Source organism: Bombina bombina, chromosome 8 (assembly GCF_027579735.1).
Source record: "Bombina bombina isolate aBomBom1 chromosome 8, aBomBom1.pri, whole genome shotgun sequence".
NCBI classification, from domain to species: Eukaryota; Metazoa; Chordata; class Amphibia; order Anura; family Bombinatoridae; genus Bombina; species Bombina bombina.
In genome coordinates, this window is record NC_069506.1 from 143,350,299 (window position 1) to 143,494,477 (window position 144,179).

The window sequence follows — 144,179 nt, forward strand, 5'->3', positions numbered from 1 at the left end:
TATATATATATATATATATATATATATATATATATATATATATATATATATATATATATATATATAGTGAAGAAGATTGGTTTAGCCGTGTTAGTCCAGTAGATAAGATGCTCAAATAACAAAGTATTGCAGTATGCAGTGATACCTTTTTTATTGGACTAACATAATATTTCAAAGACAAGCTTTCGAGAGTTTTCCTCCCTTCCTCAGGTCTGAAGCAATACTGATCAATCTGATATAGATACACATCACATACAACAAATGGAAGGGTGGGAGGGGGTGAGAGGGGTGTCATAAAGGAGAAAATAGCTGAGAATAGCCAGAAAGAGTAAATAAACAGAGGAGAGTAAATAGGCCAGATGAGAGGAAAAACAAAAGGAAAAAGAAACCAATATAGGACAATAAGATGAGAGATTATAGAAAGTTATGGTAGTGTGTGAGAAAGCCAGAGTCTACATTAAGTCTTTCATTTCTGATGTTGAAATGTGTAATCATTTTCATCTCAAACGTCTTTCATTCATGAGAGTCTTTGAAATTCCCTTTAACAACTTTAATCCTGAGGTTAAGGATGGGGTGACCAGTCTGGGTGAAGTGATGACCAACAGGGGTACAATATTAATTTTCCTTGTGGAAAACAGAATTTATGCTTACCTGATAAATTACTTTCTCCAACGGTGTGTCCGGTCCACGGCGTCATCCATTACTTGTGGGAATATTCTCTTCCCCAACAGGAAATGGCAAAGAGCACAGCAAAAGCTGTCCATATAGCCCCTCCTCAGGCTCCGCCCCCCAGTCATTCGACCGACGGTTAGGAGAAAAAAAGGAGAAACTATAGGGTGCCGTGGTGACTGTAGTGTATAAAAGAAATTTTTCAAACCTGATTAGGAAACCAGGGCGGGCCGTGGGACCGGACACACCGTTGGAGAAAGTAATTTATCAGATAAGCATAAATTCTGTTTTCTCCAACATTGGTGTGTCCGGTCCACGGCGTCATCCATTACTTGTGGGAACCAATACCAAAGCTCTAGGACACGGATGAAGGGGGGGAGCAAATCAGGTTACCTAAATGGAAGGCACCACGGCTTGCAAAACCTTTCTCCCAAAAATAGCCTCCGAAGAAGCATAAGTATCAAATTTGTAGAATTTGGCAAAAGTGTGCAGAGAAGACAAAGTCGCTGCCTTACATATCTGATCAACAGAAGCCTCGTTCTTGTAGGCCCATGTGGAAGCCACAGCCCTAGTAGAGTGAGCTGTGATTCGTTCAGGAGGCTGCCGTCCGGCAGTCTCATAAGCCAATCGGATAATGCTTTTCAGCCAGAAAGAAAAAGAGGTAGCAGTAGCTTTTTGACCTCTCCTCTTACCAGAGTAAACGACAAACAAAGAAGAGGTTTGTCTAAAATCTTTTGTTGCTTCTAAATAGAACTTTAAAGCACGAACTACATCTAAATTGTGTAACAAACGTTCCTTCTTTGAAACTGGATTCGAACACAGAGAAGGAACAACTATTTCCTGGTTAATATTCTTGTTGGAAACAACTTTTGGAAGAAAACCAGGCTTAGTACGCAAAACAACCTTATCTGAATGGAAAACCAGATAGGGTGGATCACACTGCAAAGCAGATAATTCAGAAACTCTTCTAGTAGAAGAAATAGCAACCAAAAACAGAACTTTCCAAGATAGTAACTTAATATCTATGGAATGTAAAGGTTCAAACGGAACCCCTTGAAGAACTGAAAGAACTAAATTTAGACTCCAAGGAGGAGTCATGGGTCTGTAAACAGGCTTGATTCTGACCAAAGCCTGAACAAAAGCTTGTACATCTGGCACAGCTGCCAGTCGTTTGTGTAACAAGACAGATAAAGCAGAAATCTGTCCCTTTAGAGAACTCGCTGACAACCCTTTATCCAAACCTTCTTGGAGAAAGGAGAGAATCTTTGGAATTTTAATCTTACTCCAGGAGAATCCCTTGGATTCACACCAACAGATATATTTTTTCCATATTTTATGGTAAATCTTTCTAGTCACAGGTTTTCTGGCTTGGACCAGAGTATCTATCACAGAATTTGAAAACCCACGCTTGGATAAAATCAAGCGTTCAATTTCCAAGCAGTCAGCTGCAGAGAAACTAGATTTGGATGTTCGAATGGACCTTGTACTAGAAGATCCTGTCTCAAAGGTAGCTTCCATGGTGGAGCCAATGACATATTCACCAGGTCTGCATACCAAGTCCTGCGTGGCCACGCAGGAGCTATCAGAATCACTGAGGCCTTCTCCTGTTTGATCCTGGCTATGAGCCTGGGAAGGAGAGGAAACGGTGGAAACACATACGCTAGGTTGAACGACCAAGGCGCCACTAATGGATCCACTAGAGTCGCCTTGGGATCCCTGGATCTGGACCCGTAGCAAGGAATCTTGAAGTTCTGATGGGACGCCATCAGATCCATGTCTGGAATGCCCCATAATTGGGTTAACTGGGCAAAGACCTCCGGGTGGAGTTCCCACTCCCCCGGATGGAAAGTCTGACGACTCAAATAATCCGCCTCCCAGTTGTCTACTCCTGGGATGTGAATTGCAGATAGGTGGCAGGAGTAATCCTCCGCCCATTTGATGATCTTGGATACCTCTCTCATCGCCAAGGAACTCTTTGTTCCTCCCTGATGGTTGATGTAAGCTACAGTCGTCATGTTGTCCAACTGGAATCTTATGAATCCGGCCTTCGCTAGCTGAGGCCAAGCCCGGAGCGCATTGAATATCGCTCTCAGTTCCAGGATGTTTATCGGGAGAAGGGACTCTTCCCGAGACCATAGACCCTGAGCTTTCAGGGAGTCCCAGACCGCGCCCCAGCCTAATAGACTGGCGTCGGTCGTGACAATGACCCACTCTGGTCTGAGGAAACTCATTCCCTGAGACAGGTGATCCTGAGTCAACCACCAACGGAGTGAGTCTCTGGTTACCTGGTCTACTTGAATCTGGGGAGACAAGTCTGCATAGTCCCCATTCCACTGATTGAGCATGCACAGTTGTAATGGTCTTAGATGAATTCGAGCAAAAGGAACTATGTCCATTGCTGCAACCATCAATCCTACTACTTCCATGCACTGAGCTATGGAAGGCTGCAGAATAGAGTGAAGAACTTGACAAGCGTTTAGAAGCTTTGACTTTCTAACCTCTGTCAGGAAGATCTTCATTTCTAAAGAATCTATTATTGTTCCCAAAAAGGGAACTCTTGTTGACGGAGACAGGGAACTCTTTTCTACGTTCACCTTCCACCCGTGAGATCTGAGAAAGGCTAGAACAATGTCTGTATGAGCCTTTGCCTTGGAAAGAGACGACGCTTGAATTAGAATGTCGTCTAGATAAGGTGCCACTGCAATGCCCCTCGGTCTTAGAACCGCTAGAAGGGACCCTAGCACCTTTGTGAAAATTCTGGGAGCAGTGGCTAAACCGAATGGAAGAGCCACGAACTAGTAATGTTTGTCCAGAAAGGCGAACCTCAGGAACTGATGATGATCTTTGTGGATAGGAATATGTAGGTACGCATCCTTTAAATCCACGGTAGTCATATATTGACCCTCCTGGATTGAAGGTAAAATTGTTCGAATGGTTTCCATTTTGAACGATGGAACTCTGAGAAATTTGTTTAGAATCTTTAAGTCCAGGATTGGTCTGAAAGTTCCCTCTTTTTTGGGAACTACAAACAGGTTTGAGTAAAACCCCTGACCTTGTTCCACAGTTGGAACTGAGTGTATCACTCCCATCTTTAACAGGTCTTCTACACAATGTAAGAATGCCTGTCTCTTTATTTGGTCTGAAGACAAGCAAGACATGTGGAACCTACCCCTTGGGGGCAGTTCCTTGAATTCTAGAAGATAACCCTGAGAGACTATTTCTAGTGCCCAGGGATCCGGAACATCTCTTGCCCAAGCCTGAGCAAAAAGAGAGTGTCTGCCCCCTACTAGATCCGGTCCCGGATCGGGGGCTACCCCTTCATGCTGTCTTGTTAGCAGCAGCAGGCTTCTTGGCCTGTTTACCCTTGTTCCAGCCTTGCATTGGTTTCCAAGCTGGTTTTGAAAGGGATATTAAGTAATTTTGTCTTGGAAGATACATCCGCCGACCAAGACTTTAGCCAGAGCGCTCTGCGCGCCACAATTGCAAACCCTGAATTTTTTGCCGCTAATCTCGCTAATTGCAAAGCGGCATCTAAAATAAAGGAATTAGCTAACTTAAGTGCGTGAATTCTGTCCATGACCTCCTCATATGGAGTCTCCATATTAAGCGACCTTTCTAGTTCATCGAACCAGAAACACGCCGCCGTAGTGACAGGAATAATGCACGAAATAGGTTGGAGGAGGTAACCTTGTTGAACAAAAATCTTTTTAAGCAAACCCTCCAATTTTTTATCCATAGGATCTTTGAAAGCACAATTGTCCTCAATGGGAATAGTCGTGCATTTGGCTAGGGTAGAAACTGCCCCCTCAACCTTAGGGACTGTTTGCCATGTGTCCTTCCTTGGGTCAACCATGGGGAACAATTTCTTAAATATAGGAGGAGGGACAAAGGGTATGCCTGGTTTCTCCCACTCCTTATTCACTATATCCGCTACCCTTTTAGGGATCGGAAAAGCATCAGGGTGCACCGGGACCTCTAAGAATTTGTCCATCTTGCACAATTTTTCTGGAATGACCAAAGAGTCACAATCATCCAGAGTAGATAGCACCTCCTTAAATAATGCGCGGAGATGCTCTAACTTAAATTTAAATGTCACAACATCAGGTTCTGCCTGCTGAGAAATTCTTCCTGAGTCAGAAATTTCTCCCTCTGACAAACCCTCCCTCACTGCCACTTCAGACTGGTGTGAGGGTATAACAGATAAATTATCCTCAGCGCCTTCCTGCTCTACTGTGTTTAAAACTGAGCAATCACGCTTTCTTTGAAATGCTGGCATTTTGGATAAAATATTAGCTATGGAGTTATCCATTACTGCCGTCAATTGTTGCATAGTAACAAGCATTGGCGCGCTAGAAGTACTAGGGGTCGCCTGCGCGGGCATAACTGGTATAGACACAGAAGGAGAGGATGAAGAACTATCCCTACTTCCTTCATTTGATGAATCATCTTGGGCAACCTTGCTAAATGTGACAGTACTGTCCTTACTTTGTTTGGACGCCATGGCACAATTATCACATACATTTGAAGGGGAGACCACCTTGGCCTCCATACATACAGAACATGATCTATCTGAAGGTACAGACATGTTAGACAGGCTTAAACAGGGTAATAAAGCACAAAAACCGTTTTTAAACAAAACCGTTACTGTCTCTTTAAATATTAAACAGAACACACTTTATTTCTGAATATGTGAAAAACTATGAAGGAATTATTCAATCTTTACCAAATTTTCACCACAGTGTCTTAATGCATTCAAAGTATTGCACCCCAATTTTCAAGCCTTTAACCCCTTAAATGAGGAAACCGGAGCCGTTTTAGTCAATTAACAATTTTAACTCAACTACAGTCCCAGCCACAGCGTTTGCTGCGACTTCACTTATCCCAGGGGGGTATACGATACGAAATAAGCCCTCCAGGAACGTTTTTCAATGAGAATCAAACCCTCTCACATGCAGCTGCATGCACTGCATCCAAAAGAAACTGTGCAATAATGGCGCGAAAATGAGGCTCTGCCTAATACAGTGAAAGGCCCTTCCTGACTGGGAAGGTGTCTAACAAGTGCCTGACGCTTAAAAACGTTCCCCAACATTAACAAAGTTAAAATTCACTTAAAGCTGCATAAAATACTTAAATAAAGGAATCGATTTAGCCCCTAAGAGTGTCAACCAGTTTATAGCCCATAATAAGCCCTTTATTCTGCTTGAGTCTAAGAAAATGGCTTATCGATCCCCAAGAGGGAAAATGACAGCCTTCTAGCATTACACAGTCTTGTTAGAAAAGGACTAGTCATACCTTGAGCAGAAAAGTCTGCAAACTGTTCCCCCCAACTGAAGTTCTCTGGGCTCAACAGTCCTGCGTGGGAACAGCAATTGATTTTAGTTACTGCTGCTAAAATCATACTCCTCTTTTAAACAGAACTCTTCATCTCTTTCTGTTTCAGAGTAAATAGTACAACCAGTACTATTTTAAAATAACAAACTTTTGATAGAAGAATAAAAAACTACAACTAAAGACCACATACTCTTCACCATCTCCGTGGAGATGCTACTTGTTCAGAGCGGCAAAGAGAATGACTGGGGGGCGGAGCCTGAGGAGGGGCTATATGGACAGCTTTTGCTGTGCTCTTTGCCATTTCCTGTTGGGGAAGAGAATATTCCCACAAGTAATGGATGACACCGTGGACCGGACACACCAATGTTGGAGAAAATTAATCGCAGAACAGAAGCTTACACAGAATGGCACTGCACGATGCAACAAATCACTCTGCAAACTGTGTCAACAAATATGTGACAACAACACAGCCAGACACAATAACACATCATATAATATTAAAGGATCCTATTTGTGCTCATCTGCTAATGTGGTGTACAGGATACAGTGTACATCGTGTGACAAAGGTTGCTACATTGGAGAAACTGGCCTAAAGCTGCATCTCAGAATGAATCTACACAGACACTCGATCAAAAACCACAAGGAAAATGAATATTGTACCCCTGTTGGTCATCACTTCACCCAGACTGGTCACTCCATCCTTTTTTTTTTTTTTTAAATCTCTTTATTATTTGCCGAATCATTCAATGTAACAAAAAACAATGATTAATAATACAACAACAGTGAAAAAGATATACAGTACAATATACAAAGAATCTTGTCGTATTGTCATTTACATAATTTTTCAATCTTAAACAAATTAAAAGATACTCGACACCTGAGTCTACAAAAACATATAACAATCATTTGTCGGCTTTTTTTTTTTTTTTTTTTCTCTAGCTTACATAAAAAAGAAAAAGGAAAAAAGACAAGAAAGAAAAAAAAAAAAAATAGAGGGGGGAAGTAATGAATTATAATAAAGTATTTTCTTGAGTTGATCTTATTACTCTCTACATTTATACCTCGGTTGGATTTCTAATCCAGGTCTATGGAAACAATTCTAATACGACCATCTCAATGAAACTAAGAGAGGAAAGGAAGGGTGCTAATATCTGTTTTTGAATAGTTAGAGGATATGTCTTAATGATGGAGTACCAAGCATATAAGAATTTCTTAATTCTTTTTTCAGACAAAGACTGAAGATGGTAAGATTCAAAGAGAATTTGTTCCTGTAGCATTTGGGTAACTGTAGAGAGCGAGGGCGCTCTTCTGGCTTTCCAGCTTTTTAGTATACAAAGTCTTACAATTAATATTGTAATATTTAAGGGGTATGTCCAACAACACACTTGACTATTAGAGGTATTAAATAATAAGACAATATCCCGGAATGTGAGGGAGATAGATGAGTTGTAAACTTTATTAAACCAGTATGTGATTTTTGCCATAACTGTCTTATCTTGGGGCAAGCCCAAAACATATGAAACAGATCAGCATCTTGGTAGTGACATCTTGGACACTCAGCGGATCCATCCCGATAGTACTTGGCAATTTTCGCTGGATATTGGTAAAAATCATTTATGAATTTCATATGTGATTCCTTCCAATTTGAAGGTATTAAGCACTTATCTAAGTTATTAAAGCTCAGGCAAATTTTATCCTGATCTATATCTGGGATTAACGGTAACCAAAAGTTACAGATCTTATCCATTATGACTTGAGATTGTTTTGATAACATTATGTCGTATATCAGAGAAATTGATGTAATGCCGGCAGTAAATCTTTGTAAGAGAGTCCTGACCTCAGACCATGCAATGGACAAAGGTAACCTCCATTTTTGAGGAGAGATAAAGTGTCTGATTTGAAAAAATGCAAATAAATCGGATCTGGGCAAATTAAATGCGGCAAACAAGGTTTCCCCTTGAAGTACTAACTCGTCCGAGCCAAATAATTGGCAAACCCGATTTAATCCTTTTTCTGCCCATAGCTTAAAAACCTTCTGATTAATTCCTGGTAAAAAGAGAGGGTTACCCTGAATAGGAAGAAATTCTGAAAGGGAAGAATCTATCTCCAATATTTTACAAAATTTATGCCATGCAAGAACTATATTTTTAAATGTAATCATTATAGAGACATTAGAAGGGAGCTGTTTAGGTTGACAGTGAATTATACCTGCCAATGCGAAAGGATGGATCAAAAAGGATTCTTCTTCATATGTGGCATAGATATTTGTCTTTGCCAGCCAATCAATTGCAATTTTCAATAATGAGGCAATATTATACAATCTAATGTCAGGAAATGATAACCCGGCAGCACCTGATTTTTGTGAAAGTCTTGCTAGGGAAATGCGAGGTTTTTTATTCCCCCATATAAATTTTGAAAAGTGGGAACACAATTTCCTTAAATCAGTATTACGTAAGTATATCGGCAAATTCTGTAAAGGATACAGCAGCCGAGGGAGAATAATGGTTTTAACTAGATTGACCCGCGCCATTAAAGACAATGGAAAAGAAGTCCACAATTGTAGATCCACTTTAATTTTTTGAAATAAAGAGATATAGTTATCAGTGTACCAGTATTTAGGGTTTTTGTGTAATACAAGCCCTAAATATTTAATGGATTCTACCTCTTTAAAAGTATTAATAGATAAGCTTAAAGGAGATTTGCCGACAATCATCAATTCGCTTTTCCCGGTATTGACCTTATAACCTGAGAACGAGCTAAACTCTTCCAGAAGCTGGATCAAAATTGGAATGGAATGCTGTAAATTCTCTAAAAAAAGTAAAATATCATCTGCATATAATAATATATTCAAGCGAGATGTACCCAGGGGGATTCCAGTAAGGTACTTTCTCACTTGAATTGCAAATGGTTCTAGTGCTGTATTAAACAGTAGAGGAGATAGGGGACATCCTTGTCGTGTACCCCGCTGCATAAAGATTTTGGAAGAGATAGTACCGTTTACCACTAGGTGAGATATAGGGTTAGAATATATTCTATCAATGCATTTTACAAAATTCCCTCTAATGCCGAATTTTCCTAGTGATGTGAATAGATGTTCCCATACTATGGAATCAAAAGCTTTAACTGCGTCTAGTGTTAAGACTGCCATATCATATCTTCTATTTGGCTGCTCCTGATTCCAAGCATAGTCTAGGAAAGTTGTTAGTTTACGTATATTCTTGCTTGAATTTCTGTTGGTCATAAACCCCGTTTGGTCCGGATGAATGAGTTTCTGTAAACACAGAGAAAATCTATTGGCTAAAATAGCTGTTAGAATCTTATAATCAGCGTTTAAGACCGATATTGGTCTGTAAGACGCCGGATCCTCTGCATCTTTATCTTTCTTTAATATAAGGGAGATATTGGCCATTGTAAAATAAGCTGAAATCGGCATGCTTTCTGTATAATACTTATTATAAAGCAATTCTAATACTGGTACTAACTCTTCCTTTAGACACTTATAGAATTCAGATGGAAATCCATCAGGGCCAGCTGCTTTATTGCCTTTCAATTTATCAATAGCTTTATCAATTTCTTCTTTAGTTATAGGTTCATTTAATGCCATCAAATCCTCAGCTGGAATTTGTGGAGTCACTATTTTAGCCCAGAATCTCTCCTGCCTATCCATGTCTATCTCTACTGTGGAATATAACCTCTGGTAGTAAGAAGCCAAACTTTCGCAAATTTTCTCAGTTTCAAAATATCTATTCTCATTATCTTTAATGGCGGATATGAAATTTATCTTCTTTCTACATTTAGTAAGACTAGCTAGAAATTTAGCTGACCTCCCATGAAATCCCCTATAGAAACGATTTAATCTAATTTCCTCAGCTATCAGTTTTTGTTTTAGGAAAAGATCGCGTTCTTTTCTAGTAACAGTATAATTGTCCCAATTTTGGTGTGAGGGATCCCGTTGTACCCGTATATACATCTCCTGTACACTTGTTGCCAGCATGACTTCCCTGGCTTTAATCTTTTTTGACCGAACATTTAGATAAGCAACGATCTCACCTCTCAGCACGGCTTTAGCCGCTTCCCAAAAAGTTTCAATTTTATTTCTATAGTCTGCATTATTCGCCGTGTATTCCTGCCATTTTACTAGCAGCCATGCACAGAATCTAGGCTCAGAGCATAGAAAACGGGGAAAAGAAAATACCATATTCTGAGAATTACATTTGTTCGAAAGAAAAACTGTTAAAGATATTATTGCATGGTCCGATATCAGGACCTCTCCAATATCGGGCTTGACTTGCCGAATAGACAGTGGTTCAGAGATCAGGAATAGGTCAATCCTGGAAAATGTTCTGTGTGCTCGAGATTCACATGTGTACCTAAGACTGTCAGGGTTTTGGATCCGCCATATGTCTGTCAATTTTAATTTATTACAGAATTTCTTAAAATACTTTGCACTATATCTATTACTAACTATATTTCTTTGCGAAAACCGATCTAAAGCTGGATCTAGCGTCATATTAAAGTCTCCGCAAATTACTAAATTTTGATTTTTGTATGGAAATACTTTATTTTGAATTTTTTCCCAAAATTTCACTGATAGTCTATTTGGCGCATATATGTTGCAGATTACAAACTTGATGTCATTAATTACTATTTGAAGTAAAATATATCTTGCTTGACTATCCATCTCTGTCTTGATTATTTTATAATCTAGTTTTTTGTGTAATAGTATGACTAATCCACATTTTTTTGTTGAACCTCTAGTAGATATTACTTCTCCCACCCATTTGATCTTAAATTTAGCTGCTTCTGTCTCATTTAAATGGGTTTCTTGAAGACAAACCACATCAGGCTGTTTTTTACCTAGGGTTTTAATCACTAGTTTACGTTTTACTGGGGATGATACCCGCCCCACATTCCAGGACAACATCCTAACATTCCCTGTCATTCTTATTTAATATCAAGCCATCTTCCCTTATTCCATCTAAAGCAAATACACAGGGAGAGAGGAAGGGGGAAAAAAAAAAAAAAAAAAAAAAACCCACCATAAAATAACTAAACCAAACAAAATTAGACCAATTAGGAATCCTAATTCTATACATCAACCTGGATGATCAAACACTTCTAATACAATCTATACATTTCATTAGTATCCCACCGATTTTAAGAATTCAGTAATCTCTGTTACTTCATTAAATACTCGTCTACTGCCTTTATCATCTATTACAATTCTGGCCGGGTACATCAACCATGCATTTATTCCCTTGTTTATCAATTGAGTGCAGAATGGCGCCATAACCTTCCTCCTAGCAGAAGTTTCGCCGGAGAAATCCTGAAACAACAAAATCTTGTTGTTCCCGAATATCACTGGCTCATTTTTCTTTTTCTTAAAAAGGTTCAATAATTCTATTTTATTTTGGAATTTCAGGAGTCTGAAAATGATCATTCTTGGTCTGACTGCCCCACTATCCATATTTCTTCTGGGGCCAGTTCTGTGCGCCCTTTCAACAACCAAAGGTAGCAAATGTGCTGGCATACCCAGAGCCTGTGGCAAGGTCATTGAAGTGAATGTCATAAGATCCTCAAACTCCGGAAGCTCCGGAAGGCCAATGATTCTAATGTTATTGCGCCTGGAGCGATCTTCCAGATCCTCCAGGCGCAATTGCATATTGTTTAATTTATCTTCATGTTTTTTTAAGACTCCTTGGTGTATGTTAGTCTGATCCTCTACTACGGAGAGCCTTTCCTCAGCCTCCACTAACCTAATAGAGAACTGTTTAACTTCTTAAGTGAGTGTTACAATATCAGAAGAGATTACTCCTAACTCTTTCTTAATGGAATCAAATTGGGGTGAGAAAATGGCTGATAGTTGACCAATTAAGGCCTGAGTATCTATAACTGAATGACCTATATCTGATACCATATCTGCACTAATGTCAGCTGACTTGGTTTTTTTATCTTTCGATTTTGCTGGCATTTTCGGGGAATTAGAACTTGTTTGCGTAATAAATTTTTCCATTGATAATAAAAAGAAAAGAAAAAGAATACAAAAAAGTGTGAAACACTCTCAGATCAGTGAAAAGAAGAAAAACCACTACAAACAGACAGTGGGAATCCTTAACGTGAAAAATTAAGTGAATTTAGTATATAGTGAGGTGCTTGGATATATTAAACCAAAGTTGTTTTATATTGCTGATAGAAGACCAGTTTATGTCCTCTTTAGAAAAGAGCAAGATATTGCACATTTGTGCATGAAAATAGAAAAATTATATAGCAAATAAAGTTGAATTTGTTTTAGTGTGTGCTGAGGTGTACGACGTGTTAGCGTGTGTAAGAGGAAAAACTATTTTAATTTACTGGGAAAAGCCAGCCTATAACATAATCGGCAGAAAAAGAGCAATCACCAAGTCAAAAAAAAAAAAAAAAAAAAAAGAAAAAACTGCATATGAACAATTTGCAACAGATATAGTGCAGCCCAAAACTCAAATGACATGGCAAGCACAAATCACAAGAACAAACATTTCAGTCGTTTACACTTTGACCCAGTTAGAACCTTTCTTATCGTCTTTAAGAAAATTCTTATTGGTAAAATATTTAATTAAGTTTTGTTTAATAGGGGACGGCTGTTGCTTAACACCTTTACTTGGAGAGGATTTTTACCCCTTGACTAACTTGTATTCTAATATTCTATTTATCTCTTTATATCTTCAGTTAATATTGGGTCTAAGCAAATGTTAAATGCACACTTAAATACCCAAAAATAATAATGATAGAATCACATCAACCTCCTCCAACTGGTATATAAACCCTACTCTAGTAAAACATAAATTTCTGAACCCAAGTGTTAGATCTCTAACTTGGCATTGTAACATCTCAAAGAAAAATACATGTAATATGACATTTTAGTAAACTATAAATCCACAGCCTCAGAGAAAAGGACACTTCTTATCCCTGGCGGTACATCTTATTCAAGCTGATTTATCCATAAACCCCTTAGCAATAGCCTCAGCGTCTAAAGTTGTTTCCTTAGATCTTTCCTTTATCCAGCCATAGGACTAACAGACCACAGATAACACAATTAGGGGGGTTCACACGCACAGCGACTGTCACAGCGTCTAATTCTGCCCCCAGTTCAATGAACTTCTGTTGTATAGTAACCGCTGGCAACAAAGTTAGTGTAATCAATTTACAGCTGAGCTTTCTTACTAGTGCCCCCGCAAGACACAAATGTTCCCCAAAACTGGATATGCTGAAAAAAAAAAAAGTCTTGTTGAAGATGAGACGAGTTGCCCAGTACCTCCTTAGTGACAAGTCTCCAAATCACAGATGGAATTACACAACAGGGGCGACTCGGCAAGTTCTGCTCGAGTAACAAAGAAACAATGTGTAGCCAGAGAGCCGGCTCGTCAAGCCAGGAATCAGCAACTTCTCACTGCACCATTAAATAATAGTGCTCTCTTGTAATACTGCTGAGCCTTTCTCCAGCAAAAATCTCTAATATAGCAGAGATGATTTAATCAGCAACGGGCTTAGATAATACCAGCAGATAACAACGTGCAAGCCTCTTATGCAGATACAAAAAGCCCGTGAGGGAGTCTGACCTGACATAGATGTGAATCTTCGCTGTCCGCTACAGCGCTCTTTGCCGGCTCTGGATGGTGCGGCTGTATATACAGATGACCGCAGCGCTCCCGGTATTTTCCAACAGCTTGTCTCCAGATTCCCCCGGGCGGTGTCTAAGGATGTACCCGGGTCCGACAGGTCCACTTCACCTTCTCAGGGAGTCTTGTTGTACTCGTGCACCAGACACCGGGACTGTTGGGAGACCTTATCCAGCCGCTGCAAGCCTCAGCCGTTCAGGACGGCGCCTTTCCTTATTTACTTCAACACCTGACCTGACATAGATGTGAATCTTCGCTCTCCGCTACAGCGCTCTTTGACGGCTCTGGATGGTTCGGCTGTATATACAGATGACCGCGGCGCTCCCGGATTTTCAAACAGCTTGTCTCCAGATTCCCCCGGGCGGTGTCTAAGAATGTACCCGGGTCCGACCGGTCCGCTTCACCTTCTCAGGGAGTCTTGTTGTACTCGTGCACCAGACACCGGGACTGTTGGGAGACCTTATCCAGCCGCTGCAAGCCTCAGCCGTTCAGGGCGGCGCCTTTCCTTATTTACTTCAACACCGGTCAGTAGCTCCTTCTTGGTAAGGGCTGTAGCTTGTAGGGAAAATTTAAAATTTGTACTGCAGTGCAGTCGCAGCCATGACAGCTAATGTAGACTTCAAACTCTCGAGCAGGTTGAAACCCTGCAGAGTGCCACGCTCAAAAACCTCGGCAAGCTTTCCCAGGTAAGTGGCAGAGAGCGGGGAGCTGATAGTAGGGCATCCTCTCACAACACCTGCATGCAGGTACACTGCAAAACTCCTCCCCCAACGGAAATCCACCATGACCCTGCAGCACCCTGATACACACAATCCTGCCCTCCACTCCATCCTTAACCTCAGTATTAAAGTTCTTAAAGGGAATTTCAAAGACTCTCATGAACGAAAGACGTTTGAGATGAAAATGATCACACATTTCAACACCAGAAATGAAGGACTTAATGTAGACTCTGGCTTTCTCACACACTACCATAACTTTCTATAATCTCTTATCTTATTGTCCTATATTGGTTTCTTTTTCCTTTTGTTTTTCCTTTCATCTTGCCTATTTACTCTCCTCTGTTTATTTACTCTTTCTGGCTATTCTCAGCTATTTTCTACTTCAGACACAACCTCTGCTTTTTATGACACCCCTCTCACCCCCCTCCCTCCCTTCCATTTGTTGTATGTGATGTGTATCTATATCAAATTGATCAGTATTGCTTCAGACCTGAGGAAGGGAGGAAAACTCTCGAAAGCTTGTCTTTGAAATATTATGTTAGTCCAATAAAAAAGGGATCACTGCATACTGCAATACTTTGTTATTTGAGCATCTTATATATATGTATATATATATATATATATATATATATATATATATATATACAGGTAGCCCTCAGTTTACGCCGGGGTTAGGTTCCAGAAGGAATGGTTATAAATCGAAACCCTTGTAAATTGAAACCCAGTTTATAATGTAAGTCAATGGGAAGTGAGGGAGTTAGGTTCCAGGCCCCTCTCAAAATTGTCATAATAACACCTAATACATTATTTTAAAGCTTTGAAATGAAGACTGTAAATGCTAAACAGCATTATAAACCTAATAAAATAATCACACAACACAGAATATATAATTAAACTAAGTTAAATGAACAAAAACATTTGCTAAACAGCATTATAAACCTAATAAAATAATCACAACACAGACTTCACTTGCATTTTTCTGCAAAAAGTTCTTTCTATGCATTCCAATCTGGACTGATTTATAGACAGGAAAATCTTGTTCCTTTGAAAATCTGCTTGATAGCTCAGGTCTGGTTCAACTGATTAATTTCAGCTTGCTTGGCTTTGCTGCAACACAAGCGGACAGCTCCACCTACTGGCTATTTTAATAAATGCACTGCTTCTCAATGCTTTTCAATAGCAGTCACATGACTGGAAAAAAAGGTTGTTATTCTGAAACGGTGTAAATTGAACCGTTGTAAACCGAGGTCCACCTGTATATATATATATATATATATCTCCAGTCTTTACCGTCAAGTCTTATATGCACTTGAACTAATTCAATGTTGGACTACACAGTAACTGACATTTGACTGAACTAAATCAGATATATGAATGGGGTGATAGTTATGAAGAAGCAATGATCACAGATATAAATTAATAAAAATGCTCTTCTGTATACTCTAAATACCACTGGGTGACGTTAGTTGATGTTAAAATTTATTCTTCTAGTTCGGTTGGGATTTAACATAAGCATATTTGAAAACTCAAATGCATTGCAAAAGCTTGATACATGTAAAATAATGACACAGGTAGAACTAACTACAATAGAAAAGAGGCAACGATGTATGCTCCTAAACCATTGTCCATTTTGTGGTATTGTCATAGGTTGGGAGCTTTGTCCTTCTGTCCTCCCACAACTTCCATTACCCTAATTATATCTTGGTTTCACATACTGAAACTGTGGAGAATCTAAACCACAAATTATTTTACACCTATGACCTACCAAACTCCTTCCAGAACCAACTTGTCAGACCAATCAAATGCCCACTAACTCCACTCCTAGAACTAAATTGCATTCAAACTCTCTCCTTTCCTGAAATAATTATAGAATGTGCCATTTGGAGAAGTTTAGTCTTTATTTAAAACCTTTTAAAAGCATCATGGATACAAATGGAAGGGATAAAAAGTGCTGGTTATCCCTGGTCTGATCAGTTTCAGTCCAAAGACCAAACTCAAAACTCAAAGACCACGATCCATTGCTCTGGACAACTGGCTATTTAAAAATGAGTCAATGATATATAATTGGCTAAAACTTAGTTCAGCACTTATTTAACCTATGGGTGTTCATATAATGCTAGCAAGTAAAATCAGCAAGTGGATGGACACTGAACAATATTATTGTACATGAGGACTGGTTTCCAATCAATCTATTTCCATATAATTAATGTTGTCTTTCTGACGATCAAAGGTGAACATTGGAGCAAACTAATTGTTATTAAGGGATGTTAAAGAAACTGAGAGGCTTCATCAGTACCTGTTTTCCACAAAACAACAGGTCATGAATAAACTGTTTTGTATTTGCCACTCAAAGTTTGCTGTACTCAATTGCTTTGCCAACACCATCTTTGCCCTTTTGCCATGTAGTCATGTTCCCAGACCATTCCAGCTATCTCCTGTCCTGCCCTGGATGTTATGTTTATGTATTTTTTTTTAAACTAATAAAATAATCATATGTATGTTAGTATATTGTAATATTTCTTTATCTCGACCAGCATTTTCAGTTCATTTATCATAATTCATTGTACATGAGGTTGAAAGAACATAAAAAGTCCATTGAGTTCAACTTCCTTGTTAACAAAAAAAATGTTGAGCCGAGAGTAATACATTAAAAAATGCCTACCATTTTACCACAATAAATCTTCACCTGGGATATCGGTTGTAGCCAAAAACAGCTAGTATTGAATCTATTTTCCACTAAAATTACAATGTGACCTCTTCTTTTTGAAAGTGCTATATATATAATTATTATTATTTTTTTTATTTATTTTTTTTAAACACACTTGTGTTTCAGGCTATTTCTTTTTTTAGTCCATACAAACTGTAGCAATGCAGTAATGTTACGGGCTAGTTAACCTTTTCATTAGATAAATTGTATTGATATTTCTGTGCACCATGACAGTTGTCCTGTAAAATGTTGTTGTCCCTTATGTTAGTGAGAATGCCGATTCCTACTCCGTTTTATATATAACACTAACATAAAGGACAACAACCAGGGTGTGGGTAGAAAAATCACAGAACATAAAAGACCACACTCACTGGAAATTTAGCCAAAATAAAGTGGACTTATAGCCAGCCCACTTTAATTTGGCTAAATTGGCAGTATCGTCTTTTTTGTACTATATACAGTATATATATATGTATATATTCCTCTATACCCCATCAGTTAACAGAATTTATATTAGAAGTGTCTCTGTTATATATTAACCAAATAACGTTGTGCAGTAAGCACAATATACAATAGTCACCAGCCCAGTGAATTGTGTTAGAGGTCACTTAAGTAGCTAGGTAAAAGCTACAGAAGAAATATACTTACTGCGGGTATGGCAATCAAATAGTTAATGTAACAACTGAGGAATGGAAATAAAATGTAAAATGTAAAATATAAAATGAAAATGTATTAAACAGAATGGTTATGAACAATGCAAAACATAACAAAATAACCAAATATATTTTACAACATTGACAGGCATATAGTGCAATAAGTCCAGGTCTACAATTAACTTTTCTGCAACTGACATATATATATATCTATACTTTACATATGAATGTCTCCTTTTAACATTAGGTAGTGGTTAATCAGCAGCATATAAAAATTAGGCAGGGAATAGGTTAACTCAGCACTCCAGCTTGAACATTGTAAATGTGTAATTATGTTTTAACCAATCATAAACAACATTGTCTTTTAAATGATTAGCACTGATGCACTCAATCAAGCTATGATTACGGCACTCAGCCGAAACATGTCAGCTTGAGTACACAGTGCTCTATGTTCTCTTGCTGTATAGGACCCCTCCAGGGACTTTTTAATGTAAATTAAATAAAGACGTTTTTAATTACCTATTTTGACCTGAGGATCGAATCTTTTCTTCACTATTTGTGTATATATATATATACATACACAGTATCTCACAAAAGTGATTACACCCCTCACGTTTTTTGTAAATATTGAATTATATCTTTCCATGTGACAACACTGAAGAAATTACACTTTCCTACAATGTAAAGTAGTGAGTGTACAGCCTGCATAACATTGTAAATTTGCTGTCCCCTCAAAATAATTCAACACACAGCCATTAATGTCTAAACCGTTGGCAACAAAAGTGAGTACACCCCTAAGTGGACATGTCCAAATTGGGCCCAAAGTGTCAATATTTTCAGTGGCGACCATTATTTTTCAGCACTGCCTTAACCCTCTTGAGAATGGAGTTCACCAGAGCTTCACAGGTTGCCACTGGAATCCTCTTCCACTCCACCATGACGACATCACAGAGCTGGTGGATGTTAGAGACCTTGCGCTCCCCCACCTTCCGTTTAAGGATGACTCACAGATGCTCAATAGGGTTTAGGTCTGGAGGCATGATTGGCCAGTCCATCACCTTTACCCTCAGCTTCTTTAGCAAGGCAGTGGTCATCTTAGAGGTGTGTTTGGGGTCGTTATCCTGTTGGAATACTGCCCTGCGGCCCAGTCTCTGCTTCAGTATGTCACAGTACATGTTGGCATTCATGGTTCCCTCAATGAACTGTAGCTCCCCAGTGCCGGCAGCACTCATGCAGGCCCAGACCATGACACTCCCACCACCATGCTTGACTGTAGACAAGACACACTTGTCTTTGTACTCCTCACCTGGTTGCCGCCACACATGCTTGACACCATCTGAACCAAATAAGTTTATCTTGGTCTCATTGGATAACAGGACATGGTTCCAGTAATCCATGTCCTTAGTATGCTTGTCTTCAGCAAACTGTTTGCGGAATTTCTTGTGCATCATCTTTAGAAGAGGCTTCCTTCTGGGACGACACCCATGCAGACCAATTTGATGCAGTGTGCGGCATATGGTCTGAGCACTGACAGGCTGACCACCCACCCCTTCAACCTCTGCAGCAATGCTGGCAGCACTCATACGTCTATTTCCCAAAGACAACCTCTGGATGTGACGCTGAGCATGTGCACTCAACTTCTTAGGTTGACCATGGAGAGGCCTGTTCTGAGTGGAACCTGTCCGCTGTATGGTCTTGCCCACCATGCTGCAGCTCAGTTTCAGGATCTTGGCAATCTTCTTATAGTCTAGGCCATCTTTATGTAGAGCAATTTTTTTCAGATCCTCAGAGAAATCTTTGCCATGATGTGCCATGTTGAACTTCCAGTGACCAGTATGAGAGAGTGTGAGAGCGATAACACCAAATTTAACACACCTGATCCCCATTCACACCTGAGACCTTGTAACACTAGCAAGTCACGTGACACCGGGGAGGGAAAATTACTAATTGGGCCCAATTTGGACATTTCCACTTAGGGGTGTACTTTCTTTTGTTGCCAATGGTTTAGACATTATTGGCTGTGTGTTGAGTTATTTTGAGGGGACAACAAATTTACACTGTTATACAGGTTGTACACTTTACATTGTAGCAAAGTGTCATTTCTTCAGTGTTGTCACATGAAAATATATAATAAAATATTTACAAAAATGTGAAGGGTGTACTCACTTTTGTGAGATACTGTATATATATATATATATATATATATATATATATATATATATATATATATATATAGATAGATAGATAGATAGATAGATAGATAGATAGATAGATAGATAGATAGATACACACACCTACCCATACGTACAGAAAGAAGTGCGCTTCCAGGAATGAACAACAGCTTAGTAGCTTGTTCTATAGCAAGTCACCACCTAGGAGCAGCCTCTTTAAGCCCAATTGTGCTTTTCAAAGAGAAGAACTCTCCTGAAGTATATCTGATCGGGGCTGAACTGTCCTTATGGATGAGGTCAGAGTGATATACTCCAATAAAGTTCTTTTCTGTGAAAAGTGCAGTCTGCGCAGAAAGAAGCTGCATCCTGGGTGGTTACCATCCCATAGGGTGAGCTATTAAGCTCCAGTTAAGCACTTTTCTTACTCTCAGTCTCTCTCACTTTATATACATGTGTGTATATATATATATATATATATACACACCTCATGGGACTCTTTTATAAATGAAACAGACATCATTTGTCTAACCTCTTTCATAGCTTAAATCATCCACTCCCCTTATTTATTTTGAAACCCTTCTCTGAACTCTTTCTAGTTCTGCAATGTCCTTTTTTAATAATAATTCCCCAAACTGTATTCCATATTCAAGATAAGGTCTTACCAGGGATTTATATAAAGGTATACGTATGCTTTCTTCTCTTGTATCCCTTCCCAGTTGTATAAGGACTAGAGTTAGTTCAGGTATTTTATGGAGTGGATTATAAAGCTGCCACCATGACTAACCTTCAAGAACCGTACATGCAATTATATTGTTAAATACATCATATTCTAATATTTCAACATAAGGCTACATTGCACATTGTGTTTGTGGGATCATTACAGAGTAAATGCACTGCCGTTGCAGAAAATGATTCAAAATATTCCACAACAAGCTCTATTCAATTTACTCAATATTTTATGTGGATAGATAGCATAGTTATGGCCATATTTAGCTTGAGTTGTTTAGTTTGTGGTGATAAAATATTTGGTATTTATGTGGTAGGCATTATATATATATCATATATATATTTAAAAAGCTGTTTTATAAGGATTTAACTATAAAATCTCGAGTGCACATGGCTGGTGCAGAGGCTTTTACTAAAATCCTAATAATAATAAAAAAATTGTAACAAGATTATATAATAATTGTTTATATACAGTATATATATAAGAAATTATAACAGGCTTTTATTTTTATCCTATGCCGCTTCCCACTACCTATTCTCACTAATCAAATATACTCCAGCCCTCCCACTAAGATCCAACAATGATCAGCTCCTTGCTTCTTCGGTTATCACCTCTACCCATGCTAGACTGCAGGACTTCTGTTGGACAACCCTCTGGAATGCTCTTCCTCACGCTGTCAAACTTTTCACTGATCTGCTTTCTTTTAACGCTCCATAAAGACATTTCTGTTCAAGGAAGCTTAACACCGACTCAGTAACAAATTAATTCCACTTACCTAATAACTGCCCTCATCTAACTCTTTACTAACATTATTCTTACCCTTGCAGTACTCACCTCCTGATCTTCCCCCTCCTACCCTTCTGTATTGTAAGTTCCCACACGAATAGGGCCCGTAATTCCTCCTGTATTTGTTTGTCAAATTTTGTCCTGTCTCTTACAAGTTTTGCATCATTGTTTTATTTAAAGGGACAGTCTACACCAAAATGTTTCTTATTTAAAAAGATAGATAATCCCTTTATTACCAATTCCCCGTTTTTTGCATAAACAACACAGTTATATTAATATACTTTTTACCTCTGTGATTACCTTGTATCTAAGCCTCTGCAGACAGCCTCCTTATCTAAGTGCTTTTGACAGACATGCAGTGTAGTCAATCAGTGAAGACTCCTAAATATCTTCACGGGAGTGAGCACAATGTTATCTATATGACACACATGAACTAACACTGTCTAACTGTGAAAAACTTTCATAATGCTCTGAGCTAAGAGGCGGTTTTCAACTGTTTAGAAATAGAAATACCACCAAGGGAACAAAGCAAATTTGATGATAAAAGTAAATTGGAAAGTTGTTTAAAATTGCATGTCCTATCTGAATCATGAAAGTTTAGTTTTGACTTTACTGTCCCTTTAAATGAATTGTACACATTAACAGAGCTGCAAGATATGTTGGTACTTTATAAATAAATATATCAAAGGAACCCCTAGACAAAGACCAGGGGTAGTGGGGTTCAGTAATCACCTTCAGGAATCTCCCTAAGATTAGACCTATGTAACTTAGTGGAGCAGTGCCTGATGCTTGAAAAATGTATATATATTAATGTAAGAGAAAAAATAAAAACATTATATGTCACACTTGCACAGTGCTGAGGGTGATAACAAACAATCATGGAAATTGAAGAGGGCGTGAAACATAAAAAAACATTTATTAAGGATATATTAAAAATATATTGGACTAAACCATTCCATATTTAGAGAAATAAAAACATCAAAATAGCAAAACTGCCTCCCCGCATAAGTCAACCAATCATACTATAAGTGGTAACCACTAATCAGAAAAATCTGCAGAGGTTCAGCACAAAAATGGGCAATTATCCCCACCAGCCAGTGTACTGCGAGTACAAAAGATTCCTAGTGTACTAATATGCCAGCAGGCTTAAAGGGACATTCCAGCCAAAATTTAACTCCACATTGATTTATTTCAATTTTGAATAGAAGCATTTTTGTAATATACATGTATTAAGCAAAATTATTTCTAATAAAAGCTACAGCTGTTTTAAAAGTGTATTTAAGTATGCACTGTGCACCAGCATTTTAATCACAGCACTTGGTCAGAGAGCGTAGGATGCTTGTACTATCTGGTAATGAATCAATTTGTTAATTGTTGATATGATACAAGCCCCACTGATGCGAGCAGGTACAGTATTTAAAATGCTGGTGAACTAAGAATGTCTAGCTATACTTCACATGCACATGCAGAGAAAAATGCTAACACTAAAACAGTAATAACTTTTACTAGAAGCATTTTTGCTAATACAATGTATATTGCAAATATATTTCTATTCAAAGATGTAATTAAGCTATGTGCATTTAAATTTTCGACAGAATGTTCCTTTAACTATCCTTTCGCAGTACTCCTGGCTGGTTATTTAAACCACTGGGTATTCCTGTGCTGCATCCTCTGAATTATCGCTATTATAGTGGTTATCATTGCCTGAATAGGCCAATAAAAATGACCAGATAAACAACATATGCCAGGAGGGGCTGGTGGGGATAATTACATTTTTTTGTGCTGAACCTCTGCAGATTTTTCTGATTAGTGGTTACCACTTATAATATGATTGGTTGACTTATGCAGGGAGGCAGTGTTGCAATTTTGATGTTTTTATTTCTCTATATATGGAATGGTTTAGTCCAATATATTTTTAATATACCCTTAAAGGGACATTAAACCATAAAAAATGAATTTCATGATTCAGGTAGAGAATACAATTTTAAACAGCATTCTTATTTACTTCTATTATCTAATTTGCTTCATTCTTTAGACATCTTTTGTTAAAGAAATTAGCAATACACATGGGTGAGCCAATCACATGAGGCATCTATGTGCAGCCACCAATCAGAAGCTACTGAGCCTATCTAGATATGCTTTTCAGGAAAGAATATCAAGAGAATGAAGCAAATTAGATAATAGAAGTAAATTAGAAAGTTGTTTAAAATGGTATTCTCCATCTGAATCATGAAAGAAAAAATCTGGGTTTAATGTCCCTTTAATAAATGTTTTTTTTATGTTGCACGCCCTTTTCAATTTCCATAATTATTTGTTATCACCCTCAGCACTGTGTGCAAGAATGCCATATAATGTTTTTATTTTTTCTCTTACATTAATATACTTTATAAATAAAGTATAATAATAATATTAATACTATAAAAAGGGGCATACAAGTGCAAAAGGAAAATGTTCTAATATGCTTGCATATAATTGCTTGCATAGAACTGCATTTAACTTTTTCAAATGGGTTGAATATGTAGTTAAAGTCAGTTCCAGAACAGCAATTCACTAGCTGAGCCAAAGACAAGAGGCATGTGTGTGTGTGTAGCTACCAATCAAAAGCTAGCTCCTAGTAGTGGATTAAAACTCATAAGCTTTTTTAACAAAGGATATCAACAGAACTAAATCAATTTAATGAAAGAAGCAAAAATCAAAATGTTCTTTTAATAAAAAATTAATATATACAAGAACATGTAATACATAGAAATGAAAATTGTTTTAAATAAATAAAAAGTTATTCTGAAACATAAAAAAAAGTTTTCAAATTGATTCATATTGCAATTATTTTAATGGTAAAATGGTAAACAATAAAAATCATAGCTATAACAAAACTTTTCCTGTAAATTATTATTTATATTTTTTTAATAAAGGAATTGAAGCCATCTCATTATTGTTTATTACTTTAAAATGCACAATGAACTTATACAAGAAGAGCTATTATTCTAGTTAAAGGAAGTAATAATTAGGTGATATACACAAAGATAGGGCTATATTGATCAGTATCTAAATAAAACACCTTTAAAACAATAATACACATTAAAGCCAGTAGATTGCATACAATGTAAACATTTTGAAGACAAAATTACTTGGAAAATTGATAATATCTGTTTAGGGCTTGCTTTATTCTTAGGGACTTTTTATGATGTTTTATCTGTATGTGTGCATTGTTTGGTCTTACTACAAAAACTCACTTGTTTCTAACCTACTTGTATTTTGCTTTGCGCTTCGTGTCTGGTTAAAGTTCTTCCCATCCGCTTACAAAGCTCCACTTTTCTGTTGTTTTTAAATACTTTTTTGTTCTTTTCCATTTTTTAGTTTCCCTCGTTGGAATGTCACAATCAGGTGAATATGTGACCTTGGTTAACTGGGGTAAAGGGTGAGAATATCGAACAGTATTTGTCTGTGTTTAAGCTATTATTGGCATAAAGTGTAAGCATAATTGTTAACCTATAACCCTTCCATTAATGGGACAGTAAAGTCAAAATTATATTTTCATGATTTATAGAGCATTCAATTTTTCTTTTTTAAAAATCCTTCAGCTAGATTACGAGTTATGTGCGCTATAGGGAAATTAACAAACGCAACAAAAGTTATTTAACCCCCTATAGCGCAGCCATAACAAGTTTTCAAACAGCCAGCTTGTGCGTGCGATATGGTTGCGTTGAGCTCCATACCGCACAAAATACAAGTGCTGCTTTGACGTGCTTGTGCAGGCTTCCCCCATAGACATAAATAGGGAGAGAGTGTTAGAAAAAAAACTAACACCTGCATTCGCGGAATGAAAAGCTCTGTAAAGCAGCCCCATTGATGTCTATAGGGAAAATAAAAGTTACGTTTAAACCTAACACCCTAACATAAACCCCACGTCTAAACACCCCTAATCTGCTGCCCCTGACATCGCCGACATCTAAATAAAGTTATTAACCCTAATCTGCCGCTCCCGATATCGCAGCCACCTAAATTTATTAACCCCTAATCTGCCGCTCCTGGTATCGCCGCCACTATATTAAAGTTATTAACCCTATTCCGCCACACCCCAACATCGCCGCCAATGAATAAAGGTATTAGCTCTTTCACTGCCCAAGCCCTTATCTAAAAATAAAAACCCACCCCAAAACGAAAAAAATACATTACACAAAATAACAAAGAAATTATAAAAAATAATAAAAATTATTCCTATTCTAATACCCATTTAAAAAAAAAAATCTAGAATAAATTACCAATAGCCCTTAAAAGGGCCTTTTGTAGGGCATTGCCCTAAGTTAAACATCTCTTTTAACTGAAAAAAAAATTACGAAGACCCACTAACATTACAAACCCCCACCCCCCAAAACCCACAAAATAAAACAAACTATCTAAAAAACCTAATCTACCCATTGCCCTTAAAAGGGCATTTGTATGGGCATTGCCCTTAAAAGGGCATTTAGTTCAAACAAATAAAAGGATTTATGTGACTATCAAAATCAGAATAGGAAACTAGCACACCTTAAAACAAATGTCCCCCAAAAAGTTTAAAATAATATATAAATGATAGGTGGCGCAAAAAATTGCTGTTCCTAAATGTAACTAGTAATAAAAATAATTTCATATATGTAATCCAAATGTAGTTTGGTGAGTTCATATATCATAAAATATCTTAGGTATCTATGTAGAATATAAGGTGTTGCTTAGAACCTTAAAAAACACAAATGTATAGATACGTTTGTATCAAATCAATATTTATTGCTATACACTTGAGTGGATACCCATAGATTCTTATATCAATATATATTAAAACAGATAAAATTTAAGTGACATGCTGTAACAGTATAAAAAACAGAATAAACAGAATAAAAAACAGACACCGGTGTCTTGCCTAAGCATTAATAATGCTAAATATCTAAAAACCGATATAGTTAAAATGATGATACCTAATAATCACTTTAGATACAATGTATCAATCCTATAGATAATCAGGCTTTGTATGTGAAGTAACAATCTTATGGGCTGGTGGATATGTCTGATAACCAGTCTTATTGTAGTGTTTATCAATTCCTTGTATGGCTGTAGCTATATCCATTGTTGTTTTGGTAAAATGCACAAATGAATAGAGATTATCTGCTGGAGCATGCCTAGAAGCTGTAAACTCAGGTGAAAAACAATGCCTGTGTCTAAACACTGATAAGAAGGGTGGAGCACAGTGTCCAGACAGCATGGCTATTTTAAGAATTTTTGCTTATTTTGAAAATTATTTTCAAATACTTCCCAACAATTGATTGTTAAACTATTTTTTATGCAAACTATTTTTACTTAATTAGTCCTTTTAGGATATGCACAGATCTCAACCTGTTTTATGGCACTTTAATGATCACTGGTTTTAAATCTGCTCCTTCTTAAACTGTCCACAACCTTAGAGGCTGCAGATGTCAAACAAATTGGACTTAATTGTCTGAGATGACAGGCAAACCCTGCTCTTGCACAACTGGTTGCACAAGAGTCTGAGACTTTGCTTGTTCAATGGTAAATTCTATCAGTCAATGCTGCTTCAAAGGACAGGTTCCTTGTGTGAAAACCTTGTCTGCTTGCACATTTATAAATGGTGGCCAAAGACTGAAATTATAGTTAAACATTTAATAACAAGTCTTTATATTCTCAGTTATTTCTTTGTTATTATGTAGTGTAGACCCATTAGCTAAAAATGGTGAGATGAGTGTGCTATTGTGAGTAAACTGTTAGAATAACATAGTAATTTTAGAGACTTGGGGGGCTAGAGCGAGCTATTCGTGAGTGTGCATGCAATCAAGAGAGGAGAACATCTGAAAAGACTATGCAAACTAGAATATTGATGAGCAAAACAGATAGGGATGGGCACATTTTTTACAACATTCAAAAAAATAAAACAAATTTTAACACATTTGTTTGTTTCAAATGTTGAATGTTTGTACAACTTTCTAATATTCCTTTAATATAATTGAATTTCTAATGCTATCTTTAAATGTAATATTTTGTTCAAATTTTTCAAATTTGAATATTGCATAATTTGAACCGAATTATGCAATATTCGATTTAGAAAAATTTGAATCAATATATTTTTGAAAGTATTTCTAAAGCTCAATTTAAAATTGGAAATATGCAATATTCGAACTAGAAACATTTTGATTCAATATATATTTGTATCTATTATTTATCAATTTACTAAATTCTACATTCGCTCATCCCTACAAACCGGATATATCAATGTAAAAATAGCAATACTAAAATTAAATAAAAAGATCTAATCAGTACTATAAAGCCCCATTGGAATTCTCTAGAGGAAGTTTTTACCTTGAGAGCAGTGTGTCAAGGTGCTCCCTACAATTAAGTATTTGACGGAGATGCATATATTACAGTAGGGCTTACAAAGAAATAAAAAGACATATTAAACTGTAGTGTTAAACAGGTACTAGGAAGGTCAAAAATTAAATGTGCATGGGTGCATTTCAATTTGAAATAGAAGCATTTTTGCAATATACTATACTGTTTTTCTGTGGCTTATGCAGATATCCTGTGAGCAGTAATTACTATTAATCTAATACTATTAAACTAATCTACTACTAGCCCAAAATCTTGAATTATGCATTATTAAAAAAACCTTTGAAATATTGTATATTTTTCATAATTTATTTTGCCTGCTTTCCTGTAATTTTACTCTCAAAACTGCAGTGTCCCCACTCCCCCAGAGAGTCTGGTGTGCTTTCTGTGGAATGCAGAACCCTGACCTTCCTACATGATGCACAGTTATTGGATGATATTTGCAGGAGCTTCTTTATAGATGTACCTAATTGGCCACAGCAGGAAGAAAATTTACTTTCAAGAGGCTTTTCAAGGGATGTGTCTTAGAATTCCAAAAACAATGTATATTTTTCAACAACATGACAGCTTAAAATGCATTAAAGCACTTTTCTTGTATACAGATCTTTTGCAATGCAACCAATAACTTCTGATTTATAAATTTAAAAAAGTAGGCTTTAGTGTCCCTTTAAAACAATGTAATAGCAAAATCTAGTTTAACACATAAAAAAAATGGATTTTCGTATAAGCATAAGGTACAAGTGAAAAAGAAATTAATATATGACAGCTGACTAATACAATACTAATAATGAACGGGATATATCATCCAAGTTGCCTTTTGCAAATAGGAATAGGTTCCCATTGCTAAAACTAACTCCATTACAGCAACAATCTTCTTATTTTAGGTGACCAGTCCATAAGGTTGGTGAATGGACCCAGCAGATGTGCGGGAAGAGTTGAAGTGTTTCACAATGAAGAGTGGGGCACAGTGTGTGATGATTCCTGGGACATTCATGATGTAAAAATTGTGTGTAATCAGTTGGGCTGTGGAACTGCTCTGTCAGCTCCAGCAAATGCTCAGTATGGAAGAGGGAATGGTACTATCTGGCTGGATGATGTAATGTGTAAAGGAACAGAACCTTCTATTGATGCATGTCCACATAGCGCTTGGGGAACACATGATTGTCACCATGGTGAAGATGCCAGTGCTGTCTGCTCAGGTAGCTCACATTCCAAATATAATACTCATTGCTACTTCTAAAAAGTGTAGAGAGATTGGTAGGTTTTCTGATTAAGGAATGACATAGAGAAGAGATGAGATATATAATAGATACAATTTACACATATAGCATTTATAATAAACAAGCAGTCATTAGTTCCTTAACCACAGTCAGTAGTTCCCTAACTACATATAGTATCTGTGCTGACCTTTCCATAAAGTAACATTAACATGCCAAAAGAAAATAGTATTATTATTGTGTTATCGCTTGCATATAACTTTATTTAGCCACTGAAAGTCACCTCAAGACGAGCAGCAATACACCACTGGCACCATGCAGAATAGCATAGTGAGCAAATGACAAGAGGCATGTGTATACTACTCACCAATCAACAGCTCAGTAGCCCATTAAACACATTGGGGTTGATCACAATCCTTTAGAAAAAAAAATATAAAATGATTTATCTACAAAAATCCCAATAGTAGAAAAAAGTTATTTCTAAAAGTGCAATAAAATTTATTTTGTTAAATACATTTTCCTTCTGCACTTTTTGTAGTTTGTAAAGTACCACAGCAAATAAATGATGTCAGGTCCAGAACTCTAAAACTATCCCACAGAGAAGGTTCCAAGGTAAAGAATGAGGAATGATTTAGTGCATAGAAAGCAATTCCCTATAATTACAGAGTTTTAGGGTCAAGAACTGAGATTACCCACATCTATTAAGAGGAAGAATATAGACTAAATTCACCAAGATCCACAGTTTTTTCAAGGTATTGAAAAACCTTTACAGAATATATTCATGAACAGTGGTTTATTTTGGCCTAGGCACAAAACTCCTTTGCTTAGGGCACCAGAATTTAGTATTTTTGGGGTGAAGCATCAAATGTTGCTAGGCTGTCCAAATCATTTTTATTGCTATTATTGTTTAATACTATCCCTAGTGGTTTAGTGGGGGACTGCTTTCAGTTCATGCTCCCCCTCCCTCCTCTGCTTGAAAAATGTCTCCGGGCTAAGGTAAAAGATGTATGAATAAAAGTTACTGTTAAATCCATTTACCACTACCCAACCTTGTGAGACTTCCTCCCAGCAGGGGACAATATGTTCACAGACATTTGCCAAGAATCATCAGACTACTGTCAGTGGTGTGTAACCCTTGTGAAATAGCTTTGCTGCTGTCTGTGATACTCTGTGTGGTGCTTTTTTTTTATTTCTGAGATGTTTTCCCAAATGGAGCCAACATTTGTTTGGGAGGAACAGCTTGTGCTTTACTTTCCACGTTGTCTGACTTATTGTTTATTAATGATTTTGTGATTATATGTTTAGATTAAAATGTAGGTGCCTATCTATCACACCCAGCATAGCAAGTTCAGCAACTCTTATGCTAAAATGTTATTTTCTCTTCTTAAATTCTTTGAGGAACCTGGAAGTACTGAAGAGAACCTCTTAGATAATCTCTCCAGACCAGAGAGCTTATAGAATCAGGCCCCTGAACTGCTTTTACAGCTTGAGGCATAGTGTAAGTGCAGGGAACCAATATTCCTTCATGAAGAGGTTCCTATAATGGCCTAAACAAGCTATACATAATATTGCTTCTGATGACAAAATTATTGCATATTTCTCAGAACTTATGTAGGATAGTTATATGTTACTATATGCTCCTCTTCCTATTACCAGAAATTAAACTGAAAACATTGCCATTTTTATAGACTATGACCCCAAATTATTAGTTCCTCTTGGTTCAATTCCTTAATGAGTTTTCTGTGACATTTCAGAACATTTACCAAAGCCGGTTTTAGACATTTTAACTGCAAATCATTCCAGTGAGCTGCAATTCATCTGCACTGTGTCCAGACTGTTTGTATCAAGCACTGTTTATTTCAAAGAACTAACAACAAACAGGACTCTAGGAAATGTGTCTCTTCCATACTCTGCTAATGTTGCACAGATCAATGCATCACAAATCGAGGTTGCATCTCAGTACACTTGTCAGTATGAAGTGAAAGCAAAGAATCTCTCCTTTATGTCGCCATCAAGTGCTCCTGTGAGTGGTTATATGGGTAAGTCTTAGACGTTAACCTATCAGTACTGGCTTTTATATGGTTGCTAATAAAAACTGAAAACATTATTTGCAAGGAGAATTTTCCTGTGGAAATGTGTGTAAACTATTGTAGATTCTCCATGTTAAACATTATTAGTGAATGGTGACAATTTGGCAATTAAGTAAATACAAAAAGCTCTTTTAACAAATGCTGCATGGATGCTGTGATGAAAAAACACAAGGGTGTAAGGTTTTGGAGTCTTCATACCAAACAATACTTAAAACGTGATTCAACTCTATCTCTAATGAACTTTATCTAAATGCATGCAGTGATGGTGCTTAATGGCTACGTTAGTTTGTGATTAATAATGGAAAATGTTTTATATACAGTATATGTTATTATGTCTGAAGAAGGGGCTCGTCACCCTGAAACGTCACATTAAAGTGTTGTGTTGAAAAGACCAGTGATTTCTGCGTCCCCCTCATGCACTACAGTTAGTGGAAGAATATTCTATCTATCTATCTATCTATCTTTCTATCTATCTATCTATCTATCTATCTATCTATCTATCTATCTATCTATATATATATATATATATGTGTGTGTGTGTGTGTGTGTGTGTTTGTCTGTGTGTGTATGGCACAACATGCTATAAACCCATTTGAAAAGGGATCGGCATACAAAATTTTACCTGGTGCATGCAAAAGAGTGGGGGAATAAGTGTGCATTAGAACTATAGAATACTATTAGTGTTTAAGAGATCATTTCAGCTTCAGTACAAACAAATATAGTTGTCATAAATCACTAAAAAAAATTCAGGGCCAAATACACATTAGATTAATCTTTGTCTTATTGAAGTTTATTTTCTCCTAGATTTCAGCAGCTTTACAACAGTCTATTCAACTGGGAATGACAAAGGTATGTATGTGTAAAGTATATTAGGCCCAAACTATATATTATTAAGAATAAGATGTTTCCAAGCAATAAACAGCAACTTATAGCACCAAACCTTTTGTTCATGTCATGAAAGCTTTAGGATAAACAAATAGATATGAACTGGGAATACAGCTGATCATGCAATTAAATGTTTCTGAGATGTGTGTGTGTTTGCACGTGTGTGCGTATGTTAGTGTGTATATGTGTGTTTGTGTTTGTTTGTGTGTGTACATGTGTTTGTAGTGGGCTTTGATTAGTAAATGCCAGTTAGCCCATGGTATTCATGTTAAGTAGAGATTGCTGTTAAAGAGAGTAAAACATTAAGGATCAGATTACGAGTGGATCGCAAACATCGATAAGAGTTTATTGCGAGGGTTTGCGCTCATTGGGTTTACCGCTGGTATTACGAGTTAAAAGTAAACACGATCCCTTAAGGGCAATCATGATTTATACTAGAATTATTACCGCAACTAAAAAGTTGCACAAAACACATAAAAAAATGCATTACAAAGTACAGTTACACTAATAAAAATTATTAACAAAAATATTGCACACAAAAAGGGCTCAAAGATATGAGGTCTCAGGTGTTAGAGAGAAAAAAAGCAGGGAAATGGCTTTATCAGTGAGATACATACATATACATGTCTGAAGATATATATATATGTATATATAACTGTATGGGAAGGTGAAGGGCACTCTCAGGGTTTGTGAAATTTGCGTATCAACAAAAAATATTTATTCATTGTTCTTAATCACAACTTTGATAAGTCGACGTTTTGGCTTTCGCAGAAGCCTTCATCAAGACAAGTAAAAACTGTTGAATAAAAGAAGAAACAACCAATATTTGCAACCACAATATGAAAATACATGCACCCATCACCAAAAATGAATGTTAAAATTAAAATAGGGACAACCCAAGCATCCAAAACAAGGATATCAGGCATAACCAATTAACCATAACCACAGCATGTCAATGGATAGTACCCATATTGACCAGGCCACCCCTCCAGCTTAGATAGGTGCAGTTATAAGAGAGCCAATTCCCATACTAGTAGGAATACCATTAAATCAATACTCATAGAGACCAGATGCCCCTATCAAGTATTCAACACCGCACGGTTACAAAAATTATATGGAAAGCTTACCTTACTAACTTTTGTAAAACTGAAAACATGTCAACCAAAGTGTATGACCATACACTCAAACTGAAACAACAATCATACCAAGCGGAAAAACTATAGCCACTGGCATGCTCAGATATGTCCAACAAATTGCTGTGATTAATATTTCTGGGAGCTTATACCACATAGCCGAATTATGCAAGACAGCCACCTAAATACAAAGTGTCTGATATATGCCTTCTCCATTAGTACTGTACATGCTACACTTACTAGGTTGGATGTGCTCAGCCATCATAGCAACATCATATAACCTTAGAACTCACTTCATATGCTCAAAACATAGACCAGTGGAGTGTGCAAATGTGCCTTACTCACTGTGATCATTCTGTGTACAAGTTATACAAATCATGCTACACGGTACCAGATATTGGCCATCCAAACGAATAGCAAAACGTACTAACCTAAACACACTCAAAGAAGTAACTAAACACTAGTAATGAGGGCCGCACACATAATGAACAACTCACTATCATATAATAGAGTCAAGATAACTAGATAGCAACGGTTATGCTATTGGCAATTCCTAACTAGCAAAGGTGGCCCATCATAATGTTTAGTCAAAGATGGAAAGCGCCTAAAGAGTTAAACATTATATATGTTAGGGAAAAACCACAGGACTAACGCACAATCCTGCACATTACCCAGAAGAAGACACAGAACTTCCGCACTATCTTGCAATAAACCCATATACAAAATGCTTGGCAGTAATGGTACAACACCCGTGAACAGCACTGTTGCAATTAAGGGAGAAAGTACACACTGTCGCGACTATGCGCTTCAAAGCCATATACTTTATTCATGCTAGCAACAACGTCTCAATCAAAACATATAGAATAGCTCATATCAATGTCGCATGTGCCAACCCGCAACACCTTAGCAAAATGTACATCAGCTAAAACAATTGGTCCATACGCTGTAAAAATATCCTAGAGTAAGAAGACACTTAATGAAATCATTTCTAACAGAAACCAAAATAATCTATGTTAGCCAGCTGAATCGCACAGGACAAATCCTAGCGGCACCTACCTCAAATCGTCTGAAAGCCGTGCTCACCAAGACCGGGAAACTCTTATGGTACACGCCATACTCATGAGCTTTATAAACATACAACCCTGACCAATGATTGGTTAATCATGGGGGTGTGTCAGGACTGTGACAAAGCACAGCTGTAGCTGATTAACATTGCAACGCACTGTCGATACCTAAACGTCTGCGTAGGACCCAGCTGTTGAAACCGTGACCCCATGTGAATCCACTCTGGAAATCAAAAGCTCTGCTGTCAGACTGTGTCATGTGCAGACTCTGTTAGATAAATAGTACGTGGGCAAATCAGGGCTTAACTCCTATCAGACTCGCATTAGTGGGATGATCTAAATTAAACAAATAACAATTTTCAGGGGAACACATAAGGTTAGAAATTTTTAACTACCCCACTTTGCTAAACAAATGTTAAAAAAAAAAATTAAATACATAGATAAACACACTCAACAACAGAACAAGGTATGACAGGGCCCATCATGCCCAAAAGCGTCCCTGAAGGCAATACCAGATCGCGAATAACCAGTCTCAGCAAGATGAAACATAGTAAGCACAATGTGACAAACCACACACGCATCAAACAGATTATGAAAGACCAATAGGGGAACATTCACTGTAGTTCACTATACCATTATGTGTTAATGGAACTAGAATCAAATAACATCCAGAGTTCAAATATCCCCAACAGAAAAAAACACAGGTACTATCACCACGGAGGGAGGCGGACATGGTAGAACGATTATTGGTGGCCTGTAGGGAAAGGATGATATATAGAACACATAGCATGAATGTGGAAAACACAAATGATAGAACACAGCAGTCACAATTAGTAGAACACAGAATAATCCAAATGTACATTAAGTCCGTGGGGAGTGACAGTGTTTAGCCTATAAATCCATAGGCTTTCACAGCACAGAAGTTCCTTAGACCTATTGCCACCCCTTCTGGAAGGAATCACAGTGTCAATGAGCATTGCTTTGAGGGAGGATACAGAGTGTTTGTATTCCAAAAAATGGCATGCCACAGGTTGATCTGAGACACCCTCCTTGAGCGCAGGAAGGTAGTAGTGGTCTTACCTACATAATACCTACCACATGGGCATGTCAAAAAGTAGACTACAAATTGGGAAGTACATGTGAGGCGATGCCTTATCAAGTAAGTTTTGTTGGAATGAGGATGGTGAAACTTTGGTCCAGTCAGTAGAGAGTTGCAAGTGACACAGTTCCCACACTGAAAACACCCTGGCTTGGTGTTAGCCAACCAGGTTTGTGGTCTCCTCCATGGGTCTGTTTTCATCAACATAGATCTTAAACTGTTGCCACTTCTGTGGACAACTCTAGGCGGTGGGGACTCAGCGAAGGGCAAAGTGTGGTCATCTCTTATCAAATGCCAATTTCGGCGAATTATATCCCTTATTTTATTAGAGGCTGGGCTAAATGAGGTGACGAAATTCAATCGTTGATCCTCGTCAAAATTTTTGGATTTCCGATTAGCGTTGCCTGAATTCAAGTGGGCGACCTCATTCAATTTCTGTTCAACCAATTTCAGGCTATATCCCCTTTCAAGAAATCTCTTCTTCATCTCTTGGAGTTGTGTAGCTTGCCTAATCGGATCCGAGTTATTCCGAATAACCCTTAACAGTTGAGACTTGACTATGCCGGCTTTCAGTTGGTTGGGGTGAAAACTATTGTTCTGTAAAAGGGTATTTCGATCTGTCGGTTTGGAGTACAATGTGGTGTTAAACATGCATCCAGCTTCAGTAGACGTCTTGTAGATGCATAAATCGAGAAAATTGATTTGTTCATCACTGCTCTCATTTTTTAATGTAATTGAAGGTTCCGCTTCGTTTAAATACTGTATCCATAGTGTTAGTTCTTCATGGGTGCCACCCCAGATGAAAAACAAGTCATCTATGTATCGTCTGTATAATAAGATGTTAGGGTTACGGTTCGAGAAGATAAACTTGTCTTCAAACCATGCCATAAAAAGATTTGCATACGATGGCGCCATACTGGATCCCATGGCTGTTCCGATCAATTGTAGGTAGTACGTATCCTCAAATTGAAAATAGTTATGTGTTAAACACATAAGGAGCCAATCCAACAAAACCTCTATGGGAGGGCTTTCATATTCGATGCTGGATACCAAGAAACTTCTGACAGCCTCCATACCCAATTCATGCGGAATAACCGTAGATAGGCTATTAACATCTAGAGTCACCAAAATACAACCGTTAGGAAATACTTTGTTGTGCAACATATTGATCAACTGGATGGAGTCTAGTAGGAATGACCTCCGTGTTCTTGACTAAACCCTGGAGATGGTAGTCGATAAAGATGGATAAATTCTGGAATAAAGATCCCTCCGCAGAGACAATAGGTCTTCCGGGTGGTGTTTTCAGATCTTTGTGGATTTTTGGAATCGTATATACAATAGGATACCTTTTATAGTCTACAGTTAGAAAATCCAACGTGGTCTCATCAATGTATCTATTATTGGATGCCATAAGAAGACTGCTGTCTAACATCTTCTTATACACCTTAGTTGGGTTGAATGTCAATCGCTGATAAGTGCTGGAATCATTTAGTTGGCCCAATAGTTCAGATCTGTAATAAGTGTAGTCCATGACTACTACCGCCCCACCTTTATCCGCTGAACGTATGATGATGGTATCATCACTTTTCAGCCTCTCTAGGGCACTGAGCTCAGGCTTATTCAGGTTGTTGCGATTAGGAGTCTTATCTTTACAAGCTTGCTCAATATCTCGGATACAGAAATTGGTAAAAGTTCTGATGGTTGGATGAGTGGTTTTGGGCTCAAATCCGGAGGGTCATGATAATGCAGATTTCGGCCCTAGTGGTTGAGAGTGTTTAAAGTAGTCTTTCAATTTCAGAGTTCTTTGAAGTCTATGTATATCCACTAGGCAGTCAAATGTGTTAGTTTTGGGTGTTGGAACAAAACTTAGCCCCCTGCTTAGGATACTGACTTCGTCGTTATCAAGAGGTCGGCTACTGATATTAATTACTACGCCCTCACTCATATTCAATTTCTTGGAGGTTTTCTTCCACTGACGTCCTCTGCGATTGGCTGGCCGGTGTCTTTTTTCTTTAGTCCCTCGTCGTTTTTTGACTGCACAGGAGGCCTTCGTTGTGATCTAGTGAGAACTCTATCATCATGTTGTTGTGTCTTGTGCGTTACTCCTGCAGTGCTATCAGAGCCACTAGACTCCCCTCCACTAGTGTCAACTGTATTAGCTAGGGTGTTCGTTCTGCGCTCATACCTTCTGCGCCTAAAGCTGTTATGTTTACCTGAGAGCCATTGATAAACATTTTTCTCCCTGTAGTCCATCTCAACTGACTTCAACTTCTTGTTCTTGAAACTAATAAGGTCCTTCTTGTATTTATCAAGTTGAGTACTAAGCTTGTTCAGCCAGTCCTCACTATTGTCATCCCTGAGTATTCTCTCTTTGGATAGTGTTACAGTAGTCAACTCCTCAACTACCTGTTTTTTGAGGCGAGTCACTTCTTCTATGACTAAAAGAATCCAATCAAATGAGCACTTATTCGCAATGTAGCACCACTTGTGGCAGAACTCATTGTTATTTCTGCCTATAGTTGGCGAATTATTGACCCTGAAGCCTCGGGGAATCATTCTTCTCTTAAAGTAGTCAGTTAGATAATTGGCGTGCAGTTTGTAATCAACCTCTTTTCTCCGCAGGTTGAGTATCTTGTAATAGATATTTAACGGTACTTCCTCAACAGTTTCTGACTCACATAGTTCTAAGATGCGAGCTGCATCTTCGTTGGTAAATGCAAAACTATATATATATATATGTCTATATATGTATACATAAGTATTTATGTAGTTATATGTGTATAAATGTATCTACAGACATATATACACATATAATAAAAACAGAATTTATGTAAGAACTTACCTGATAAATTAATTTCTTTCATATTAGCAAGAGTCCATGAGCTAGTGACGTATGGGATATACATTCCTACCAGGAGGGGCAAAGTTTCCCAAACCTCAAAATGCCTATAAATACACCCCTCACCACACCCACAATTCAGTTTAACGAATAGCCAAGAAGTGGGGTGATAAGAAAGGAGCGAAAGCATCAAAAATAAGGAATTTGAATAATTGTGCTTTATACAAAAAAATCATAACCACCACAAAAAGGGTGGGCCTCATGGACTCTTGCTAATATGAAAGAAATGAATTTATCAGGTAAGTTCTTACATAAATTATATTTTCTTTCATGTAATTAGCAAGAGTCCATGAGCTAGTGACGTATGGGATAGCAGATACCCAAGATGTGGAACTTCCACGCAAGAGTCACTAGAGAGGGAGAGATAAAATAAAGACAGCCAATTCTGCTGAAAAGATCCACAACCCAAATCAAAAAAATGAAATAATAAGCAGAAGAATCAAACTGAAACAGCTGCCTGAAGTACTTTTCTACCAAAAACTGCTTCAGAAGAAGAGAAAACATCAAAATGGTAGAATTTAGTAAAAGTATGCAAAGAAGACCAAGTTGCTGCTTTGCAAATCTGATCAACAGAGGCTTCATTCCTAAAAGCCCAGGAAGTAGAAACTGACCTAGTAGAATGAGCCGTAATCCTTTGAGGCGGGGACTTACCCGACTCCACATAACCATGATGAATCAAAGACTTTAACCAAGATGCCAAAGAAATGGCAGAAGCCTTCTGATCTTTCCTGGAACCAGAAAAGATAACAAATAGACTAGAAGTCTTTCTGAAACCTTTAGTAGCTTCAACATAATATTTCAAAGCTCTAACCACATCCAAAGAATGTAAAGATCTTTCCAGAGAATTCTTAGGATTAGGACACAATGAAGGGACAACAATTTCTCTACTAATGTTGTTAGAATTCACAACTTTAGGTAAAAATTTAAATGAAGTCCTCAACACCGCCTTATCCTGATGAAAAATCAGAAAAGGAGATTCACAAGAAAGAGCAGATAACTCAGAAACTCTTCTAGCAGAAGAGATGGCCAAAAGAAACAAAACTTTCCAAGAAAGTAATTTAATATCCAGAGAATGCATAGGTTCAAACAAAGGAGCCTGTAAAGCCCTCAGAACCAAATTAAGACTCCAAGGAGGAGAGATTGACTTAATGACAGGCTTGATATGAACCAAAGCCTGTACAAAACAATGAATATCAGGAAGTATAGCAATCTTTCTGTGAAAAAGAACAGAAAGAGCAGAGATTTGTCCTTTCAAAGAACTTGCAGACAAACCCTTATCTAAACCATCCTGAAGAAACTGTAAAATTCTAGGAATTCTAAAAGAATGCCAAGAGAATTTATGAGAAGAACACCAAGAAATGTAAGTCTTCCAGACTCGGTAATAAATCTTCCTAGATATAGATTTACAAGCCTGCAACATAGTATTAATCACTTAAAACCTCTATGACTAAGTATCAAGCGTTCAATCTCCATACCTTCAAATTTAATGATTTGAGATCCTAATGGAAAAATGGGCCTTGAGATAGAAGGTCTGGCTTTAACGGAAGTGTCCAAGATTGGCAACTGGCCATCCGAACGAGATCCGCATACCAAAACCTGTGAGGCCATGCTGGAGCCACCAGCAGAACAAACGAACGCTCCATTAGGATTTTGGAAATCACTTTTGGAAGAAGAACTAGAGGCGGAAAGATATAAGCAGGTTGATAATTCCAAGGAAGCGACAACGCGTCCACTGCTTCCGCCTGAGGATCCCTGGATCTGGACAGATACCTGGGAAGTTTCTTGTTTAGATGAGAGGCCATCAGATCTATTTCTGGAAGTCCCCAGATTTGAACAATCTGAAGAAATACCTCTGAGTGAAGAGACCATTCGCCCGGATGTAGCGTCTGGCGACTGAGATAATCCGCTTCCCAATTGTCTATACCTGGGATGTGAACCGCAGAAATTAGACAAGAGGTGGATTCCGCCCATACAAGTATCTGAGATACTTCTTTCATAGCTTGAGAACTGTGAGTCCCTCCTTGATGATTGACATACGCCACGGTTGTGACATTGTCTGTCTGAAAACAAATAAACGATTCTCTCTTTAGAAGAGGCCAGAACTGAAGAGCTCTTAAAATCGCACGGAGTTCCAGAATGTTGATTGGTAATCTCGCCTCCTGAGATTCCCAAACCCCCTGCGCTGTCAGAGATCCCCATACAGCTCCCCAACCTGAAAGACTTGCATCTGTTGAGATCACAGTCCAGGTTGGATGAACAAAAGAAGCCCCTTGAATTAAACTATGGTGATCCAACCACCAAGTCAGAGAAGATCGAACATTGGGATTTAAGGATATTAATTGTGATATCTTTGTATAATCCCTGCACCATTGGTTCAGCATACACAGCTGAAGAGGTCTCATGTGAAAACGAGCAAAAGGGATCGCGCCCGATGCAGCAGTCATGAGACCTAGAATTTCCATGCACAAAGCTACCAAAGGGAATGATTGAGACTGAAGGTTTCGACAAGCTGAAACTAATTTCAGACGTCTCTTTTCTGTTAGAGACAAAGTCATGGACACTGAATCTATTTGGAAACCCTAAAAGGTTACCTTTGTCTGAGGAATCAATGAACTCTTTGGTAAATTGATCCTCCAACCATGTCTTTGAAGAAACAACACAAGTTGATTCGTATGAGATTCTGCAGAATGTAAAGACTGAGCAAGTACCAAGATATCGTCCAAATACGGAAATACCGCAATACCCTGTTCTCTGATTACAGAGAGAAGGGCACCGAGAACCTTTGAGAAGATCCTTGGAGCTGTTGCTAGGCCAAACGGAAGAGCAACAAACTGGTAATGCTTGTCTAGAAAAGAGAAAACAAACTGGTAATGCTTGTCTAGAAAAGAGAATCTCAGGAACTGATAGTGATCTGGATGAATTGGAATATGAAGATATGCATCCTGTAAGTCTATTGTAGACATATAATGCCCTTGCTGAACAAAAGGCAGAATAGTCCTTATAGTCACCATTTTAAATGTTGGTAATGGATTATTACTAATGGAGACATTATCTGCGTTAGAAAGTTTTTCATGACAACTAACACAAACTACAGCCGGAGGAACAGTTACCAAAAGTTTACAACAAATGCACTTAGCTTTAGTAGAACCAACATCAGGCAGCGTCTTTCCAGAAGTAGATTCTGATCCAGGGTCAGGTTGTGACATCTTGCAATATGTAATAGAAAAAACAACATATAAAGCAAAATTATCAAATTCCTTAAATGACAGTTTCAGGAATGGGAAAAAATGCAAAACAAACAGGCCTCTAGCAACCAGAAGCAACAAAAAATGAGACTGAAATAATGTGAAAAAAACTGGCGTCAAGAATGACGCCCACTTTTTTGGCGCCAAAAAACGTCTGTAACACGCATGCGCCAAAAATGACGCAATCACGTGAAAACTTCCGGCGTCAACTATGGCGCTGGAAATGACGAAATTTTGCGTCAAAAAAGTTCGCGCCAAAAATGACGCAATAAATTGAAGCATTTTTTGCCCCTGCGAGCCTAACAGCCCGCAAGGAAAAAAGTAAATTGAAATTTTTAAGGTAAGAAAAAATATTTATTCATATGCATTTTCCCAAAAAATGAAACTGACAGTCTGAAAGAAGGAATACTGATTATCCTGAATCAAGGCAAATATAAGTTTTAAGACATATATTTAGAACTTTACATATAAAGTGCCCAACCATAGCTTTGAGTGTCATAAATAGAAATAAGATTTACTTACCCCAAGACACTCATCTACATATAGTAGATAGCCAAACCAGTACTGAAACGAGAATCAGTAGAGGTAATGGTATATAAGAGTATATCGTCGATCTGAAAAGGGAGGTAGGAGAAGAAATCTCTATGACCGATAACAGAGAACCTATGAAATAGATCCCCTAGAGGAAGACCATGGTATTCAAATAGGCAATACTCCCTTCACATCCCTCTGACATTCACTGCACTCTGAGAGGAAAACCGGGCTTCAGCCTGCTGCAAAGCGCATATCAACGTAGAAATCTAGCACAAACTTACTTCACCACCTCCATGGGAGGCAAAGTTTGTAAAACTGAATTGTGGGTGTGGTGAGGGGTGTATTTATAGGCATTTTGAGGTTTGGGAAACTTTGCCCCTCCTGGTAGGAATGTATATCCCATACGTCACTAGCTCATGGACTCTTGCTAATTACATGAAAGAAATAAATACATATGTATACATATATAGATATATATAAGTGTATTGGAGCTCTTTGCAGTTAAGTAGATGAAAACATATAAAAGCATATGTATGCAATATTCATTTTTAATAAAGGTTTTAACTGTGTATTTACTGTAAATATTTCACATTCCTATGTTCTGCACATAGGGGGATATTTTTTAAATAGCTATTCCTATATATATATATATATATATATATATATATATATATATATATCGGTGTGTATATATATATATATATATATATATATATATAACTATATATAGAATCATGTATATATAGGTATAAATATATATTGTACTAAAAAAAATCATATATACTGTATGTAGAAATATTTATTTATGAATAAATAGAAGATACTCTGTTATGTGAAGAACATTAGAATGTGAAATATTTCTATTTTCATGTTGGGTTACTGCACATAAGAATATGCGATCTTGTGGAGTGTTACTGGTGTACCATATTTTAACGATGGATGATGGCTGGGAAGCAGGATACATTGATGGAGCTACTTTTAATTTTCTCTATGTGTCAGGTACAATAGTACCTATTTTCCAGTCTTTGGAAGATGTTAAGGGAAGGTTCATAGTCTGTGGAATGGTTATTTTAAAAGCTTTCCACTTGCGTAGATTATTTTCTGCAGCATTTGGTTAAGATTATCCCCAGCTTTTTAAGGGGTGCTAAGCATTTAGTATGATTGTTAGAGAAAGAACCTTGGAAGAAAGGGTCTTCCTGGGTGAAAGTGGATACTGTGGGTTTATATTCTGCTATCCCTCATGATATGGGTATCAAAGCAATAGAGTGTTTTCTGGGTAAATATACTAAATTTGAAGATCATTTTAAGACCTAAATTATCTGTGTAATCACATTTTTGCTGATTCACAATTTTTTTTTAACGGAAGGTATTACCTCCAGAAGCGTGGGACAGCAATGGGGGCAAAGTTAGGCCTTTCTTACGCAAACCTGTTCATGGGTTGGTGGGAGCTGTCGCATGTTTATGGAAATAGTAAAACCTTTATTAAAAATATTGAGTTTTATCATAGGTATACTGATGATCGTATTTTCATATGGAGCGGTACGACTACAGAAGTGGGACAATTTATAGATTATTTAAATTCCAATCAGGTTGGTTTGCAGTTCACATATTCTCATGATCCTATGGAAATCCCCTTTTTTGATGTGGTACTTAGGGGTAATGTGATAAATAGAAGTATAGAAAGTGAGCTTTTTCGTAAACCTCTTAAAGCCAATACCTTATTCCATGCAAGAAGTGCTCATCCTAGATATATAGAGGCCTATTTATCAAAGGTCTGTCGGACCTGATCCAATAGTGCAGATCAGGTCCGACAGACATCACTGAATGCGGAGTGCAACCCCGCCCCCTGCTGACTCGCGGCCAATCGGCCGCCAGCAGGGGGTGTCAATCAACCCGATCATTGAATTGTGGTGATTTCTGTCTGCTTCATCAGAGCAGGTGGACAGGTTATGGAGCATCAGTCTTTAGACCGCTGCTCCATACTTTGCATTTCTGGCGAGTCTGAAGACTCGGCAGAAACACGGGCCCTCAAGCTCTATTCGGAGCTTGATAAATGGGCCTCATAGGCTTTGGCCTTATTAAAGGGGAGTACATTAGATTAAGATGAAATCAGGGCCGGCCCTAGCCATTGCGGGGGCCAAGGCAGGATGACAAAATGGGGCCCCCTTTCTCCCCGCCTCCAAACCCGCCCCAACCCTGCCCAATCTCCGCCCCAACCCACCCAATATCCACCCTCAATACCGCACAATATCCGCCCCAACCCCGCCCCACAGTTTTTACAATTAAAAAAAATGAAAGAAAAATCATTTAAGGTAACGCACAACATTTTATATAAAAAACATATAAATCCACTAAAGTGGAGCACTATAACATTGTATATATTGCAATATACCATTTATACTATTGGAACAACTGTTTATGTATATAATGAAGAAATATGCTGACAATTGGGAACAGTTGAGTTGAACTGGGCCTTTTTTTTTTTTCTGTAAGAACATTACAGAGATGCCAGGGCCGCCCTAGCAAGTGCAGGTCCCTAGGCAGAATGACAGCATGTGCCTCTACCCAGAAAAAAAATACTTAAAAGAAATGGGGCAATGCACTGTACTATACAAACACAGTGCACAGATATAATACACACACAGAGATACTTATATACACATACATCCACACACACACATACACACAGACAGCCCACACACACACAGACAGCCCACACACACACAACAGACAGCCCACATACACACAACAGACAGCCCACACACACACACACACCACAGACAGCCCACACACACACACCCCAGACAGTCCCCCACACACACACCACAGACAACGCCCCACACACACACCAGACAGTCCACACACACACCATAGACAGCCCACCACACACATACCACAGACAGCCCACACACACACCACAGACAGTCCACACACCAGACAGTCCACACACACACAACAGACAGCCCACACACACATAACAGACAGACCACACACACACAAAAGACAGCCCACACACACACAACAGATAGCCCCCCACACACACACACAGACAGCCCCCCACACACACACAGACAGCCCCTACACACAGCCCCCCACACACACACAGACAGCCCACACACACACACAGACAGCCCACACACACACACAGCCCCCACACACACACAGACAGCCCCCCCCCACACACACACACAGAAAGTGCACACAAACAGACAGCACACACACACCAGGCAGCCCACATACACACACACACACGAGACAGCCCACACACACAGAAAAGATAGCCCACACACACACACACACACATGCAACAGACAGCCCCCCCCACACACACACAGAGCCCCCCACACACACACAGACAGCCCCCAACACACACCCACACACAGAAACACACAGACAGCACACACAGACAGACAGCACACACACACACAGTACACACACACAGTACACACAAATAAAGCTATTAAATTTAGGATCTTCCTCAGTCCCTTGAAATATATTAATACCGTGAAGATTACGCTAACTAATTAGGTAACACACATCAGTGAAATTGAATAGTTTTATGAAGCAATAGAGTCATAATGAGCAAGAATAATAATTACAATAGATACTTAGAAAAACATATATAGAGCTCTAAAAGAAACAAGGAAATATAACAGGAGTGATAGACCACATAGCAGTAACTATCATAGGTTTAATATAACCCATGGAGAATATTCCTATGCAAGCTTGCACCATGATGACAGTAACTGGAATGTCATACAAAATACTTCTCTTAGATCAGAACTCTTAAAAATGTAAAGATAAGACATATAGGAAATTGTGACGGATACCCCAGCTACCCCGACAGGGTAGCTCCGCCAAACGGGTCCTGCTTCCTCCCTGCCAACTGCAGCTATGTAGTTGGCAAGTGACCACAGCCTGTAGCCACCCCTGATGCCCAACAGCACCAGTACTCAGTGTCCCACCCTGTGGCAGACTCCAGCTATCCCGACTGGGTAGTTCTGCCAGAGGGTCCTTCCTTTGCCTGGAACACGCTGCTATTTAGCCCAGGAAAGTGATTCTAGCAGGAGCCCACCTAAATGACTAGACAGACTAGCATTCAGGTGAAATAAGAACTGCTTTATTGCACAGAAAACAAAGATTTTATACATTTCCAACAGAAAGGGGGTAGTTATAACAAATATTATACAATGAGACAAACATCAGACAATGGTTAGTTAAACAAGATTCTACTCACAAAAGGACAATGAATAACAGAAAGACACATAACAGCAGGAGGTCTCAGCATTCGATTGTCTGTCACAATAGGACAATGGATGACTCACACAATAACAGAAAGACACATAACAGCAGGAGGTCTCAGCATTCGATTGTCTGTGCTGTGTGTAATCTCCTGCTCTGTGTCTCACACCTAGACTGAATGTACAGACACATAACAGCAGGAGGTTGCAGTAATCTCAAACGTTCTGAGTCTAGGGGGGGGGGTTGGAACAGGCAATACTGAATTGGGCTGTCACCTTATACTCCAACCAAAAAGGGGGTAAGAGTTCAACCCCTGCAGCCCAGTATCCGTGACAGTGAGGTTGTAGGGGGGTGGGGGGTAGCCTTAGCTGTCTGGTATCTGTGACAGAAATGTATAAGAAGAAGAAATACTAAGGCAAAGCATCATGGAACATTTTTTACTCCCTTATATTACAGACACAACACCTTGAGAACAGTGCACTAAGAGTCTGAATACCAACTTCTCTAAACATAAGAGTTCAACCCCTGCAGCCCAGTATCCGTGACAGTGAGGTTGTAGGGGGGTGGGGGGTAGCCTTAGCTGTCTGGTATCCGGGACATCTCCCCCCCTCCAGTTCAGCAGACCCGGCTAGACCCTTAATGGGTCAGCCTGGGGCTTTCCGACGGTGGCCCTCCACTTCTCGGTTTCTGGGAGAGGTTATCCCATCTCTCCAGAGCTTGGGGCATCCTGGACCCTGGGCGCAGGGATAGTCATATAAGGAAAAGTCCCAAACAAGTTTGCTAAGGCCAGCTCCCAAACAATTGCTGTCCCACAAGTTCCAGTGTCCTTAAGTTCCATGGCCACACTGCCTCTCTCCATGACACTCGGTTTAGTACCGGCAGACCCACCCCAGACCAGAGGGGGAGGTTGCTCCTTGGTGGGGCAGGCAAAGCTCGGGTGCCCAAACATGTGGCACCAATTGTATAAGCTTTTCTCCTCCTTGCCTAATGCAACGCCTGCCCCCGGTGAGAAAAACTCCAGGACAAGAAAAGGGTAGAGACCCCACCAAGCTACTGAGGGGAGAGACCGCCTGTCTCTTCTCCCGAGAAGGAGATCTACCACTAGGGAGGGAGGTCTGCTACCTCCACTCCATGGGAAACTGTGCTGCTGCTGTGGAGCGAGACCAACTGTCTCCTCTCCCAAAAAGGGATTCTGCCGCTGGGGAGAGATATCGATACCCGTCTCTCCCTGCAAGGGCTTCTCTGTAAGGGGAGGGAGGATGACTACCTCCGCTCCCGAAGGATGGATCTGCCGCTGGGGAGAGAGACTGACTGTCTCCTCTCCCAGAAAAGGGTTCTGCTTATGGAGAGGGAGGACAACTACCTCCGCTCCCAGGGGATGGCTCTGCTGCTGGGGAGAGAGACCGACTGTCTCCTCTCCCGGCTCCTGGCTCTGCCGCTGGGGAGAGGCCAACTGTCTCCTCTCCTGGGAAGGGTTCTGCTTACGGGGAGGGAGGACGACTACCTCCGCTCCCAGGGGTTGGCTCTGCCGCTGGGGAGAGAGACCAACTGTCTCCTCTCCTGGATCCTGGTTCTGCCGCTGGGGAGAGAGACCGACTGTCTCCTCTCCCAGGAAGGGGTTCTGCGTAAGGGGAGGGAGGACGTCTACCTCCGCTCCCAGGGGATGGCTCTGTTGTTGGGGAGAGAGACGACTGTCTCCTCTCCCTGCTCCTGGCTCTGCGGCTGGGGAGAGAGACCGACTGTCTCCTCTCCCGGGAAGGGGTTCTGTGTAAGGGGAGGGAGGATGCCTACCTCCTCTCCCTGGTTTCCTGGAGCTGTTACAGGTGCTGGGCAGAGGCCGGCGGCTCTCTGCCCTATTGTCAGCGCTTCTGCTGGGGTGGCTCCCTTGTCCAAGTCTATAAGCTCAGAGCCAGACTGCTGATCAGGATCCAGCAGCCCTGGTTCCCGTTTTCTTTGTTGCCATTCCTCCACGGTCGAGCTCCATGAATCCCAGAGGGCTGCACCCCAGATCTGTATGCCCTTGGCACGCTGCTTAACAAGATCTAGCAGCCTCTTGTATTCCTTGACCAGTGCCTCTTCCTGATCAATTATAAAATCCAGATCATCTAGTAGCCAGGATTCCTCCAAGAGATCCAGTAGTTCTTCTTGGAGCCCAGAAATATCTTCCAGACCCTGGTCCATCTCGCTCCCAAACTGTGGGTCCTCTGTCCTTTTTGTAAATAGCAATCCAGGGCTGCCGAAGCCAAAGCCCTCTGTGGGGGAGCCATCCTCCAGCCATGGCTGCGCTTGCATAGCGAGCCATTGGAGGGCCTGATTTACTGTCCTCCACCCACATCTCTTGCTGGATCAGTCTATGTAGAACAGATAGCCATTCCTTCTTTGGCTGTTCTCCCAGGAAAGGTACTCTCAGGGTCCGCCAAACTCAGAACCTTGTGTCATTCGTGGGGAGGACCTTTCCATTGTCCTGCTCCTGTTGAAGAGCCTCCCACCAGAGGTCCTGGCGGATCAGGTCCCTCTGTTCCAGCATGTCCTGTTGATAAATAGGACCGTCCAGCTGGTCCAGCGCCTCCTGTACTCTCCCTAGGAACTCTGCCTCCATATTTACCGGCTACTGTGGCGCTTCTCCTCTGTCAGCAGGAACCTTGTAAAAGAAGCAGATCCCACCGCTGCCACCAATGTGACGGATACCCCAGCTACCCCGACAGGGTAGCTCCGCCAAATGGGTCCTGCTTCCTCTCTGCCAACTGCAGCTATGTAGCTGGCAAGTGACCACAGCCTGTAGCCACCCCTGATGCCCGACAGCACCAGTACTCAGTGTCCCACCCTGTGGCAGACTCCAGCTATCCCGACTGGGTAGCTCTGCCAGAGGGTCCTTCCTTTGCCTGGAACAGGCTGCTATTTAGCCCAGGAAAGTGATTCTAGCAGGAGCCCACCTAAATGACTAGACAGACTAGCATTCAGGTGAAATAAGAACTGCTTTATTGCACAGAAAACACAGCTTTTATACATTTCCAACAGAAAGGGGGTAGTTATAACAAATATTATACAATGGGACAAACATCAGACAATGGTTAGTTAAACAAGATTCTACTCACAAAAGGAAAATGGATGACTCAAACAATAACAGAAAGACACATAACAGCAGGAGGTCTCAGCATTCGATTGTCTGTCACAATAGGACAATGGATGACTCAAACAATAACAGAAAGACACATAACCGCAGGAGGTCTCAGCATTCGATTGTCTGTGCTGTGTGTAATCTCCTGCTCTGTGTCTCACACCTAGACTGAATGTACAGACACATAACAGCAGGAGGTTGCAATAATCTCAAACGTTCTGAGTCTAGTGGGGGGGGAGTTGGAACAGGCAATACTGAATTGGGCTGTCACCTTATACTCCAACCAAAAAGGGGGTAAGAGTTCAACCCCTGCAGCCCAGTATCCGTGACAGTGAGGTTGTAGGGGGGTGGGGGGGTAGACTTAGCTGTCTGGCATCCGTGACAGAAATGTATAAGAAGAAGAAATAATAAGGCAAAGCATCATGGAAAATTCTTAACTCCCTTATATTACAGACACAGCACCTTGAGAACAGTGCACTAAGCGTCTGAATACCAACAACTTCTCTAAACATATGCTGCCTGCAGATAACTAAGGAATCGAAATGTGAAATGGAAATGTTAATTACTGCAGTAATACCATTACACCTCAAGTGAGCACATCCTATCGCTTAGCTTTGTGACAATGGGTGGGAGGGGACACACAGCAAAACAAAGAAATACTGTCTGCTTGTTTATCACAAAACTTCAATTGTCCCCGCGTCTGCACTGAATGAACCTCATCTCCTGGTATAATAACAGCTAACTGCTGATTGATCTTCTGTGCCCTTCGCAGGAATCACACAGTAACTCTGTAGCATAGGGACATGTCTGCTAAGTCTTGCTAGATTTTAAGATTTATTTGGGAAAAGAGAAGAAGCATAAAAAGTAAACAAATACCAATCCTTTAATATATCTGTCTTCTACTACATCAAACTGCTACCCTTTAAGTTTATCACACCTCTGGCCACCTCACACTGCAAGCACTTACACTACCCACAGGTTCCCTCTTGTCTAACACAATGCACTCAGGGGACTCCCTTCTATGGTACATAGCTACCACTAAACAGTCCTTTCATGGGACCCCCCAAACAATATACTTTTCAATGGGTACCTTCTGGCGCTTTCATTTTATGGGTATTGTTGTGTATTTTGGCATTTTAGTTTAGTTATTACATTTCACAGTTAATTGCACTTAACTACCACGAGTTATTATATGATAGAAAGCTTACATTGTAGTGAAACATGCTCACCAGGACATAATAAGCATGTACCCCCTCCTATTGCATACCAGGAAGCTTGTGTCCACTATTCTTGCAGACCATGACCTAATAAGATTGTGCCTCCTCCACAGAGCACTTCTCGATATGGATATGCCCCCTAACAGTGCAATATAGTGAACTCATACTCCTTTCATTCCAGTAATATACACTAGCACCCACCCCATCAAAGCAGCAGAACTGACCTTCCTATCAATACGTTTGTTCAATGATCTATTACCTCCCTAACTGCAAGCAAGTACAGAGTTAAACACACGTCACGTGACCACTGCACCAGTGACAAAATATGTGGAGGAAAATACAAGTGCACAGCTCTAAAGCGCCTCTCCCTACAGCATACCTCCGTATTCTGCCCAATGCTTGGGTCTTCACCAAGTTCGCCGCCATCGTGCCTCCTATCCTGACCTCCTGCAGCACATGCTGACTGACCACTCTCCGCTCTGCTGCTCTCTTCAGTCACCTGACCCGGACGGGACTCCTTCGCCTCACTGCTCCGCCCCAGCGCCCCTTCACCACCCTCTTATTCATGCAAGGAGCTGATTGATTGGAGAATTATAGTATAATCCTCCAATCATTCAGATCTTTGCATGCTTAACTGCCTAGTGCCTCCTTCCTATCGTTCCTGGGGGGGGGAATTCGAGCTTAAAAATGACGCCACAAAAAATAAATTATAGTGCACTGAAAAAAATAAAAATATTACATAAAAAAATACACAGTTGGCACCAGCATAGCAGGCCCAAGGCGGCCGCCTCACTCGCCATACCCTAAGGCCGGCCCTGGATGAAATTGTACAGATTTTGAATTTTTCCTCAGAGTAGCTGTCTGAAAGAAAGGCTCTTAGAGCAAAGTTACAGGCAGAATACAATACAATTAACCGAGGAGTGAGCACTGATTGGATAAAATGCAAAGAACTGAAATAAGGGGGCAGTTTGCAGAGGCTTAGATACAAGGTAATTACAGAGGTAAAACGTATTATTATAACTGTATTGGTCAGTGACGTGCTGTCATAGGAGGCAGGTGAGGCAGCTCCTCACCTGTCCTATGTGTGAATTACACTTTTTTTTTATTATTATGTTTAAAAAATTTTTTTTTAAAGTTTATATATATATATATATATATATATAAATTGTAACCAAGGAAGTACCCCCCCTCGCCCCCCCCCCACCCCCCACCTCCGCCACATACCAAAAAACTAAGGCTGCGCTGCATCCAATATCCTCCATCCATATTACGCAAAGAAGGAGAGACTGTGAGACGTTCAGCTCCCCCTCCATTGCGCAATATGGATGCTTTAGTGAATGTTGTGCTCTCTGAGCAGCCTCTGAACCAATCAGCAGCCCGCTCTCTCCTCTCATATATCTAGGAGCCACTCAGATCCAGGTGACTGGGTGGGAAGAGAGAGCGACGTGAGGAAGCTGTTACCGCATTAGGATCAGTGGCAGTAAGTGACTAGTCATCGTCAATCAGTGAGTGAGACTGAGCTCAGAGCAAGTGGCAGCCTATTACCAGTAAGTGTATTTAGTTTCTCTAGCTCTTACACTCATGTTTGCCAGCTTGCGTGACTAAGTTCACATTGGTTACCTTTGGCTTCAGTGTTTTTCACTACTCCCTTCCTAATAAGGCTGTGTACTGTACTGTTTATCAATAGCTGGTGTCGTGTGGTGCCAGTTTTTTTTGTGTGATTCCACTTGTTAATCTACTGCATAACAATAAGCTTCTCCCTTATCATTGCATGTTTAGTGCAACAATTCAGTCCATGCCGTGCTCACTGCTCAGAGCAGGTCTGGTGCAACTGCAATCTGCTGTCTGCCACACTCCCACTGCTAACCCCTGTAGTACTAGTACGACTGACAGCCATGAGTCCAGAGTTGGTTATGCAAAACTGGGTAATGGGTAATTAAGGGATTATCTATCTTTTAAAACAACAAAAATTCTGGTGTTGACTGTCCCTTTAATCAAAACCAGGCCCACACTTCAAGGGAGTCCATCTGCAATCAAAATTTATTTTACTATAAAGGGGTCTGGTTTGGCCAAGGCTCGACCTATATCATGCTTGGCCCCTCTGTGTGCCCACCCGTAAAACAGGGCCTATAGTGGAAGGAAAGGGTATGGATTTTTCTTTGCAAATATGGTGGCAGGGTAGCCAAGATGCCTTTCACAGTGTGGCCCTTCAAAAAAAAACTGCCACCATATTTGTACAGGAAGGCTGTGCATGTGCATATCTTCTGGTGCCAACTAAACAAGGAGGGAGGAAAACTCACAAACACAGAGAAGCAGCCCCTTTTGTTTCTATGTGACTGCTGGCCAGAAAGGGCACTGTTGAAATTGGAGGGTTGTCATAGTCTTTGCCCTGGGGCCCAGTGAGGTCAAGTTAAGCCCCTGATGGGTTCATCACAATCTTGCACTTGTTTTCAAATAATAACTGAACTTCAGCTGGTATAGTCAGTAAGTTTTTCCAGTGATCCCAATCCCAAAATTCTTCTGTGGTAATTACCCGTGAGGCTTGAAATAGTTAATTTTGAACACAATTCAAAATATGCATAATCTGTTAATCTTGTGATTTTGTAAGAAACAAATGAGATGCTCGTCAGTAATGTCAGAAACTGGTTGAAGGGTTTGTGTGTTGACTCATCCCTCTTTATAGTTTATGTGATAAGTGCAGTTACCCTGATGTGTTTCAAAACCATAAAGATATGTGAGTATGTCTAATGAAGGGAGTTATACAGTTGAAGTACAAGTAAAAACAATGGAACCATAAATGAATTGTTAAATAATAAGAATTTTAATTGTGATCAGAAAAACAGACTGTCACATGTTAAAGAGATATGAAAAAAGTATGGGGAAAGTGCATACGGCAGATTCCACAAGTCTAACCCTGACACATATCTGTCCCTAATTGGCTTCAACGAGTTCCATTAAATAATCAATGCAGTTTTTGCTAATAAAATGACAGTGGCTAGCCTTATCTACTGCAGTAACAATTGTGGATTGGCTATTACAAATAAGGCAAGTAGAGGGTGGAGTTTAGCTACTGAAAAACAATTCTAGGAAATAAGGTGTTAATCTATTCTGAAAGCTTTCAACTTTAAATTTTTGTAATGTTTTATGGCTGATATATGTTATCTTTTTTATTGGAAACATTTATTAGTTTTTATAACTTTTCCCTATATTGTTTTTTTTTTTTCTTCAGGTGAGAACAAAACTTTATTTACACAAAACTCAACTCCGGAAACACATGGTATGTTTATTAAGAAAAAACATCAATATTATTGACAATAAGTATCTGTAAATATAGGCCTAGATTACAAGTGGAGTGGTATTCTGCTGGAGATTTCTAGCATATACTGTACTGTGCTCAGTTGAAACTGCTCACTGTACCAACTGAGTTCCTGCAATCCCAGTTGGTAACAGGGCCACAGTGGGAAATTAGACTGACCCTGGAATTTTTCAAAGACAGGTCCAAGCCCCCTTCAACCTACCCTTCACCCCCTTACCTTGCCTGCCAATGTAGTTGTTTTAAGGGGCCACTTATCTCTCCCACACCTTTGGCCAGAGCAGAGTGACCTTGAATAATTGCACTACGCATGCGCACAACACTTACTTTCTGAAGTCCCTACACAAAGTATGTTGCACTGGTTGGTAAGTGAGATACAGTTTTGCACAAAAGGAGCAGTTCTTTAGTTTCAATGGTAGAAATTGCGTCTTTTTACACACACATTTAATGTTGTGAGAAATGTTTCAAAACATACTTTCATGACTGGAAAAAGCCACGGACAATTTTTTATCCAAGATATTAAAATTCCATTTTTTTTACAATTAACGAACTTAGAAAAAATGTATAATGAACAATTTTAAAACATAATGCATTAAGACATTAAACATTATACAAACATGCACTTTATACCCATAATGCCCCAGCTCAAATGGATAAAAAATAATTTTATTCTATACTAAGGTGACAGTGTACAGTTATTTTTCCTTCCCTTTAATGTATTCCCAATGATCCATTTTACCTGCTAGACTGTATTAAATTGTTTTAATTTATTTATCACTTGAAAAACCTGTTGTATGCCCACTTGTACTAAGGGACAGTAAACATAGGAATTAATGCTACAGTGGCTAGCCTTGTCTACTGCAGTAACAATTGTGAATTGGCTACTACAAATAAGGCAAGTAGAGGGTGGAGCTACTGAAAAACAATTCTAGGAAATAAGGTGTTAATCTATTCTGAAAGCTTTCAACTTTTAATTTTTTTAATGTTTTATGGCTGATATATGTTATCTTTTTTATTGGAAACATTTATTCGTTTTTATAACTTTTCCCTATATTGTTTTTTATTCTTCAGGTGAGAACAAAACTTTATTTACACAAAACTCAACTCCAGAAACACATGGTATGTTTATTAAGAAAACATCAATATTATTAACAATAAGTATCTGTAAATATAGGCCTAGATTGCAAGTGGAGTGGTATTCTGCTGGAGATTTCTAGCATATACTGTATTGTGCTCAGTTGTAACTGCTCACTGTATCAACTGTGTTCCTGCAATCCCAGTTGGTAACAGGGCCACAGTGGGAAATCAGACTGACCCTGGAATTTTTCAAAGACAGGTCCCAGCCCTCTCCAACCTACCCTTCACCCCCTTACCTTGCCTGCCAATGTAGTTGTTTTAAGGGGCCACTTATCTCTCCCACACCTTCGGACGGAGCAGAGTGACCTTGAATAATTGCACTACGCATGCGCACAACACTTACTCTGTGACGTCCCTGCACAAAGTATGTTGCACTGGTTGGTAAGTGAGATACACTTTTGCACAAAAGAAGCAGTTCTTTAGTTTCAATGGTAGAAATTGTGTCTTTTTACACACACATTTAATGTTGTGAGAAATGTTTCAAAACATACTTTCATGACTGGAAAAGCCATGGCCAATTTTTTATCCAAGATATTAAAATTCCATTTTTTTTTTACAATTAACGAACTTAGAAAAAATGTATAATGAACAATTTTAAAACATAATGCATTAAGACATTAAACATTATACAAACATGCACTTTATACCCATAATGCCCCAGCTCAAATGGATAAAAAATAATTTTATTCTATACTAAGGTGACAGTGTACAGTTATTTTTCCTTCCCTTTAACATATTCCCAATGATCCATTTTACCTGCTAGACTGTATTAAATTATTTTAATTTATTTATCACTTGAAAAACCTGTTGTATGCCCACTTGTACTAAGGGACAGTAAACATTGGAATTAATGCTACAGTGACTAGCCTTGTCTACTGCAGTAACAATTGTGAATTGGCTACTACAAATAAGGCAAGTAGAGGGTGGAGCTACTGAAAAACAATTCTAGGAAATAAGGGGTTAATCTATTCAAAAAGCTTTCAACTTTTAAATTTTTTTTTAATATTATTTTTATTGAGGTAATATTTTACATAAATTTTTTTATCCAAGATATTAAAATTCCATTTTTTTACAATTAACGAACTTAGACAAAATGTATAATGAACAATTTTAAAATATAAATGCATTAATACATTAAACATTATACAAACATGCACTTTATACCCATAATGCCCCAGTTCAAATGGATAAAAAAAATAATGTTATTATTGTATACTAAGGTGACAGTGTACAGTTATTTTTCCTTCCCTTTAATGTGTTCCCAATGATCCATTTTACCTGCTGGACTGTATTAAATTGTTTGAATTTATTTATCACTTGAAAAACCTGTTGTATGCCCACTTGTACTAAGGGACAGTAAACATAAGAATTAATGCTACAAAATTCTGTGCTATGGCTAGGCAAGCATACCTGTGAAAAATAAATAAAAAGGAATCACTGGCTGTCACAGTAATTGTATACATAGTAACAGTCATATTTTACTGTTACTGTACTGTTGCTGGATACCTGCATGTGAGGCTATCCAGCATCAGCATGAAATGCATGTTGAATACAGCATGCATCTTATGTAACGGAAGAACCCTGATCTTGATGATTAACAGGCATGCGATGAAAGGGACACCATGTCCCTGCGATCGCTAGCCTGGGTGGCCTCTATTATGCTATTTCTGCAAAGCCTTACTTGTGTCTTGCTACTGTAGATAAGACCAACTTTCTCACAGCCCAGGACATGGCCACCGCACAAGGTATGGCTATGTCCTTAAGGGATTAGTGACAGACGCCGTACCTTTTATGGGGTCTATCATTAAGGGGTTAATATTTCCAGCATTAATGTTATCACTCAAGTACAAGGGTTAACATGAAATGGTGATGCGAGTGTAAGTTTCCACTTTTTGCTCATCATTTAAAGTATAAGGAGCAATAGTTACCATAGGTTCAATCTACTTGTTATATAAGGCATAGGGGTAGATTTATCAAACAGCGGATGCTGCTATCTACCCCCGTACTTTCCAGCTCGCCGGAAATGTAAGTTAAGAAGCAGCGGTCATAAGACTGTTGCTTCTTAACTCGTCTGCCACCTCTGAGGTGGCGAACAGCAATGAGCCCGATCAGATACGATTGGGTTGATTGACACCCTCTGCTAACGGCCGATTGGACGAGAACGTGCAGGGGGCGGTATTGCACAAGCATGTCGGTATTTATCTATTTGCGGCAGACATGATCCGCTACAGTGGATCAAGTCCGCCCGCTCACTAATAAATCTACCCATAACATTTGGTATGTGTTAAAATGAGTGAACTAAGCATTTATTGTAAATTAGTTTGGAATCCATAATTTTATTCGCTTGGAAAGTTATACCTGAGCATTATTCAATATAATAATTTCCAAAATACTCAAAATTATATGAAATTATTAATTGCACAGATTGTTTCTTAAAGGACCACTAAACACTGTAAAATAGCATAATCACTAAAAGCATACTGAAAAGACAATGCAAAAGAACTTAGCTTGGATTTCAAATAACCTGTAGATTTCTTTCTGACAAATATTAAAGTTCGTTCTATTTTCCCTCCCACTGCATCATGTGACAGCCATCATCCAATCACAAAATGCATATACGTATATTCTGTGAATTCTTGCACATGCTCAGTAGGATATGGTGCCTCAGAAAGTGTGCAAATAAAAAGATTGTGCATATTTAGAAATGAATTGGAAAGTTGTTTAAAATTGTGTGCTCTATCTCAATCAGGAAAGTTTAGTTCTGACTTTAAAGGCACAGTCTATACCAAAATAAACTTTCATGATTCCGATAGAGAATGTAATTTTAATCAATTTTCCAATTTGCTTTTGTCACCAATTTTGCTTTGTTCTCTTGGTATTCTTAGTTAAAAGCTAAAAGTAGGAGGTTCACATGCTAATTTCTAAGCCCTTGAAGGCCGCCTCTTAGTTCAGGGCATTTTGACAGTTTTTCACCACTAGAAGGTGTTAGTTCATGTGTGTCATATAGATAACGCTGTGCTCATGCACGTGGAGTTCCAGTGAGCCAGTTCTGATTAGCTAAAATGGATGTCTGTCAAAAGAACTGAAATAAGGGGGAAGTTTGCAGAGGCTTAGATTCAAGGTAATCACAGAGGTAAAAAGTGTATTTATATTACTGTGTTGGTTATGCAAAACTAGGGAATGGGTAATAAAGGAATTATCTATCTTTTTAAACAATACAAATTCTGGTGTAGACTGTCCCTTTAAAGGGACAATCTACACCAAAAAATTTCTTATTTAAAAAGATAGATAATCCCTTTATTACCCATTCCCCGTTTTTGCATAACCAACACAGTTATATTAATATACTTTTTACTTCTGTGATTACCAAGTTGTATCTAAGCCTTTGCAGACAGCCTCCTTATCTAAGTGCCTTTGACAGACATGCAGTGTAGTCAATCAGTGAAGACTCCTAAATAACTTCATGGGAGTGAGCACAATGTTATCTATATGACACACATGAACTAACACTGTCTAACTGTGAAAAACTTTCAAAATGCTCTGAGCTAGGAGGCGGTTTTCAACTGTTTAGAAATCAGTTTGAGCCTAGCTAGGTTTAGCTTTTCAAAAATACCACCAAGGGAACAAAGCAAATTTGATGATAAAAGTAAATTGGAAAGTTGTTTAAAATTGCATGCCCTATCTGAATCATGAAAGTTTAGTTTTGACTTTACTGTCCCTTTAATGTCTTTTTAACAATGCGTCCCCTAAAAAGCATCAAAATAAATATCTATGAATCTAGCCCATTATCTAAATACGTAAGAGACACATTGGAGGTAGAAAATCCCTTAGGTTTAGCTTCCTTTAACCCCTTAGTGACCAGACTATTTTTCAATTTTCTTATCCTTAAGGACCAGGGCTATTTTTACATTTATGCAGTGTTTGTGTTTAGCTGTAATTTTCCTCTTACTCATTTACTGTACCCACACATATTACATACCATTTTTCTCACCATTAAATGGCCTTTATAAAGATACTATTATTTTCATCATATCATATAATTTACTATAAACAAAATTATATATCTAACTTTTCTAAAATCTGTTACACATCTACAACCACCAAAAAACACCCATGCTAAATAGTTTCTAAATTTTGTCCGGAGTTTAGAGATGCCTAATGTTTACATGTTCTTTGCAAGTTATAGGGCAATAAATACAAGTAGCACTTAGCTATTTCCAAACTATGATATCTGTCAGGAATCCCTGAATAACCCTTCACATGTATATATTTTTTTTTTTAGTAGACAAACCCAAAGTATTGATCTAGGCCCATTTTGGTATATTTCATGCCACCATTTCACCGCAAAATGGGATAAAATAAAAAAAATTGTTAACATTTTCACTAACTTTAGGTTTCTCACTGAAATTATTTACAAACAACTTGGCAATTATGGCACAAATGATTGTAAATGCTTCTCTTGGGTCCCCTTTGTTCAGAAATAGCAGACATATATGGCTTTGGCATTACTTTTTGGTAATTAGAAGGCCGCTAAATGCCGCTGCGCACCACACTTGTATTATGCCTGGCAGTGAAGGGGTTAATTAGGTAGCTTGTAGGGTTAATTTTAGCTTTAGTGTAGTGTAGTAGACAACCCAAAGTATTGCTCTAGGCCCATTTTGGTATAGTTCATGCAACCATTTCACCACCAAATGCGATAAAATAAAAAAAATTGTTAACATTTTCACTAACTTTAGGTTTCTCACTGAAACTATTTACAAACAGCTTGTGCAATTATGGCACAAATGGTTGTAAATGCTTCTCTGGGATCCCCTTTGTTCAGAAATAGCAAATATATTTGGCTTTGGCGTTGCTTTTTGGTAATTACTGTAGAAGGCAGGTAAATGCCGCTACGCACCACACTTGTATTATGCCCAGCAGTGAAGGGGTTAATTAGGTAGCTTGTAGGGTTAATTTTAGCTTTAGTATAAAGAGCAGCCTCCCACCTGACACATCCCACCCCCTGATCCCTCCCTGACCCCTCTCAAACAGCTCTCTTCCCTCCCCCACCCGACAATTGTCACCGCCATCTTAAGTACTGGCAGAAATTCTGTCAGTACTAAAATAAATGGCTTTTTATATTTATTTATTTATTTTTAATATATTCTTCAGTGTAGGATACCCACTTAGCCCCCAACCTCCCTGATTACCCCCCCCAACAGCTCTCTAACCCTCCCCCCAGCTCTCTGTCTGTACCCAGTTTACTAAAAAAAAAAATAGGTTTCATTTATTTTTTTATATAAAAATTCATTTTTCTGTAGTTTAGCTGCCCCCCTCAATACCCTCCCTCCTCCTCCCTCTGTCTCCTTCCCTTATGCATTGAATAGACTAAGTAGTGTGCGCACGTGCGATCCTGACGCCATCCCGGCAATACCGGGACCGGATCCACCTCAGAAGGAAATGTTCCAGCGATGGGCCGCCCACCCGCCTCCCTCCCACCCACCAACGATCGGCACTATCGCTGGCCGATGCAGAGAGGGCCACAGAGTGTCTCTCTCTACATCAGATGCTTAAAAAAGGTTATTGCAGGATGCCTCAATATTGAGGCATCACTGCAATAACCTGAAAGCGTCTGGAAGCGATCCCGATCGCTTCCAGTGCTTCAAACCCCTGAGGACGTGCTAGGCACATCCTTGGTTGTTAATGACCGTTTTTTGTAGGACGTGCCTGGCACATCCTTGGTCGTTAAGGATATGAAAGTCAAAAATTTTCTTTTGTAACTTAAAAAGAACATATCATTTAAAAAAAAGTTTCCAATTTACTTCTATTATCAAATTTGCTTCATTCTCATGATATTTTGTGTTGAAAAGATACCTACCTAGGTAGGTATCTGGAGCACTAAATGCAGAAAATACTGCTGCCCTCTAGTTCTCTTGCAAGTGGATAATATTTTTACAAGACTGCTGCCATATAGTGCTCTAGAAATGGCTCAGCTCCTAAGCATAAGTCCCTGCTTTTCAACAAAATATACCAAGAGAGCAAAGAAAATTTGATAATAGAAGTAAATTAGAAAGCTGTTTTAAATCACATGCTCTATCTGAATCATGAAATAAAAAAAAAAAAATTTAAATATATTATTAAATAATGTATTATTTTGTAATACTTTCTTTGGATATTTTAGAATCTTTTATTTTATTTATTGATATGTTTGCAAAACTTTACTACTGCCTCAACAAATTATTCACAGTTCTTTATTGTTTTATCAGACACATTTCATCAGGACATTACAACTATTTATGTCATTTTTTGTTTTATCAGTTGAGACCCTAACTGCAGCAACAGTTGCACCAGAAAATAGAGGTAAATGTTTGCTAAAATGAAATTAGTAATGTTTTTTACAGTATGTTACTGTGATTATCCAAGGGAAACAGGGTTACTTTAAAAAGACCATCCTGGAGTCATTAGATGTTCATCAAACTGCTTAAAAAATGATTTGGTTATCATCAAACTTCATCAAGCAAGTAATCAGCTAAGGTAAACATTTTCTGTCTGATGATTACAGAATTATCAGCATGTTATTTTGCTAATGACTTCACTAGCATGAAGAGTATGGCTATTATATGCACAATTGCCCCACTGCTGACTCCCTCTCTATCTATCTCTCTCTCTGCCCCCTCTCATTATCTCCATTTGGTTCCATCTTCTTCTTCCTCTCACTCACGCTTCCTCTCACTCACTCCCTCCCTCCCCACTCCCATTCTGACACCCTCACTTTCCCTCATCCGTTTATGCAAAAAATTGTGTGTATGTGTATGGTGTATCGTTAGCTATAAATATGGGTAAAAACTGAAACAAAACAATTGAAAAACAAACATTCTTTTTTGGTAGTCTGTATGTCCCTCTCTCTCCAGAATCCAACAACATAGTTTATACTGGGGTCGATTACAAACTATCGGCCAATTTGTTTATAGCGGGTTTTTGGTAATTTCAGCTCGATCGCCATAACATGTTTTCAGCTGTTTATCGGAACTGACAACACATTTACAGCTCTCTGAAAAAAAGCCAGATTTTCCGCCAATTATTATTTGCCATACTTTTCAACTTGTTGTCAAGACAAAAAAGACACTTGATAGTCTTGAAGTCTTAAACTGGTGTTTTTGATATCTTTGCAAGTATTCAAAGACATTTTAGAATAATTATATTATGTTGCACATGTGCAAGGAACTGTGAAATGGCCACAGACAACATTTTAGAGGTGTATCTGTATACATGGCCAAGATTCATTGAAACTCTGTTCATCACTATTGTATAATCCATCTTCAGTGGGCAGGACACAAATTTACTTTTGTATATGTAATAAGTGATATCCCGTATAGCTAAGAAGAGTTTTTAGGAAAAATTAGAAAATGAAAATCAGTGTAATGCTTGTGGGATATTCCTCTATCAGACCAAACTTGGCCAGTAGTCTTCTAATCCCGGCGTCAAGTGGAATGATCGGAAATATCCTAGAGCAGAGTGAGTTTGTGAAATGAGATAAGCAGAGAGGTCAGACAAGCAGAGTTCAGTAACATTATAGCAATCCAGCACTTTAGGGGTTAAGCAGAGTGGTCAGACAAGCAGAGTTCAGTAGCGATATAGCAATCCAGCACTTTAGGGGTTAAGCAAGCAGAGTGGACAGACAAGCAGAGTTCAGTAATAATAAGGCAGTTCAATAATAGTAAGTAACACAGCACCCAGGAGCACACACAGTAACACCTATACTTGGGCACAGGTGAGAGCAAATGAGGTGCTTACATAGGGCAGGATTTGCGCCACAGGAGGGATCCGGAACCGGCATCAGAAGAGGGCGTGCGGATGATGGCGGCAGGAACAGCGCAACAATGGTGTGACAATCAGGACCCCAACATCTAGAAATTGCATGTAGCAATGACTTTCAATGTTTATTTCAAATTCCCACTTGTATTGTTGTGATTGTCACGTTCAGTACAGGTGTCTTCATAAACGGGCTTTCAAAAAGAATGCCGCTTCCTTCATGACGGGGCTTTCAAACAGGATTGCACCTTCATGACCAGCCTTTTAAAAAGACTAGGATTTCAACAGAAAAGCTCCTGAAAAGTATGTTATAGTGATAGAAACTGGGAGATTACTCCAAACTCTAGTAAGGTTACAGTAAAGTGCTTTTAAATAAACCCCTTTGTTCCCTGTGAAAGGGAAATTATCATTACCACATGTATGAAATTAACCTATTGTAATCCGAATCCATCCTCACCACTGCTGCACCATCTGTATGCCATTTATATCTTGGCACGATGGGCATATTGAGTATGACTGCTCAATCACTATATTGCCATTTTTTTATAATGTTTACATACGCCTAGATTATGAGTTTTGCTTTAGGAGGTGTGCGGTGATAACGAGCAGTTTATGCTCACCGCTCACTTACAGACAATGCTGGTATTACAGGTTTTTACAAACCTGGCATTAGCCGCAAAAAAGTGAGCGAAGAGCAAAATTTTACCTCAATACCAGCGCTGCTTACGTTAGCGGTGAGCAGGTAAAACGTGCTTGTGCCCGATTTCCTTATAGGAATCAATGGGGGAGAGCCAGCTGAAAAAACCTAACACCTGCAAAAAAGCAGCGTAAAGCTCCTAATGCAGCCCTATTGATTCCTATGGGGAAATAAAAGTTATGTCTACACCTAACACCCTAACATGAACCCCGAGTTTAAACACCCCTAATCTTACACTTATTAACCCCTAATCTGCTGCCCCGACATCGCCGACACCTGCATTATATTATTAACCCATAATCTGCCACTCTGGACACCGCCGCCACCTACATTATACTTATAAACCCCTAATCTGCCGCCCCCAACATCGCCGACACCTACATTTTATTTATTAACCCCTAATCTGCCGTCCTCTATGTCGCCGCAACCTACCTACATTTATTAACCCCTAATCTGTCGCCCCCAATGTCGCCACCACTATAATAAAGTTATTAACCCCTAAACCTAAATCTAACCCTAATCCCACCTAACTTAAATATAATTAAAATAAATCTAAATAAAATTACTACAATTAACTAAATAATTCCTATTTAAAACTAAATACTTACCTATAGAATAAACCATAAGCTAGCTACAATATAACTAATATTAACATTGTAGCTAGCTTAGGGTTTATTTTTATTTTACAGGCAACTTTGTATTTATTTTAACTAGGTAGAATAGTTATTAAATAGTTATTAACTATTTAATAACTACCTAGTTAAAATAAAGACAAATTTACCTGTAAAATAAAACCCAACCTAAGTTACAATTACACCTAACACTACATTATAATTAAATTAATTACCTAAATTAAATACAATTAATTACAATTAAATAAAATTATCTAAAGTTCGAAAAAAAAAACACTAAATTACAGAAAATAATAAAGAAATTACAAGATTTTTAAACTAATTACACCTACTCTAATCCCCCTAACAAAATAAAAAAAGCCCCCCAAAATAAAAAAAAAGCCCTACACTAAATTACAAATAGCCCTTAAAAGGGCCTTTTGCGGGGCATTGCCCCAAAGTAATCAGCTCTTTTACCTGTAAAAAAAAAGTACAAATACCCCCCAACATTAAAACCCACCACCCACCCAATCCCCCCTTAACAAAACCTAACACTAACCCCTTGAAGATCACCCTACCGTGAGAAGTCTTCACCCAACCGGGCAGAAGTCCTCAACGAATTCGGCAGAAGTGGTCCTCCAGACGAGCAGAAGTCTTCATCCAACCGGGCAGAAGTAGTCCTCCAGACGGGCAGAAGTCTTCATCCAGACGACATCTTCTATCTTCATCCATCCGGCACGGAGCGGGTCCATCTTCAAGACATCCGACGCGGAGCATCCTCTTCATCCGACGGCCGACAACTGAATGAAGGTTCCTTTAAATGACGTCATCCAAGATGGCGTCCCTTCAATTCCGATTGGCTCATAGAATTCTATCAGCCAATCAGAATAAAGGTAGAAAAAATTCTATTGGCTGATGCAATCAGCCAATAGGATTGAACTTCAATCAGCCAATAGGATTGAGCTGGGATTCTATTGGCTCAATCAGCCAATAGAATGCCAGTTCAATCCAATTGGCTGATTGCATCAGCCAATAGGATTTTTTCTACCTTACTTCCGATTTGCTGATAAAATTCTATCAGCCAATCGGAATTGAAGGGACGCCATCTTGGATGACGTCATTTAAAGGAACCTTCATTCAGTAGTTGGCCGTCGGATGAAGAGGATGCTCCGCGTCGGATGTCTTGAAGATGGACCTGCTTTGCGCCGGATGGATGACGATAGAAGATGCTGTCTGGATGAAGACTTCTGTCCGTCTGGAGGACCACTTCTGCCCGGTTGGATAAAGACTTCTGCCCGTCTGGAGGACCACTTCTGCCGGATTCGTTGAGGACTTCTGCCCGTTTGGGTGAAGACTTCTCACGGTAGGGTGTTCGTCAAGGGGTTAGTGTTAGGTTTTTTTAAGGGGGGATTGGGTGGGTTTTAGAGTAGGGTTGGTTGTGTGGGTGGTGGGTTTTAATGTTGGGGGGGTATTTGTACTTTTTTTTTTTACAGGTAAAAGAGCTGATTACTTTGGGGCAATGCCCCGCAAAAGGCCCTTTTAAGGGCTATTTGTAATTTAGTGTAGGGTAGTGTGTGTTTTTATTTTGGGGGGCATTTTTTTGTTAGGTGGATTAGAGTAGGTGTAATTAGCTTAAAAATCTTTAGATAATTTTATTTAATTGTAATTAATTGTATTTAAGTTAGGTAATTAATTTAATTATAGTGTAGTGTTAGGTGTAATTGTAACTTAGGTTAGGTTTTATTTTACAGGTAAATTTGTCTTTATTTTAACTAGGTAGTTATTAAATAGTTAATGACTATTTAATAACTATTCTACCTAGTTAAAATAAATACAAAGTTGCCTGTAAAATAAAAATAAACCCTAAGCTAGCTACAATGTAACTATTAGTTATATTGTAGCTAGCTTATGGTTTTATTTTATAGGTATTTAATTTTAAATAGGAATTATTTAGTTAATTGCAGTAATTTTATTTAGATTTATTTTAATTATATTTAAGTTAGGTGGGGTTAGGGTTAGGGTTAGACTTAGGTTTAGGGGTTAATAACTTTATTATAGTGGGGGCGACAGATTAGGGGTTAATAAATGTAGGTAGGTGTTGGCGATGTTAGGGATGGCAGATTAGGGGTTAATAATATTTAACTAGTGTTTGCGATGCAGGAGTGCGGCGGTTTAAGGGTTAATATGTTTATTATAGTGGCGGGCGAGGTCCAGTTCGGCAGATTAGGGGTTAAAATTTTTATTTTAGTGTTTGCGATGTGGGGGGGGGGCCTCGGTTTAGGGGTTAATAGGTAGTTTATGGGTGTTAGTGTACTTTTTAGCACTTTAATTAAGAGTTTTATGCTACGGCGTTGTAGTGTAAAACTCTTAACTACTGACTTTTAAATGCGATACCAGTCTTGACAGGAGAGGGTTTACCGCTCACTTTTTGTCAGACTCGTAATACCGGCGCTATGCAAGTCCCATTGAAAATATAGGATACACAATTGACGTAAGTGGATTTGCGGTATTTCCGAGTCTGGCCAAAAAAGTGAGCGGTTCACCTGTACCTGCAAGACTCGTAATACCAGCGGGCGTTAAAAAGCAGCGTTAGGACCTCTTAACGCTGCTTTTTAAGGCTAACGCACAACTCGTAATCTAGGCCATTGATTATTTGTAAAAGCACAAGATTTGGCATGATCTGAAAAGAAGAAGACTACAGGTTTCTATTAGAAAGACTTGTCTTCTTATACAGGATTTTAACAGTACTGTAATTGTAAAGTATGAACCAGCTTCCTCACAACATGAAATCTGCATAGAAGATGTTCAAATTAGACTTGTGCGCAGTGGAAAAATTTGTTTTGGTTCGTTTCGGACCGATTCAGATTTTTTCTAATTTTGTTTTTGGATCGATTCGAATTCGGATACATTCGAATGTATTTGTTTTGGATTCATTCGGATTCGAATAAATTAGGATGTATTCGGTTTGGATTCAATTCGTAAATTCGGTATGTGTTAGGTGGGATGTGCTGTGTATTAGACTAGTATTATGTACTGTAATATTAGGTGTAACCCATCTGAATCAACATAAGTGTCCTGCACAGAACTAGCAGAGTGATGTAACCTAATATACTGTACAATACTAGTGTAATTGTGATTAGTCCATGGCCATTCAAATGTAATGAATAAATCCGAACTAATTCGGATTTATTCATTAGTTTTGTTGCTTTGGTAATTCGGAAATTCGAAACGATCCGAAGCTCCAAATTTGACAAATTCGTCCAAATTTTGATTCGGAACGAAAAGCTTTGTGGAGGACTTCGGCCCAGTTGGTTGAAGACTTCTCAAGGTAGGGTGATCTTCAAGGGGTTAGTGTTAGGTTTTTTTAAGAGGGGATTTTAGAGTAGGGTTGGTTGTGTGGGTGGTGGGTTTTAATGTTTGGGGGGTTGTAATTTGTTTTTTACAGGTAAAAGAGCTGATTACTTTGGGGCAATGCCCAGCAAAAGGCCCTTTTAAGGGCTATTGGTAATTTAGTGTAGGATAGGGCTTTTTTATTTTGGGGGGCTTTTTTATTTTGTTAGGGGGATTAGATTAGGTGTAATTAGTTTAAAATTCTTGTAATTATTTTATTATTTAGTGTTTGTTTTTGTACTTGTTTTTTTAATTGTATTTAATTGTATTTAGTTTAGGGAATTTATTTAATTATAGTGTAGTGTTAGGTGTAATTGTAACTTAGGTTAGGTTTTATTTTACAGGTATATTTGTATTTATTTTAACTAGGAAGTTATTAAATAGTTAATAACTATTTAATAACTATTGTACTTAGATAAAATAAATACAAACTTGCCTGTAAAATAAAAATAAACCCTAAGATAGCTACTATGTAACTATTAGTTATATTGTAGCTAGCTTAGGGTTTATTTTATAGGTAAGTATTTAGTTTTAAATAGGATTTATTTAGTTAATGGTAGTAATATTTATTTAGATATATTTAAATTATATTTAAGTTAGGGGGTGTTAGGGTTAGACTTAGGTTTAGTGGTTAATAAATTTAATATAGTGTCAGCGACGTTGGGGGCGGCAGATTAGGGGTTAATAAATGTAGGTAGGTGGCGGCGGTGTAGGGGGGGGCAGATTAGGGGTTAATAAGTATAATGTAGGTGGTGGCGGGGTTAGGGAGCGGCAGCTTAGGGGTTAAACACTTTATTTAGTTGCGGTGGGCTCCGGGAGCGGCGGTTTAGGGGTTAAACACTTTATTTAGTTGCGGCGGGGTCTGGGAGCGGCGGTTTAGGGGTTAATACATTTATTATAGTTGCGGTGGGCTCCAGGAGCGGCGGTATAGGGGGTAAACTGTATAGTATAGTGTGGGTGTTTATTGACAGGGTACCAAGAAAGCTGTAAAAAAGCCGAAGAGCAGTGAGATTGATGACTGTTAGTTAACAACGCTCATCGCATCGTACTTGGTGCGCGGCTTTTTGACAGATTTTTTGATAATTATGGAGAATGTATTCAGGTCCGCGGCAGCGATGTTAGGTGATCTTAGGCTAGCGTATTGCTGCCGTTGAATGCAAGAAAGTCGACGCTTTGATAAATAGATGCCAAAGTATTGATCTAGGCCCATTTTGGTATATATTGTATGCCACCATTTTACTGCCAAATGTGATCAAATAAAAAAAATTGTTCATTTTTTCACAAACTTTAGGTTTCTCACTGAAATTATTTACAAACAGCTTGTGCAATTATGGCACAAATGGTTCTAAATGCTTCTCTGGGATCCCCTTTGTTCAGAAATAGCAGACGTATATGGCTTTGGCATTACTTTTTGGAAATTAGAAGGCCGCTAAATGCCGCTGCACACCACACGTGTATTATGCCCAGCAGTGAAGGGGTTAATTAGGGCGCTTGTAGGGTTAATTTTAGCTTTAGTGTAGTGTAGTAGACAACCAAAAGTATTGATATAGGCCCATTTTGGTATATTTCATACCATTATTTCACTGCCAAATGCGATCAAAGAAAAAAAAATTGTAAAAGGGACAGTCAACACAAGAATTTTGGTTGTTTTAAAAGATAAATAATCCCTTAAGTACCCATTCCCCAGTTTTGCATAACCAACACAGTTATAATTATACACGTTTTACCTCGGTAATTACCTTGTATCTAAGCCTCTGCAGACTGCCCCCTTATTTCAGTTCTTTCAAAAGACTTGCATTTTATCCAATCAGTGCTTACTCCACGGTAAATTCACGTGCATGAGCTCAATGTTATCTATATGAAACACATGAACTAATGCCCTCTAGTGGTGAAAAACTGTCAAAATGCATTTAGATTAGAGGCGGCCTTCAAGGTCTAAGAAATTAGCATATGAACCTCCTAGGTTTAGCTTTCAACTAAGAATACCAAGAGAACAAAGCAAAATTGGTGATAAAAGTAAATTGGAAAGTTGCTTAAAATTAAAAGTCCTATTTGAATCATAAAAGTTTTTTTGGACTTGACTGTCCCTATAACATTTTCACTAACTTTAGGTTTCTCACTGAAATTATTTACAAACAGTTAGTGCAATCATGACGCAAATGGTTGTAAATGCTTCTCTGGGATCCCCTTTGTTCAGAAATAGCAGACATATATGGCTTTGGTGTTGCTTTTTGGTAATTAGAATGCCGCTAAATTCCGCTGCACACTACACGTGTATTATGCCCAGCAGTGAAGGGGTTAATTAGGGAGCTTGTAGGGAGTTTGTATGGTTAATTTTAGCTTTAGGGGGATATTTATCAAAGGTCTGGCGGACCTGATGCGACAGACCTTGCTGAATGCGGAGAGCAATATGCTCTTGTGAGCTGCTGGTGCAACGCCGCCCCCTCAAGATTTGCGGTCAATCAGCTGCCAGCAGGGAGGTGTCAATCAACCCGATCGTACTCGATCAGGTTGATTTTCGGCAATGTCTGTCTGCCTGCTCAGAGCAGGCGGACAGGGTTATGGAGCAGCGGTCTTTAGACCGCTGCTTCACAACTGCTGTTTGTGGCAAGCCTGCAGGCTCGCCAGAAACACGGGCCCTCAAGCTCCATCCGGAGCTTGATAAATAGGCCCCATAGTGTAGAGATCAGCCTCCCACCTGACACATCCCACCCCCTGATCCCTCCCAAACAGCTCTCTTCCCTCCCCCCACCCCAAAATTGTCTCTGCCATCTTAAATACTGGCAGACAGTCTGCCAGTACTAAAATAAAAGGCTTTTTCTATTTATTTATTTTTTGGATAAAAAAATACATTCTGCTGTGTAGGATCCCCCCTTAGCCCCCAACCTCTCTGATCCCCCCCCCCCCCCCAAAGAGCTTTCTAACCCTCCACCCTCTCACTATTTGCTGACATTTTGGGTACTTGCAGCTGGCTGTCAGTACCTGCTTTTCAGTAAAATTTGCCCATTTTTTATATCTATATATTTTTTTCTGTAGTGTAGCTGCCCCCCCCTCAATACCCTACCCCCTCCCCCTCCCAGATCCTTTCCCCAACATTATCTCCCCCCTCCCTCTCCCACCATCTTCTCCCACCACCCTCTCCCACCACTTCTTATTTGAACATATGTGTAGGGGCATAACGACCAACGTAGTACAGGATACGACGTTGGTCGTTAAGGGGTTAAAGATTATTTATTAAGACACCAGTTCTGTTAGTAACAATCAGTACAGTGCGGGTGTGACTTAGAATCAACCATTAACAGAAAGCGATTACTGCGCGCCATTTTGTAGCTTAGCTATATACAGAATATCATTTACTCAACACATATACATATGTAAATGAGCCTATATATATATAAATGTGTGCCCTGTCCACAGCAGATAGACTATACAATAGTGATAAATAGAGTTTTAATGAATCAATTCAGTGTATGTTAATACACCTCTAAAATGTTACACATGTTCAAGATAATAGACTGTTTACAACAAGTCGTGGAATACTTGCAAAGATGTCCAAAATTCAATTTCGGGGCTTTTTCAAGTGCCTTGAAAATTCAAATTACAAAAGTCTTGAAAAGATGTTGAAAAGTCTCTTGAAAATGGATTTTGTGTCTCCAAGAAATTTTTAAGACCACAGCAAGAATAGGTCTTTTATTGAGGAGCTGAAAACATGATGGCAGGTGCAGGAAATAGCTGAAAATAAGTTATTGTGATCATGTTGAATCAAAAAGTGTCATTTTCAGCCAAAAAGATTGTGCTTAAGTCCCATGTGTATAAACTCTGTGGATCCAGAGCAGCAATGACCTACCGGGAGCTAGCTAAATACATCTGGTGAGCCAATAAAAAGAGACAAATGTGTATAGCCTCCAATTAGTATCTAGCTCCAGTAGTGCATTACTGAGTATATGTACATATGCTTTCCAGCAAATCAGACCAAGAGAACACAGTATATTTGATAGAAGTACAAGTATACCCCACTCATACAGCAGGTTAGGGACCGGAGCCCCGCTGTAAAGTGAAAACCGCCTTAAAGTGAAACAAGGCAATTTTAGCTTTCTTTCCACTTGCCAGTGTGTTTAAAAATTTTAAAACATGTTTGAACTAACATATATTAATGGTGCAATAGTGCTAAGTTTAGTTTAACACTCGCACAGCACAGTATTCAATTAGTATTCAATAAATACTGTACCTGTAAAATAGTGACAATTACTGTAGTACAATTTGCCAGACTATAGCGCTGAGACACAGATTGCACTGTAATGCTGTAAACAGAGTGAACTGCGCATAACAAAATGGGGCCAGTTACTTTTCTCGCAATCTTACAAATATTACAGCACTGTTTCAAAATCCTTGGAGGTTGAACTTTAGCTCCACAAAGTGCTGTGAGGTATACCTGTAATTGTAAAAGTGTATTAAAATGACATACTCTGTCTGAATTATGAAAGTTACATTTTTACTTTCCCTGTGTCTTTAAAGGTTAAAAATGGGTTAAAGGACCTGAAGTGGCAACAAGTTAGGGCCAGATTACAAGTGGAGTGCTAAATTATTGCGCGCCCATTACAAGTGGCTGGTTATTGCTACAGCAAGCTCACAGTAGCAATTAGCGCTCAGAAAATTAACAAGAGATCCAATCTCTGGTTAATTTTCTAAAAGTGCCCCAAATGCCCTCAATATAGAGGGCATTATAGTTTTTATTTTAAAAATGTAGGGTTTTTTCAAACTAAGCAGTTTTTGGGGTATAAAGTTGGTGGCAGTGGGCTGTCAGAAAAAGAAACAGCATTGAAAAGTGCCTTTAGATTGCGGTCTTTAAGAGTTGTGTGTTCCTAGTAAATATATATGTACAGGTAGCCCTCAGTTTACGCCGGGGTTAGGTTCCAGAAGGAATGGTTGTAAATCGAAACCATTATAAACTGAAACCCAGTTAAGAATGTAAGTCAGTGGGAAGTGAGGGAGTTAGGTTCCAGGCCCCTCTCAAAATTGACATAAGTAACACCTAATACATTATTTTTAAAGCTTTGAAATGGAGACTTTAAATGCTAAACAGCATTATAAACCTAATTAAATAATCACACAACAGACTGTATCATCAAACTAAGTTTAATGAACAAAAACATTTTTTACTTGCTTTTTTCTGCAAACAGTTCACTGCATTGTTAGCGTGTTAGATATTATTGGGTCTGCACCTATTCTATGCATTTCAATCTGGAGTGATTAATAGGCAGTTAGGCACCCTCACCTCAAGCAGCTGGACAGGAAGATAATAGGGAAGTGCCTGCTAGATCGTGTTGCTTGAAAGCTGCTCGATAGCTAAGGTCTGTTCTGTGTACACAGATTAATTTCAGTCTGCTAAGTTGCATAACTTTGCTGCAACACACGCGGACATTTCCACCTACTGGCTATTTTAATTAGTGCACTGCTTTTCAATAGCAGTCACATGACTGAAAAAAAGGTTGTTATTCTGAAACAGCGCAAATTGAACCGGCGTAAACCGAGGGCCACCTGTATATGACTATATACATACCATATAGAAAATAAGGCAACAGCACCACAGTACAGGGTCCTTTCTTAAAGGTGAAAAATGTTCTTTATTGAGGTATTACAACCATAAAAGCGACGTTTCGGATCTACATGGTCCTTAATCATGCATAGTTTAAAACCAAATGCACAGACATTAAAAAGGGTATTTGGACCAATCAGGTGTTGGTTCTCATTGTTAATTGATTTAACCTATACCTGTCCAGGTATCCAACTTTCAACAGCACAGTGACCTCTAGTGGTACCAGAATATATTACATTTTAAAACCATTATAAAAACAAATACAAATCATAATCTCTATTCAGACCATAAGGATGTAATGTATTTAAACGTTTGATCCACCATACTTCTTTTTCTTTCAACTTCTGCTCCCTATTACCCCCTCAATTCTCTTCCCATTTGTTAAACAACAAAAATCTTTTATCAAAGATACAAATGAGTTTCTCACAAAACTTAAAGGGATTGAAAAAGAGGAGACATGGCTAATTTTTTCATTAGATGTGGTAAATTTATACACATCTATCCCTCATGAGGCAGGTCTACTGACCATAAAAAGCTTCCTAAATGACAGCGGATTATATAATGTTTCCCAGATTGATTTTTTTGATGATTTATTGAGACTTGTTCTATATTGCAATTATTTTCTTTTTCAAGATACTTATTATATGCAAAAATGGGGAACTGCTATGGGATCCAATGTAGCCCCCTCATATGCCAATTTATTTATGAGTGGCTTTGAGAACAAATTTGTCTATAATAATCAGCCATTCGTCAGCAGCTGTAAGCTGTGGTTAAGGTATATAGATGATATTTTTGGCATATGGGGGGGCACATTGGAGTCCTTGCTACAGTTTGTTGAGGATATGAACGCATCAATGACAGGTCTAAGATTTACACTTACTTACTCTACCCAACAGATTAATTTCCTTGACACAACTGTATATAAAGATGCTAAGACATTAAGTACAGATTTATATGTTAAACCAACAGATAGAAACACTCTGTTGCGGTATGAAAGTTTCCATCCTGAAACTGTTTTTAAATCTATACCAAGAAGTCAGTTACTCCGTACCAAAAGAATAGTTAAGGATCAGGAGATATTGCCGGAAAGACTAAAATCTATGGGCAATAAGTTTATTCAAAGGGGTTACCCAAGGGAGGTTATTGATAAAAGCATCCAGGAATTTTATAGAAAACAAGATAAAACACATACCCCAAAAGAGAAAAACATGGATAGACTAGTACTCTCAATGGAGTACAGTGATAAGAGTAATGATGTCTTCAAAATAGTGAGAAAGTATTGGCATCTGTTGTCAAAATACAATCCAGAGGTTGAATCTTTTAAATGACCCCCTATGCCATCATATAGAAGGGTAAAAAATTTGAGAGACCACATTGTTAAAGCGGATGTGTCTACAAATAAACCATCTGATATCAACTATTTAACTACACCAAATAAAGGCTGTTACCCTTGTTTACATTGTGCCCAATGTAATTCTGTAATAAAAGGAAAATTCTTAGCACAAAATGATAAGAGGAAACAATATACTATTAATGGGCTTTATACATGTCAAACTAGCTATGCAATTTATTTACTTAAATGTCCATGTGGTCTTTGTTATATTGGCGAGACTACCCAGGCTGCCAGGGATAGGTTTAGCCAACATAAAGCCTCCATTAAAGCAAAGGATTTATCACTCCCTGTATCTGCACACTCTACTAATATGGGTCACACAGTTAGCTAATTACGCTTCCAAGTAATTGATCATATTCCTCATCACAGAAGAGAGGGTAATAGGGAGCAGAAGTTGAAAGAAAAAGAAGTATGGTGGATCAAATGTTTAAATACATTACATCCTTATGGTCTGAATAGAGATTATGATTTGTATTTGTTTTTATAATGGTTTTAAAATGTAATATATTCTGGTACCACTAGAGGTCACTGTGCTGTTGAAAGTTGGATACCTGGACAGGTATAGGTTAAATCAATTAACAATGAGAACCAACACCTGATTGGTCCAGATACCCTTTTTAATGTCTGTTCATTTGGTTTTAAACTATGCATGATTAAGGACCATGTAGGTCCGAAACGTCGCTTTTATGGTTGTAATACCTCAATAAAGAACATTTTTCACCTTTAAGAAAGGACCCTGTACTGTGGTGCTGTTGCCTTATTTTCTATATGGACTGTATACATTGGAGTTTGGCTGATACTCCTTGGTAACGAGCACACAGATTGAAAACTGGTGAATTCTATGGTGCTGGACTCTACCTCTTGACTATATACATATATATGTATGTGTTAATATGTGTATATACACATATTAACACATACATATATATGTATATAGTCATATACATATATATTTAAAAACATGCTGCCATCGCTGCACTACTTACCCCTTTGCCCCCCTTCAACCGCCCAGGATGAGGCAAAAAAAGATAGTGAAGATTGGGGAATTACAGTGCATGCTATATATGTTTGATGCAGTGACTCCACACTCTGAGAGTTATGTTCATACATCAGGCTTTACCCACAGTCACTTGGGTAATCTCTGTTTTACCTGAGTAATCCTAAAATTACCCAAAATCTGACTTTACCCATAACATATATATATATATTTATATATATATATGTCAGAAAATTAAAATGAAACACCTGCTCACACTAAACTATATATAATTCCCTGGGAAGACCCCAGATACAAGTCACAATATCTGTTGTATCTGGGGGTGCAAGGAAGCACTATACTTAATTTATGTAATCAAAAAGGAGGGGGAGAAAAAAGGGGGGGAGCAAAGAAAGTGGGATAGTAAAGAATAGGGTTGAATCCAGAGGGTGGATTCTTTAACCACTCTGCCATTTTCGGAATCCACCTGGATGCTCTGGCAACATTCCTTTGAGGATGCGTGCGCAACTGCCGATGGCAACGGACATTACAAACGCAATTATAGTATAGATTTTTCTTTTTCCAGGAGGAGGAGAATTAGGGACTGATATAAAATTTGTAAATGTGGTAACTCTGGTTGGAATAAATATAATACTCAGAGACTGGAAGAATACTAAGAAACCAAAGATATTTTGGGGGATTATTAATCAACAAATATTCATTGAACAACAAGATGTAAATATTATCTCAGATTCAGATGTCAAAAGTTTCCTAAAAAAAATGGGCGAAATTTATTTGAAATCAATCTAGAAATGTTATTGATCAAATTCTCCAGCCCTTTAAAAATTCAAAAATATTGGAAGATAAACTGCTTGATAATTTCGTGGCAGAAATATTTTGAGAGGAGCCAGAGAGTATGTAGACATGTCTGTTTGTGCCTTTTTTTCCCCTTCTTCTTCCTCTTCACCCCGATGAAGAATTTTAATCAGGTGTGATTTATGGGGGCCAAATTATCAAGCTCAGAATAGAGCTTGATGCCCCTGTTGCCGTGCGAGCCTTCAGGCTCACCGGAAACAGTAGTTATGAAGCAGCGGTCTAAAGACAACTGCTCCATAACTTGTCCTCCTGCTCTGAGGCTGCGGACATCAATCTGCCCGATCCTATACGATCGGGCTGATTGACACCCCCTGATAGCGGCTGATTGGCAGTGAATCTGCAGGGGGCGGCATTGCACAAACAGTTCAACAGAACTGCTTGTGCAATAATAAATACGCTGTCAGCATTTATCGATGTGAGGCGGACATGATACACTATATCGTATCATGTCCGCTCGCACATTAATAAATCGGCCACAATGTTTCAGAATTAATTTTATTATTTGAGTATTCTTATGAATCAAGTAACCTACTATACTTAAAATTGGTTTACATTTTAGAGGGATTATTATGTGAAGGGGAGATTTGGGTGGGGAAGAGAGAGAGAGGCGGTCCTTTTTATTTTTGGAGAATGGATTGTCCCCGAATATTTTTTATTTTAAGTGTCGCAAAATGGGCTGATTTTTGTATTATTTGTTTTCTCTCTCTCACTAATGGACAATGGGTTGTCCTTGAATATTTGTTTTGAATAATAGTGCAGTGGAACAATATATTTCTCTTCACTAATGGACAATGGGTTGCCCTCAAATTTTTTGTTTTGAATAATAGTACATGGAGAGTATTATGATGGATTATTTTTTTCCCTAATGCACATTAGGCTATCCCTGAATTTTTGTTTTGAATAATAGTATCCTGGGAGTAATAGGATATGGTGGAGTTTTTTTGTTTGTTTTTTTCCCTCCACTCTCTTCCTACTTCCCCCCTCTTCGATTCCTATTTGGATATTTTTATTTAAGAATTATTTATGATATTACATATATCTTTGTTTTTTTTTATATGGGCCATGATAATATAATGAATACGTGCTCTTGGATTCATTCTAAGGCCCAGTACTTTAAATACAGATACACTATATTTTTTCTCTTGATTCATAGGCCCCTATTTAAGAAAGGTTTTGCGGACCTGATCCGACACTGTGGATCAGGTCAGCAAGACCTCGCTGAATGCGGAAAGCAATACGCTCTCCGTATTCAGCATTGCATCAGCAGCTCACAAGAGCTGCTGGTGCAACGCTGCCCCCTGCAGACTCGCGGCCAATCGGCCGCCAGCAGGGGGGTGTCAATCAACCCGATCGTACTCGATCGGGTTGATTTCTGCCGATTCCTGTCCGCCTGCTCAGAGCAGGCGGACAGGGTTATGGAGCAGCGGTCTTTGTGATCGCTGCTTCATTACTACTGTTTCTAGCGAGTCTGAAGACTCGCCAGAAACACGGGCCGTCAAGCTCCTTTCGGAGCTTGATAGATAGGCCCCATAGAGGTTATTCTAATGTAATTTATGATATAATTATTTATTAATTTATTTTTCTGGTTATCAATGTCATAATTATAATGTTGTTTGTATTCGATTTATTTCTGTAAAATAAAAAATAGTTAAAAAAACAAAAACAAAAAAAAACGATTTTAAGGTACAGTGCACTGAAAACAGTGTAATTTGATTTGTATTAGGCATAATATTAAAGTTTACATATGAACCAGATTCTCCTTTGGTACTTGCTCCATTATTGCAAACTTTTACATAGCAGAGAGCTCTCATTAATGCTATAGGAGACATCCCACCATTCACAGGGATAGCTTCCCCATATATATTTCTATTCTAGTTTCTAAATACTAACCCACATACCCTCTAAAGTCATCTCTAGTTCAGCAACCACCTTTTCCTGTAACATCTACAGGACTTCTTATGTATTGCACCAACTGTGTGAAACTCCCTTCCTGTGTCTCTTATATCCTTTCCCAAATTTCCATACCAAATTCTCACCAAAAATCACACTTTGGGCCCGATTACGAGTGGAGCGCATTTACAATGTATATACTTTGTTAAGAGAAATTTAAAAAAAAGTAATAAGGCGTTTAAATCACTCTGGGTTAAAGGAAAAGTCTAGTCAAAATTAAACTTTCACGATTCAGCTAGAGCATGCAATTTTAAGCAACTTTCTAATTTACTCCTATTATCAATTTTTCTTTGTTCTCTTAGTATCTTTATATGAATGTAAGGTTGGGAGACGCCCATTTTTGGTTCAGCACCTGGGTAAGGTGATTGCTGATTGATGGCAACATTTAGACACCAATTATAAAGCGCTACCTAGATGCTGTACCAAAAATGGGCTGGCTCCTATGCTTACATTCCTGCTTTTTCGAATAAAGATACCAAGAGAAGAAGAAAAATTGATAATAGGAGTAAATTAGAAAGTTGCCTAAATTTGCATGCTCTATCTGAATCATAATAGTTTCATTTTAACTAGACTATTCCTTTAAGCACTAGTGAGTGAGACTTATGGAGTGTCCTTGAGAAAGCTGTACACAGAAACAGTGTACAGGAGTGGAATGTACGTCGGAGGATTGGGGCTTGTCACGGAGAAGGGTGCGGTGATATACTGGCACAAGTAAAAACAGAGAACTGTGTACACTAAGGACACCGTCTGTCAATGGCGGTTCCCTAAATCTCACTCACTAGTGCTTAACCCGGAGGGACTTAAAAGCTTTTGTTTTTATTTTGTCTTAACGAAGTGTATACATTGTATTGGTGTATCACATTGCTATCATTGAAATTATAAATCAGTTGTGCAGTGTCACGCTATGAATTGTATCTCTTTCCTTTTGAGGACATTAATTTGAAGATTACTTTGAAACTCTTACTATTTAAAATCCTTTTTTGGAGTTGCTTCCCTCAATATAAGTATTTTGAGTTAAGGAATTCAAAGGTGTTTGTTCACTTTTTATTTTACATAGATATATATTGTATCAAAATACCATACAACAAATATAGGTTAAAATAATATATATTTATTTTAAAACAATTCAATGTAGCATGGTATCAAATTATCATAAAGCATATGCATATATACAGAAGAAGCAATAAAGGCAGAGTCCCCCCATAAGCTTTATACAATACAATAAAAAGTGGTTTAAAAAGTGTTCAAAAAAATAGCAAAAAAATGTTATACAGGCTCAAAAATATGAGGTATCAGGGGTTAGAAGAACAAAAAAACAGGCAAAGTGCTTTAAAGGGACACTGAACCCAATTTTTTTCTATCATGATTCAGATAGAGCATGACATTTTAAGCAACTTTCTAATTTACTCCTATTAAAAAATTTTCTTACATTCTCTTTGTATCTTTATTTGAAATGCAAGAATGTAAGTTTAGATGCCAGCCCATTTTTGGTGAACAACCTGGGTTGTTCTTGCTGATTGGTGGATAAATTCATCCACCAATAAAAAAGTGGTGTCCAGAGTTCTGAACCCAAAAAAAGCCTAGATGCCTTCTTTTTCAAATAAAGATAGCAAGAAAACGAAGAAAAATTGATAATAGGAGTAAATTAGAAAGTTGCTTAAAATTGCATGCTCTATCTGAATCACGAAAGAAAAAAATTTGGGTTCAGTGTCCCTTTAACATTGAGATACATACATATACATGTCTAAGGGGCATATTTATCATGCTCCGTACGGATGTCTGAAGACCGCTGCTCCATAACCTGTCCGCCTGCTCTGAGGCGGCGGACAGACATCGGCAGAAATCAACCCGATCGAATACGATTGGGTTGATTGACACTCCCTGCTAGCGGCCGTGAATCTGCAGGGGCGGCATTACACCAGCAGTTCACAAGAACTGCTCGTGCAATGATAAATTCCGACAGCAATATCGGATCATGTCCGCTCGCACATTAATAAATAGGCCCCTAAATATGTATATGTGTGTGTATATATGTATTTACAGACATATATATGTATAGTATTTACAGACATATATATATATTATATATATAATATATATATATATATATATATCATCGGAGCCCTTTGTAAGAACATATTTATGCAGCATTCAAATTTAATAAAGTGTTATACTGTGTATTTACTGTAAATATTTCACATTCCAATGTTCTGCACATAGCAAAATATGTTCTAAATATTTGTAAATACATATTCCTACATATATATATATATATATATATATATATATATATCTGTATATATCTATACCTATATATATAATCATCTATATATATAGGTATAGATATATATTTAACAAATAAGTATCATATATATATAGAGAGAGAGAGAGAGAAATATGTATTTATGAATGTGAAGAACATTGGAATGTGAAATATTTATATTTTCATGACAGGTTAGCGCACTTGAGAAAATGGGATCGTGTTTGCATGCGAGTATGGTGTTAGGTATTTTTTCCATTTTTTTGCTCCATTGACTTCTATGGGGGAATAAGTTATCGCACGCCTGATGTAAGTTAGGCTTTTTACTAGTGTTGGGTTATCGCGTTTACTTTCAACTTATAATACAAGCGCAAAAAGCTTACTTCTAGGGCAGTTAACGCTTGAGCTGGAGAGTTAAATAGCGTTCCGCTTGTAATCTGGCTTTATATCAGAGATAGCAGAAATGCTAAAAATGTTCCACTACTTTGGATAAGTTTTCCCTGAAATTCCTGATAGTGAAGGGGTTAAATTGTTTCTTTGCACATTATCCCAGTGGTGAGATTATATAAAACTATGCCATAACTCTATAAAACAAAACTAATTATGTCATTTTAATATATTTTCAGAGGTGGTGATTGTTGTGAGCTTGATTATATCTTTGGCATTGGTGCTACTTGTCCTACTGATTATATTTCTTGCATACAAAAGAAAGAAAAATGAACCTGAGCCTTCTCAAGGTAATATTATCACACACACACCTGTATTTAAATTAAAGGGACATTATAGTCAAGACTTAAATGTATTCTTACAATACAGGAGAAATGTTCATACTAAAAGCTATCACTGTTTCAGATGTGCTTTTGCTACCTTCAAATAAATTTTACATTAAAAGGGACAGTCTACTCCAAAATGTTATTGTTTAAAAAGATAAATAATCCCTTTATTACCCATTGCTCAGTTTTGCATAACCAACACTTTTATATTATTATAAGTTTTACCTCTGTGATTACCTTGTATCTAAGCTTCTGCAGACACCCCCCTTATCTCAGGGCTATTTATTTATTATCCATTGACTTGCATTTTAGCCAATTAGTGCTGTATCCTGCACAACTCCACAGGAATGAGCACAGTGCTATCTATATGGCACACATGAGTAAGCAGTGTATGGCTGTGAAAAGCTAATAAAAATGCTTGTTTTAAGAGGTTGTCTGTAGTGGCTTGGAAACAGGCAGAAAAAAATGTTATATAGTATATTAAAGGGACACTCAAGTGTCACAATTAAAATGTAATGATTCAGATAAAGCAGGCAATTTGAAACAACTTTCCATTTTACTTCCATTAACAAAATGTGCACAGTCTTTTTATATTTACACTTTTTGAGTCATCAGCTCCTACTGAGCATGTGCAAGAATTCACAAAATATATGTTTATGCATATGTGATTGGCTGATGGTTGTCACATGATACAGGAGGAGTGGAAATAGACATGACCGCTGCTCCATAACTTGTCCGCCTGCTCTGAGGCGGCGGACAGAAATCAACCCGATCGAATATGATAGGGTTGATTGACACCCCCTACTAGTGGCCGATTGACCGCGAATCTGCAGGGGGCGGTATTGCACCAGCAGTTCACAAGAACTGCTGGTGCAATGATAAATGCTGACAGCGTATGCTGTCAGCATTTATCGATGTGCGGCGGACATGATACACTACTTCGTATCATGTTGCACATTGATAAATTGGCCCCTAAGTGCTATTGCATTGCCTTTTTATCATGCATTTGTTGATTATGCAAATCTACTGTATTTACTGGTCCTTTAATATAACAATGTTGATTGTACAAAGCTGGGGTATGGGTAGTAAAGGTGTTATCTAGCTCTTTAAACAATAACAATTTAAGTTTAGACTGTCCCTTTAAGTTACTTGCAACTTGCAGGTTTCCTAAAGTGCTGGACAGCAGCATCTTCCCCCGTCCTGAACAATATTGCCAGTATGGAATGCTACAGTGGGGAAGGGGATAATACCCTCCTTAAAGAGACATGAAACCCACATTTTTTCTTTCATGATTCAGATAGAGAATACAATTTTAAACAACTTTCTAATTTACTTCTTTTATCTAATTTATTTCATTCTCTTGGTATCATTTGTTGAAGGAGCAGTAATGCACTAGTGGTTTCTAACTAAACACATGGGTGAGCCAATCACAATCGATATATATATATATATATATATATATGAAGCCACCAATCAACAGCTAGAACCTAGGTTCTTTGCTGCTCCTGAGCTTGCCAAGATAAACCTTTCAGCAAAGGATAACATGAGAAGGAAGCAAATTAAATAATAGAAGTAAATTGAAAAGTTGTTTTAAATTGTATTCTCTATCTGAATCGTGAAAGAAACATTTTGGGTTTCATGTCCCTTTAATAATGACTACTATGCACTTAAATCTTGTTTTTTTATAGATTTTTTTTGCCAGCAGAATAGGGAAGCGGTTGCCTCTAAGTTGTGCATTTGCCCTTACACTTAAAGATTTCCATTTGCTACACACTAAGGGCCAGATTACAAGTGGAGCATTAATTAATACTCCCACTCAAGCGATAACTGCGTTAGAAGTAAGCTTTTTGCACTTGTGGATTGCGCTCGTATTATGAGTTAAAAGTAAACTGTTTTCGCTCTTCTGCTGCACACCAAACTTTAGTGCATCAAGTCTGTTGCACGGGTTGGTGCGGACATCAAAAGGCGGCGCCCGTCTCCTAGCAACCGACCGTGTATACTACAAACTAAATATAAAAACAATTGTCATTCATCGCCACAGCTATAGCTACTACTAATGGGGAAACTGAGAAGCCTATTCTCCTAACCGCCCTAAATAGCTATTAAAAACTAAATACTGTCAAATCATCTAGACAATATCCAAAATCAATAAAACGTAGTACATAACTAGCGTAGAAACTACACTTCCTAAATGCTCTTACATTATTTAATGATTTACTATGTCTTGATAATATAAGCTGCCTTATCTTCATGATCACATTGAACCTCTTAGTGTGATCTCTTTCTCGATGCTGCTATAGGGAACGCCAGAATAAAGGAAGGGAAAAAAGGAGCAGAGAAAAAAACAAAATAGAATGGAAAAGAGAGAAAACAATCAATATCAATATAAAAATAACAATAAAGGAGAAAAAATAACATAAACAAAGTAGAAAAAAATAAAACAGAGTAGAAAAAATGATCATAAATAAAATAATGAAAAAGACAAAATATAGAAAAAATAAAAAATAGACTAAAATAAAGCCAAATAGTATAGAATCAGATAGTGGCCATCAATAGCACCACAATTTTATAAACAAATGTAAACTGAATTAAGGGCTCTGTCCATGGAAAGTTAAAAAAAGAAGATAAAAAAACTATGCCATTCTAATTTCATATTTAGACCCTTTGGGGGCAGTGTTTACAGTTCGCATGTCCATCTGGCTTCTTTCTGTAGGAGGATCTTATTTCTGTCACCTCCTCTCTTTAGAATGGGGACATGATCAATAATGAAGTATCTTAGGTCTGATACATTATGTCCACATTGCTGAAAGTGACGTGCCACCGGTTGATCGGATTCTCCGTTCTTCAATGCTTGGAGTATGGCACTCCGATGGTTGGCCATTCTTGTCCTCAGGGTTTCACTCGTCTTACGACGTAAAATAAGCTGCAAGGGCAGTGGAGCAGGTAGACTATGTATGGTGTAGTACAGGTAACTATGTTTCAGAAAGTATCTCTTTTTGTTTCTTGGGTGATTAAAGAACTTTCCAGTTAACATCCCCATTACAAGTCGTGCAGCCTGACTTCTGGTTATCAAGTCAATTCTTTGAAAAGCATTGTATGGGATCTGTTTGTTGCCTGTGGACTTGAATGAATTTGTTGTGCACCCCGGTCATGATGGGATTACCGTGAGTGCTAGGCCTTGCATGCGCTATACATATATATATATATATATATATACATACACTCACTGGCCACTTTGTTAGATACACCTGTTCAATTGCTTGGTAACACAAATTGCTAATCAGCCAATCACATGGCAGCAACCCAATGCATTTAGGCATCTAGACGTGGTGAAGATGACTTGCTGAAGTTTAAACCGAGCATCAGAATGGGGAAGAAAGGGAATTTAAGTGACTTTGAACGTGGCATGGTTGTTGGTGCCAGACGGCTGGTCTAAATTATTTCAAAAACTGCTGATCTACTGGGATTTTCAGGCACAACCATCTCTAGGGTTTACAGAGTTTTGTGGATGAAAATGCCTTCTTGATGTCAGAGGAGAATGGGCAGACAGGTTCAAGATTATAGAAAGGCAACAGTAACTCAAATTATCACTCCTTACAGCCAAGGTATGCAGAATACCATCTACAGCAGCAGAAGACCACACCGCGTGCAACTTCTGGCAGCTAAGAACAGGAAACTGAGGCTACAATTCACACAGGCTCACCAAAATTGGACAATAGAAGTTTGGAAAAACGTTTGCTTAGTCTGATGAGTCTAAATTTCATCTGCGACATTCAGATGGCAGGGTCAGAATTTGGCGTAAACAACATGAAAGCATGGATCTATCTTGCCTTGTTTCAATGGTTCAGGATGGTGGTAGTGGTGTAATGGTGTGGGGGATATTTTCCTTAGTACCAATTGAGCATGGTTTAAATGCTACAGCCTAACTGAGTATTGTTGCTGACCATGTCCATCCCTTTATGATGGCTACTTCCAGCAGGATAATGCACCATGTCACAAAGCTCAAATCATCTCAAATTGGTCTCTTGAAAATACTCTAATTGCCTCCACAGTCACCAGATCTCAATCCAATAGAGCACCTTTGGGATGTAGTGGAACAGAAGATTCACATCATGGGCGTGCTGCCGACAAATCTGCAGCAACTGTGTGATGCTATCATGTCAATATGGACCAAAATGTTTGAGGAACTTTTCCAACACCTTGTTGAATCTATGCCATGAAGAAATAAGGCAGTTCTGAAGGCAAAAGAGGGTCCATCCCGGTACTAGCAAGGTGTACCTAATAAAATGGCCGGTGAATGTATATATATAAATATAGATGTATACAGATATATATATATATATATATATATATATATATATAATATATATATATATATATATATATATAGGAATATCTATTTTGAAATACTTAGAACATATTCTGCTATGTGCAAAACATTGGAATGTGAAATATTTACAGTAAATACATAGCTAAAACCTTTCATAAATATGTTTTCACCTACTTGACAGCAAAGGGTTCAAATGCACTTATATATATGTCTAACTATGTGTACATATGGGCCTCTATTTATAAAGCTGTCAACCGCAAATACGCTGGAATTCCGCAGCGTATTTGTGGTGAGCCTGATTCACCTTAGTTATCAAAGGCTAGAGACCGGCAAAAGTAGAATATAGTGACGTAACATACGACTCAGTCCGACACAGATCGATGGTTACGTCACTCCAGATGTTCCGAACGCAAGTTCGGCACAATCTGATTACTTTTGGAAGTTATCAAGATCCTACCAGGTACGCTCGCCACTTTTCCGGCCCAGCGTCCCTGGTTTTCAATCCGCCACCCTGGAGGTGGCGGATGACATAGGAATCAATGGGAGTCTGACAGCAGCGAGAGCTCATGTTCGTTGCTGCCCGATATCCCATTGATTCCTATGGGAAAATGTCTACACCTAACACCCTAACATGTACCCCAGAGTCTAAACACCCCCTAATCTGCCCCCCCTACACTGCTGCCACCTACTTTAAACTTATTAACCCCTAAACCGCCACTCCCCGGAGCCCACCACCACTCTAATAAAATTATTAACCCCTAAACCGGTGCTCCCGGACCCTGCCGCAACTAAATAAAGTTATTAACCCCTAAACCGTGCTCCGGACCCTGCTGCCACCTACCATTAATACTTATTAACCCCTAATCTGCCCCCCTACACCGCCACCACCTACATTATATTTATTATACCCCTAATCTGCCCCCCTACACCGCCGCCACCTACATAATATTTATTAACCCCTAATCTGCCCCCCCTAAACCGCCACCACTATATTAATTTTATTAACCCCTAACCCTAACACCCCCCCCTACCAAATATTATTTAAATTAATCTAAATAAATTTACTATTATTAACCTAAATTATTCCTATTTAAAACTAAATACTTACCTGTAAAATAAACCCTAAGATAGGCTACAATATAACTAATAATTACATTGTAGCTATTTTTAGGATTTATTTTTATTTTACAGGCAAGTTTGTATTTATTTTAACTAGGTACAATAGTTATTAAATAGTTTATTCACTATTTAATAACTACCTAGCTAAAATAAATACAAAAGTACCTGTAAAATAAATCCTAACCTAAGTTACAATTACACCTAACACTACAAATTAAATAAATTAAATTAATTAACTACAATTACCTACAATTAAAATACAATTAAATAAAATAAACTAAAGTACAAAAAAAAACACTAAATTACAGAAAATAAAAAAAATTACAAGAATTTTAAACTAATTACAACCTAATCTAAGCCCCCTAATAAAATAAAAAAGCCCACCAAAATTATAAAATCCCCTACCCTATACTAAATTACAAATAGCCCTTAAAAGGGGCTTTTTGCGGGGGCATTGCCCCAAAGTAATCAGCTCTTTTGCATGTAAAAAAAGAAATACAACCCCCCAACATTAAAACCCACCACCCACACACCCAACCCTACTCTAAAACCCACCCAAACCCCCCTTAAAAAAAACTAACACTAACCCCCTGAAGATCACCCTACCTTAAGCCATCTTCACCCAGCCGGGCACAAGTGGACCTCCAGAGGGGCAGAAGTCTTCATCTGATCCGGGCAGAAGAGGACCTCCAGACGGGCAGAAGGCTTCATCCAGGCGGCATCTTCTATCTTCATCCATCCGGAGCGGAGCGGGTCCACATCTCATCCATGAAGACTTCTGCCCCTCTGGAGGTCCACTTGTGCCCCGGCTGGGTGAAGACGGGCTCAAGGTAGGGTGATCTTCAGGGGGTTAGTGTTAGGTTTTTTAAAGGTGGTTTGGGTGGGGGTGTTGTATTTCTTTTTTACAGGTAAAGAGAGCTGATTACTTTTGGGGCAATGTCCGGCAAAAAGCCCTTTTAAGGGCTATTTGTAAATTAGTATAGGGTAGGGGATTTTTATTATTTTGGTGGGCTTTTTTATTTTAGCGCTTAGATTAGGTGTAATAGTTTAAAATTCTTGTAAATTTCCTTTTTTTTCTGTAATTTAGGTGTGTTTTGTTTTTTGTACTTTAGTTTATTTTATTTTATTGTATTTAATTGTAGTAATTGTAGTTAATTAATTTAATTTATTTAATTGTAGTGTTAGGTGTAATTGTAACTTAGGTTAGGATTTATTTTACAGGTACTTTTGTACTTATTTTAGCTAGGTAGCTATTAAATAGCTTAATAACTATTTAATAACTATTGTACCTAGTTAAAATAAATACAAACTTGCCTGTAAAATTAAAAATAAATCCTAAAAATAGCTACAATGTAATTATTAGTTATATTGTAGCAATCTTAGGGTTTATTTTATAGGTAAGTATTTAGTTTTTAATAGGAATTATTTATTAATTATAGTTATTTTATTTAGATGCATTTAAATTATATTTAAGTTAGTGGGTGTTAGGGTTAGGGTTAGACTTAGGGTTTAGGGGTTAATAACTTTATTATAGTGGCGGCGGTGTAGGGGGGGGGCAGATTAGGGTTAATAAATATAATGTAGGTGGCGGTGGGCTCTGGGAGCGGCGGTTTGGAGGTTAAACTATTTAGTTGCGGCGGGTCCAGGATCGGCAGGATGGGGGTTAATAACTTTATGTAGGTTGGCGGTGGTATAGGGTGCGGCAGATTAGGGGTTAATAGGTATAATTTAGGTGGTGGCGGGGTCCGGGAGCGGCGGTTTAGGGGTTAATATATTATTAGAGTTGCGGCGGGGTCCGGGGAGCGGCAGTTTTAGGGGTTAGTATATTATTAGAGTTGCGGCGAGGGGTCATGGGAGTGGCGGTTTTAGGGGTTAATAACTTTATTTAGTTGCGGGGGGCTCCGGGAGCGGCGGTTTAGGGGGTAAACAGTATAGTTTAGTGTGGGTGCTTAGTGACAGTATAGCAAGAAAGCTGCGAATAAGCCGAAGAGCAGCGAGATCGCTGACTGTTAGTTACCAACAGTCCACTGCTCATCGCACCATGACTTGGGGCGTGGCTTTTTGACAGCTTTCTTGATAAATTTGGCGAACGTATTCATGTCCGTAGGCGGCGATGTTAGGCGATATTAGGCGAGCGTATTGGGGCCGTCGAATGCAGGTAAGTAGACAGCTTGATAAATAGAGGCCATGGTCTAGACCTGCGGTCGCCAACCAGTGGTCCGTGGACCACTGATGGTCCACGATAAGATGTTGGTGGTCCTTGACACCATCAAGCAGGAATTAATCTCCTCTGATGGTGTCGTGCCGCAACTACCTATAGTGCCTGGCTGGACAACAGTGAAAACTGATGGAGAAGGAGTTAAATTACAATCTCCCTATGCATGTTGCGTAGTACTGCGCAACTTGCGTAGTTAGATTGTATTTTTAACTCCTCCCACCCGGCGCACTGCTCAGAGGAAGATGCTTCCATTCTAAAGCCAGCAGAGGTTTGGTATAGTCTTGGCTTGAAATAGTGGAATAACATAATTTATCTTACCTGATAAATTATTTCTCTTGTGATGTATCGAGTCCATCGGATTCATCCTTACTTGTGGGATATTCTCCTCCCCTACAGGAAGTGGCAGAGAGAGCACCCACAGCAGAGCGCCTATATAGCTCCCCCCTTAGCTCCACCCCCCAGTCATTCGACCGAAGACTAGAAGAAAAGGAGAAACTATAGGGTGCAGGTGGGTGACTGAAAGGTTATAAAATAAAAAATATATATATATGCCTGGTCTTAATAAACAGGGCGGGGCCATGGACTCAATACATCCACAGAGAAATACATTTATCAGGTAAGCATAAATTATGTTTTCTCTTGGTAAGATGTATCGAGTCCACGGATTCATCCTTACTTGTGGGATACCAATACCAAGAGCTTTAGGACACGGATGAAGGGAGGGACAAGACAGGGACCTTAAACGGAAGGCACCGCTGCTTGTAGAACCTTTCTCACCAAAAATAGCCTCCGAAGAAGCAAAAGTATCAAATTTGTAAAATTTGGAAAAAGTATGAAACAAGACCAAGTCGCCGCATTACAAATCTGTTTAACAGAAGCCTCAGTTCTTAAAAGCCATGTGGAGAGCCACAGCTCTAGTAGAATGAGCAGTAATTCTTTCAGGAGACTGTTGGCCATCAGTCTCATAAGCCAAACGGATGATGCTTTTCAGCCAAAAGGAAAGAGAGGTAGCCGTAGCCTTCTGACCTCTCCGCTTACCAGAATAAACAACAAACAATGAAGATGTTTGACGGAAATCTTTAGTTGCTTGTAAGTAGAACTTTAAAGCACGAACCACATCAAGATTGTGCAACAGACGTTCCTTCTTTGAAGAAGGATTAGGACACAGTGAAGGAACAACAATCTCTTGACTGATATTCTTATAAGAAACAACCTTAGGAAGAAACCCAGGTTTGGTACGCAAAACCACCTTATCTGCATGGAAAATAAGATAAGGGGAATCACACTGTAAAGCATATAGCTCAGAAACTCTTCGAGCCGAAGAGATATCTACTAAAAACAAAACTTTCCAAGATAGAAGCTTTCCAAGATAGAAGCTTAATATCCATGGAATGCATAGGTTGAAGAATTTTAAGAACTAAATTTAGGCTCCATGGCGAAGCAACAGGTTTAAATACAGGCTTGATTCTGACCAAAGCCTGACTAAATGCTCGAACGTCTGGGACATCTGCCAGACGTTTTTGTAGAAGAATAGACAAAGCAGATATTTGTCCTTATAAGGAACTAGCTGATAATCCCTTCTCCAAACCTTCTTGGAGAAAAGACAATATTCTAGGAATCCTAATTTTACTCCATGAGTAACCTTTGGATTCACACCAATAAAGATATTTGTGCCAAATCTTATGATAGATCTTCCTGGTGACAGGCTTTCTAGCCTGAATCAGGGTATCAATGACCGACTCAGAGAAACCACGCTTTGATAGAATCAGGTGTTCAATCTCCAAGCAGTCAGACGCAGTGAAATTAGATTTGGATGCGTGAACAGACCTTGGATTAGAAGGTCCTGCCTCATTGGCAAAGTCCATGGTAGAACCAAGGACATGTCCACTAGGTCTGCATACCAAGTCCTGCGTGGCCACACAGGTGCTATCAGAATCACCAAAGCTCTCTCCTGCTTTATTCTGGCAACCAGACATAGAAGGAGAGAAAATACATAGGCCAGATTGAAGGACCAAGGCACTGCTAGAGCATCTATCAGTCCCGCCTTGGGATCCCGGGACCTGGACCCGTAACGAGAAAGTTTGCCATTCTGACGGGATGCCATCAGATCCAATTCTGGTGTGCCCTATAGCTGAATCAGCTGGGCAAATACATCCGGATGGAGTTCCCACTCCCCCAGATGAAAAGTCTAACGACTTAGGAAATCCACCTCCCAGTTCTCTACTCCTGGGATGTGGATTGCTGAGAGATGGCAAGAGTGATCCTCTGCCCATCGGATTATTTTGGTTACCTCCATCATCGCTAGAGAACTCCTTGTTCCTCCTTGATGATTGATATAAGCTACAGTCGTGATGTTGTCCGACTGAAACCTGATGAATTTGGCCGCAGCAAGCTGAGGCCATGCCTGAAGCGCATTGAATATCACTCTCAGTTCTAGAATATTTATCGGGAGAAGAGATTCCTCCAGAAACCATAAGCCCTGTGCTTTCAGGGAGTTCCAGACTGCATCCCAGCCTAGCAGGCTGGTATCTGTCCTTACAATGAGCCACTCTGGCCTGCGGAAACACATTCCCTGAGACAGGTGGTCCTGAGACAACCACCAGAGAAGAGAATCTCTGGTCTCCTGGTCCAGATGCAGTTGAGGAGACAAATCTGCATAATCCCCATTCCACTGTTTGAGCATGCATAGATGTAGTGGTCTGAGGTGTAGGCGGGCAAAATGAACTATGTCCATTGCCGCTACCATGAGTCCGATTACCTCCATATACTAAGCCACTGATGGCCGAGGAATGGAATGAATAGCTCGGCAAGTGGTTAAGAGCTTTGATTTTCTGACCGCCATCAGAAATATTTTCATTTCTATCGAGTTTATCAGAGTCCCTAGGAAGGAAACTCTTATAAGAGGGAAGAGAGAACTCTTTTTTATGTTCACCGTCCACCTGAGAGATCTCAGAAAAGCCAACACAATGTCCGTGTGAGACTTGGATAGCTGGAAAGTTGACGCCTGAAATAAGATGTCATCTAGATATGGCGCCACTGCTATGCCCCGTGGTCGTAGAACCGCCAGAAGGGACCCTAGCACCCTTGTGAAAATCCTGTGAATAGGGATGTGAAGATATGCATCCTTTAAGTCCACGGTCATATATTGACCCTCCTGGATCAGAGGTAGAATAGACCGAATAGTCTCCATCTTGAATGATGGAACTTTGAGGAACTTGTTTAGAATGTTGAGATCCAAGATTGATCTGAAAGTTCCCTCTTTTTTGGAAACCACAAACAGGTTTGAGTAATGTCAGGGTTACTGTGCCTTTAAGCAGGGATTTGCATAGGAACTTTCTCATTGGTTGCCTAAGTTATAAGTTCCACCATTTCCTGTGGCTCCTTGCTTAGTATTTTGTAGTGTAATCTACCTTTTCCTGAGCCCAGCTTGTGTTCCTATTGCAAGCCTCTATTTTGGATTACAATTTAAAGTTTCATCTATTCTCAGTGGAAGTGGACTTTAACCTTTATTCACCTACTTCTGAATTTGTTTGCCAGTATTCTGAAAAGAAAGTCAGTGTGAATCTTTCGCTACAGTTCCCTAATTTCCACTAAACTTTTCTCACCTGCATTTTTACTTGTGCTGAATCAACACTGAGGCCTAGATTTAGAGTTTGGCGGTAGCCGTGAAAACCAGCGTTAGAGGCTCCTAACGCTGGTTTTAGGCTACCGCCGGTATTTGGAGTCACTGAAAATAGGGTCTAACGCTCACTTTTCATCCGCGACTTTTCCATACCGCAGATCCCCTTACGTCAATTGCGTATCCTATCTTTTCAATGGGATCTTCCTAACTCCGGTATTTAGAGTCGTTTCTGAAGTGAGCGTTAGAGCTCTAACGACAAAACTCCAGCCGCAGAAAAAAAGCAGGAGTTAAGAGCTTTCTGGGCTAACGCCGGTTCATAAAGCTCTTAACTACTGTACCCTAAAGTACACTAACACCCATAAACTACCTATGTACCCCTAAACCGAGGTCCCCCCACATCGCCGCCACTCAAAAAAATTTTTTAACCCCTAATCTGCCGACCGCAAAGCGCCGCCAGCTAAATTATCCCTATGTACCCCTAATCTGCTGCCCCTAACCCCGCCGACCCCTGTATTATATTTATTAACCCCTAACCTGCCCCCCACAACGTCGCCGCCAGCTACTTACAATAATTAACCCCTAATCTGCCGACCGCAAAGCGCCGCCACCTACATTATAGCTATGTACCCCTAATCTGCTGCCCCTAACACCGACAACCCCTGTATTATATTTATTAACCCCTAACCTGCCCCCCTCAACGTCGCCTCCACCTGCCTACACTGATTAACCCCTAACCTGCCGAGCGGACCGCACCGCTACTATAATAAATGTATTAACCCCTAATCCGCCTCACTAACCCTATCATAAATAGTATTAACCCCTAATCTGCCCTCCCTAACATCGCCGACACCTAACTTCAATTATTAACCCCTAATCTGCCGACCGGAGCTCACCCGCTACTATAATAAATGGATTAACCCCTAAAGCTAAGTCTAACCCTAACACTAACACCCCCCTAAGTTAAATATAATTTAAATCTAACGAAATTAATTAACTCTTATTAAATAAATTATTCCTATTTAAAGCTAAATACTTACCTGTAAAATAAATCCTAATATAGCTACAATATAAATTATAATTACATTGTAGCTATTTTAGGATTAATATTTATTTTACAGGCAACTTTGTAATTATTTTAACCAGGTACAATAGCTATTAAATAGTTAAGAACTATTTAATAGTTACCTAGTTAAAATAATAACAAAATTACCTGTAAAATAAATCCTAACCTAAGTTCTAATTAAACCTAACACTACACTATCAATAAATTAATTAAATAAAATACCTACAATTACCTACAATAAAACCTAACACTATACTATCAATAAATAAATTAAATAAAAAAATATTTACAAACATAAGAAAAATATTACAACAATTTTAAACTAATTACACCTACTCTAAGCCCCCTAATAAAATAACAAAGACCCCCAAAATAAAAAAATGCCCTACCCTATTCTAAATTAATAAAGTTAAAAGCTCTTTTACCTTACCAGCCCTGAACAGGGCCCTTTGCGGGGCATGCCCCAAGAAACTCAGCTCTTTTGCCTGTAAAAAAAAACATACAATACCCCCCCCCCAACATTACAACCCACCACCCACATACCCCTAATCTAACCCAAACCCCCCTTAAATAAACCTAACACTAAGCCCCTGAAGATCTTCCTACCTTGTCTTCACCTCACCAGGTATCACCGATCCGTCCTGGCATCCGGTGCTGAAGAGGTCCAGAAGAGGCTCCAAAGTCTTCCTCCTATCCGGCAAGAAGAGGACATCCGGACCGGCAAACATCTTCATCCAAGCGGCATCTTCTATCTTCTTCCATCCGGTGCGGAGCGGGTCCATCTTGAAGCAGCCGACGCGGATCCATCCTCTTCTTCCGGCGTCTCCCGACGAATGACGGTTCCTTTAAGGGACATCATCCAAGATGGCGTCCCTCGAATTCTGATTGGCTTATAGGATTCTATCAGCCAATCGGAATTAAGGTAGGAATATTCTGATTGGCTGATGGAATCAGCCAATCAGAATCAAGTTCAATCCGATTGGCTGATCCAATCAGCCAATCAGATTGAGCTCGCATTCTATTGGCTGATCGGAACAGCCAATAGAATTATTTAAGGGGGATTTGGGTTAGATTAGGGGTATGTGGGTGGTGGGTTGTAATGTTGGGGGGGGGGTATTGTATGTTTTTTTTTACAGGCAAAAGAGCTGAATTTCTTGGGGCATGCCCCGCAAAGGGCCCTGTTCAGGGCTGGTAAGGTAAAAGAGCTTTTAACTTTATTAATTTAGAATAGGGTAGGGCATTTTTTTTTATTTTGGGGGTCTTTGTTATTTTATTAGGGGGCTTAGAGTAGGTGTAATTAGTTTAAAATTGTTGTAATATTTTTCTTATGTTTGTAAATATTTTTATATTTTTTGTAACTTAGTTTTTTTTTATTTTTTGTAATTTAGTTAGTTTATTTCATTGTAGTTATTTGTAGGAATTGTATTTAATTTATTTATTGATAGTGTAGTGTTAGGTTTTATTGTAGGTAATTGTAGGTATTTTATTTAATTAATTTATTGATAGTGTAGTGTTAGGTTTAATTAGAACTTAGGTTAGGATTTATTTTACAGGTAATTTTGTTATTATTTTAACTAGGTAACTATTAAATAGTTCTTAACTATTTAATAGCTATTGTACCTGGTTAAAATAATTACAAAGTTGCCTGTAAAATAAATATTAATCCTAAAATAGCTACAATGTAATTATAATTTATATTGTAGCTATATTAGGATTTATTTTACAGGTAAGTATTTAGCTTTAAATAGGAATAATTTATTTAATAAGAGTTAATTAATTTCGTTAGATTTAAATTATATTTAACTTAGGGGGGGTGTTAGTGTTAGGGTTAGACTTAACTTTAGGGGTTAATCCATTTATTATAGTAGCGGTGAGCTCCGGTCGGAAGATTAGGGGTTAATAATTGAAGTTAGGTGTCGGCGATGTTAGGGAGGGCAGATTAGGGGTTAATACTATTTATGATAGGGTTAGTGAGGCGGATTAGGGGTTAATACCTTTATTATAGTAGCTAGCGGTGCGGTCCGCTCGGCAGATTAGGGGTTAATAATTGTAGGTAGGTAGCAGCGACGTTGTGGGGGGCAGATTAGGGGTTAATAAATATAATATAGGGGTCGGCGGTGTTAGGGGCAGCAGATTAGGGGTACATAGGGATAATGTAAGTTGCAGCGGTTTATGGAGCGGCAGATTAGGGGTTAATAATATAATGCAGGGGTCAGCGATAGCGGGGGCGGCAGATTAGGGGTTAATAAGTGTAAGGGTAGGGGTGTTTAGACTCGGGGTACATGTTAGGGTGTTAGGTGCAGACGTAGGAAGTGTTTCCCCATAGGAAACAATGGGGCTGCGTTAGGAGCTGAACGCGGCTTTTTTGCAGGTGTTAGGTTTTTTTTCAGCTCAAACAGCCCCATTGTTTCCTATGGGGATATCGTGCACGAGCACGTTTTTGAGGCTGGCCGCGTCCGTAAGCAACTCTGGTATCGAGAGTTTGCATTTGCGTTAAAAATGCTCTACGCTCCTTTTTTGGAGCCTAACGCAGCATTTTTTTTGGACTCTCGATACCAGAGTTATTTTTATGGTGCGGCCAGAAAAAAGCCCGCGTAGCTAACGCACCCCCTTGGCCGCCAAACTCCAAATCTAGCTGTGAATCTGCAGCAGCAGCTGCAAATTGCCACTTCTCCCTCTGCTGCAGCTAATTCAGCATACAGAGCCTCAAGCATCAGACCGGAGATTGCCGCACAGATCAGCTCACTTCTCAATACTCTCCTCCTGCTTTGTTTGCAAGTACTTTTCAGGAGTAACGGCTATCATTGTCAGCTGACCGGAGGCGGATTAACCAACCTGTACCGCAAGTATCTTTTGTTGCTTTTCTTACAAAGTATCATTTCCATATTTAGTTTGAATAACTGCAAGCAAGTCTAATCCTCTTAAAGTGATACACCTCAGTTTAATGTTACCATACTAAGAGGTGCTGTAAGACTTTGTGTTATAAAATCCTATTGGAGTTATAAGGATTACCAATTTCCTGAATTGACATTCTCAGCACTCTGTATCCTAGTATCTGTTTTCAGTCTGCAACTTATTGATTGAAGTATTCGATAAACTGTTTATGCTATTATTTTACACATACCATATGTGTTTTCAGTGTTCTTAATTAAGGAACATTTGAATCAATCCACATTGGGATATTTGTCCATCATATTGATTTTGCACTATTCTTCCTGGATTTCACTCCTCAATAGTGAACTCATATTTGGAACAGTGATACATTTAAAACATTATTACTCTGCAATTGAGTTCCAGAATCTAAAGTCAATTAAGTTTGAGATAACCTCACAAGTAAAAACCTAGCCCCTGTTCACTCTTTTGGGACTGGGCGGATCACCCCCATGGTATGTAGGTCTTCTACACAGCGTAAGAACGCCTCTCTCTTTGTCTGTTTACAGACAATCGAGAAATGTGAAAAATCCCCCTTTGGAAGAGAGCCTTTGAATTCCAGAAAATATCCCTGGGACACAATTTCTAAAACCCAGGGATCGTGAACATCTCTTGCCCAAGCCTGAGCGAAGAGAGAGAGTCTGCCCCCTACTAGATCCGGTCCTGGATCGGGGGCTACCCCTTCATGCTAAGCAGTTAAGCAGACAGAGAGAATGACTGGGGGTGGAGCTAAGGGGGGAGCTATATAGGCAGTTCTGCTGTGGGTGCTCTCTCTGCCACTTCCTGTAGGGGAGGAGAATATCCCACAAGTAAGGATGAATCCGTGGACTCGATACATCTTACAAGAGAAAAAGTATATAAAAAAAGAAAATCTTAAAATAAAATCTCTCTTATATTTCATTTATTTTCTTCCCTTTACCTGTCTCTTTGTAGTTGTTCTCCTAATTCCTTCACATGGACTTACATCACTGTTTGTCTTCCTCCCCTCCATCTTCTTTTTTTTTTAAATTAAATATGAATTATTTTTTATTCTAATAATTTTCTGTGCACAAAGCCATTTAATAATTTTCTCACGTACAAAGCCATCTGAATTCCAGTAATTGCCATTCAGATCAGCCATATCCCACCAGTATTATAGTAATTGCCAGTACCATCTGTCGTGGTTAGCTCACATCCATATTAAGAGCTTTCTGATGTAAACTTAATTTATGACTCCAATGTCTGTCCATAATGATAAGTAGTTTTGAATAATTCCTAACTGGGGAGGTAACTTGGAAGACTTGTGGTCCTTTTAAACATATTTCTTTTTTTTCCACTTTCTGCCGCTCTGTTTCCAGCTCAAAAGTCGGCACTCACCCTTCATCTGTCAATTGGAAGTATTCTCTAAGTTCTGTTATTCAGTTAGTTAATTCAAAAAATAATTCTTAAAAACGTGTAAATATATACATAATGTAAACTTAGCTATGGTTATATTAGTTATGTACAGTATGTGTGTGTGTGAGAGAATATATATAGATACACATTATAGAGGTTTGTACCTTTTTTAAAAAATTAATGTTATTGGTCCGTGGGATTCAAAGATGTGAGTTTAGTGGTCCCTGAGGTCCGAAAGGTTGGCGACCCCTGGTCAAGATGACTAGAGGGTCCGTGACAGAATCACAGAAACATAAGTCTAATATTAGAAACTTTATGAAAAATCCCAGGTAGCAGGTCACTTTAAGGAGGCTGGCCACACAGTGAGTCAACTAAGATATCAAATCATTGAACCAATACCCACTGATAAACGAGGAGGTGATAGGGTTAAAAAATGTAAACAAATGGAAGCATTCTGGATCCATCATTTAGAGACTAGAATACGTTTGGGAATGAATAAAGACTAGGACCTCTCTGTATTTTTATAAATGTACAGATTTTTCAAATGTGCAGAATTATTGATTAAGAAATTATTAAGAAATGTAAACATAGAATATATAGATGATCCAGTCTAGGTACTGTCAGTTTAAATTACCTGTATTCAGAATTACCTGTTGGCTAGATTACAAGTTTTGCGTTATAAGAGTAAAAAAGCCTCATAAAGCTGCTTTTTCACTACCGCTGCTATTACGAGTCTTGTAGGTATAGCTGTACCGCACACTTTTTTTGGCCGTCAAGCAACGACTACCGCACCTTTTAAAAAGTCATTTTTCAATGGGACTTTCACAGCGCCGGTATTACGAGTTTGCCTGTCCGGACTAAAAAGTGAGCGGTACAGCCCATAACTACAAGATCCGTACCGTAAACTGAAAGTCAGTAGTTATGGGTTTTACGTTACAAAGCTGTACCATAAAACTCATAACTAAAGTGTTAAAAAGTACACTAAGACCCATAAACTACCTATTAACCCCTAAACCGAGGCCCCTCCCGCATCGCAAACACTAAAATAAACTTATTAACCCCTAATCTGCCGCTCCGGACATCGTCGCCACTATAATAAACATATTAACCCCTAAACCGCCATACTCCCGCATCGCAAACACTATTAAATATTATTTACATACACTTATTAACCCCTAATCTGCTGTCCCTAACATTGCCGCAACCTACATTACTGTTATTAACCCCTAATCTGCTGCCCCCAAAATCGCTGCCAGCTAACTACACTATTAACCCCTAATCTGCTGCCCCCAACGTCACCCGCCACTATACTAAAGTTATTAACCCCTAAACCTCTGGCCTCCCACATCACTAACACTAAATAAATATATTACCCCTAAACCTAACCCTAAGTCTAACCTTAACACCCCTAACTTTAATATAACTAAAATAAATCTAAATACAAATTACTATCATTACCTAAATAATTCCTATTTATAACTAAATACTTACCTGTAGAATAAACCCTAAGCTAGCTACAATATAACTAATAGTTACATTGTAGCTATCTTAGGTTTTATTTTTATGTCACAGCTAAATTTGTATTTATTTTAACTAGGTAGACTAGTTAGTAAATAGTTATTAACTATTTACTAACTACCTAGTTAAAATAAATACAAATTTACCTGTAAAATAAAACCTAAACGAAGTTACACTAACACCTAACATTACACTAAAATAAATAAATTACATTAATTAAATACAATTAACTAAATTACAAAAAAAAATTAAACACTTAAATTACACAAAATAAAAAAGAAATTATCGAATATTTAAACTAATTACACCTAATCTAATAGCCCTATCAAAATAAAAAAAAACCTAGCCTACACTAAACTGCCAATAGCCCTTAAAAGGGCCTTTTGCGGGGCATTGCCCCAAAGAAATCAACTCTTTACCTGTAAAAAAAAAAATACAAACACCCCCCAAAAGTAAAACTCACCACCCCACACAGCCAAACCCCCCAAATAAAATCCTATCTAAAAAACCTAAGATCCCAATTGCCCTGAAAAGGGCATTTGGATGGGCATTGCCCTTAAAAGGGCATTTAGTTCTTTTTCGTGGCCCAAAGTCCCTATCTAAAAATAAAACCCCACCCAATAAACCCTTAATAAAACCTAACACTAACCCCCGAAGATCCACTTAAAGTTTTTGAAGACCGGACATCCATCCTCATCCAGCCGGGAGAAGTCTTCATCCAAGCGGGCAGAAGTCCTCAACGAATCCGGGAGAAGTCTTCATCCAAGCGGCAAGAAGTCGTCCTCCAGGCATTTGGAACAGCCAATAGAATGTAGCTCAATCCTATTTGCTGATTACATCAGCCAATAGGATTTTTTAACCCTTTAATTCTGATTGGCTGATAGAATTCTATCAGCCAATCGGAATTCAAGGGACGCCATCTTGGATGACGTAATTTAAAGGAAACTTCATTCTTCAAGATCCAATGAAAGAAGAGGATGCTCCGCGCCAGATGTCTTGAAGATGGAGCCGCTCCGCGTCGGAAGGATGAAGATAGAAGATGCCGTCTGGATGAAGACTTCTGCCCACCTGGAGGACGACTTCTTGCCGCTTGGATGAAGACTTCTCCCGGCTTCGTTGAGGACTTTTGCCCACTTGGATGAAGACTTCTCCCGACTGGATGAGGATGGATGTCCGGTCTTCAAAAACTGTAACTGGATCTTCGGGGGTTAGTGTTAGGTTTTATTAAGGGTTTATTGGGTGGGTTTTATTTTTAGATTAGAGACTTTGGGCAATGAAAAAGAGCTAAATTCCCTTTTAAGGGCAATGCCCATCCAAATGCCCTTTTCAGGGCAATGGGGAGCTAAGGTTTTTTAGATAGGATTTTATTTGGGGGAGTTTGGTTGTGTGGGTGGTGGGTTTTACTGTTGGGGGGTTGTTTGTATTTTTTATTACAGGTAAAAGAGTTGATTTCTTTGGGTCAATGCCCCGCAAAAGGCCCTTTTAAGGGCTATTGGCAGTTTTAGTGTAGGCTAGTGTTTTTCTATTTTGGGGGGGCTTTTTATTTTGATTGGGCTATTAGATTAGGTGTAATTAGTTTAAATATTTGATAATTTCTTTTTTATTATGTGTAATTTAGTGTTTAATTTTTTTTGTAATTTAGTTAATTGCATTTAATTAATGTAATTTATTTAATTTTAATGTAATGTTAGGTGTTAGTGTAACTCAGGTTAAGGTTTTATTTTACAGGTAAATTTGTATTTATTTTAACTAGGTAGTTAGTAAATAGTTTAATAACTATTTACTAACTAGTCTACCTAGTTAAAATAAATACAAACTTAGCTGTGAAATAAAATTAAAACCTAAGATAGCTACAATGTAACTTTTAGTTATATTGTAGCTAGCGTAGGGTTTATTTTACAGGTAAGTATTTAGTTTTAAATAGGCATTAGCTAGGTAATAATTGTAAGTTTTATTTAGATTTATTTTAATTATATTAAAGTTAGGGTGTTAGGGTTAGGGTTAGACTTAGGGTTAGGGTGTTAATATATTTATTTAGTGTAAGTGATGTGGGAGGTCAGAGGTTTAGGGGTTAATAATTTTTAGTATAGTGGTGTCGGCGATGTTGGGACGGCAGATTAGGGGTTTAATAAGTGTAGGTGGGTGACGGCGATGTCGGGGGCGCAGATTAGGGGTTAATAAGTGTAAGGTAGTTGGCGGCGATGTTAGGGGCGGCAGATTGGGGGTTAATAAGTGTAGGTAGGTGGAGGCGATGTCGGGGGCGGCAGATTAGGGGTGTTTAGACTCAGGGTTTATGTTAAGGTGTTAGGTTTAAACATAAATTTTCTTTCCCCATAGGGAATCAATGGGGCTGCGTTACGGAGCTTTACGCTCCTTTATTGCAGGTGTTAGGGTTTTTTTTAGCCGGCTCTCCCCATTGATGTCTATGGGGGAAATAGTGCACGAGCACGTAAAAACCAGCTCAAGCAGCGCTGGTATTTGTGTGCAGTATGGAGCTCAACGCTGCCATATTGCCTGCTAACGCCGCTCATAACGCAAAACTCGTAATCTGTCCGTAATGTTGCATTTTTATGTTGTTGTATTAAAAAATAAAGACTATTGAACAGTATTGCTGCTTTCTGGACTTTCATAATTTTATGGCCTTGGGTGTGGGGCCAAGCAGTGAGCACTTTTTTGCACTAGTGCTGAATATTTCTGCTTTCTTTATATGTGTATAAATGTCTGTAAATACATATATACACATATAAATATATATGTACAAATATATAGACCAGGGGTGGGCAAGAAGTAGATTTCGGTCTACCAGTGGACCGCGAGTGAATTTTGAGGTGACCACCTGTAAGATTTCAAAAGTCGGCATAATAAGAAAAAGATTTCTCACACATCTACGGCGCCAAGGCTCTTCACTCAGAATCTAGAATTCTAGCTAGAATCTAGATTCTGAGTGAAGAGCCTCGCCACCGTAGATGTGTGAGAAATGTTTCTCTTATGCGGAGTTTTGAAATCGGCTATGACTCTGAGTCTATGACGGGTAGTATGGGCACTGTACTTCAGCATGCACGACGTGGCTGTAGCTGAACTCGCTGCCCCAGCTTTGGTTTCAGGACCTGCCCCCTAATCAACCTGACCTGGCGTCCAGCCAATAAAATTACTTTGTAGAATGAGTCTCGAGCTGTCTTGATTGTGAGACTACTTATCATACGCAGACGCGGCACACAGATAAGGTTGCTTGATGATCTCAGCGTGACGTAAAGAGGGAGCTCTCACAGTAAGTAAAGACAGAGCGAGGCTTTATTTGTTAAAGACTGCGGCTCATTTTTAAAGCTGTGTCATAAATACAATTTTCAGCCAGCAGGTCCTATTTGTGGCAAAAAATAAAACTTTCAGCCAGCAGATCCTATTTGTAGCAAAAATACTATTCTTTGGGGTCTATTTAAGAAGCATCAGATGCTGCCATCCGACTCACTCCACTTCAGTTCCGGCTGACCGCGGAAGTTAAGAAGCAGCGGTCCCTAAGACTGCTGCTCCTTAACTGGTCCACCACCTCTGAGGTGGCGGACAGCAATCCGCCCGATCGAATACGATCGGGCTGATTGACACCCCCTGCTAGCGTATGCTGTCGGCATTTATCGATGTGCGGCAGACATGATTCGCTATATCGGATCATGTCCGTCCACACATTAATAAATGGACTACTTTGTGTTTTTTCAATAAATTATTATTGTAATTATTATTATCAAGACTGGTGTTTTTTTTGTCACTTAGAATAAAATTAGAGGTAGCCCTTTTCCTTACAAAAGTGCTGCCCACCCCTGATATAGACACACATATACATCTTTAGACATGTATATGTATGTATCTCAGTGTTTAAACCCCTTTGTCTGCCTATCTTTTAATTCTTATAACTTTTTTTGTGCAATTTTTTTTTTTAAAATAATTTTTATTAGATGGTGCTATTATGAGTGTAACTATACTTTGTAATGTTTTTTTACTAGTGGAGGGATGCACTGCCCTTTAGCACAATAGCAGCAGATGCATATATACAGTATGTACACAAGATGGCCTACAACGGAGAGGCAGTGGTAGAAAAGGTTAGAGAGGGGAGCAAAGTGAGATATATGGTCAGTGTGATTTATGAATATAGAAGAATCAATCTGAGCATGGGAAGCTAAGTGTAGCTAAGGATAGGAAGAAAGAGTGAAATGATATTAACAAGTCATAGCATACAAATAGGTGTAGCACAGTATAGAGGACTTTGAATAAGGAGGCAGTGATGTGCAGCTATTTGTCTATTCCTGTAATCAGATCAGGTATGACTAATTCACCTGATAGTAATTAAAGGAGTGGTTATGTAATAGTTTATATAAGTTATATAAGCGCAGATGAAAAGAATGCAGAATAGCAATTTATAACAAACAAAGAACATGCATTTAAATGAAAAGCAATACAATATTTGTGACTTAACCTTAAGAAGACAGACTGTTACAATATGAGTCTTAAAGTAACTGTATAGCTGATCTGATCCTTAGAGATTCATAATGGCCAGATAAAACAACTGTAGGTTGCTTGTCTGAGACTCTGCGCTTACTTGGAGGAGGCATGACCCCGTCTCTGAAACATTAAAGAAAATATTTATGCATAAATTAATACCCAGCACTTGTAAAAGGAATTTAATCCCAGCCACACAAGAAATTAAATAAATAAAGTGGTACGTTAAAAGCTTTGCAATACTAACCGTTTGTAGAGATGTGTAAAATTAATGGCAGATGTTAGCACGGAAGAAGTCATAAAAGACGTCAAAGAGCCAGTGGAGCACGCAAAATAATGTTAGTTTTAAAATAATTTTTTAAAAAATTAGTAAGAAATTGAGCCATACAAACTGTGGTCAAATGCATTTCTTTGCTGAGCAGAGTAAAAGCTAAACAGTCCTGAAAAAGTAGAAATGATTACAAAACAGAGGTATTGGTACGCATCCACTTGCAAATAAACAAAACACTGTCATGAGTACAACTGAGCTTTTGTGGGGCGTTAAACCAATGGAAGATGGTCGGTCACCCTTTTTTTAAAATATAAATCCACAAAGTTTGGTTAGCAAACCTTACAAAAAACGTTTAAATACATCTTTGGGAGTGCAGCCAATGAGACCAAATAGTTATAAAAAACAGGGGGTATTGGCGCACATCTACTGTGCTTGTAAATAAAAAAAAACTTTTTAAAATGCTGCAAAAATGCTTGCAAAAAACATCTATGCTTTTGCAGGCAATTTTTGCAGCATTTAAAAACATTTTTTGTATATTTGCAATGGATGTGGCCAATACCCTCCTTTTTGTGTAACTATTTAGATCTCATTGGCTGCACTCCCAAATATGTATTTAAACTTGTTGTAAGCTGTGCTAAACCTAACTTTGTATATTTGTATTAGAAAAAAAATTATTCAAACTTTTTGACTTTTAATTACAGTATTTCACTAAGACGATTGAAAAGCTCAAAATAAAATGTCTCCCATAGGACTGCTAAGCCTGAAAAAGTCTAGAGTGTAAAGTGGTTGTGTCTGTGTTTTTGACTGTGCCCCCTGGCTGTGATGTATGAACAAATTGGATTTACTAATAGCCTGTGTGCTATGTGAGTGCAAAAAAAAATGTTATATACTTACATGCACCCAATCTATGTGCTTATCAGATGCCAAAATAGACTGCTTCCAGTAGAGAGTCCATCCAGTGCTGTATACGTGTAAGGATTCCAGGCCACCTTTTCCTTCTCTCCCTTACCTGCACTCCCTACCTGCTTTTAAGTCGTCACCTGACTGCAAACAGGTGCTTAGTAATTAGACTTGCAGCAGCTAACAGCATTATTGCAACTTCGCTTCTGTGAATCAGCTTTAAGCCTAAAACTTTGGATTACAAATTCTACCTGCCAGAAATCTACTCTTGTCAACTTTTCCAATTGTGGATTACTAAATTGGGATACCTTCGCTCCTGTTAAGGACTTTCTGCTTCTTGTCAGCATTTCATCAGCCGCTGTACTCTCAGCTATCCCAAAGCTAAACAAACCATCTTGTGTTTTAAGCCGTTCCCTTCACTGGCTTTCAATTGCACATTCACCCTTTTGGATTACATACTTTGTTTTCTACCTAACGCCAAACGATAGTAATAGTCTGAGGTGGATATTCAAACAGCATAAAGAGCTGTCACTCAAAATCTGATTCCACTACGTCATCGCTTCTCCGGAGCTACAGACTACAAGCCGCTGTCAGTCATAAGGTCTGTACCGCCCCCCCTCCTCCTCTCAGCTCCGCTCTGTAGCGGCTTCGGATTCTCACCTGTCAGCAGCAACTGACAGCTCTGTTCAGTACACGCTATTAAGCGTAAGGACTCCAGCTGCTCACAAGTAGTGACCATTCTCCATGCTACACATTTCCAAGTTTATACCATCTGTTGTAGGGGACACTGTCAGTTTCTGGATTATCCGCTCTGAAGTAATTAACTGTGAAGCTCCTTATGTCCTCTTCCTGCTACAACCACTGTTGAAATAATCCATGACTACCTTTTGTTTCTTTTGGCAAGTGTCACTAGTAAACATAACCTCCTACTGAGAGTAAGCTCTGATGCAACCTTCCAGTATCCTTTGTTGAAAGACATAGGTGGGAATACATTCTACCTTCTACTAAAATAACATTAACTTTATTTCACCTAATTCCATTCAGTCTATGCTGATAAATAGCCTGAAGTATATTGGTGATACAACTCTGTACGTGCTCAGGTCTGCACTTGTGATCCTTTGCTTTACCTGTTAAGGGGTTCACCTCTCAAAGCTTACAATACGTCACAGCAAAAGATCTATGTAAGGAGTATATTGATGGCTAAGGCTAAGGGACCGGCCCCAGCAACACCTGTGGCAGGTTTGTGACTCCTCACTGGGAGAATTGTGTCACTGCCCAATACTCTAATCTCCCAATGTTTCTCAGTAGCAGCTCTCTGAAGGGGAAAACGAGCCTCAAATCGATCTTAGGTTCCAGGGACTCTTTCAAAATTCTCATAAGTAACACCTAAATACATTATTTTTAAAGGTTTGAAATGAAGACTTTAAATGCTAAACAGCATTATAAACCTAATAATATAGATTGTATCATCATCAAACTAAGTTTAATGAACAAAAAACATTTGCTAAACATCACCTAATAAAATAATTACACAACAGACTGCATCATCAAAATAAGTTTAATGAACAAAAACGTTTTTTTACTTGCATTTTTCTGCAAACAGTTCTCTGCATTGTTAGCATGTTAGATTATATTGGGTCTGTACCTATTCTATGCATTTCAATCTGCAGTGATTAATAAGCAGTTAGGCACCCTCACCTCAAGCTGCTGGACAGGAAGATAATAGGGAAGTGCCTGCTAAATTTTGCTCAATAGATCTGGTCTGATCTGTATACACAGATCAATTTAAGGCTGTTAAGTTGCATAACTTTGCTGCAAAACAAGCAGACAGCTCCTCCTACTGGCTATTTTAATTAGTGCATTGCTTTCCAAATGACTGAAAAAAAAAGGTTGTTATTCTGAAACGGTGCAAATTGAACCGGCGTAAACCGAGGGCCACCTGTATATATATTTCAAAGTGTGAAGGTTGGATCAATCGATAAACAGGTGGAACTACACATTTATCTGTGGTGTGGAGAGGTAGGGAGTGTGGAGCGTGTGAAGTTAGGAGCGATGATAGTACACCTCCGGATATCAACAATATTGGAAGTCTCTGTCACAGACTTAGCCATACGGGACTTACTGCCGCCATGCTCACCTCCTATTCAGCGCTGCCAACGCCACGCCTGTAATACGTAATATATATACACATATTTTGTTTAAAAACAAACACTCTTATGTATTGCTCCTCATTTAGTAGAAAAAGAAGCCAGTGGAAATTTCTAGACTGGATTCACACACAGACATCTTGACAGGGATGGAGAACAGGCCCACAAAGCTCTTCGAAATACTCACACCCAGGAGACCCAGAATGCAAAAAAAAAAAAAGACATTTAATAGCATCACAGCAAAACATTTATTTAATCTAGGTTAACATTAGCATCACACAAACATAGATTTTCACAGTCGATTAGAACAATCAGTTTAATCTATTTATAAACCTGTAAGAAAAGCAGGTGTTATTCATTTTCAGGATAACCTTATACATGGCTCAGTGATGCTTAATTACCCTTGTCTCGAGCAGAAGTTTTATTCATATATCACCCCCTCTGTAAATAAGTACTTACAAAAATATTTATTAAACTACTACTTAACCCTTGATCTGGTGTTCTTTTTTGTGGAAAAATACCTTTCATATATTCTTTAATAGAATTGAAAGTTTCTATCACATCTTCTCTTCTTTTCACAGATTGTGCACCATTTTTCAAATGCCACTTATGAACCATTTGTAGTTTATTTATGTTCTTCTGAAGATATGGAGGCCCATTTATCAAGCTCCGAATGGAGCTTGAGGGCCCGTGTTTCTGGCGAGTCTTCAGTCTTCAGCAGTTATGAAGCAGCAGTTATGAAGCAGCAGGTGGCCGATTGGCTGCGAGTCTGCAGGGGGCGGCGTTGCACCAGCAGCTCACAAGAGCTGCTGGTGCAATGCTGAATACGGAGAGCGTATTGCTCTCCGCATTCAGCAATGTCTGTCGGTCCTGATCCGCACTGTCGGATCAGGTCCAACAGACATTTGATAAATAGGCCTCATGGTCTCCAGAACTTTATAGCTTGTTCAATATGAGGCCTAACTATTGACCTGTAAAATGGCAAAAGTTGTAGTTCCTTATTTTATGGTGGTAATGTCATCCTATAAAACTAACCTTCACAATAGCTTCTTGTTTTCTGCTCTATTTAGTTGTTTGCTTACCTTTTAAAGCATTTGAAATAATAATTCCAAAGACATATTCTAGCTAAACAAATAACTGATCATAACATCTTTGTTTATTGTTTTACAGACAATGAATATACTAGTGATGAAGAGATAAGACAAAGGACCAGTAATAAGCAAAATGATCCCCCAAAAGAATTAACAGATATAACAAATCTGCCAGATGAAGAAGGCAACACTGAAACAGAATCAGATTCATATGAGAGAGTTATGCCATCTGATGAACCTTTGTATCTTACCATTGATGATTAAGAAACAGACCGTATGAATCTCTTAATCCAGATCATATTAATCAGGATAAATATGAAACACTCCACTAAAAAGGCTTCACTTTCATATAATACAATAATAAGATATACTAATACTGTAACTCTTAAAACAAGTTTACTAATCCTATATTGGATTAAAGGGACATTCCAGCCGAAATTGTAATACACATGGATGCATTTTAGTTTTGAATAGAAGCATTTTTGTAATATATATGTACTAGCAAAAATGCTTTTTATAAAAGCTATAGCTGTTTCAAAAGTGTATTTAAAGGGACAGTCAACACAAAAATTGTTATTGTTTAAAAAGATAGATGACGCCTTTACTACCCATTCCCCAGCTTTGCACAACCAATATGGTTATATTAATATACTTTCTAACCTTTAAACCTCTAAATTTCTGTCTGTTTCTAAGTCACTAAAGACAGCCCCATGATCACCTGCTTTTTTTATTAGCTTTTCACAACAGGGGAGTGCTAGTTCATGTGAGCCATATAGATAACATTGCGCTCACGCCCATAGGTTCTAACAACACAGCACTAATTGGCTAAAATTCAAGTCAATAGATAATAAATAAAAAGTCATGGGATCAGGGGGCTGTCAGAAGATGCTTAAATACAAGGTAATCACAGAGATAAAAAAAAAAAAAAGTATATTAATATAACCATATTTTATGTGCAAAACTGGGGAATGAGTAATAAAGGGATTATCTATCTTTTTAAACAATACAATTTTTTGAGTTGACTGTCCCTTTAAGTATGCAATGTGCACCAGCATTTTAAATACAGCACAGAAAGCCTAAGGTGCTTGTACCATCTGTTGCTGGCATGATACAAGCCCCACTGGCACTCTGAGCAGCTGCAGTATTAAAAATGTACTCAGAATATCTAGATATGCTTCACATGCACACGCAGAGAAAAATGTTAACACTAAAACACTGATAACTCATACTAGAAGCATTTTTGCCGATATGTGTATATTGCAAATATTTTTCTATTTAAAGATATAATTCATCTATGTGTATTTAAATTTTGGCCAGAATATCCCTCTAAGCACTAAATAACTGCTAGACAGACTGATGTGTGCAAGGCAAAGATTAGCCTGTAAATAATATTAAATAATTTTTTTAAATAATATAATTTATTTAAATGTTAAAATAAAGGAGAGTTATATATTGTTTAAAGAGATAGATAATCCTTTTATTACCCATTCCCCAGTTTTGCATAACCAACACAGGGCCAGATTACGAGTGGAGCACAATGTAGCCCTTTCGCGAGAGCGCTAATTGAGCTAGAAGTAAACTGCCTATTACAAGTTGAAAGTAAAAAGCTATCAATCACATGCTAACCTGATGAGCGCAATCAGTTTACTTCTAGCGCAATTAGAATATCGTGTGCAAGATCATATATTCCCCATAGAAGTCAATAGAGCAAAAAAGTGGAAAAAAAACATCCATAGTTGTGTGCCATAAGACCCCTACTCTAATAACCCCTAAGCCACCATTTGCCCACTATAAAGCCCCCACTACACTATTAACCCCTAAACTGTCATCCCCCACACATCACAAAATACCCCTCTACACTATTAACCCCTAAACTGCCACCCCCACACATCACAAAATACCCCTCTACACTATTAACTCCTAAACTGTCATCCCCACACATCACAAAATACCCCTCTACACTATTAACCCCTAAACCGACATCATCCCCACATCGCAAAGTAGACCTCTACACTATTAACCCCTAAACCACCAACCCCATCATCGCAATCTACCCCTCTACACTATTAACCCCTAAACTACCACACACCCCACATCGCAAAGTAAACTTCTACATTATTAACCCATAAACCACCCCCACATCGCTAACTACCCCTCTAAACTATTAACCCCTAAACCACCACCACCCCACATCGCAAAGTAAACTTCTAAACTATTAACCCCTAAGCCGCCATCCCCCACATCGCAAACTAAACTTCTACACTATTAACCCCTAAACAGCCAGCGCCCTACATAGCAAACTACCTTTCTACACTATTAACCCCTAAACCGATAAATTTAAAAAAAACTAACATTACAAAAAAAAAACCTCTAACATTACAAAAAAACAACAACAAATTACCAAAAATAAAACAAAGAGTTATGCCTATTCTAAAACCTTACAAAAAAACACCCCAAAAAATATTCTAACACTAAACTACAAATATACCCCTTAGGAACACATAAACTAGCACTGTCTAGCTGTGAACATTTTTCAAAATGCACTGAGATAAGAGGTGGCCTTCAAGGGCTTAGAAATTAGCCTGCCTGGGTTTAGCATTCAAAGAAGAATATCAAGAAAACAAAGCAAAATTGATGATAAAAGTAAATTGGAAAGTTGTTTAAAATTGCATGCCCTATCTGAATCATGAAAGTTTATTTTGACTAGACTGTCACTTTGAGAGATAGATAGATGGATAGATTAGATGGATAAATTAGATAGACAGACAGACAGAAGCTTACTTTTGCTTTGAAATAAGTCTGCTTAAAACTGGGCCTAAAAGCACTGATTGCTCACTGGTTGAGAAGCAGAACTTTAAAATAATAACATTATATATATATATATATATAAATGCTGAAAAATATAGAAAAGACATCTTTATTAAACAGATAAAAGATATTTTAAAAACAGAAGGTATTACGCGTACCAGAAGTTAAAAACAGAAATGATATCAGACAAAATTGTCTTAAAACTTTCACCAGGTTACCGCTTCCAGCTGATCTTGAATTGCAGGATGAAACGTTTTATGCAGGCTTCCTTTTAGCTTGGTGCTGTGTTGCTCCACAGTGAGATCCTGCATACAGCTCTGAATTCCTGTGTGTGAAGGGAGTCTTCTGCTGTGCAGTGTCTGCTGTTTCCCCCCTTGTCTTTTATATGCAACAAATAAATGAATGTCCATTTAAAAGAGTTAGTTGAAGTTTATTCACTCATTTATAACACATTTTTAGACAAATTGATAAATGTATTACATCTAGGCGCCTGGTGTTTTTTTGGTTATGGAATTCTGGTCACAACTAGCCATAAGAATTTTAGATGATTATCATAAGATGATCAGTTTTGTAAAGCAGTATTCTTTGAAATTTCTGTTACAAATAGAGAGGTAGAATCAAAATCTTTTAAAAAAATTCATCAAATAATTTCTCTGCAAAAATTTCCATAGACCTTAATGGTTATTTTCGGTATAAAAACATGTGTGTTGTGTGTGTGTGTGTATGACCCCTGAATGTGATTGGAATTCCAAAACCAAAGAATTCTGTTACACTTAGGGCAAGATTACAAGTTGCACGTTATGTCTTTCCAGCGTGCGATATGTTCATTGTCCTGATATTACAAGTCTTGAAAAATCTCTCGCAATCGTCTTTTACGCAACAATCCTTTTCCGCACTCGAAAGAGCTGTAGTTAAGTGGTTTGTGCAACAAAAAGGTTCACAAAACACTTCAGACATACATTACAAAGTACACTAACACTCTTAAACACTAATAAAAATGATTTAAAAAAAATATTGCACACAAAAGTTATCAAGGCTCAAAGATAGGAGATTTTACTTGATATACAGACACATACATTGAGAAACATTGGATTAATATATATAGAGATACTGTATGTTTACCTAGGGAGATAATTGAAAAGATTATACATAACAATCTTATGCACATTAAACAATATCTCAGAGGGATTTTAAAAGATATTTCACATATAGATCGAGATATCTAGACATAAATTATTTATATACTGTACATATCTCGCTATATATCGATATATCAATCCAACAATCATCACATATATAGAGAAATATTTATTTAAAAATAAATAGAACATATTCCGTTCCGAAAACATTTTCGCGATATGAAATATTTACATTTTCAAGAACACTTTTCGAGGAGAGAACCCTAAAAGGTTTTTTTAAGTAAATAAATAGCAAAAAAAGGAAATTTATGCTTACCTGATAAATTTATTTCTTTTACGATATGACGAGTCCACGGATTTCATCCTTACTTGTGGGGATATCGCCTCCTGGTCAGCAGGAAGTGTCAAAGAGCTCCACAGCAGAGCTGCATATATAGCCCCTCCCTTCCCTCCCCCTCCAGTCATTCGACCAAAGTTTTAGGAAGAGAAAGGAAAGGCCAAGGAGCAGAGGTGACTGAAGTTTAACAAAAATAAACACCTGTCTTAGAAAAGAACAGGGTGGGCCATGGACTCGTCATATAGTAAAATAAATAAATTTATCAGGTAAGCATAAATTTTCTTTTCTTTTACAAGATATGACAAGTCCACGGATTTCATCCTTACTTGTGGGATACAATACCAAAGCTATAGGACACGGATGAAAGGGAGGTCAGACAGGGACCTAAACGGAAGGCACCACTGCTTGAAGAACCTTTCTCCCAAAAGCAGCCTCAGAAGAAGCAAATGTATCAAATTTGTAAAATTTGGAAAAAGTATGAAGAGACGACCAAGTTGCAGCCTTGCAAATCTGTTCAACAGAAGCATCATTTTTAAATGCCCGATGAGGAAGCCAAAGCCCTAGCAGAATGAGCCATAATTCTTTTAGGAGGCTGCTGTCCAGCAGTCTCGTAAGCCAAACGAATGATACTCTTCAGCCAAAAGGAAAGAGAGGTAGCCGTAGCTTTCTGACCCCTACGTTTTCCAGCAAAAATCACAAAGAAGATGTTTGACAAAATCCTTAGTCGCCTGCAAATAAAATTTAAGGGCACGAACTAGGTCCAAGTTATGTAGCAGACGCTCCTTCTTAGAAGAAGGGTTAGGACATAACGAAAGGAACAACAATTTCCTGATTAATATTCTTGTTGGAAACAACCTTAGAAGAAAACCAGGGTTGGTACGTAACACTACCTTAACAGCATGGAAAATAAGATAAGTTGGATCACATTGTAAAGCCAAAAGCTCAGAAACTCTGCGAGCAGAAGAAATAGCGACCAAAAATAAAACTTTCCCAAGATATTAACTTAATACTATGGAATGCATTGGTTCAAACGGAACTCCTTGAAAAAAATTAAGAACTAAATTCAAACTCCAAGGAGGAGCAATTGGTCTAAATACAGGCCTGATTCTAGTCAGAGCCTGACAAAAAGATTGAACATCTAGGACATCTGCAGACGTTTGTGTAGCAAAATGAACAAAGCAGAAATCTGTCCCTTTAAAGAACTCGCTGACAGCCCTTTCTCCAATCCTTCTTGGAGAAAAGATAAAATCCTGGGAATCCTAACTCTACTCCATGAGTAGCCCTTGGATTCGCACCAATAGAGATATTTATGCCATATCTTATGGTAAATCTTTCTAGTAACAGGCTTACGTGCCTGGATCAAGGTATCAATGACCGAATCAGAAACCCAAGCAGTCAGCTGCAGAGAAACTAAATTCGGATGATGGAAGGGTCCCTGAATGGGAAGGTCCTGCCTCAATGGAAGCTTCCACGGCAGCAGAGAGGACATGTCCACCAGATCGGCATACCAAGTTCTGCGAGACCACGCAGGAGCAATGAGAATCACCGATGCCCTCTCCTGTTTGATCCGAGCAATCACCCGGGGGAAGGAGAGCAAACGGAGGAAACACATAAGCTAGGTTGAACGACCAAGGCACTGCCAAGGCATTATCAGTTCGGCCCTGAGGATCCTGGACCTGGATCCGTACCTTGGAAGTTTGGCATTCTGACGAGATGCCATCAGGACCAATTCCGGTCTGCCCCACCTGAGAATCAGGGAAGCAAAGACCTCCGGGTTGAAGTTCCCATTCCCCCCGGGATGAAACGTCTGTCTGCTCAAAAAATCTGCTTCCCAGTTGTCCACTCCTGGGATGTAAATTGCTGACAGATAACAAGAGTGAGTCTCCGCCCACCGAATATCTTGGGTACTTCTGTTCATCGCCAAGGAACTCCTTGTTCCTCCCTGATGATTGATGTAAGCCACAGTCGTGATGTTGTCTGACTGGAATCGGATGAATTTGGCCTAGGCCAATTGAGGCCAAGCTTGAAGCGTATTGAATATTGCTCTCAACTCCAGAATATTTATGGGAAGTAGAGACTCCGCTCGAGTCCACACTCCCTGAGCCTTCAGGGAATTCCAGACTGCCCCCCATCCTAGTAGACTGGCATCCGTTGTCACTATCACCCATGATGGTCTGTGGAAGCACGTCCCTTGGGACAGATGATCCGGCGACAACCACCAAAGAAGAGAGTCTCTTGTCTCCTGATCCAGATCTATCTGAGGAGACAAATTTGCATAATCTCCATTCCACTGTCTGAGCATGCTCAGTTGTAGAGGTCTGAGATGAAAACACGCAAACGAATGTCCATTGCCGCCACCATCAATCCAATTACCTCCATGCACTGAGCCACTGATGGCCGAGGAGTAGACTGAAGGGTTCGGCATGTCTCCAGAATCTTTAACATTCTGACATCCATCAAAAAGATTTTCATGGATACGGAATATATTAGAGTTCCCAGGAAAGGAACCTTTGTCTGTGGAATTAGTGAACTCTTTTCCAGATTCACCTTCCACCCATGAGTCCTTAGAAAGGACAGAACCATGTCGGTATGGGACTTTGTCAGTTGAAAAGAGACACCTGGATTAGAATATCGTCTAGATAAGGCGCCACTGCAATGCCCCGTGGTCTGAGAACTGCTAGCAAAGACCCTAGAACCTTCGTGAAGATCCTGGGTGCCGTGGCCAACCCGAAGGGAAGAGCCACAAACTGAAAATGTTCTGTCCAGGAAGGCAAACCTTAGGAACTGGTGATGATCTCTGTGGATAGGAATGTGAAGATAAGCATCCTTTAAGTCCACGGTAGTCATATATTGACCCTCCTGGATTAATGTAAGAATTGTTCGAATCGTCTCCATCTTGAAGGATGGGACTCTGAGAAACTTGTTTAGACTCTTGAGATCTAAAATGGGTCTGAACGTTCCCTCTTTTTTGGGAACCACGAAAAGATTTGAGTAAAAACCTCTGCCCCCTGTTCCTGAATTGGAACGGGACGAATTACTCCCATAGTGGAGAGGTCTTTTACACAACGTAAGAACGCCTCTCTTTTTGTCTGGTCTACAGACAATCGTGAACAAGAAACCTTCCCCTTGGGAGGGAATTTTTGAACTCCAGTTGATACCCCTGGGACTACGATCTCTAGTGTCCAGGGATCCTGAACATCTCTTGTCCAAGCCTGAACAAAGAGAGGAGAAAGTCTGCCCCCTACTAGATACGGTCCCGGATCGGGGGCCGCCCCTTCATGCTGTCTTGGGAGCAGCGGCAGGCTTCTTGGATGTTTACCCTTTGTTCCAAGCCTGATTGGGTCTCCAGACGGGCTTGGACTTGGTGTGCAAAGTTCCCTTCCTGTTTAGTAGAAGAGGAAGAAGGGACTCCTTTGAAATTTCGAAAAGAAACAAAAATTAATCTGTCTCCTCTGTTTGGATGTCTTATCCTGAGGGAGGAGATGACCCTTAACTCCCTTAATGTCAGAAATGATCTCTTTCAATTCAGGCCCGAATAGAGTCTTTCTGAAAGGAATAGCTAATAGTTTGGATTTAGAGGATGGCATCCGCAGACCAGGATTTCAACCATAAGGCTCTGCGTGCTACAATGGCCAAACCTGGCATTCTTAGCCGCCAACTTGGCGATCTGAAAGGGCGGCGTCTGTAAGAAAATGAATTGGCCAGCTTAGGGTCCTTGATTCTATCCAATATCTCTTCCAAAGGAGTCTCAGTCTTAAGAGACTCTTCTAGGGCATCAAACCAAAAGGGCAGCCGCAGTTGTAACTGGTACAATGCAGGGCCGTTGGTTTGCAATAGAAAACCCCTTGATGTAACAAACAGCTTCTTTAGGAGACCCCTCCAACTTTTTATCCATAGGTCCTTTGAAAGCACAACTGTCCTCAATAGGAATAGTCCGTACGTTTAGCTAGAGTAGAAATGGCTTCCTCCACCTTAGGATTCATTTGCAAACGTCCCTAACGGTGTCAGGTAAAGGATTAATTTTGCTAAATATAGGGGAAGGACGAGAACGGTATACCCGGTCTTTCCCATTCCTTGGTAATAATTTCCGAAATTTCTTTTAGGAATCGAAAAACATCAGCATAAGTAGGGACCTCCCAAATATCTGTCCATCTTACACAATTTCTCTGGAGGGACTACAATAGAGTCACAGTCGTCCAGGGTTGACAACCCTCCCGCAACAGGCGAAGGTGTTCAAGCTTAAATCTGAAGGACAGCACGTCCGAATCTGTCTTGGGTAATGCACTACCTGAGTCAGACAGTTCTCCTTCTGATAAAACCCTCCCTACCCCCCCCCCCCTTCAGATTCCTGGGAGGGAAGATCCAGAGATCGCCATCAAGGAATTCAGAAGTCGCATGGACTACCTGGGTCTCTATTCTACTACGTTTACCCTGTAGTACTGGCAACTTAGATAACACCTCTGTAAGGGTTGAGGACAAACTGTAGCCATATCCTGCAGAGTGAATGATGCAGACACCGAAGAACATGCGTCGTCTGTGTGGGCGTTATGGGCTGAGATGCTTGGATTGAGCTTTATCCTGAACCTCATCATTCTGAGTACAATCATTATTATCATCAGACAAGAAAATGTGTTCTTTACACTGTAATGCCCTAGTTATACATGAGGGACAATGTGTAACAGGGGGTTCCACAATGGCATTTAAACACATAAGGCATTCACTGTGTTCATCCATCTTAAAAAAAAAAAATATTGCAAAATAAATATATTGAGTACTGTTTCTTTAAGAACTCAAAGCACAAAATATCCGGTTTTTATTTTCTTTCTTTTTTTTTTTTTTATAATTCAAATGACAAACCAAATTGCTGAGTACTGTATATCAAAGGAGAGGGTCTCTGTGTTCACCCCTCCTAACACCGTGTAATATGTTCTGGCAATGTCCCACAATTATAAGGCAGAGATTGCCTTTAACACTAAAAAGCCTTGTCACCTCGCCGTAGCTCAGCTGCGGCTCCTACCTGCACCTGTGACCGTAAAAATGAAAATCAACTGCGCAATCCGGAAGCAGGCCGGAGCTGAGACAACCAAGCTATTACCAAGACTGACTGCGCTATGAAAGCGCTGCGAAGGCTAGCTCCGCCCCTCGTAGGCGTAAATTAACACGTTTGTTAAAACATGTAATATCCGCCCATTAACCGGAGATCAGCATATCCTATGCACTCCGGAATAGACTTAAAAGAAAAAATCACACTGAAACTGTTATCCCTTGCGTCAGCCAGCTCCGTAACAAAAAAACCCTCACACAACTTCCCAGCAATTCAAGGCACACACGCCTGAATGTCTAGAAAAAACACATACACGCTAATCCCGCAGTTTCCCTTCTTTAATAAACATCGTCAGAAAACCTGGTACATTTTGTCAGCTTGTACATGCATACCAGTGCTTCTAGGTAATAAACTGCTAGAGTGTCTGGTACTGTTACTGCTTTTACTTGTACATACATACCTCCAAAGCATAGTGAAAATACAGTCCATCTAAGAGTCTGCTCTGTGTTCCAGAATAAAAGAACTGCACTTACCTTCATGCTGAGGCTAACAGCATGATACTTCACAGTGTCAAGAGGTGCCACATATCCTCCTGAGGTCCTGTGAAACAGAGAGGTCTTAGTTAAAATTTTCTAAGACTATGTACATCAAACGCAGCACAATCCTGGGAGGCACAGTGGAGACAAAAAATCACAGTTCCCACAGTCTAAAAGACTACTTGAAGCTGCTCTGTAATAAAATAGTACACTTTGGCACCATTTAAAAATATAAACTCTTGATTGAAGAATCTAAACTAACACCTCAACAATGGCCTCTAGTTATCACAGCCGTCTACTTTCTAGCATTCGCCGGCCCCAATGCGCTCGCGTAAGCTCGCCTAACATCGCTGCCGCGGACCTTAATACGTTCGCCAAATTTATCAAGAAAGCTGTCAAAAAACCGCGCACCAGTACGGTGCGATGAGCAGCGGACTGTTGTTAACTGACAGTCATCGATCTCGCTGCTCATCGCTTATTCGCAGCTTTCTTGCTACCCTGTCACCTAAGCACCCACACTATACTAAACTGTTTTACCCCTATACCGCCACTCCCGGAGCCCCCTGCACCTAAATAAAGTTATTAACCCCCACTAAACCGCCGCTCCCTGTGCCCACCGCCACCTACATTATAATATTAACCCCTAATCTGCCCCCTACACCTCCGCCACCTACATTATGCGTATGAACCCCTAAACCGCCGCTCCCGGACCCCGCCGCAACTATAATATATTAACCCCTAAACCGTCGCTCCCGGACCCCACCGCAACTATAATAAATATATTAACCCCTAAACCGCCGCTCCCGGACCCCGCCGCCACCTACATTATATCTATTAACCCCTAATCTGCCGTCCCCTATACCGCCGCCACCTACATTAAAGTTATTAACCCCTATCCTGCCGATCCTGGACCCCGTCGCAAATAAAAAAAATGTTTAACCCCTATACCGCCGCTCCCGGAGTCCACCGCCACCTACATTACATTTATTAACCCCTAATCTGCCCCCCTACAACGCCGCCACCTACATTATATCTATTAACCCCTAAACCTAAGTCTAACCCTAACACCCCCCTAACTTAAATATTATTTAAATTAATATAAATAAATATTCCTATAATTAAATAAATTATTCCCTATTTAAAACTAAATACTTACCTATAAAATAAACCCTAAGATAGCTACAATATAACTAATAGTTACATTGTAGCTATTTTAGGTTTATATTTATTTTACAGGCAACTTTGTATTTATTTTAACTAGGTACAATAGTTATTAAATAGTTATTAACTATTTAATAGCTACCTAGTTAAAATAACTACAAATTTACCTGTAAAATAAATCCTAACCTAAGTTACAATTACACACTATACTACAATTAAATAAATTAAATTAATTAAATACAATTACCTACAATTAAATAAAAATAGCTAAAATTAACTAAAGTACAAAAAAAACTAATTCTAAATTACAGAAAATTAAAAAAAAATTACAAGAAGTTTAAACTAATTACACCAAATCTAAGCCCCCTAATAAAATAAAAAATCCCCCCAAAATAATAAAATTCCCTACCCTATACTAAATTATAAATAGCCCTTAAAAGGGCTTTTTGCGGGGCATTGCCCAAAGTAATCAGCTCTTTTACCTGTAAAAAAAAAATACACCCCCCCAACATTAAAACCCACCACCCACACCCAACCTTACTCTAAAACCCACCCAAACCCCCCTTAAAAAAAACTAACACTAGCCCCCTGAAGATCTCCCTACCTTGAGCCATCTTCACCCAGCCGGGCCTAAGTCCTCAACGAATCCGGGCGAAGTGGTCCTCCAGATGGGCAAAAGTCTTCATCCAATCCGGCCAGAAGAGGTCCTCCAGATGGGCAGAAGTCTTCATAAAAGCGGCATCTTCTATCTTCTTCCATCCGACGAGGAGCGGCACCATCTTGAAGACATCCGACGCGGAGCATCAATCGATCCCGACGACTAAACGACGAATGACGGTTCCTTTAAATGACGTCATCCAAGATGGCGTCCCTTGAATTCCGATTGGCTGATAGGATTCTATCAGCCAATCGGAATTAAGGTAGGAAAAATCCGATTGGCTGATCCAATCAGCCAATAGAATTGAGCTTGCATTCTATTGGCTGATCGGAACGGTGTAGGGGGGGCAGATTAGGGGTGTTTAGATTCGGGGTACATGTTAGAGTATTACGTGCAGACACTTCCCATAGGAATCAATGGGATATCGGGCAGCAGCAAACATGAGCTTTCGCTGCTGTCAGACTCCCATTGATTCCTATGGGATCCGCCGCCTATAGGGCGGCAGATTGAAAACCAGGTACGCTGGGCCAGAATAGTGGCGAGCGTACCTGGTTGTTCTTTGATAACTACCAAAAGTAGTCAGATTGTGCCGAACTTGCGTTCGGAACATATGGAGTGACGTAACCATCGATCTGTGTCGGACTGAGTCCGGTGGATCGTATGTTACATCACTAGATTCTACTTTTGCCGGTCTGTAGGGCTTGATAACTATGGCGAATCAGCCTCGCCACAAATACGCTGCGGAATTCCAGCGTATTTGCGGTTGACGGCTTGATAAATAGAGGCCTTTACCTCTTCTCATCACTAACACAGGCAAAGAGAATGACTAGAGGGGGAGGGAAGGGAGGGGCTATATATTCAGCTCTGCTGTGGAGCTCTTTGCCACTTCCTGCTGACCAGGAGGCGATATCCCACAAGTAAGGATGAAATCCGTGGACTCGTCATATCTTGTAAAAATTTTAGAAATCTAGGTATATTAAAATGCTTGGAGGGTAACATGATTAACAGTGACAGGGAGAAGGCTGAGGTACTAAACCAACTATTTTCTTCAGTATACACAAGAGAGGAACCAATGGAGGATACTTTGGAGCAAACTAGAACATGCCAGCCCATACCGTTAACTGGGTTATTTCTAGAGGATATCAGAAAAAAACTGGATAATATTAAGGTAAATAAAACTCCAGGCCCAGATGGAATACACCCAAGGATTTTACGGGAACTTAGCACTGTTATAGACAAACTTCGACTAATTTTTCAAGACTCATTATCCTCAGCCATAGAACCCCAGGATTGGCGTAAAGCTGATGTGATGCCACTCTTCAAAAACATAATTTATGTAAGAACTTACCTGATAAATTAATTTCTTTCATATTGGCAAGAGTCCATGAGATAGTGACGTATGGGATATACAATCCTACCAGGAGGGGCAAAGTTTCCCAAACCTCAAAATGCCTATAAATACACCCCTCACCACACCCACAATTCAGTTTAACGAATAGCCAAGTAGTGGGGTGATAAAATAAGTAGTAAAAAAGCATACAAAAAGAGGAACTGGAAATAAAATTGTGATTTTTAAAAAAAATCATAACCACCATAAAAAGGGTGGCCCTCATGGACTCTTGCCAATATGAAAGAAATGAATTTATCAGGTAAGATCTTACATAATGTTTTCTTTCATGTAATTGTCAAAAGTCCATGAGCTAGTGACGTATGGGATAGAAATACCCAAGAAATGGGAGACCACAGAAGAGTCACTAGAAAGGGAGGGATAAAATAAAAACTGCTATTTCCGCTGAAAAAATTAAATCCACAAAAAAATAAGACTTTCTTTTAAAAAAAAAAACATAAATTTCAAGAAAAAAACTTAAATCATAAGCAGAAGAATCAAACTGAAACAGCTGTCTGAAGAACTTTTCTACCAAAGACTGCTTCAGAAGAAGCAAATACATCAAAATGGTAAAATTTAGTAAATGTATGCAAAGAAGACCAAGTTGCTGCTTTGCAAATCTGATCAACTGAAGCTTCATTCTTAAAAGCCCAAGAAGTGGCGACTTATCTAGTAGAATGAGCTGTAATTCTCTGAGGCGGAGACTGTACCGCATCTACATAAGTGTTGTTAATCAAAAGCTTTAACCAAGATGCCAAAGGAATGGCAGAGGCTTTTTGACCTTTCCTAGGACCAGAAAAAAACAACAAATAGACTAGAAGTCTTCCTGAAATCTTTAGTAGCTTCGACATAATATTTCAAAGCTCTTACAACATCCAAAGAATTAAGGATGTAGAGATCTTTCAAGAGTATTCATGGGGTTAGGACACAAGGAAGGAACAACAATTTCCCTACTAATGTTGTTAGAATTCACAACCTTAAGAAGAAATTTAAACGAAGTCCGCGAAACAACATTATCCTGATGGAAAATCAGAAAAGGAGACTCACAAGAGAAAGCAGACAATCTCTTCTAGCTGAAGAGATAGCCCAAAGGAACAACACTTTCCAAGAAAGTAGTTTAATATCCAAAGAATGCATAGGCTCAAAAGGAGGAACCTGCAAAGCCTTCAAAACCAAATTTAGACTCCAAGGAGGAGAGATTGATTTAATAACAGGCTTCATACGAACTAAAGCCTGAACAAAACAGTGAATATCAGAATGATTAGCAATTTTTCTGTGAAATAAAACAGAAAGAGCAGAGATTTGTCCCATCAAAGTACTTGCAGACAAACTTTTATCCAAACCATCCTGAAGAAACTGTAAAATTCTAGGAATTCTAAAAGAATGCCAAGAGAATTTATGAGAAAGACACCATGAAATATAGGTTTTCCAAACCGATAATAAATCTTTCTTGAAACAGACTTACGAGCCTGTAGCATAGTATTAATCACTGAGTCAGAGAAACCTCTATGACTCATAAGCGTTCAATTTCCATACCTTCAAATTTAGCGATTTGAGATCCTGATGGAAAAACAGCCATTGAGACAGAAGGTCTGGCCTTAAAGGAAGTGGCCAAGGTTGGCAACTAGACATCGGGACAAGGTCTGCATACCAAAACCAGTAAGGCCATGCTGGTGCTATCAGAAACACATGCAATTGTTCCAATATGATCTTGGAGATCACCCTTGGAAGGAGAGCTAGAGGCGGAAAAATGTAAGCAGGTTGGTAAAACCAAGGAACTGCTAACGCATCCACCATCTCCGCCTGAGGATCTCTGGACCTGGAAAGGTACCTGGGAAGCTTCTTGTTTAGATGGGAAGCCATCAGATCTATTTCGGGGAGACCCCACATCTGTATAATCTGACAAAATACATCTGGATGGAGAGACCACTCCCCTGGATGTAAAGACTGACAACGGAGATAATCCGCTTCCCAATTGTCTACACCTGGAATATGCATCACAGAAATTAGACAGGAGTTGGATTCTGCCCAAGAAAGTATTTGAGATACTTCTTTCATCGCTAAAGGACTGCAAGTTCTCCCTTGATGATTAACATATGCCACAGTTGTGATATTATCTGTCTGAAAACGAATGAATAATTCTCTCTTTAATAGTGGCCAAGCCTGAAGAGCCCTAAAAATAGCACAGAGTACTAAAATATTGAATGGTAATCTCGCCTCTTGAGGATTCCACACTCCTTGTGCTGTCAGAGACCCCCAGACAGCTCCCCAACCTGTGAGACTTGCATCTGTTGAAATCACAGTCCAGGCAGGACGCACAAAAGAGGCTGCTTGAATAATTTAATGATGGACTAACCACCAGGACAGAGAGAGTTAAATGTTGGGATTTAAGTAAATCAACTGTGATATTTGAATATAATCCCTGCACCATTGATTCAGCATGCAAAGCTGCAGAGGTCTCATATGAAAACAAGCAAAGGGGATAGCGTCCGATGCTGCAGTCATGAGACCTAAAACTTCCATGCATATAGCCACTGAACGGAATGATCGAGACTGAAGGTTTCGACAGGCAGAAACCAATTCCATTCGTCTCTTGTCTGTTAAAGACAAAGTCATGGACACTGAATCTATCTGGAAACCTAAAAAGGTGACACTTGTCTGAGGAATCAAGGAACTCTTTGGTAAATTTATCCTACAACCCTGTCTTCCTAGAAACAACACAAGTTGATTCGTGTGAGATTCTGCTAAATGAAAAGATTGAGCCAGTACCAAGATATCATCCAAATAAGGAAACACCGCAATACCCTGCTCTCTGATTACAGATAGAAGGGCACCAAGAACTTTAGAAAAGATTCTTGGAGCTGTTGCTAGGCCAAATGGAAGAGCAACAAACTGGTAATGCTTGTCTAGAAAAGAGAATCTCAGAAACCGATAGTGGTCTGGATGAATCGGAATATGAAGATACGCATCCTGTAAGTCTATTGAGGACATGTAATGACCTTGCTGAATAAAAGGCAGAATAGTCCTTATAGTCACCATCTTGAAAGTTGGGACTCTTACAAAATGATTCAAAAACTTCAGATCCAGAACTGGTCAGAAAGAATTTTCCTTCTTCGGGACAATGAATAGATTTGAATAAAAACCCAGACCCTGTTCCAGAATTGGAACTGGTACAATCACTCCTGAAAGCTCTAGATCTGAAACACATTTCATAAAAGCCTGAGCTTTCACAGGATTTGTTGGAACGTGAGAGAGAAAAAAATCTTCTCACAGGAGGTCTTATTCTGAAACCTATTCGATACCCCTGGGAGACAATATTCTGAATCCAATGATTCTGAATGGAACCTGCCAAAACATCTTGAAATAATTTCAATCTGCCCCCCAACAGGAAAAACTGGATCGAGGGCCGCACCTTCATGCAGTCTTGGGGGCTGGCTTTGGTTTCTTGTAAGGCTTGTATTTATTCCAACTCGAGGAAGGCTTCCAATTGGAGCCAGAGTCCTTAGGGGAATAAGCTCTAGATTTGCCTTTAGACTTTTTATCTTGAGGCAAAAAAACTCCCTTTCCCCCAGTAATAGTGGAAATAATTGAATCCAACTGGGAACCAAACAAATTATTACCCTGGAATGAAAGAGATAGTAACCTAGATTTAGATAGCATGTCAGCATTCCATGATTTGAGCCATAAAGCTCTTCTAGCTAAAATAGCTAAAGACATAGATTTAACATTTACCTTGATGATATCAAAAATAGCATCACAGATAAAATAATTAGCATGTTGAAGCAAATGAACAATGCTAGGCAAATCAGAGTCTTTTTCCCGTTGTGCTAAGCTATCCAACCAAAAAGTTGATGCAGCCGCAACATCAGCCATAGAAATGGCAGGTCTGAGCATATAGCCAGAATGCAAATAAGCTTTCCTTAGATAAGATTCCATTTTCCTATCTAAAGGATCCTTAAAAGAGGTGCTATCTTCCATAGGAATAGTAGTACGTTTAGCAAGAGTAGAAATAGCCCCATCAACCTTAGGGACTTTTTCCCAAAACTCTAATCTAGCCACTGGCAAAGGATACAACTTTTTAAACCTTGAAGAAGGAACAAAAGAAGTACCAGGTTTAGACCATTCCTTATCAATCACATCAGAAATGGCATCAGAAACAAGAAAAACCTCAGGAGTAGACACAGGAGGTTTTTAGACAGAATTTAAATGTTTACTGGATTTATTATCAAGAGGACTAGACTCCTCAATATCCAAAGTTATTAACACTTCTTTTATCAGTATGTTGTCGGTCATTACAAATTTCATCAGTATTATGAGAACATCCGGAAATGACGCAACTCGCGCCAAAGAACCTAGCGTCAACTAAGACGCAGGAAATGACGAACTTGCGTCATGATGCAGGAAATGACAAACTTGCGTCATGACGACGCACATGCGCGCCCTAAAAAAATTCTCACACCAAGAATGACACAATAAATAACAGCAGTTTGTGCCCTCGCGAGCCTAATTTGCCCGTAAGTTTTCCAAGAAGAAATTAGTCAAATCGAAAAAAGACTATACCCCAGGTAAGACAAACTTCCTAAATATGATTCCAATGATGAAACTGCTGGACTGCAAAGGGAAATACGCATAGACCTGACTCATGGCAAATATAAGTAAAATACATATATTTAAAACTTTACATTAATACATAAAGCGCCAAACCATAGCTGAGAGTGTCTTAAAATAATGATACATACTTACCGAAATACACCAATCCACATATAGCAGATAGCCAAACCAGTACTGAAAACTATCAGCAGAGGTAATGGTATATAAGAGTATATATCATCGATCTGAAAAGGGAGGTAGGAGATGAATCTCTACGACTGATAACAGAGAACCCTTGAAAAGATTTCCTGCGAGGGAAACCATGAAATCAATAGGCAATACTCTCTTCACATCCCTCTGACAAACACTGTACTCTGAGAGGAATTGGGCTTCAGAATGCTTAGAAACTCTTATCATAGATGAAATCATAAAAAACAAGCACAAACTTACTTCACCACCTCCATAGGGAGACAAAGTTTGTAAAAATGAATTGTGGGTGTGGTGAGGGGTGTATTTATAGGCATTTTGAGGTTTGGGAAACTTTGCCCCTCCTGGTAGTTTTGTATATCCCATACATCACTAGCTCATGGATTCTTGACAATTACATGAAAGAAAAGGGAAGCCGGGCTGATCCAGGAAGCTATAGACCAGTTAGTCTGACATTATTAGTGGGGAAGATACTTGAAGGGATTATATTGATGTGCATGTTCGTGTAAACAAGATTATGAGTTCAAATCAGCATGGTTTTATGAGAAATAGATCATGTCAAAATAATCTAATTAGTTTCTACACCGAAGTAGGTAAAAATATAGATATGGGGAATCAGTGGATGTGATATACTTATATTTTGCAAAAGCGTTTGATACAGTGCCACAGGAGAGATTAATGTACAAAATTAAGGGACTGTGAATAGCTGGAAATGTTTGCTTATGGATATATAACTGGATAAAAGATAGGGAGCAATGAGTAGTAGTAAATGGATCATACTCAGATTGGACAAAGGTACTCAGTGGAGTCCCCCCAGGGATCAGTACTGGGCCCAGTTCTTTTTAATATTTGGAGCAATACTTGGAGCAAGAATTAAATAGAAACATCTCTATTTTTGCAGATGATACAAAGTTATGTAAGGTCATTAGGTCAGAGCAGGATGAACTTTTGTTACAAGGGAATCTGCAAAAATTAGAAGTATGGGCAGGTAAATGGAAAATGAGATTTAATACAGGGAAATGTAAGGTTCTACATTTTGGAAGTAAAAATAATGCAATGTATTATTTAAATGGGACAAGACTTAGCCAAACAGAGGAGGAAAGGGATTTAGGAGTAGTAATAGATAACAAGCTAAAGCTAGAAAGCATAATTCTGCCACTATATAAATCCCTGTTAAGATCTCACCTCTGCAGATCTGGGGACCTCTCAGAAGTGCAGTTCTGGGGACCTCTCTCAAAAAAAGACATTGCAGACCTAGAAAAAGTTCAGAGAACAGCAAGCAAAGCTAATAAGGGGAATGGAGAATTTAAGCTATGAGGAGAGTTTAGTCAAACTGGGTCTGTTTTCTCTAGAAAAAGGCACTTGAGGTGACATGATTACTTTATATAAATATATTCAAGGCCCATATACAGAGATGGCAGAAGCTCTGTTTATTCCAAGAAAATTGTTTGTCACAAGAGGTCACAATTTAAGGCTGGAGGAAAGGAGATTTAGGGGCCGAATTATCATGCCCCTTACGGCCCCTAATGCTTCTGTTTCTGCACGAGCCTTCAGGCTTGCCAGAAACAGGAATTAAGAAGCAGTGGTCTTAAGACTGCTGCTCCTTAAGACTCATCCGCCACCTCTGAGGAGGCAGACAGCAATCAGCTGATCAGATACGATCGGGTTGATTGACACCCCCTGCTAGCGGCTGATTGGCCACGAATCTGCAGGGGGCGGCATTTCACAAGCAGTTCACCGGAACTGCTTGGGCAATGATAAATTTATCGATGTGCGGTGGCTAAATCGGCCCATTAATCTCCTGCAACTGTAAAAGCAAAAAAAAATTGTGGAACTCATTACTAAAGGAGGTAGTGAATGCTAATAACTTGATACATTTATGGCTAGAAACAGAATTCATGGATATGATTGCTTGTATTAAATCAATCCATTTGTAAACTCAGTTATTGTGTGGTTTTCCAGTTTTCAAGCTAAAATTTTAAGCATTTTTGGTTTATCTCTTCAACAAGTCCATGACTTCTTGAAAACCATTTGGCCTAATTCAAGTACTATTTTGTGGCTGCTTTGTTTTTGTTTGTTTGTTTGTTTGTTTTGTTTTGTTTGTGTCTTTGCACATGTGTGGATCACAGTTGTTTCCTGGTTTAATACAAAAATACTGTTCAAATCACACTAAAAAATGTATATGCAACTTAAATTCAGATATCAAAATTGTTATTTATTATCAAAGTGAAGTGTTTTTAACTTACTGCAGTTATCAAATGTACTTCATTTTCTTTGTATTCTTAAGCATACCTAGATAGACTAAGGTGCAGCAATACACTACTGGGAACTAGCTCGTGATCGGTGGTTACACACACATGCTTCTTGTCACTGACTCACCAGATGTGTTTAACTAGCTCTATAACACATAACAGTCTTTACAAATTGTAAAACCCTTAAAGGGACATTAAACACCAAAATGTTCAGACAGAGAATACAATTTTAAACAGCATTCCAATTTACTTCTATTATCTAATTTGCTTCATTCTTTAGATATCCTTTGTTAAAGAAATAGCAATGCACATGGGTGAGCCAATCACATAAGGCAAATATTTGCAGCCACCAATCAGAAGCTACTGAGCCTATCTAGATATGCTTTTCAGGAAAGATTATCAAGAGAATGAAGCAAATTAGAAAGTTGCTAAAAATGGTATTCTCTAGAGTCTATCTGAATCATTAAAGAAAAAATGTGGGTTCAATGTCCCTTTAAGGACACTGCAGGTCTTTTGCTTAAAGGGCTGCAGAGTGGTGGCTCTTGCTAACAGCAGTAAGACCACACTATTTCTGGATGCCTCACAACTATGTTCTTATCAGCAGAAGTTATGTTTAATTTGCAAAGCAAGTGAAGCTCATTGTCAGATCAAATACAAATTCTTGCTTTGGCTAAGCACAGTGATAAACAAAGTGTCAGGTGATGTAGCTCCTTTGCATATTTTACCCAGAGTTCTTTGGTTCTTTGTTCCGCGTTTATCTCCAAATAAGTTAAATGGACACTAGTATCATTTTCATGATTCAGATAGACCATGCAATTGTTAAATGACTTTCAAATTCACATCCATTACCAAAATGTGCACACTTTCTGAGGCCCCAGCTCCTACTGAGAATGTGTAAGAATTCACAGTACATTCGTATATGCATTTTGTGATTGGCTGATGGCTGTCACATGATCCAAGGAGAAGCAAAATTGAACTAGCTTTGAAATTTATCATAAAAAAATCTGTTACTTATTTGAAATTCAGACTGTTTATTTGCATTTTTTTTTATTATGTATTTGTTGATTATGCAATACTGCTCTATTTAATGGTCCAGTAAATGAATATTGCATTTGGCCTGGAAATAAGCTTCACCTTCTTGCAAATCAAAAATAACTTCTGCTGATACTAACTAACGGCTAGATTACGAGTTTTGAGCGCTATAGGGAAATTAATGAGCGCCACAAAAGCGTTGTTAATTCACCTCCCTATAGCGCTGTTATTACAAGTTTACAAAAAGCAGGCTTGTACTGGTGATATGGTAGCGTTGAGCTCCATACCTCACCCAAATACAAGCGCTGCTTTGATGTGCTCGTGCACGATTTCCCCATAGACATCAATGGGGAGAGCCGGCAAAAAAAAGCCTAACACCTGCGATCGCGGAAACAAAAGCTCCGTAACGCAGCCCCATTGATGTCTATGGGGAAATAAAAAATTATGTTTAAACATAACGCCCTAACATAAACCCCACGTCTAAACACCCCTAATCTGCTGCCCCCGATATCGCCGGCACCTAAAAAATGTTATTAACCCCTAATCTGCTGCCCCTAACATCGCCGCCACCGAAATACACTTATAAACCTCTAATCTGCCGCCCCCTAACATTCGCAGCCACCTACATTACGTTATTAACCCTAATCTGTCCGCCCCCAATGTTTCCCGCCCCAATATACTAAAGTTATTAACCCCTAGACCTCTGCCTCCAACATCACTAAACTACAATATATTAACCCCTAACCTAACCTTAACGTAACCCTAAGTAACCTGAATCCTAACCTAACACCCCCTAACCTTAAATATAATTAAATAAATCAAAATAAACTTACAATTATTACCTAAATAATTCCTATTTAAAAAATACAAAACCTTACTGTAAATAAAACCTAAGGTAGCTACAATATAACTAATATGTTACATTGTAGCTATCTTAGGTTTTATTTTATTTCACAGCTAAGTTTGTATTTATTTTAACTAGGTAGACTAGTTACTAAATAGTTATTAACTATTTACTAACTACCTAGTTAAATAAATACAAAGTTACCTGTAAAATAAAACCTAACCCTGCCTTACACTAAAAACTAACATTACAATAAAATAAATTAAATAAATACATTTATCTAAATTACAAAAAAAATAAACACTAAATTACACAAAATAAAAAAAGAAATTATCAAAAATAAAAACGAATTGCTCCAAATCTAATAGCCCTATCAAAATAAAAAAGCCCCCCCCCCCCCAAAATAAAAAAAAACCCTAGCCTACACTAAACTGCCAATAGCCCTTAAAAGTGCATTTTGCGGGGAATTGCCCCAAAGAAATCAGCTATTAAAAGGGCATTTAACTCTTTTACTGCCCAAACCCAATAGGATGAAAGGTCAATCCTATTGGCTGATTGCAACAGCCAATAGGATTTTTTCCCCTTTAATTCCTATTGGCTGATAGAATTCTATCAGCCAATCAGAATGTAAGGACGCCATCTTGGATGATGTACCTTAAAGGGAAACTTCATTCTACGTTGACCATCGGAAGAAGAGGATGCTCTGCGCCGGATGTCTTGAAGATGGGCCCGCTCTTTGCTGGATGTATGAAGATAGAAGATGCCGACTGGATGAAGACTTCTGCCAGCTTCGATGAGGACTTCTGCCCGCTTGTATGAAGACTTCTGCCGGCTTCGATGAGGACTTCTGCCGCTTGGATGAGGATGAATGTCCGGTCATCGAAAACTGTAAGTGGATTGTCGGGGGTTAGTGTTAGGTTTTTTTTAAGGGTTTATTGGGTGGGTTTTATTTTTAGCTTAGGGTTTGGGCAGTAAAAGAGCTAAATGCCCTTCAGGGCAATGGGGAGCTTAGGTTTTTTTAGATATGATTTTATTTGGGGGGGTTGGTTGTGTGGGTGGTGGGTTTTACTGTTGGGGGGGTGTTTGTATTTTTTTTACAGGTAAAAGAGCAGATTTCCTTGGGGCAATGCCCTGCAAAAGGCCCTTTTAAGGGCTATTGGTAGTTTAGTGTAGGCTAGGTTTTTTTTTTATTTTTTTGGGGGGGGGTTATTTTGATAGGGCTATTAGATTAGGAGTAATTCGTTTTTATTTTTGATGATTTCTTTTTTTATTTTGTGTAATTTAGTGATTTAATTTTTTTGTAATGTAGATAAAAGTATTTTATTAATTTAATTTAATTTTATTGTAATGTTAGTTTTTAGTGTAAGGAGGTTAGGTTTTATTTTACAGGTAGCTTTGTATTTATTTTAACTAGGTAGTTAGTAACCTAGTTAATAACTATTTACTAACTAGTCTACCTAGTTAAAATAAAAACAAACTTACCTGTGAAATAAAAATAAAACCTAAAATAGCTTAGGTTTTATTTTACATGTAAGTATTTAGTTTTTAAATAGGAATTATTTAGGTAATAATAGTAAGTTTTATTTAGATTTATTTTAATTATATTTAAGTTAGGGTAACGTTAGGGTTAGGTTTAGGGGTTAATAGGTTTATTATAGAGACGGTGTGGGTGGACGGCAGATTAGGGGTTAATAATATTTAAATAGTGTTTGCGATGTGGGAGCGTGTCGGTTTTAGGGGTTAATAATTTTATTATAGTGGCAACGATGTCGGGAAAGCGGCGGAATAGGGGTTCAAAATGTTTTTAAGTGGCGGCGATGGATGTCGGGGAAAGGCAGATTAGGGGTTAATACATTTTTTATAGTGTTAGCGTATGCGGGAGGGCCCTCGGTTAATAGGTGAGAGTTTATGGGTGTTTAGTGTACTTTGTAGCAGTTTAATTATGAGTTTTATGTTACAGCTTTGTAGCATAAAACTCATTAATATCTGACTTTAGATGGCGGTACAGATCTTGTCATTTCAGGCTGTACCGCTCACTTTTTGGCCTCCCGGGCAAACTCGTAATACCGGCGCTATGGAAGTCCCATTGAAAAATTACTTTTTAAAAAGTGTGGTACTGAAGTTGCGTGACGGCCAAAAAGGTGTGCGGTACACCTATTCTGACAAGACTTGTAATAGCGCCGTTATGGAAAAAGCATCGTTATGAAGCATAACGAAGCTTTTTCACTCAGAACCCAAAACTCGTAATCTAGCTGATAGTTCATTCAGGTTGTACTATGCAGGTGTTTTTTTGGCTAGGATTTGCCTCGTCTAAACTATAAATCAAACTTAGGATGAGAACTTTTTAGTTTAATACAACTAGAAGTTAGGGATGCTCAGCAGGCCTTTTGGCTTGGATCTTTCCTGAACAAGGAGGCAGCTGCTACTTTCAGTAGGGGTCTGGAGCACTATATGGCAGGAAATAGTGCTGCCACCTGGTGTTCTGCAAATGGATAACATTCTTGCAAAACTACTGCTTTATAGTGCCCCAGTCACATGCAGGCTCCTGAGCTTTTTCAATAAAAGATACCAAGAGATTTTGATAAATCTGTAATAGAACTAAATCATATAGTTGGCTAAAATTGCATACTCTGAATTATAGGGTTTCATGTCCCTTTAATGGAGAAACGTTCTCCAGTTCCTCTGAAACTTCAAGAAACTTCCTCCAGACCTGCAGAACATCCTTGACATCTAGCTATCTTGAAATAAACAACTCTCAACAGTAGAATATAGGTTTGATCTGTAGCTGTAAAGCTTATTTTCAGGGCAAATGTAATATTCATTTTAACTTACGGTGAGATAAAAGTGAACCGGAGAACTCTAGGTAACCTGTCTTCTGCTGATGAGAACTGTTTAGTTCAATACAGCTAAAAGGCAGGGATATTCTGCAGGCACCTTTTGGCCAGGAACTTTCCTAAACTAGGGGCAGCTACCACTTTGAGTGTCAGACATCTGACAATGGTGGCAGCTTCTATATGGCACAATTCTTTGATAATTTGAGTCTGGGTGCTTCTTAAGAGCTCCAAATGAGACATGCCCAATAAATGAATCGGGCAAAATTGTAGGTCTGGAATCTGAAATGAACAGCACTGAAACTCCACCCTATAAATGTTCAAGAACCAGTTCAAAGTATACATTGTGGGTACTATTGTACTCAGGGGAAGTCATAATATGTATATGGGGTTTTTATATAAATAGGACACATTATGTTTATGAAATTCACAATTAAAATGTGATTTGTGTGTAGAAACACAGGAAACAATCTTTCCAATAAATTTATCAGCTATTGGTGGTGACATTTCCACTTGAATAGTCTAAATATGCCCCATATGTTGTAGGTATACCATGATGGGACTAATTTGAATCTGTGTGATTCTAAAGAGATCCAAATGAGACATTGGAGTAAAGTGTAGGTCTGAAATTTGAAATGCACAGCACTGAAATTCCAACCTAGATCCAGGTAAAGGTGTATATTGGGGGTACTGTTGTACTGAGGGGGAATCGTAAAATTCAAAATAAGGTTTTTATAGCAATAGGATCATGTTTGTAAAATTCTCTGTTAAAATGTGATGTGTGTGCAAAAACTAAGGAGAAAGACAATTTCATTAAATTCATAAGCTAAGGTGGTAAATTGGCAACATGAATAGACTCAATATGCCCCATATTGGAAACAGAAGAAAACAGAGCGCAACCACGACTCAAGGTAAAATGTTTAATATTTCCACTTTGAGCTTATTAATAAGTTGCCCCATATGTAGTAGCCTTGGGTGTCTACTTTTAAAAATGTATACCATGATGGGACTAATTTGAGTTTGGAGGCTTCTGAAGAGCTCCAAATGAAACATGGTCCCAGTAAATTATTGTAGCAAGATTGAAGGTCTGAAATAGAAAATGGGCAACACTGAAATCCCAGTTTCAATGTATATATAAATTTTTGTATTAGTTTTAGATTTGGTGATCACTATAAAACCTACATTCCAAGAATAGAAAATTCTGTAAAGCTTTATCATTAAAAAAAATAATTCCATCCTTGACGTGTTTGGTCTTCATTTGCTATGAATTACTTGGAAATCTAGACACTGGGCCACCACTAGAAACTGTGGGGCCGCTTTCAAATCCATTGGTCGGGGCAATCTCACTAACACATAATCACAGACTCACACTAACACAGACTTACACTAACACACTAACACACACACACACACAGACCTAACACAGATAAACACTATTTCATGCAAACATAGACTCACTCACAGACTCACACTAACACAGACTTACACTAACATGCAAAAACTAACACACACACAGACCTAACACAGATAAACACTAACTCATACACACATAGACAATACCACAGACATTCACTTACACATACACACAGATACACTAACACAGAGACTAACACAGACACACACTAACATGAAGATACAGAGACACTAACACAAACACACACTAACCCATACAAGGATACCAGACACCAACACAGGCACAAAGACACTGACACACACTATCAAATACACACAAACAAACACTAACAAAAAGAAACTAACACAGACACCAACACAGGCACACATACCCTACTACATACATGCACACTAACACAAACATACACTAATACATAGATACCAACACAGACACAGAGAGACTAACAGACACACACTATCCCATACACACAGACACATACTAACCCATGCACAGACACCAATAGAGACACTTACAGACATAGACGCACACACACACACTCTAACACATACACTTACAACAAGCAGATCAACACACAGAAACACTAACACATACATGGACAGACACAATAGCACAGGTACTAACATAGACACTAACATTGAGACACACACAAACACAAGTTAGCCAACAGCCCCTACATTACATCAAGGTTATGTTGCTTTCAATCCCCCAAGCATGGAAAAAGCATGGTCATAACTCACTCATCTACTTGATTAAAAAAGCTGTAATCATAAAGCAATCATAAAGCAATATACAATCAATATTGTGATTTGAGACAGGTGTACTATTATAAACTGCAGAGCTAAAGAATTACAGCAGCACTCTCACAACCATGTACATAATGTATTAAAAGTAATGAGAATTAAAGCTTTTTTTGTACTGTTAGGACACAGAATTACCCAGCTCTATGAAGTATTTAAATAAAAAAATTAGAACCACAGACACAAACAGATACTGTTGAAACACACTGTGGTGTTAGTGCAGCTTGAGACCCGGGCCCCCTGGCCTACCAGGCCCCTGACAGCAGTTACCCCTTTCACCCCCTGATGGCAGCCCTACCTAGACATACAAGGTATTCTTAAAATCAGGAACAAATTGTTCTCTATTTTGAGATATTTGTCTTCAGCTACACTAGTTGTGTTTGTGTAATTATAAAGAAATATGCTAAAATTCCTTTTTTCCCAATTTTTCTCCCATTTTTCAGTATTAAATGTAAATTTATTTTTATTTTATATACCCATATAGGGCATCATAAGCAAACCCTGATGGTTAAAAAATGGTGTATAATATGTATGGGTGCAATAAACAAGAGAGCAGATAATTATGGTGAAACCAACATAGATCAAAAATGTCAAAACTGCCTTGGTTATTTAAGCATGTAAAAAAAACAGCGTTAAAGGGACAGTATGCACCATTTTTTATTTAACTGCATGTAATAGACACTACTATAAAGAATAATATGAACAGATACTGATCTAAAAATCCAGTATAAAACCGTTTAAAAACTTACTTAGAAGCTCACAGTTTAGCACTGTTGAAAAGGTTAACTGGAACACCCACTGCAATTTGGTTCTATAGCAAAAATGCAGACACTCCCCCTTCCTCTGCATATGAAAAGACTCTTTACACAAACAGGAGCAAGCTGAAGTAGGTATACATCAGTATTCTCCTAAAACTTTGGGGCTTGGTTAGGAGTCTGAAAATCAGTGCAATATTATTACACAAAATTATCTGAAACTGTTAATTGCATATCCCAGGAGAACATAGCAAATTTGGTAATAAAAGTAAATTGGAAACTTATTTAAAAATGTCATGACCTATCTGAATCATGAAAATTTAATTTAATAAACTGTCCCTTTAAAAAACAACAACTAACAATCGGCTAGATTACGAGTTTTGTGTTATGAGCTGCTCTGTGCTAACTTGTAAGTTATTGTCACCGTTCACCTCCCTAAAGCGCTGCTATTACAGGTTTTCATAACCCCGGCATTAGCAGGCAATAAGTGAGCGTAAAGCTCCATACCACACTCCAATACCAGCACTGCTTTGAGCTGGTTTTACGTGCTCGTGCACGATTTCCCCATAGACATCAATGGGGAGAGCCGGCTGAAAAAAAGTCTAACACCTGCAATAAAGGAGTGTAAAGCTCCGTAACGCAGCCCCATTGATTCCTATGGGGAAACAAAATTTATGTTTAAATATAACACCCTAACATAAACCCCGAGTCTAAACATCCCCGACATCGCCGACACCTACATTACACTTATTAACCCCTAATCTGCCGCCCCCGACATCGCCGACACCTACATTACATTTATTAACCCCTAATCTGCCGCCTCCAATGTCGCCGCCACCTACCTACACTTATTAACCCCTAATCTGCTGCCGCCAATGTTGTCGCTACCTACCTACATTTATTAACCCCTAATCTGCCGCCCCTAACATCGCCGCCACCTACATTACAGTTATTAACCCCTAAACTGCCGTCCCCATTGTCGTCGCTACCTACCTACACTTATTAACCCCTAATCTGCTGCCCCCAATGTCGCTGCCACTATACTAAAGTTATTAACCCCTAAACCTAAATCTAACCCTAACCCTAACCCCTAGCTACCTAGTTAAAATAAAAACAAATTTACCTGTAAAATAAAACCTAACCTGTCTTATACTAACACCTAACCTTACACTATAATTAAATAAATTACAACAAAAAAACACTAAATTACACAAAATAAAAAAGAAATTATAAAATATTTAAACTATTTACACCTAATCTAATAGCCCTATCAAAATAAATAAGCCTCCACAAAATAAAAAAACCTAACCTAAACTAAACTACCAATAGCCCTTAAAAGGGCCTTTTGCGAGGCATTGCCCCAAAGAAATCAGCTCTTTTACCTGTAAAAAAAAATACAAACACCCCCCCAACAGTAAAACCCACCACTCACACAACCAAACCCCCCAAATAAAATCATATCTAAAAAAACATAAGCTCCCCATTGTCCTGAAAAGGGCATTTGTATGGGCATTGCCCTTAAAAGGGCATTTAGCTCTTTTTCTGTGCCCAAACCCTAAGCTAAAAATAAAACCCACCCAATAAACCCTTAAAAAAAATAACACTAACCCCCGAAGATTCATTTACAGTTTTTGAAGACCCGACATCCATCCTCAACGAAGTGGCAGAAGTCTTCATCCAAGCGGCAAGAAGTCCTCAACGAAGCCAGCAGAAGTCTTCATCCAAGCGGGCCGAAGTCTTCATCCAAGCCGGCATCTTCTATCTTCATCCATCCGGCGCGGAGCAGCTCCATCTTCAAGACATCCGGCGCGGAGCATCCTCTTCTTACGATGGCGACTGAAGAATGACGGTTCCTTTAAGGGATGTCATCCCAGATGGCGTCCCTTGAATTCTGATTGGCTGATGGAATTGCATCAGCCATTAGGATTTTTTCCCCTTTTATTCCGATTGGCTGATAGAATTCTATCAGCCAATCGGAATTCAAGGGACGCCATCTTGGATGACGTCACTTAAAGGAACCTTCATTCTTCAGTCGCCGTCGTAAGAAGAGGATGCTCCATGCCGGATGTCTTGAAGATGGAGCCGCTCCGCGCCAGATGGATGAAGATAGAAGATGCCATTGGGATGAACACTTCTGCCGGCTTGGATGAAGACTTCGACCCGCTTGGATGAAGACTTATGGCGGCTTCGCTGAGGACTTCTGCCGCTTCGTTGAGGATGGATGTCCGGTCTTCAAAAACTGTAAGTGGATCTTCCGGGGTTAGTGTTAGGTTTTTTTTAAGGGTTTATTGGTGGATTTTATTTTTAGATTAGGGTTTGGGCTGAAAAAGAGCTAAATGCCCTTTTAAGGGCAATGCCCATACAAATGCCCTTTTCAGGGCAATGGAGAGTTTAGGTTTTTTAGATAGGTTTTTATTTGGGGGTTGGTTGTGTGGGTGGTGGGTTTTACTGTTGGGGGGTTGTTTGTATTTTTTTTTACAGGTAAAAGAGCTGATTTCTTTGGGGCAATGCCCCGCAAAAGGCCCTTTTAAGGGCTATTGGTAGTCTAGTTTAGGCTAGGGTTATTTTTTTTTTGGGGGGCTTTTTTATTTTGATAGGGCTATTAGATTAGGTGTAATTAGTTTAAATATTTTATAATTTCTTTTTTATTTTGTGTAATTTAGTGTTTGTTTTTTTGTAATTTAGTTAATTGCATTTAATTAATGTAATTTATTTAATTGTAGTGTAAGACTAGGTGTTAGTGTAAGACAGGTTAGGTTTTATTTTACAGGTAAATTTGTATTTATTTTAACTAGGTAGTTAGTAAATAGTTAATAACTATTTACTAACTAGTCTACCTAGTTAAAATAAATACAAACTTGCCTGTGAAATAAAACCTAAGATAGCTACAATGTAACTATTAGTTATATTGTAGTTAGCATAGGGTTTATTTTACAGGTAAGTATTTAGTTTTAAATAGGAATTATTTAGTTATTAATAGTAGGTTTTATTTAGATTTTAATTATGTTAAAGTTAGTGGGTGTTAGGGTTAGACTTAAATTTGTATTTATTTTAACTAGGTAGTTAGTAAATAGTTAATAACTATTTACTAACTAGTCTACCTAGTTAAAATAAATACAAACTTGCCTGTGAAATAAAACCTAAGATAGCTACAATGTAACTATTAGTTATATTGTAGTTAGCATAGGGTTTATTTTACAGGTAAGTATTTAGTTTTAAATAGGAATTATTTAGTTATTAATAGTAGGTTTTATTTAGATTTTAATTATGTTAAAGTTAGTGGGTGTTAGGGTTAGACTTAGGTTTAGGGGTTAATAACTTTAGTATAGTGGCGGCGATTTTGGGTGCAGCAGATTAGGGGTTAATAACAGTAATGTAGGTTGCATGAAGTTAGGGACACCAGATTAGGGGTTAATAATATTTAACTAGTGTTTGCAATGCGGGAGTGCGGCGGTTTAGGGGTTAATATGTTTATTATAGTGGCGGCGATGTCCAGAGCGGCAGGTTAGGGGTTAATAATTTTATTTTAGTGTTTGCAATGCGGGAGGGTCTCAGTTTAGGGGTTAATATGTAGTTTATGGGTGTTAGTGTACTTTTTAGCACTTTAGTTATGAGTTTTATGTTACGGCTTTGTAGCGTAAAACTCATAACTACTGACTTTCAGTTTACGGTATGAATCTTGATGGGATAGGCTGTACCGCTCACTTTTTGGCCGGACAGGCAAACTCGTAATACCAGCGCTATGGAAGTCCCATTGAAAAAGGACTTTTTGAAAGCTGCGGTAGTTACGTTGCGTTACGGGCAAAAAAAAATGTGCGGTACAGTTATACCTGCAAGACTCGTAATACCAGCGGTAGTGAAAAAGAGCCATAACGCTGCTTTTTCACCCATAACGCAAAACTCGTAATCTAGCCGAATACCTTTAAATAAACAACTAAAATTACCTTTAAAAAAAAGTTACTATTACAGAGAGAAAAAACAAATTGCTAAAACTAAAAAAAAAAACACTTATGCCTATTCTAATACTAAAGCCCCACTTTAAAAAGAGAAGAAAAAGAAAAAAACTTACAAAATAAAAACCTATACTAATACTAAAATAAACTATAGCAATAGCCCTTAGAATGGCTTTTTGTAGGGAATTGTCCTAAAGTGATTTAGCTCTTTTTCTGAACAAAAAATACTCTCCCCTTTTACAATACAAGTAACACCCCACCCCCCCAAAAAAAAGGCTATCTAAAAAAACTACTCTAAAAATTGCCCTGAAAAGGGCATTTGGCTGGGCATTGCACTTAGAAGGGCATATGGTAGGGTAGTGCCCTAAATCTCTTTTGCTGCCCATAAAGAAAATGAAAAACCCTATTCTAAAAAAAAAAAAAACACCCAAAAAAAGCCTATCACTAAACCCCAAAGATGGTACTCATTGAACTTGAATATGACTCCTACGTAATCTCCAACTGAGGTGCTGAGTCCTTTTCTATCCCAGCAGCGGGGGTGTCAGGGTTTCACTCTGACATCGCTAGTTGCTTGCAGCTTTCTGCCATGGCTGTCATTTCTGACTTACCTGTGTTTTCTCCTTGCTGAAGCAGAGTATGTCACGCTGCTCACTACACCCAGGCTTCCTTTTAAGACCAAACTAGAGAACATAATTGCAGTCCCAGAAGGATGATGTCATTACTTCCTATTTGTCAGGGTGCCAGGAATCAGACTGAAACGAGAAGTGCAAAAATAATCACACCTTTATTAATAGCAAAAAATAATAAAAAGTCCACAAGTCAAATAACAAGCCAGGAATCAAAACCAGAGCTGGTAGTCAGACGAGCTGCTATCCAATTCGCTGCTATCCAATTCTGTGGGAGTAGGAACTAGGTTTTCGACCTTGCTAGGTTTCTATTTTTCTAAATGTTTTTAATTGTATAATAAATATGTAATGTTTCCCTTTATGGGATTACCTTGAAGGAGGATACATAAAGTGCTAAGATTGAGCCCTGGATATATAACTCAAGCTAAACAGGCTGTAATGAGACCAGAGACCATATCTATATGAAAACATTTTTGTGAGCGCACTGGATGCTAGTGGGTACACAAGAATTAACTAGTTCTAGCTGGGTTGACATGATATCTGCTATGATAAAGTCTGGCAAGCCAATAATATTGGCGCATATTGTGATAAGGGGGGATATAACTAATGGCAGCAGTGCAGGTCCAGCCTGCACCAAAACACAGTGAGATCCATGAAGAAGGGAGGAGGGTGGTAATGTGAGTATGGTAAGCAAATAAGTAAATCAAATCAAGAAGGTTCCATTAAGTGGTACCTGTGCATCTGGTAGTTATTGTGAGTAACTAAACCCTCCAAACTAGCTACTGTAGAACAGCTCAATCTATGCCTCTCAGAAACATCCGTAACACTAAACTAAAGAGCACTACACTGTATGCTGATGGCAAGCTGTAACTTCTATATGTGGATATGCTGCGCAGGCTATATGTGTTTGTTAAATTGTCCGTTTCAGTCAATATAGTCATACGGTAAATATGTCAATAAAATAAATGGAGATAATAAATAGTAATAGGGAGGGATATGGTTCAGCATATGAGGAAACTTAGGAACTATATAGACATTTACTACCAGCTAGAATGGTCTGTAACTTGTGTGTACATATCAAGAAAAAATAGGAGAAATCAATTATATTGGAAGTTCGTGGTAAGAACTTGATGGGGCAAACTGGGTTTGGGTTAATGAGATTATATGAAGGTGGGGACTTGTTAAGTGCCAGCTAATCAATCATGGAGTGGGTTGGTAACAGAGCGTATGAGCTAGTCGCACCTACGAAACAGCTATACATAAGGTATCAACAACCTGCCTAAACCCCTAGCATAAAGTAGGGACATTGCTTGTGCATGTTTATTTTCATTGCGGTATGAAGCTAAAACTAAAACTTCTCCGGAGAGCCATACACTTATGTAACATAGGAGCCATGCTGCCTCCGCCGCTGGCAGCAGTGCACCCTAACCAGGAGCTATATCAAGGCTCCGGGAAGAAATATAATGCACAGGAGCCTTCTTTGAGACTGAAAAATAGCTAAGAAGGTGGCAGTTGGACCCTACTTGATTAAGCCTGGTAGCATATATAAAGTATTGCATTTTAAGTCTATTAATAGCACGGTGAGTGCAAATATACTACAAACAATTTCAACACAAAACTGAAAAAGGCTAAAATGCAGACTTTGGGAGAGAGTAACTTTTATCGCCGCTCCCTGAATAAGTAATAGTCCATGTCAATTTAATAGCAAACAATAAGAACACAAAACTATTATACCATAAGCAAAGTTCTATGGAGTGAAGTGTCCCCCTTACTTTATATTTTGTGGATGGTAGGGTAATTCTAGGAGACCACCTCTTGCCCCTTTGTGTAGATCAAGCCTTAGCCTCCACCCAGTTTCAGAAAACAGATATAAACTTCAAAATATTAGCTGTGGTTAACCAAAATAAGCATTAACCTCAAATAAGGTAAACAGTAGTATAAGAATAGCATCTCCAAATATAACACAGGGGAAAAAGTATAGGAGGCCTTAGAATTAAACCAGATATATATAATACAAACCAAACTTAATGTACAAGTCATCAGTGTTTCTCAATTTGCAGGCTGTATCAAGTGGTAGAACCAGCTTTCATCTATGCAGGGGAGAATATTACTATAAAGATCGAGAAGTCACTGTGAAAATATAAATAGCTTAACAGTACATGTGAGTCACTTAGCCTACTCCGACTTTAAATGCGTGCGTTGGAGACCGCAGATGTCTAATGCAAGTAAGCATTCCCCCAGATTGCAAAGGTCCGTGCTTGGGCCATGGCGTCCCATTAGAGTCAGCAGTTACTGATGATTTATAGTATGGTACATATGCTACCAGTGCAGGGGTCTCCATCTGGTAAGATTTGGGTGGAAAAACATGCTGAATGCCTGCAAGCATGCCAAATGAGGAAGCGCCCACACGCATCACCTTCTCCCGACCGGAGCTCAGGGATTCAAATAGAGGTGCGTATGTAGCTGGAACGCCGACACTCACGTGTTGCTGGCAATGTGAGGTGTCTGTAACCTGCCTAGGTTTCTGCAGCAGGGCTGAAATAAATGCGGCGAGATCCATCTCCAGGCTCTGAAAGTGCTCATCTATGAGACGTCGCGTAGACTGCTCCCAGGCCTCCATATTAGTGCTGCGCCACAGACAAAGTGCTTATCGCGGCCCTTAGGGTTTCAGAGCGTGAATGGCTAATTAGGTACGGGTACTCAGGATCTGGTAGGTTGTAGTCCCCTGATTTCTCGATTCACATTAGACTTTGAAGGGAGTAAGCCCGGTAGCCAAAACAACAATGTGCACCATGGGGAGAGATTGAAGGGCTCAAACTTGTTGTATAGCCTCTGTGCAGAGCTCCTGTTTGTCCTATGTTCCTATGTGGGTGCCAATGGACTCTTGAGTAGCAAATCAGGAAAAATACAGGTTTGTATCATGACTGTATCTTCCATGTTGTGGCCCAAAAGCCAGGAGCTCTGCTCAAACATGTCCAGCTCCATCGGCAGTTGGCTCCGCCCCCCTCACTGTGTATTTTTGTTAGTCAGACGAGCCGAGTCAGGAGCCAAAGCGAGTAGTCAGACGAGCTGGAATCAGGAACAAGGAGAACAGCAGAGTCAGGAACAAGCCAGGGATCAGGAACCAAGAGGGACGTCAGACAGCCAGGTAATACACAGGAGCTCTCACAAACAGGTCTGAGACAACGCAAGGGCAAAGCATACTGAACAGAGGTCCTTTAAATAATAAGTGATGACATCACAATTCTTAAAAACTGCATCCTGTCTCACACGGATGATGTACACCAGTTTGGCCATAAAAGGAAGTGCAGGAAATGAGCAGCATCACACAGTATGCACCAGAGTCAGCAAGAGAGGTGAGTAAAATGGCTGTCAGCAGCACATGGCAAACAATACAGGGAAAAAACCCTGACACTATTTAACTGCCTCAGTTCAGTCTG

At 38.9% G+C, this 144,179-nt stretch overlaps 1 protein-coding gene across 1 annotated transcript; it reads left to right on the forward strand.

The window, feature by feature from the left end:
- Positions 1–7,775: 7,775 nt before the first annotated feature.
- LOC128638894 (deleted in malignant brain tumors 1 protein) lies at positions 7,776–108,698 on the forward strand. Its single transcript, XM_053691023.1, has 8 exons — positions 7,776–7,860; positions 28,675–28,989; positions 30,762–31,046; positions 31,902–31,946; positions 53,763–53,810; positions 54,918–54,965; positions 61,281–61,322; positions 108,448–108,698. The coding sequence occupies exons 1-8, from the start codon at positions 7,776–7,778 to the stop codon at positions 108,630–108,632; spliced, it is 1,053 nt and encodes a 350-aa protein (XP_053546998.1). The 3' UTR covers positions 108,633–108,698.
- Positions 108,699–144,179: the final 35,481 nt, after the last annotated feature.

Bases quoted from the DNA above. Each gene is read 5' to 3' on its own strand.
- LOC128638894 (XM_053691023.1), top strand. From the start codon at position 7,776: ATGTCGTATATCAGAGAAATTGATGTAATGCCGGCAGTAAATCTTTGT. The intron at 53,811-54,917 runs GTATGTTTATTA...TTTATTCTTCAG, and splicing joins CTCAACTCCGGAAACACATG to GTGAGAACAAAACTTTATTT. The intron at 61,323-108,447 runs GTAAATGTTTGC...ATTGTTTTACAG, and splicing joins AGTTGCACCAGAAAATAGAG to ACAATGAATATACTAGTGAT.